The sequence below is a fragment of the Taudactylus pleione genome, unplaced genomic scaffold (genome assembly GCF_031769625.1).
Source record: "Taudactylus pleione unplaced genomic scaffold, aTauple2 ptg000454l, whole genome shotgun sequence".
NCBI lineage: Eukaryota > Metazoa > Chordata > Amphibia > Anura > Myobatrachidae > Taudactylus > Taudactylus pleione.
Window position 1 is genome coordinate 7,976,016 of NW_028284856.1, and position 144,179 is coordinate 8,120,194.

General features: G+C 44.8%; 1 protein-coding gene across 3 annotated transcripts; it reads right to left on the bottom strand.

Annotated features, from left to right (window-relative positions):
- Window positions 1–27,911: 27,911 nt before the first annotated feature.
- On the bottom strand, window positions 27,912–105,603 carry RASSF6 (Ras association domain family member 6). 3 transcript variants are annotated; one of them, XM_088448248.1, is made up of 12 exons: window positions 105,585–105,603; window positions 105,330–105,423; window positions 96,125–96,219; window positions 77,663–77,741; window positions 74,911–75,059; window positions 58,615–58,712; window positions 51,956–52,149; window positions 38,472–38,573; window positions 34,002–34,053; window positions 32,190–32,308; window positions 31,989–32,086; window positions 27,912–28,343 (listed from the first exon to the last, which is right to left on the bottom strand). In XM_088448248.1, the coding sequence occupies exons 3-12, from the start codon at window positions 96,187–96,189 to the stop codon at window positions 28,268–28,270; spliced, it is 1,032 nt and encodes a 343-aa protein (XP_088304374.1). In that variant the 5' UTR covers window positions 96,190–96,219; window positions 105,330–105,423; window positions 105,585–105,603; the 3' UTR covers window positions 27,912–28,267. The 3 variants fall into 3 exon arrangements, with proteins under 3 accessions (XP_088304374.1, XP_088304373.1, XP_088304372.1); XM_088448247.1 differs by having other exon boundaries at window positions 105,531–105,587; XM_088448246.1 differs by lacking the exon at window positions 105,585–105,603 and having other exon boundaries at window positions 105,330–105,514.
- Window positions 105,604–144,179: the final 38,576 nt, after the last annotated feature.

Below are 144,179 nucleotides of genomic sequence, written 5' to 3' on the forward strand. Positions count from 1 at the left end.
CCCCCCTGTAAGTGAATGCAAATAGGTATTGACAGTCAGGGTGTAGGGGGACTGAAAAGAATGCAGAACACAAATCAATAACAGTGAAATGGGTTGCAGAAGGTGGAATTTGCATGAGGATGACTGCTGGATTTGGCACTACGGGGAATTGGCTCTCAACTACTTTGTTAACTCCCCTAAGGTCCTGTACTAACCTATAACCCCTCCCCCCACTTCTTCACTGGGAAAATGGGACTATTGGCTATACTTGCTGTATGGACTAAAATTTTCTGTTGCAATAATCTCTCAATTACGGGATACACCCCTAGCTCTACTTTTGGATTTAACGGGTATTGAGGGATTTTTGGAGCTTGCCTACCTCCTCTTAAATTTGCCATTACAGGAGCTACATTTGCCATTAATCCAGTGTCCTGTCCATCTTTGGTCCAGAGGGAACCCAGTATTTGTGATAACATCTGCTTTACCTGAGCTGGATTTTTCTCTGTAACGTAAGAGTGAAACATTAGCCTTTGTGGGGTGTCCAATATATCCCTTACCTCATGCGCAACTTTCTCTGGGATATCTAGGAATATACCATCAGGGTTACAATAAATGACACATCCCATTTTACATATCAAATCCCTTCCCAGTAGATTAGTAGGAGCCGCTGCTGCCAGTAGAAAAAAGAATGCCTGGTTTGTAGCGGCCCGATAGTAACCTCTGCAGATTTGGTTAAAGGATAATGCTGCACTTTACCCGTTACACCAATTGCTGGTATGGTCTTGTTAGTAACCTGTAAATTAGTTGGAGAATTTAACACGGATCTGGTCGTCCCTGTGTCTACAAGAAAAGTATGTTTAATACCAGCTATATCAACTGTCATTGTAGGTCCTTCCCTAGTACTCTAGGTTAACCTGACTAGCTATAGATTACAGGTATGACCTGACCCATAAGGGTAAATTTACTAAGATTCGAGATGGTCCCGATTTTCAAAGTGATTTAACTCGCTGGAATTTGCCAAAATTAGGGTGATTTAATCCCTTCTCTTTTACCAAATTTGCCAACAGGCGATTTTAGGCTAAACGAGCAGAACGAGATATCTCTCCTGAGTAACTCATTTTGCAGGAGATTAATCACCCGAGATTGCAGTGTTTTCTCTCTACAAATCTCTCCTGAGCTAGCAGCCAGCACATATCCGTGAGATATGTGTTAGCTGCTTGTGTGTTAACCCTTATTAAAATGAGAAAAATGTCTAAAAAAAAATGACGTGAGGTCCCCCCCCAAAACACTAACCAGCCTCAGGCTTGCCAGCCTGTCCAGGTTCTTAACATTACATGGCAAAAAAGGTGTAGGGATCCCCTGTAATGTAAGAACCAGCACAAGGCTGCAGGGACAGAGCTGGTTTTAAATATATAGAGAAAAAAAAGGACGTGGGTTCCACCATATATTTAAAACCAGCCTAGGACCCTTTCTAATGGGGGACTGATGCCACAGCCGGGGGTGCCCTTTCACCGGGCCCCCCAGCCACAGTATCAGCCCTGACCATTAGTCAGCCCAGGCCAGGGATCCCTGGGGAGTTGGTAACCCCCCCAATAATGGAACAAAGTGAGCTGCCTTGGAGAATCTATCCACCACCACCAGAATAGTATTGAACCCCTGGCATGAAGGAAGATCCATCACGAAGTCCATGGAAATGTGAGTCCAAGGCACTGGAAGTGACAACAAAGGGCCTGATGGAGAGTGTGATGGGATCTTGTGCTGAGCACATATGGGACAGGCTGGCACAAAATCCTTAACATCTTGACCGACCGTTGGCCACCAATACCCCCTGAGGATTAATTCCAGAGTTCTGTTTACACTGGCATGCCCACTAAAACGTGAAGAATGTGCCCACTGAAGCAACTTGGACCGGAATTCAGGTGCTACAAATGTTTTCCCTGGGGGAATCTTGCCCTTTTTGGAAAAAGCTACAAAGCAGGCAGGGTTTAGAATAGCCTTGTCTTCCTCAATTTCAGCAGAACTGAATGCTCGAGACAGTGCATCGGCCTTGACATTCTTATTACCCGGCCGGTAGGTAATCACAAGATTGAACTGATCAAAAAATAATGACCACCTAGACTGATGGTAATTTAGACAATGGGCCGTCTTGAGATACGTCAAGTTCTTATGATCAGTATATACTGTTACCTGAAATTTAGCTCCCTCCAACAAGTATCGCCATTCCTGGAGAGCCAACTAGATGGCCAGCAGTTCCTTATCTCTGACAGCATAGTTTCTTTCTGGTGCAGAGAACTTCCAGGAGAAGGACCCACAGGAGTACCACTTGTTTTCTTTATCCCTCTGCGACAGCACTGTTCCCAAACCAACCATGGAAGCATCCACCTCCAAAAAAAGGGTAAATCACAATTTGGTTGCCTCAGAATAGGCACTGAAAGGAAGCATTGCTTCAATTGGCCGAATGCTTCCTCTGCCTCAGGTAGCCATACACGAGTGTCGACCCTTTTTAGTGAGAGCAGTGATGGGGGCTGTGATGGACAAATAATTCCTGATGAACTGGCGGTAGAAATTGCAAAACCCCAGGAAATGTTGAATAGCTTTCAACCCGACTGGACGGGGCCAGTTTACAGTGCCAGCAAGCTTCACTGGATCCATTCTAAGACAGGAACCCGAAATGATGTATCCCAAAAATGTTAACTCCTTTTGCTCAAAGGAGCATTTCTCAAGCTTGCAAAAGAGCTGGTTAGCCCGGAGTCGTGACAGTACCTTAAACACATGTTGACGATGACTTGCAGTATCCTCTGAAAATATCAGGATATCATCCAGATACACCACCACGTACTTGTATAATAGGTCCCGGAATATATGGTGCATGTATTTTTGGAAAACATCTGGGGCGTTACTTAATCCAAAGGGCATGACTAAGTACTCGTAGTGGCCATCATGAGTGTTAAAGGCCATCTTCCACTCGTCTCCTGACCAGATTCTGATTAGGTTGTAAGCCCCACGCAGATCTAGCTTAGTGAAAATCTTTTCCCCTTTTATTCGGTCAAAAAGTTCAGAAATCAGCGGTAGAGGATACTGTTCCTTAATGGTAATTACATTCAAGCCCCGGTAATTGATACATGGTCTCAATCCTCCATCCTTCGTCTTGCCAAAGAATAGGCCAGCTCCAGCGGGTGATTTAGACTCCCTGATAAACCCTCTCTCTAGATTTTCCTTGACGTATTCGGTCACAGCCTGGGATTCTGGAAGCGAAAAGGGGAAAAATTCTTCCATGGGGTGGCACCTTCCCAGGTAGTAGGTCTATAGCGCAATCCCACTCCCAGTGAGCAGGAAGCGTCTCTGCGGCCTTTTTATTGAACACGTCTCTAAAGGTTTGATATGGAACTGGAAGTTGGTCCTCCGGAGAGATGACTGAGCTTAGCAAAACACAGTGTGGAGGTTTGTAATAGCAGCCTAAGGGGTGAGCGTTGATGAGCGGTGTATGTGTCGTACCTACTTGCTTCTGTATTTGAAATTGGTCCCGACCTTCCGTTAGCTTTTGGACCATGCTCCACTCCTGGAATCCCTTAGTCAGTGTGCAGAGAGACAAGGACCCCCCAGACAACCCCCCAGCAAAGTCACTACTCGTTTGGACAGTGACTATGAATTTTATTTAACTGGAACACGGTGTCATGGTACTTTGGTGAATAAAAGGTCAGTTATGCAAATCAACATACAGTATTGGAATTACTGTTGGCTATAACTGCATTTCAGAGTAAAACAGAATTCACAAATGCAACTACAATCTCAGGATCACATTACATACATTACATATTCAGATAGCCCTTCAAGATAGTACTCTTAGCTAACTATGAAACAGATATAGCAGTCCTCCCTGCTAGTATTGGTAGCAGACAACACAGTTCTAAAAGTATGTGGTAGCAATTATTGCTGTTTTCCTTGTAGCACTAGAATAGCAAGTTATGCAAATCTCCTTGTAGAATTAGGGTAGCAAGTTATGGCAATCTCCCTGTAGAATTAGTGCAGCAGGTTATACAGATCTCCCTGTAGATTAGGGTAGTGAGTATGAGTTCAGTTTTCACTTCCTTACAGTGGGTAGGGCTGAATACTGCAGCTAGCTTATACTGGCTGCCTAGTTACTGAAAGTCCTTTCCCTTGGGTGCAGGGTTGGCTGGATCACTCCTCAGTGAGGAACAAACTAGTGGGCTGATAATTGGGGATGAGCACTGAGGGCTCTTGACCTGTCCATTTGTGCTATCTCTGTTTTATCTGGCCACCCCCTTCAGCTGGTCTCCCCTGTGGCTTACCCAGAGGATCAGCTGTCTCGGATGTCTGCGGCTCCTGGTTAAAACTGGTGTCCTGCCATCAGTCCCAGACCCGTGGCAGTATCACAGGCGCGGCTCCTGCCCATCATATGTTCGTTCGCTGCCTGCTCTCCTTATCTGAGTGACTGACACCTGCAGCATGGCTCTCACTCAGCAGCCCCTGCAGCCTCTGCTCTTCGCTGATTCTTGCAGCTCACATTGGATCCTGACAAGCTCCGTGCCTGCTCTTGTCAGCCCAGCTCTCCTCACAGCTCTGTTTTCCCTCCTAACAGACTCCGCCTCCTCAGTTCACAGGTCAGGGAAGACCTAGGATGATTAGACTCTCAGCTGATGGAAGAATGTAGAATGTTATCAATTCTCGATGAAGAGCCCCTACTAGCATGGTGACTTCGGTTGTCCGGGAATGAATGGTAGCCTAGGGAAGTTTGTTCCCATCCACTCCAATGATGTAAAGGGGGTTTTGCAGTGGCATACTCGCAATCTTTAACTCTTGGACCTTCTTAGCTGTAATGAAATTGCCATCAGCACCCGAATCTAAGAAGGCCTTGATGACTTTGGAAGAATTTGCCACAACCAGAGTTACATTGATGGAAAACTGGGAAGTGACACTGGTTTTTGGGGTGTATTGAAATGCACCTAACCTGACCACCCCATGATCAGTTAGGCCTTCTCATTTCCTGGACACTTGAGATAGCCAGAGAGAAGATGACCTGGTTCACCACAGTACAAACAAAGTTTATTTTTAAAACTCCTATCCCTTTCTTCGGCAGGAAGGCAAAACTTTCCAATCTGCATGGGTTCCTCAGGGAGCTCAGTAGGTGCCGTGAAACGTGAAGCAAGCATAAAGGTAAGGCAGCGAGACTGTTCCTTTTCATGGGCTCTCTCTCTGTGGCACAGATCTACTCGGATACATAAGGAGATTAAGTCGACCAAGGAAATCCCTTGATGCAAGGACATCTTTAATTTGATCCGACAGCCCCTGCATAAATGCGGCAACCAGGGCTTCATTATTCCACCCCAACTCAGAAGCAAGGGTTCGGAACTGCACGGCATACTGTCTTGCAGATTGGTTTCCCTGTTGCAGCTGCAAAATAGCCGATCCTGCGGAAGACACTCGCCCAGGCTCATCAAAGACTTTCTGAAAGGTTCTCAGAAACTCTGCACTGTTGTTGACAAGCGGATCATTCCTTTCCCACAATGGAGAGGCCCAAGCCAATGCTTGACCTGACAATAGCGGGATTATATAAGCCACTTTTGTCCTGTCTGAAGGGAAACTTGTTGCCTGGACTTCAAACTGGATCGAGCACTGGTTCAGGAATCCATGACAGCCTGTCGGATCCACATCATACATTGTTGGATTCAGAATCCCTATTGGTGCGGAAGCCACTGCGGCTGGTGCCGTAGTAAATTGACCTGGTTGTACCGGAGGTGCTTGAGCGACAACGACTTGCTGCATCAGTGTCTGCAAACACTGCATAATCTGAGCCTGGTCTTGTTCTTGCTTCTCGACTCTAGCAATTAATTTCTCGAGCAGGTCTCATGGTGACGGATTACCAGTAGCATCCATGTTTTTTGGGCCAGAATATTCTGTCACACTTCTCGGATGGATTATGGATGCGGCCCGTATTTAGGGAGTTGGCTAGACCTATGCTCGAGGCACAGAGTCTAATGTGCCGGAGGTGTTCACCAGGGACCCTCGCAAGAAGGTATGGACTTAGCTACATCCGACACACAGGTCGCGGCCCTCAGGATAGGTTCCCCTATACAGGTGCTGGTAAACTCTGGATGCAGTGGAGGAGTCGTATAGCTTACTCGACAGGCCGGGTGAGAACCAAATGGACTAGACAGTCCCAGGGAGCAGGCGTAAACAGGTCACAGGGAATAGCCGAAGAAAAAAACAGATATCAGATACAGTACCAGGGGTCAGGTGGAATCAGAGTCACAATGAAGCCAAGGTCAGGAACAGGTAATGGAATATCACAGGAATGCTGGAGTATGGTAAATGAGCCTATACTCTGGCACAGGAATGCTCTCCTAGACTTCCTTAAATAGGCAGGGCTTTATTTTGGCGCCTTCTGAGGTCACACTAACTTGTGTGCATGTCCCTTTAAATTCTACGCAGAGCAGCGCATGCACTCCTATGGCCGCTGCAGCAGCCTGCACACAGCCACCGGAGGGGGAAAAGAGGCATAGCTGACAGCGGGTGCTGGGGATCTCCCGCCCGCTGTCCCACGCCAGCCCGCAGTCCAGCGTCGCCGGACCAGGTAAGAGGAACATGGATTCGGTGGAGTACTGATGGCTCATAGGCAAATGCAGGGGGGGTTTCCGGTTGCCTGGAAACCCCCCTCCCCAGCCCACATTAGAAATAGTAACATAAAATTTTACTAGTGCTGCATGTTCTTCTCACTATCACAAATGAAATAGTTAGCACCCCCTGTGGATCTTTTAACATATGTCAGCCAGTAATAAATACACCTGTGCGCCAATTAGATCTGGAAAACATGCACTGTTAAGGGTACACTGCTATGTATAGACCATCAATAGGCTTAATTATTAATACCATATAACAATACACTATCCAGTGCATGATGAGACCAAGATGTACATATATATCCAGGGCAGTGCTAGGTTCTTCTGCTGCTCCCCCAGACTCCCGGACTTACCCCCATGCTCTGGAATGGTGCCCACATCTAAAATAAAAACACTCAGCTCAGACAGGATGGCCCTACTGCTGCATCTAATGGCTTACTGTGATCGCTGGTCCTGTATATGCTGGAGTTATGACTCACAATACACTTTGTATGACGCATATTAAAGCTGGATAAGTGCTAATTATGCCCTATTCATGGACTTGCCATACACACTCTAAAATCCAGCATTTGGAAACCCCCCTCTAGGAATCCTGCGTTTGCCACTGGCTGGCTGCAGACACCATCCCTTCTACTCCTAAGGCATCCACAGCACTGTCATGAAGAATACCTTGCAAGAGATGGCAGACAAGAACTATAGCCTGCATCTTTAGTGACAGAGACAGTATGGTAAGTCATAGTGCATTTTTACTTTATTTAAAGGTTGGCATATCTTTCAGTTAACATTATCATGCTTCACATGTCACATGCAGGGGAGGGATGTATGGGATTTGGGGTGGTGGTGAGAAGGTGGGGCCCCCGGAGATATCAGTATTTGCCACCTGACTTCCAAACAGACCCTTTGCAGAAAATAATGGGGTCACGAGAAGCAGATGCATTTCATTTTTGACTATTCCTACCCATGGTTGTCTCTGATGTAGAATTAGAATTATGTGTTGTAAGAAATTTCTCTATGTACCTTTCCATGCCCTAATAGGGGCAAGGTTGGAGAGACATTTACAATCCTTCTAGAACCAAGCTGTTTAAAATACACTCTGGAGCTAGAGATAAGCGGGTTTGGTTCTCTGAGAACCGAACCCACCCAAATTTACAGAACCGAGTCTCAAAGCAAGGCAAAACGTCATCATCCCACTGTCAGATTCTCGCGCCATTTTCATTCCGGCTGTGGTGTGCTGTTGTTGTCCATAGCGGCTGTGCTGTTGCTGTGCATAAGGGTTGGCTGCTGTTGTCCATAGGGGCTGGCTGGGCTGTTGTCCATAAGCACAATGTTGTCTATGAGAGCTGTGCTGCGGACAGAAGAGGGGAGCTTCAGTGGCTCCTGTGTCACTGCAGTCCATAAGGGCTGCTGCTGTGTTGTCCAGGGGGTGCTCTGTCCATTAGGGGTGCTCTTCCCCCATGTGTGAAAAAATAAAAAAGTGTTTTTTTTCTGTGTGTGCGCTTTAGCCACACTTATCAACAATGTAGCTGCACCAAGCATGTTGCCTGTGTCATTTATCAAGGGGCTGCTGCCTCGTTCAGGGGTGCTCTCCCCCCACAGTGTAAAAAAAAATTAATACAAGTTTTGTTTTCTGCGTGTGCATGTTAGCCACACTTATCAGCAACGTAGCTGTGCAGGGGTGCTGCCTGTGTTGTTTATCAAGGGGCTGCTGCCTCGTTCAGGGGTGCTCTCCTCCCAAGTGTAAAAAAAAATATATGAAGTGTTTTTTTTCTGTGTGTGTGCACATTAGCCACAATTATCAGCAACGTAGCTGCGCAGGGGTGCTGCCTGTGTTGTTAATCAAGGGGCTGCTGCCACATTCAGTGGTGCTCTCCCCCCCAACTGCGAAAATAAAAATATATTAAGTGTTTTTTTCTGTGTGTGCATGTTAGTCATACTTATCAGCAACATAGCTGTGCAGGGGTGCTGCCTGTGTCATTTATCAAGGGGCTGCTTCCTCGTTCAGGCATGCTCTTCCCCCAAGTGCAAAAAAAAAAATGTTAAGTGTCATTTTTTTCTGTGTGTGTGCATTAGTCCCACTCATCAGCAACGTTGCTGCGCAGGGGTGCTGCCTGTGTAGTTTATGAAGGGGCTGCTGCCTTGTTCATGGGTACTCTTCCCCAGTTTTAAAATTGTTTTTTTTTGGGTGGATGTGTGCGTGAGCCGCAAGTTAGCTGCACTATAATTGCTTGGTGACACTGCTGCAAGACCACAGTGAGTATGGAGGACAGTCACATGACAGGAGAGCAGGAACCCAATACCAGTCTTGTAGATGCTAGCAGCAGTCATGATGATGATGCAAGGCCGTCAACGTCATCTATGAAGGCCGATGCCCAAGGGCTTAAGTCAGGCCATGTAAAATCTACTTTTACCCTGTTAAAGAAAAAAAAATCTAACGTTAAGATAGCTATAGAGAATAAAAAAATTTGACAATATGCCATTCACTACACAAAGTGGCAAGGAAATGATAAAGCCTTTGCCTTTATTTATGACTGGTGGTTCTAGTTGTGATGATTTAAGCCCTTCTGCTTGTAGAAGAGGTACAAAAATTAAATTGTTAAGATGAGCAAGACACTGGAATCAACTGTGTGCTCTGAAATATCACAGATCCCTGAAGAGAGTCCAAGTGTGGTCGCGGTTGGCATGTGTGAGCCTGACCTTTCTAATACTGTACTTAAGTATACTGTATTTATGTGCCCTCTGCAAATGTGGGGATGAGCAGCACAAGTCAACATGCTGATGTAGAAATTGAGGATGCTTCTGTGGAATTGCACCAGGAGGATGAGGAGGATATTTATGTATTTGGTGATCACAACAAGGATGATGATGTTGATGCCAAGGATGTTTGTGTAAAAACTGTAAATCAGGCAACAGTTGTTGCCCATGGTGGGAAAAATCCCATTGTTGTCATGCCTGGGCAAAGGACCAAAAACTCCACTTTTCATATGTGGAATTATTTCCACCAAAATCCAGACAACCTTTTCCAAGCCATTTGTAAGAGTTGCCAAGTAACAGTAAGTAGAGGTAAGGATCTTAAAAATCTAGGAACCTCCTCCTTGTTACATCACTTGCAGCGCATTCAGTAAATTGAAAAGGGTTTTTCAAATTCTGTAACTTTGGCTAAAAAAAGTAACAATAATCAGTCCAGTGTCACCTAGCTCTCCCTTCTATCTGGATCCAAGAGCTTGCAATCTCCACCACCAACATCTGCATTATCATCAACATCCTCAATCGTGATCAGAAGTAGACCTGCATCCAATTTCATAAGAATGACTGTCTCCTCTCCTATCCATGGTTCCTCAGAAGGATCCTTGAGTGCTACACCTGTTGCTGCTGCTGTGAGTGGGTCTTCATCCCAGAACGGGACCAGGAAGAAGACTACTTTTAGTTTAATCAAACAATTGACTGTCAAACAATCAATTGCAATGGTGAACAAGTATGACAGCAAACACCCAGTTGCACAGCATTACTGATGCTATGCTGGATTAGATATGCATCCAGTATCCGCCATTAATGCAGTGGGTTTTACACATTTAATGGAGGTCCTGTGTCCCCACTACCATGTCCCTTCTAGATTCCACTTCTCTAGAATAGCAATTCCCAATCTGTACAAAACAATAAAAAAAAACCCTTATTAATGTCCTCCGAAATGCCGTTGTGCCCACTGTTCACTTAACCACAGATAAGTGGACAAGTGGGACAGGGCAAACTAAAGATTACATGACTGTGACAGCCCACTGGGTAGGTGTATTGCCTCCAACAGGGCAAACAGCAGCAGCATCATTCCACAAATGCTAGCTCATTCAGAGGCAGGCTACTCTGTGTATCACTGGTTTCCCTAAGAGGCATACCATTGAGAACCTCTTAGAAAAACTGAAGTTAGTTCAGACACTGCCAGCTTGAGTCAGGTCATTCCCCTAATCAGACTTCTGCAAAAGCAGCTGGAGAAACTGAAGGAGGAGCTGAAATGGAGTAATTTCGCTAAGTATGTCGAACTTGTAGATCAAGCCCTTCATTCGCTTTGCCAGGATCCAAGGGTCGTCAATCTCTTGAAATCAGATCACTATATTTTGGCGACCATGCTTGATCCTAGGATTAAGTCATACCTTGTGTCTTTCTTTCCGACGGACATAAATCTGAAAAGATGCAAAGAGCTTTTGGTGAAATAATTGTCAGCTCAAGCGGCACATGACACGGCAAAATCTCCTCCTTCAGTTTCTGCGGCTGCCAGGAAAAAACTACATTTTCCTAAGAGATCTACTGCTGGTGGTGATGCAGATCAGTCAGCAAAAACTAATGACATCTGGTTGGGTCTGAAAGAACTGGCTACAATGAGTGACATGTCTACTGTGACTTTGTCTGATATGGTCACCATTCTGAGATTACTTCCCCAAAATGTGGAAAAGATGATGTTCATCAAAATGCAAAAATAAGATTGTAACCATCTTCCTAAGAACCAGAAACAAAATGGTGTCAGCAAGCATGCAAACTGCACAGACTGTGGAGAGCGCACAGCCTATGCAGTATACTTAAAGAATCATGCATCCACAGATGCTGTCAAAGGTAAAACACTGCTGGAGGTGTAGTCTGGAAACAAGCCAAATTTCAATCATCTCAGAATGTTTGGATGCTAAGCTTATGCTCAGATTCCAAAAGAAAAGAGATGCAAGCTGGATCCCAAGTATCTTGCTTGGATGTTGTCAAGAGAAGTAGGTTGATTTGATCCCACACAGGAGTTTAAAATGTAGGTAATTAGAAGAGAGTAGTGTGTATAGTATAATGAAACCAGCAATGGAATGTGTTACAAACAAACAATACCCCGCAAATTGCTATTATCATTTTTGGTGTTCGTGGTGCTCCCTAGAGTCAAGAGATTGTATCAGAGTATATGTCTAGTGTTTCCAGTGCCGCAAAGCACAGAAAACAAAGTGGAAGACTCTTTTTAGGGGTACCCTTTATGTATAATGTTTGTAATTAAAATGTAATTTTTAAATAAATTTATTCAAATATTAAAATAAGTCCATACAGATGCTGACTCGTTTATTAAAACAAAATTATACTATAAACCTTGATACAGGTCTTTAGTAGATTAAACACTGAAAATACAGAAAATTCAAATGGACGGGGGTATGCATATCCACAGAACATTCAAATAATTGTGTACTCCCTCCATCAATAAAGTATTATTATCAAGGGGAAAATATATATTCGAAAACATCCAATGCACTGTCCAAAGCATCTGGATTCACATACTGTACAAATAGGAGTAAATGATACTAACCTATTGTTCGCAAATCATGCACTGCAAACCAGACTACCCATTGTAAATATCAACTAGTAAAATCTGTGTTCGCGGGGGCGTGGCTTGGAGGCCGAAGGAGAAAGCCGCATGGAGTCGGGGCTCCATCTCAATTGAGCATATTTACCTAGATCCCCCGGCCACGCGTTGTCCTTCTCGGCTCCCCTGCCACTATATAACATCTCTGCCCTCGGGGCGGGTGTTCTCAGAGCCTAGCGGGACTCTGGCTCCCGGGATTGGGTTGCCGGGTCTTGCGGCCTAACGGAGCCGCGGTGTGTAGTATCAGGGCCGGATCTTCTTCCTCACCTTCCTGCATCGCGCCCGGCTCGCTGCTGAATCCCGCGAAGCCGGCCCTCAGAACATCTGCCAGTGGGTCGTGAGTAGCAAGGAGAACACACGGGGACGCCGCTGGACGGGTTCCCGCGACCGCTCAGCAATATCAAGGGCAGACGCTGGTGCCCTATAAGGCCATCTTGAGGACGGCGCCATTTTCACAGCCACAGGAGGCAAGGTACTGTGTGAAACCAGCTGAAACACTGCACTATAAAGTGAAGGTGAAACTACCTACACGCAGAAATCACACAAAAACCCTGCACCTTTATACTCTTCTTAAACTTAATTGCAGCGGAAGATTTATTTGATAATACCTATATACATCCCCTTCATCCTGGGGAATTGCTGCATTATTAGCCTCTACCTCCAGATGGTGTTTTCACCCTATTCTTCAAGTTATTTCAAAGTCAATTGAAATGTAAAAGACTTCCTCTTTGTGATCACAGCCATTTCTAAGCAACATACCCTTCAGTATCATCTTAACCTGGTGAGGGTTTAACCTCTACATGGATAAATTCATGGCTCCGCAACCCACCCCTAAGATAAATCGAGCTAGGGGTAACAACAAATGCACAGATCAATCTACAGAATCTATGGAAGACGTGCAGCACTCACATAGCTCTGAACCCGCTATTACCCATAACACAATTAGTTTGGCTCCTGCTCTTCTATCATATGCAGAGATAGTCAGAGCCATTAAAGAAACAGTAGAACCACTACTGCAGCACCAAGCGGATAAATTAATGTTGGCGTTGGCTGATATTAAGACACAAATGTCCTCTATCTCACAACAAGTACGTGAAAATGAGAATAGAATCGGAGTCAACTTTCATGAGCTTTCAGAACTAAAACAACAAGTTGCAACCATGTCGACCACTCAGCAACAATTACTATCTAAAGTAGACGATCTGGAAAACAGGTCCAGACGCAACAACCTGCGACTTCTGGGTGTTAAGGAAACAATTAAAGGCATCGATCTCACTAAATTTCTCCAAAATTACCTCCCTGAGATACTCGGCATCTCGGCTGAACTAAATAATTTTGAAATCGAACGAGCACATAGATTAGGCCCTTTTCAAGACTCTAACACCTCACGCCCTAGAGCTGTTATTTTCAAATGCTTAAACTTTCGTCACAAAGATCTCATATGGTCGGCTGTTCGACAGAAGGGTCCTATTCAGTGGGATGGCCAACGTATTCTCTTATTCCAAGACTACTCCGCAGAGTTTGCCAGAGCACGCAGAAATATGTCCCCTATCTGCTCTCAACTCATCAAATCAGGGACTCGCTTTGCTCTTCTATTTCCAGCTAGACTTCACATTTTTTCCTCTCAGGGCCCTAAAGATTTTACAGAAGCTGCTGATGCCCAGGCTTTCCTCAATGAAGAAAAAGAATCCTCAAATCCCTCCACGATGGATCATAACGATTGATCCAGAGACAGTGCCACATACCTATTTTGATGCTTTCATCAGATTTTACTCTAACCTTTAAAATATGTCTATGGTCTGATTTAAGATTATAACTACATATTTGTGATGTTGCGTTACAGTTATCATTAATGTTATTATCTTTTCAATTGGGTGAGATCAATGATCGCAGTTCTAGTGATATGCTTGCATTTGATTTGCAAGCTATGCTTTTGTGTATTTGTTTTTATTTTCCTTTTTTGTCTATGTTCATTTGTTTTTTTGTTCTTTTATACTGTATGAGTCTCGATACTCAAGACCTCTGTAGTCTACCTACTATCTACATTAGTGCCGTCATTCATAACATCGTGATCATGCTCAATACTAACTGGTATTATGGGGAGTACACTAATATTTATACTATACTTTTCTACTATTTGCATTATCTAATTTCCACACCCTGTGATGCCTTCCCACCTTAGGCTTTGTACTTGGAATGTCAGGGGGATTCACTCGCCGATAAAGAGAAAACGCATATTGACATATCTTAATAAGCTCAAATCCGATATCACCTATTTGCAGGAGACTCACTTAACTCCCACAGAGCATGCCAAATTAAACACATTACACCACCAGGTATTGGCATCATCATCATATGGTTCTAAATCACGTGGAGTGGCAATCCTAATACGTAAGGGTATCCAGTTTGATGTTCACTCCTCGGATGTAGATCACGATGGCCCATACATTCTTATGGACGTCACGCTAGATGGCACTAGATATTGTTTGTGTAATGTTTATGGTCCTAATACATATGACAAAACTTTTCTCTTAGGATTGATTAACAAATTGTATTCTTTTGCAGATTGTAAGATTATTTTGGGGGGTGATTTCAACGTGGTCGCTTCCCCAACCTTAGATAGAAAAACTCTTTCTCACTCCTCTCCCAAACAACCAAAAATAGGTTTAAATTATATGGCTACAGAATTGAATCTATTAGATGTGTGGAGAACAAGACACCCCACTGACCTTGAATACACGTACTACTCAGCCACTCACAACGCTTTTTCTAGGCTTGATTATTTCTATTTATCTAACTCAATATCTCCAATGATTATCGACACATCGATTGAATCTATAGCTATTTCAGACCATGAACCAATGTGGGTTGATATACAGGGGAAATTTATTTTAGGATCATACTCCCAATGGCGATTCCGAGCAAAACTAGTTTCATCTCTCAAATTTAAATCAATGCTAGAATCAGCTTGGGCCAATTACGAAATGAACAACCAAATCCATAAGGATAACCCATGCTTATATTGGTAAACCGCTAAAGCGGTGATAAGCGGAGAGATTATTTCTTTTATGACAAAATATAAAGCTGGACAAGACACTACTTATAGATCTGCACAGACGGCCTTAACGTATGCATTTCAAGCCCTAAAGGCTTCACCCTCATCATTGACTAGATCCACATATAATGACTGCAAACTACACTTTGATCAAGTTCTCACTCAAATGGATGATAGGTATGTACATTCAGGTAAACTGCATTTCTTTAGATACGACAATAAACCTAGCCGACTCCTATCGAATATGCTGAGGGGAACCAAGCCACATAACAATATTGCAGCACTTAAAGATGAAAACTTTGCCACACAATTCAATGGCAAAGATATTGCGAATATCTTTTTTCGTTACTATCAAAATCTCTACTCCCAAGACCCAATAGATGTCACTAAAAAAGAAACTTTTTTGGAATCACATATTTTGCCGCAGATCTCCTCTATACAGGCTGATAATCTGATCGGCAAAATTACACATGAAAAGGTTGATCAGGCTGTCAGATCTCTCAAGACATTTAAGGCCCCAGGCCCTGATGGTCTTAGTGGGGAATTTTTCAAAATGCTACGCCCCCAAGTTACAGAGACCTTAACCAATGTATTTAACTCCATACTGGATAATAAATTAATCCCCCACTATTTTAACTCGGCCATTAAAAAAGTTTTACCGAAGTCAGGTAGAGATCCCCTTTTGCCTTCATCATACAGGCCTATTTCACTACTTAACGTGGACTATAAATTATTGACAAAAATTCTAGCAGAAAGGCTGAAGGTGATTCTCCCGTCCATCATACACCCGGATCAAACTGGGTTTATTTGTGGCAGAAATTCCGTCACAAATATTAGGAAGGTCCTCTCGGTATTGCAATTTTTACAAGTAGACGGGGCGGATGATCCCAGGTTCTTATTGTCTCTCGACGCAGAAAAAGCGTTTGATTTGGTAACCTGGGATCATCTGTTTGAATGCGTCGGTTTGGCATGCCCGCCCTTTTTATTAAAGTCATACGATCTTTATATACTTCCCCCCTTACCCAGATTCTCACTAATAGATATCTATCACCAGTATTTTGTACACAAAGAGGGACGAGACAAGGTTGCCCGCTCTCTCCACTCTTGTTTGCAATTGCGCTAGAGCCACTGCCGATAGCAATAAGACAAAAAACGGAGATAAGGGGTATCAATATCAGAAACCAAACATGTAAATTGTCTTTATTTGTAGACGATATTATGCTTTTTATATCTGACCCTCTGCAATCCATTCCTGCAATCCTGGACCTAATTACCACGTTTGGCTCATTTGCAGGTTATCGCATCAATGTGAGCAAATCTGAATTACTCCCTATTAATGCATCTACATTCCTAGCCACATACCCTCATATAGCTTCCCTTTTCACAATTGCAACACATAAATTTAAATATTTAGGTATATTTATACCAGCCCAAGTATCTTCTCTATATGCTATTAACTTCTCTCCATTGCTGAATAAATTAAATACTCAACTCCAGAATTGGAAAGACCTTACACTCTCTTTGCTAGGACGAATAACTGTGATAAAGAGTGTGGTGTTCCCGAAACTAGCTTATCTTTTACAAACTATACCCATTACTTTAACAAGGGCGGACGTGCTGAAGTTTACCCAGACTTTCTTTAAATTTATTTGGCAGTACAAAAAGCCTAGAATGCCACGTTCCTGAGCTTATTTACCAAAAAATAAGGGAGGGCTGAGCGCCTCAAACATTTCTGCATTTGCAAAGGCTGCTATGTTCCGTTACATAGCAGACTGGCTATTACATACCGATCACTAAACCAATCCTGCCTTAGAGGAAGCATTATTCCACCCATATGCCCCAGCAGCTTTGTTACATTCCCCCAAAGTACATATTCCTACGACGTTTCGCTCTAATATTTTATTTTGGGACACTTACACTACTTGGCTGAAGGTTAACACACATTTGGGCAAGAATCCCTTCTCATCTCCGCACATCCCGTTATGGGGTAATCCCTGTTTTCTCCCTTCACTTGATATTCCTCTTTTTAAAATGTGGAGCCAAAAGGGCATCATGTCCATCAAAGATGTATTCGACCCAGGTGGCAATTTGCTCTCCTTCATACAATTACAAGATAAATTTGATATTCCTCGTTCACAATTTTTTATGTTTCTACAAGTAGGCCATTATATTCAATCTTTAGATAACCCTTTATCGACCTTAGTTAACATAGACACAATGGGTCGCATTTTACTCATATGTTGTTCAACCAAATTCAGAATAGCTCATCTCTATAAATATTTGATAGAAATTCCTATACATGCTTGGACGGCAGTTGCGGAAGCATGGAATACAGAAATACCCGAATTGTGCAATTTAGAGCCACTTATTAAGAATTTGGAGTGTGTTTTACCCTGCCTTAAGTCAGCAAGACTTCAAGAAATTCACCTCAGAATTTTAAATCGTACATATATGTCTCCTATTCAAAGGAGGCACTTTGTACCATTGGAGGAAGGAAACTGTAAAATGCAACTGTTCTAATGCCTCTCTCTCTCATAACCTCTGGTACTGCAGAAAAATCCATAGATTTTGGAATAAACTTTTGCACTATTTAAACACTACGCTACACCTTAAACTATCCAAAAATGCGGCAGCTCTTATTTTCGGAGAATTTTCAGTATGGGAGACTGAGACCTCCTTAGATACATGGAAATCTGCTTTGAGAGTCATGGTTACAGTGGCTAAACAACTTATTCTTAAGTACTGGATCTTGAAATCAGCACCTACACTAACGGAATGGAAAACTGTGCTGCTGGAGGTTATTTATGCGGAGAGACGTATGGCTGTCTTTAATATTGAGAGAGGGGTGAGGGTTTTCTCCAAAAAGTGGGAACCATACATACAATGTCTGCCAACCCAGACTCAAAACAACATATGGAAGATTTTTGATCACACGGAATGGTTTATGATAAGAAATATCACTTAAAATAACTCCTGCCGTTATTGTATGTGTATCTCTCTCTGTGAATGTCCCCCGGACATTATATATCTCACAATATATATCTCACTTTTTTGTCATTGACTTACTCTCTTCTTCGCTTTTCCTTCTTTTGTTTCTCATATTCCTTTATTTTCACCCTCTTCTCTCTTTCCCCCCAACGTACTCCTACATTGATACGGATTATATTAATGTAGTAGCGGGCTGCTATATTGATGTTGATGTGATATAATGATAATTCAAACATTAACCGCTGTTTATACTGGTTCTTTGGGTTGTGCAGTTTGAATGACAATGATTGTATATTATACTGGTCTTTTATATGATGTTTTATATTGATTCTCCTTACAGTATTTGGAATTTCCTATACTAAACTATATTCTGGTACTTTATTTCATTGTATTCCGAAATAACGTAAATTTATATCTGTTCTACTTTCTAAAAATATGAAAGATTAACAGTAATTTTGTATTTTGTTTACACCAAGAAACAGACTGATTGTATATCAGATAATTTTATTTTATTTAACTCTTGGATTTTGCAATGTATAATTGTTCTATTGCTGTTCAATAAAAATATTTTTTAAAAAACAAAAAAACCTGTGTTCGCAGTTGACTATTTATTATAGGAGATGATAAATGGTCACAAAAGCTGAAATCATGTGAAGACAGAAAGATTATTTGTAAAATAGATCATATGCTATAAAATAAGTCAGATATATGTGGATCAGGCGCTACAACATAAAGTGACATTCAATGTTCTGGTACAGTTAATATGATAAGTGTTATCAAATAATTGTCACTATTCATACATATGCATAAATGTTTTGAACAGAACAAAGTAAACACATTAATTGCACAATAACCTCAAAAACCAGGTGCGCTGAGAAATCAAACTGATATACTCTTGAAAGTACCAGCAGCTCTCAAAACAGGTCCTGCACCTGCTAAATAAAGACAATATACATGAATAATATGGGGGCGCTAGTGAGATCAAGAAGGTTCACACAGTATAATAATCATAAAATTGTTATAACCACAAACTATGTTGCACACAAATAATCAAGGAGCAAACATATATTATTGTAGCATTAGACCACTTGACTGCCTTTTCCTTATAGATCTGCAATCTGCAGTATATTCCACTATAGTTCTCCATAAGATATGCAGCTACGGGAAACCCACAGACGCTTCTGGTATGAAAACTCACCTATATGATGTTTGTCAAATATTCACGTTTGTAGACAATCTGACTGATACCTGATGTCGTGCAGTGATCCATACCAGATGAGGACCGAGCGTGTGGCTGGTGTAGCTGGTTACAAACAAGGCAGGGGGGAGCCGTGGCCACCGGCTGATGGTGATCTTTTTACTGACTGTGCAAGCTGCAGGTCTCCGTGTGTGGCTTTATCCTTTGAGCAGAGCCATGTTAGCATGTTCTCTCTCTTAGTGAACCAATAATTGAAAACAAAATGTCCATATACAGGAGCCGCATCCAGCGTGCTCTGTGTGTTGTTGCTTCCCAAGTGCTACAGACTAGCAGATCATGGAATAGGATATCTGTGTGCACAGCATAGAATCCTTGACACATTTCTCTGGGGTTGCAATGTTCGCGGTTTCATCAGCAGGTAAGTCTGTGCATTAATTGCACAGATCATGTGTTGGAATAATAATATTCACCATGTCTCCCATCAACATGTGCTTTCAAAGAAAAATCCTATTTTTTATGCAATAATAGTTCCTCTGCTTTTGACTGTTGCTAATCAGTACATTGCAATCAAAATTGGATATGGTAGTGTCAAGTACAGAGGTTCACTAGAGTATCCCTTTGCTTCTACTGTAGGCTGTGATCCTAAGGAGTGAACAGCCAATGAGAGAGAGAGTATTGGGGCAGTGTTCCCTTGAAAGATAGTTAGAGTGGTTGCAGGTAGGTCCTCTTGGGAGTTAGGTTTTCTCTGGTGCATTTCGGTTTTGCAGGGCCAAAATGCACCCAGGACTCTCCTACGTCCCACTTGGAAAGAAGAAACGTCATGTGTGGTACCTGTGCTGTTCAGTCAGGATAAGCAAGGCTGTACATCACCGGTCCTAGGATAGGTGCTCCATGTGTCATCGGAACCCTGGTAGTCACAAGCGTTTCACTTCTGAAAAAGAGGCTTGGCTTGCATATGGTACAAAATGCAGCTGCCAGGCTATTAACCAACCAGCCCTGTTCCAGCCACATAACCCATTCTCTACTCCCTTCACTGGCTGCCTGTAAAATGGTGAATTGTTTTTAAGATTGGCTTACTGACTTTCAAAACCCTACATGTGCAGGACCCAAGGTACTTGAAGCAGCTGCTGATCACTTACTTTCCAACTCGATTACTGCCATCCGTTCACAAAGGACTATTAACAGTACCTACAGTAGAATCTCCAGAAACTAATTTGGGGGTCAAGCTGTCAGCTTTGTGGCTCTGACTCTATGGAACTCGCTTCCCCGCACAGTTCGAGAAGCCTCCACTAGCATCCTTCAAAAATAAAACAAAAACTTAAGTGTTCACCCAAGCATTTCACTAATGTCCCTTGTTAAGCTTGTTTTCTATTTTGTGCTGTAAAGGCAAATGTAAATCACTTTGAGTTAGAGATGAGCGGTTTGGATTCTTTAGAAAAATCCTTCATGGCTAGGCCTGCTGCTGCTTATGCTGGGGATGGATCTTCATCCCAGAATGAGGCCAAGAAGGTTACTATTTTAGAAAAACAACTGACTGTGAAACAATCCTTTGCAAAGGGAAGCAAGTATGACAGCTCTTACCCATCACACAGCGGATCACTGTTGCCATCATCACTATGCTAGTATTAGATCTGCATCCAATATCCACCATTAATGCAGTGGGTTTCACACAGTTAATTGGAGGTCCTGTGTCCCCGTCACCAAATTCTATCTTGGTTCCATTTTACCCGAAACGCAATTCTTCGGCTGTACCAGGACGTAAAAGAAAAAACTAATTATTGGCCTATGTGCCCACTGTCCACCTATCCACAGATATGTGGACAAGCAGTAGTGGGCAAACTAAATATTACATGACTGTGACCGCCCACTGGATGGGTAATTCATCTTCAGCAGCAGCAGTATCTAACAAAGCCAGCTCATTCAGAGGCAGGCTACTCTGTGTATCACCATCTTCATTAAGAGGCATACCGCTGGCAAACTCTAAGAAAAACTAAGGTATGTCATAGCAAAATGGCTTACCCCACTTGGACTCTACTCAGAATTTGTGACTTCTGACAACACCACCAATATTGTGAGAGCATTACAGCTGGGTGAATTCAAACATGTCCCATGTTTTGCTCACACAATCAACTTAGTGGTGCAGGGTTTTTAAAAAAATGACAGGGGCATGCAGGAAATGCTTTCTGTGACCCCAAAAATCTCGGGACATTTTTTGCCATTCAGCCACAGCATGCAGGAGATTGCAGCAGCTGCAAGAACAGATGAATTTGTCCTGCCGCCAACTGAAGCAAGAGGTGGTAACCAGATGGAATTCCATCCTTTATATGCTTCAGCGGATGGATGGAGGAACAGCAAAAAGCCATCCACAGCTATACAACAAGCCATGACATTGGGAGAGGAGGGAGAGTGTTCCTTAGTCCAGCGCAGTGGAGAATGATTTCTGTCTTGTGCAAGGTGCTCAAACTCTTCATAGTAGCCACTTGTGAAGTGAGTTCAGACACTGCCAGCTTGAGTCAGGTGATTCCCCTAATTAGGCTTTTGGAAAATCAGCTCTAGAAATTGAAAGAGGAGATTAAACAAAGTCATTCCACTAAGTATGTTGGACTTGTAGATCAAGTCCTTTATTCGCTTTGCCATGATCCAAGAGTTGTCAATATCTTGAAATCGGATCACTACATTTTCGCAACTGTGCTTGATCCTAAATTTAAGTCATATTGCGTGTCTTTCTTTCCAACTGACCCAGATCTTAAGAGATGCAAAGAGCAAGTTGGCAGCTCAAGTGGTACACGACACGACATCTACTCCTTTAGTTTCTCTGTCAACTGCCAGGGAAAAATTCAGCTTTCCCAAAAGACCCAGTGGTGATGCAGAGGAGTCAACACAACATTGTGACATCTGGTCGGGTTTAAAATAATTGCCGAAAATTAGTTACACCATTACCGCGACTCCATCTGATAGCGTCACCATCCAAAGAATGGTGGATGATCAGTTTCATGATACTGTACACATAGACATGTTACAGTGTCTCTTTGACTACTTGAAAGGCACTTTGGAGGCCCTTGTACAGACTGGCTTTGCTTACCTAAGCCAGGGCCGGTTCTATGGTTACGCATTGTAGTGAAGGGCGCCGCGGCCGCGACCATGCAGATTTCAGTGGCTTACAGTGGTACAGACTGTGTCTCTGTGACACAGTCTGCACCGCGCGTGTAGCGCTGACCGGACTGAGTTCGGTCAGCGCTACACAGTGCCAAACACACAGCCGCCGGAGCCGGCAACTGTGTGTTTGTTTCAGCAGCTGATGAGAGTCTGTCGTCATGACGACGTCTCTCCCATAATGCAAAGCGACCCTGGAGAATGGTCGCGAGTAGCTGATATCGGCGGCGGGAGCAGGAGCGGGGGTTTCAGGTAAGTGGTTTTTTTTTGTTTTGTTTTTTATAACCTGTGTCTCTACTGGGGGGGGCTACAAGGGGGGATTACTACTGGGGGCACTTGAAGGGGTGGATTACTACTGGGGGCACTTGAAGGGGGGGATTACTACTGGGGGCACTTGAAGGGGGGATTACTACTGGGGCACTTGAAGGGGGGATTACTACTGGGGGAACTTGAAGGGGGATTACAGGGGGCACTAGAAGGGAGGATTACTACTGGGGCACTTGAAGGGGGGATTACTACTGGGGGCACTAGAAGGGGGGACTACTATTGGGGGCACTACTACTGGGGGCATTTGAAGGGGGGCTACTACTGGGGGCAATTGAAGGGAGGATTACTACTGGGGGGGACTACTACTGGGGGCACTACATGTGGGGGAAACCTCCACTGGGGGCACAACAATGGGGGGACTACTACAAGGGGGGACTACTAGGGGCACTACAATCGGGGGAACTACTACTGGGGGCACTGTATAAGCTTACTAATGGGGGAACAAGGGGCACTGCACAGGGGGGACCATTACCGCGGGCACAGCATAGGGGGGGCGCCAAAAAACCTACTCGCTTACCTAAAAATTTGGGCTAGGGCCGGCCCTGACCTAAGCTTCCCACCCCCCAGTGTGTATTCAGAAACAGTTTTCAGCACAGTCTTGTCAGCCATTGGCGTAGGAGGCTACTTCCACAAAATGTGGAAAGATGTTCATCAAAATCAACTGGAAATTCCACGAGGAAGACCTTTACCACCAATTACATAAATACATAAAAGAAATACAGAGGTATCTGTAATGATGGATTCCAGTGGGGATGATTTAATATTGTATGAAGATGGTGTACACACTGATGAAGATGAGGAATCAGATGAGGAGAATGACCTCTTCCAGTTCCAACTGTAGAGACGATTAACAATACTGTTAGCTGTCTTATGCCCATTGGTAGCTTGTTTTGTGGGGGCCTAATCAAACCAATCACTTCAGCCACAAGTGGCAATCCCTGTCACTGAAGTGATTGGTTTGTTAAACTGTGCATGTCCTTTACCACCAATTACATAAATACATAAAAGAAATACAGAGGTATCTGTAATGATGGATTCCAGTGGGGATGATTTAATATTGTATGAAGATGGTGTACACACTGATGAAGATGAGGAATCAGATGAGGAGAATGACCTCTTCCAGTTCCAACTGTAGAGACGATTAACAATACTGTCAGCTGTCTTATGCCCATTGGTAGCTTGTTTTGTGGGGGCCTAATCAAACCAATCACTTCAGCCACAAGTGGCAGTCCCTGTCACTGAAGTGATTGGTTTGTTAAACTGTGCATGTCCTGTTTAATATATACAACAGAAGGGTGGGTTGAAGGTTCATGGACAATTCCTTCTTGCACCTCTTTTCTTTGCATTATGTGCTGTTTGGGGAATTGCTGCCTGATACTTTTATAGTTTATTAATTTGCCATCCAGTCTGCCACTGCTGTGTCTTTGGCAATGTTTTCATAGATGTCCTATATTTTTTTAAACTGATGTGTTTTTGTGCTGCTGCTCTGTCGCTAACTTTTTTTTGTTGCATACTGTATTTATTTCAACTAAAATCACAAATAGATATACTTGCAAAATACTCATGCCTTTTTCAACCTCGATTTGCAGATACCAACCTGGTTGCCTTTTTTCTTAAACTTTAATTCCAATGTGTAACAACACATGGGCTTGGCTTTCCTTGATCATCACATCTATGCTCTTTGATAAAGCCTCCTCAGAAGGAAGCAAAACTAGTCTTCCAAGTCGTTGGTTCAACTTTAACAAGCAGTTATTGGTTTGCTGTATGCAGAGTTAAAGTACTTTTCATCAGGTCTGAGCTAGCAGCTAAAAACAAAGGCGGTCACAAGCTGACTGAATTATTGAATCCGGAGCTGCAGAAGCTGGGAACATCAGGTTTCTTGCTTGCAAACCAGGACTCTTTATTCCATAGCTACAAAACACAGCTATTATACCAAAACCTCCTTTGTCACACACATGAAAATCTGATTACACAGAACTGAAAGACTCAATATATAATCCGGTGAGAACTGTGATCTTGATATAAATATTTTAAGTAAAATTGATTTACTTTTTATACTGATCAGTCAGTAATTTATACATTTACTTAAAGTTTTTTATTCTTGGTCTTCATTAAGACCTATTGTCTATGCATGATTTTGTATTATTTATTATTTGTTGTTTTTTATATATATAAATAATTTTTGAATAGATACTAGATTGGTGTCTTGGTTATTTATTTCTGACATGTCAAGTTTTTTATATATGTATGAACATTAGCGCAGTACCATTTAAGTGTTTTATACTTTCCTTGATCATAACAACCATGTTTGGTCAGATGCAACTCAAGCACCAAAGGATATTTTGTGATGGTATCTGGAGATGCTCTCCCCCCTCTCCTCCCAGTCTTCCCATACATAATCCCACAAGCACGATGAGAGATGTTTAGTACTAGACTTTAATAATCCCTCTGCCCCCTTCCTGTTCAGAGCTTCAGTTTTGTGTGCTGCCACATTAATAGTTCTTCCACCTGTTCAAGAATCTAAATGGGCAGGTGCGACACTGGCATTACTCCCATCGGCGGGAAGGCCCAAGGACAAATCCATTATGCACCTCTTTTCTTTGCATTATGCGCTGATTGGGGCATTGCTGACTGTATTTTTGTGTAGACCACAAACATTATTGTAATAGTTTCTTAAGCTGCCATCCTGTCTGCCACTGCAGTGCCATTCTCTTTCCTAGATGTGCCATGTTGGTAATTGAACTGCCACAGCCACCGAAATCTTCTACATGCAGTTGATGAAATCCAAAAATGTCCAGAAATGTTTATGGCCACAGACAGAATCTCCTGCATTGCCCTTTGATTTATTTAAAAAAATTCAGAACCAACGAAGAGCTCAACTGGGGCAAGGACTGATGTGAATGAGTAAATTTTTTATTTGTGAATGCCTCCCCTCCTCCGTCATAAATTTGCTTCAGAATCCAAAACTTAAATTAAATTTACTACGAATCAACCCTTCCTTTCCCTGCCTTCAAATACAGACATGGGCAAAAGTTTTGAGAATGATACAAGTATAATTACAAGCATTTCATAAGTGTCAAAGGCTCTTATTGATAATTAAATTAAGTTTATGCAAAAAGTCAATATTTGTCATGTCAACAGTAAAGCATCCTGAGACCATACATGTGTGGGGTTGCTTCTCGGCCAAGGGAGTGGGCTCACTCACAATTTTGCCTAAGAACATAGCAATGAATAAAGAATGGTACCAAAACATCCTCCAAGAGCAACTTCTCCCAACCATCCAAGAACAGTTTGGTGACGAACAATCTATTTTTCAGCATGATGGAATACCTTGCCATAAGGCAAAAGTGGTAACTAAGTGGCTCGGGGAACAAAACATCAAAATGTTTGGTCTATGGCCAGGAAACTCCCCAGACCTTAATCCCATTGAGAACTTGTGATCAATTCTCAAGAGGCGGGTGGACAAACAAAAACCCACAAATTCTGACAAACTCCAAGCATTGATTAGGCAGGAATGGGCGGCCATCAGTCAGTATGTGGCCCAGAAGTTGATTGACAGCATGCCAGGGCAAACTACAGAGGTCTTGAAAAAGAAAGGTCAATACTGCAAATATTGACTCTTTGCAAAAACTTAATGTAATTGTCAATAAAATCCTTTGACACTTATGAAATGCTTGTAATTTTACTACTCTATACCATAGTAACATCTGACAAAAAGGTCTAAAACCACTGAAGCAGCAAACTTTGTGAAAACCAATACTTATGTAATTCTCAAAACTTTTGGCCATGGCTATACATACATACTCCATCTCCCTCAAACCTCTCGATTAATAAAAACATTTGTTTCCTGATGTACCATGCTGGAAACTGAACTGCTACAGCTGCTGTAATCCTCGACGTGTGGTTTCTGAATGCTGAAAATGTCCAGAAATGTTTATGGCCACAGACAGCATCTCCTGCATGCCCCTTTAATTTTAAAAAATATTCTCAACCACCAAGTTGATTTTGTGGGCAAAACATTGGACATGCTGTTCAGCATGCTCTTCCCTTCTCCCTCATAAATTTGCTTTGGAATCAAAATAATTAAATGATATTTACTACGAATCAATCCTTCCTTTCCCTGCCTTCAACTACATACTCCATCTCTCTCAGACCTCTTGATTAATGAAAACATTTGTTTCCTTATGTACCATGTTGGAAGTTGAACTGCCACGTGTTTGTGCTGTCCACTGCTGTTTTCAAAGGTTATTAGCATCTGAAAAACAGACGAGAATAAACCAAAACTAATGGCTACAACCTTTGTAATAACACAGACAACCTTATAATTACATGGACTGCAGCGTTCGTCCGCCTCCACGCCAATGGCTACTGCCGCCATGGAAAGGTCAAATTCTAGCAGAGGTGAACCAGCACTGGCACGGGTAAGTGTTACATGGAAGCAAAATGGGGAGGGGAAGGGGCCGGGACATGCTGTGGTGATCCAGAATATGCTGTGTCCATTTTACTAAAAATAATCACAATCTGAAATATTATTTAAATGTAATACTACAATGTCTAGAAAAATTACATCATGATTGGTGAAGCTAAAAGTATTCACATGTTTTAATAACTATAGATCATTTATTATTAACGAACGAAGTTGCTAATACACATGCAATTGGCCGTTTGTTGTGTTCTGTGCATGCATCGCAGTGCATGTGCGCGAACCAGTCATTGCAATCGGGACTGCTATCGCAGTGACTAAGCAGACCCGTCGCAGAGTAATTGACAGGAAGTGCCGTTTGTGGGTGGTGACAGGGGTGGTCGGCCGCTTGCAGTGCGTTTCAATGCTGTTGCAGGAGCATGCATAAATTAGCCCATGCAATACCATACGCAGCCTGAAGCCTCATAACGTGCGTTGAAGTAAGAAATTCCTGAGTAAGGCCTGACCTGCCTTAACTGTGTGTGAGGCTTCGATGGTACTCGATTGTACCGATGTTTTAGCAGAATATGCGTGTAGGAGAAGTGGGCTTCCTTATTTAGTGCTGCGGCGGAATTGCGATCGCAATGGATTAGCATACATTCATAGTAAAACTGCATGTGTACGCTATATTGCGATTCGTAGTGAATCAGGCATCTTATTCTTTAGTGGAATTTGTTTTAATATTTTTAACTCATAGACTGTCTATTAGGGTTGCTAAAAATCTTCGCAGACATATGTACATTGGTAACATTTAATCAAACACATTTAACTGGTAAAAGATTTAGCTATTTTTCATTATTAAATTATTAATATTCCTGCTAACAATATTTAATATGAAAAAAAGGTGTGTCCACATGAGTTTTATACACTTTATGAATAAATAAATGAATCATGCTGGTGAAAGATTCCAAACAGTATGTGGTGCTTTTACCACTTGTGATAGTTAATGTAAAGTTCCATTTGCAACAAGCTTGCATGTATGCTATCCATCACGGGATATTCACCGTATGTCAATGTGACAATTTCAGTGTCTTTTTAATCCGTTCCTCTGTGTCATTATCCATCTTTTCTTCACAAAATTCTTTAAAAAAATCTAAACAGTGGTCTCTGTTTTTTTAACAGTTTTTGAGTTAAGGTATTGAAGCACAATGGATTTTTCATTGACATACCTAAAAATAAAGATAAATGGTTAATATAAACAAAGAAAGAGGATACATTAAGTTTGCTGGTTCATTATTTTTCTATATAGAATCTATTAGGGTATATTTAATAAAATGCGGGTTATTAGAAGTGGAGATGTTATGTTTATCTAGTACCTTCTAGAAGATAATAGCTAGAATTTGATTGCTTGCTATGGGCAACATCTCCACTTGTAAAAACCCACACTTTAGTAAATATACCCCTTAAAGTTAGTCCTAAAAGCAGTTCAAGGTCTAAGACTGATCAGCTACTAAACACATTGTAGGCACCCAGGATAAAGGCTTAGCAAAAAACTTAAATACTAAACTTCTTCAGTGAGGGACACCCATGGTGAATGACAGGCTTACAGCGTATCATTCCTATTAAACTGAATTGCTTCGTCCTGATTGGTCAGAGCATGAGAAAAGCCATTCTAACTGTTTAGAACTAGCATGCCCATGTGTGTAAAATGTGCTTAAAATGTGGGTTAGAGGGTTTTAGTAGGGCCGAGTAAAAGTAAAAGGTCAAACACGAGGATTTACAGAAAATAAAGCACTTAATATTAAAACAAAACAAACAAAAATGTATAAATCATAATGAATAACTAATAAGAAGCAGAATTGAAGGGGGAAAAACAGGAAAGTTAAGGAGTCTTTGGGGCATATTCAATTAGCTACATGACTTACCGCAGTAAGCCTCATATCCCACGGTATATATACAAACACTCAGTTGGCACTTTCTTAGGTACTCCTAATGTGTGCCAAGATAACATTTCCCACAGCATTACACCACAACCAACATACTGAACAGTTGACACAAAGCAGGATGGATCTAAGGATTTTCCTAATCTTGACTGTCAAGTTTTGACAAACATGTGCCCACTGCAACCTCAATTTTCTGATTTTAGCTGACAGGAGTTTAACCCAGTTGGTCTTCTGCATCTGTGGCTCATCCTCTTAAACATATGGTGCATTCAGTAGATGCTTTTCTGCATTACTGTACATTATTATAATGGATGGTTATTTGAGTTACTGTTGCCTTCCTACAGTTTGATCCAGTATGGCCATTCTCCACTGACCTCTCCCATTAATAAGGAGTTTTTCGCTGACATAACTGCAGCTCAATGCTGGTTTGCACACTATTCTCTGAGATGTTCTGATACTGTTGTGCATAATTAGCAATTTCTGAGATACTCAAAATCACCCCATCTCTACAAACACTCTGCATACAAAGCCACTTTAATCACAGTTCTTCCTCATGTTGGCATTTGGTCTGAAAGAAAAATGTGTATGCAGTCTTCTATACATTGAAGTTCTGCCACATGATTAGCTTGATAGATATTTGCATTAACCAACAGGCAGTGGCGTGACTAGGGCAGGGCGAGCAGGGCACATGCCCTGGGCGCCGTGGTACCGGCAGCGTGGGGGGGGGGGGGGGAGGGGGGGCGCCAGCCACGGTGCCGGCCTGTCCTTGTTACCCAGTGTAGTGCCGACCGCAGTGAGTGCGGTCAGCGCTACACATTTACACAGGACCAGCGCTAGGCCTCCCAGCGCCAGGCCTGTGCTGCACAGCCGAGCCCCTTCCCTCCCCCTGAGCGCTTGCCCAATAGCGCTAGGCGGAGGGTGGGAGGTGGGCTCAGGCTGTGCATTCTAACACACACATCATCCGGCAGTGTGGCGGCGATGTGTGTGTTAAACAGCAGCCAATGAGAGTCAGACAAACTCTCATTGACTGCTGCAATGCCCACTGCAAGAGCCGGGCTGGAGCTCACTCATGAGCTCCGCCTTCCGGCTTTTGCAGTGGGTAATGGGAGAGACGTCATGACGTCTCTCCCATAATGCAGAGCGCGCCAGCCCGGGAGGTCTGACGTGAGGACGGCGGCGGTGGGAGCCGGAGCAGGAGCATGGATGCAGGTAAGTTTTATTTTTATTTTATTTTTTTGCTGCGTATTTGGGGGGCACCTCTACTGGGGGCAGTAATCGGGGGGACTACTATGGAGGGCAGTAATCGGGGGGACTTCTACTGGGGGCACCATTGGGGGAACTGCTACTGGAGGCACCACTGGGGGGACCTCTATTGGGGGCACTAATTGGGGGGACTACTACTGGGGGCACTCCATCAGGGACCACTACTGGGGAGACTACTACTGGGGGCACTATATAAAGGGCACTGCATAGGGGGGGCTACTGCTGGGGGCACTATATAAAGGGCACTGCATAGGGGGGGACTACTACTGAGGGCACTATATAAAGGGCACTGCATAGGGGGGGACTACTACTGGGGGCACTATATAAAGGGCACTGCAGAGGGGGGGACTACTACTGGGGGCACTATATAAAGGGCACTGCATCGGGGGGGACTACTACTGGGGGCACTATATAAAGGGCACTGCATAGGGGGACCACTACTGGGGGCACTGCATGGGGGGACTGCTACTGGAGGCACTATATAAGGGGCACTGCATAAGGGGTGTCTACTACCTGGAGGCACTATATAAGGGGCTTACTACTGGAGGCACAAGGGACACTGCACTGGGGGCACTAAATAGGGAGGACAACTACAATGGGCACTGGATAGTGGGGACCACTACTGGGGGGCTGCATAAAGAGGATTACTACTGGGGACACTGTATAAGGGGAACTAATGGGGACCACTACTGGGGGTACTGTACAAGGGGCACTACTGGGGGCCTGCATAAGAGCCACCACTACTGGGACATTGGATACTGAGGGTACTGTACGAGGTGCACCACTGTGGGCCTGCATAAGAGGGACCACTACTGGAGGCACTGTATGGGGTGGACTGTATAAGGAGCACTACAGGTGTTAAGGTGCATATGGAAAGGAATATTAAAAGTGACGAGAAAGGGGTATATGTGTCCTGTTGACACACCCCATTTTTAAGTGACCACGCCTCTTGTATCCTAGTTATACCACTGCCAACGGGTGTACATGTAAACCTAATAAAGTGGCCACTCTGTGTAGATAAGAATATATTTGGAAGGAACCATGAGATTAGCTGGGATGAAAGTCCAAGGAGGTCTTCTCAGCACACAACTTGCATCATTATACCCTAGTTTGGATTTACTACCGATAGGTGAAGTCAGGTGGTTGGCTGATGGGCACAAGGCACTGTTAGTGTAACCCTTGTATAGTGGAGTATATGTGACTTGATGGGAATGGGTTGCCCAGACTGTTCCTTTCTCTCTACTGCATGGTGTTCAGCCTATTATTCAATGGTAATGAGTTGCCTGACTGCAAGACAAAGAGGCAGGTTGTGCACTCCCAAGTGTTAAGTATTGTGTTATTAGACAACACTTGTGTTCTGGGACTAGACAGAATCACCAAACCACATGCAAAAAGCTTTTAACAAGGTCACAGAAATCCAAGCGGTTATATCCCAATACTTTACAGCATGGATTGCATTATCTTCCTAACTCAAGTGATGACATCCAAGCTTACCATATTACCTTCAAAGTTACTATGAAACCATGAGATTAGCTGGGATGAAAGTCCTGGAGGTCTTCTCAGCACACTGTTTGCATCATTATACCCTAGTTTGGATTGACTTCCGATGCAATATTTGAGATTTTAAGTACAAAGATAAAGTAGAACAATGAAAGTATTGTTACTCACTTTGCAATAGTTCTTTGAATTTCTTTTTCTTCCTCTTCATTTAATCGCTGCAGAATTGTTTCCAATAGCGGAAGGTTAAATTTTATATACTGTGCTACCTGCCGAGTAAAGGAAGAAAGCATACAGTATATTGCAGGGATATATATGGCAAGTGTTGCAAGTAGTAGCAGAGAAATACGATAAATGAAGTAAGCTGCATACATCACTGCTGATCTCTTCTGCTTCTCTGTCCATGAGGAACATCCTTGCTATGTTTCCTGAAGGTCCCTGTAAGAGTCTTTCCCAAAGCGGACAGTCTGTGCTCCTCAGCTTCTTCTTTTCTAGAGATAAAATAATATATATATATATATATATATATATTATATATATATATTTAGTCAGTTGTCATTCTGACTTCATAATCTATACCAGATTTATATAATCATCATTAGCAGCGACCGCCACCATTATTGTGAGTTGATTTATGAAAGGGTGAAAAGCCTTAATACCAGCAATTATTAAGATATAATCTATAAGTACCATGCCATACATTTTTAGATTTAAAATGTTTAATGAAAAAAAAAGGTTTCCACAAACAGCTCAAATCAAGCTTCCAGATCCTTGTATGCATATAAGTACATATAAGTACATACACATAGACATGTAGATAACTGGGTAAGTGTCCAATTTCTAGAAACTGAGGGTAGTATCTCGAGCTGGTTAGATATTATATTACATATTTAATTTTTTGAGGAAGGAATGTGATTATATATTACATATTACATTGGAACGATTTTGTCAACACTTTCATTTACAGTGAACACACTGAACCTATATTGTGTGCAGTGAAGTGTTCTAGGATATTTTTCAAAGATGCTTTCTGTCTCCACTGTATGCAATTCACTGACTGATACATGCCCAGAATGTCATTTAACTAGTAACTTTTTTTTAATCACTGTATGTGTAAATGCCTGTGTAAAAAGTACACCAATACACATCTGATGGCTCATTTTGGCCATCCACTCCTATTTTGTTCATATGAGGAAGTTGAGCAAACAATGGTTACTCATAATATTGCAGCCAGGGAAACAGGAAATATGGATTCAGGATAGCCCACCTACCCTTTCCATCTTTAGGGCTAACTTATTTTTTGTGTCCAGGATGGATTGGTTGGAATCCTCTTTGATTAAGGAAAAATGTATTAAAACTTTATTTTCATATAAGAAAATATTATTCTCTACATCTCTCATTCAAGTTCATGATTGCTTCAAACAGGGATGTAGTCGGCATCCCGGCACCGAAATTATGACAGGTTGGGATCCTGGCACCAGAATCTCGACCGCTGGCATCCCGAAGGCAAGTATCGGGAGGTTAGGGTAAGGGTGCTGGTTTAGGGTTAGGTACTAGGAGGAGGGTTAGGTACCAAGGAGAGGGTGTTAGGTTTAGGGTGTGGGGAAGTTAGGCTTAGGCACTAGGGGGGAGATTAGGGTTAGGCACCGGGGAGGGTTGGTTAGGTTAGGGTAGGGGTTAGGAAAACACTTACATGTCTTCCCTTTGGGTGTCGGGATGGCGCTGTGTGTATTCTGATCAGCGGCATCCCGACAGCCGGGATTTCATACCCAACCCCTCCAAACATACAGCCTGATATAAGGTACACTTCTGGAGTACCCTCCAGTAAATCTCGTCATTGACCCTCATTTGGTAAAGTATTACCTTAGTTTTATCCGCTATAGTGATTAATACCCAAGAGAGTTTTGTTTTTATTTCTTGAGTGAAGGGTGGTACTTGGGTTTCTCTTGCATATGATTATTTATTGTTGGTCACATCTTAATGTTTGATGCTACTGTACTCTTATATAGTATTGTATTGATTTATAACCTACTATATTGTAAGTATTGATGTTTGTTTCGTGATGTTTGTTTTGATCTGTATGTATTGCAGTATTCTTCCGTTTTATTTCCCTTTGTAATAACTATCCATGTTTCAAGTAAATGGTTTGAAAAAAATAAAAATAAAACTGACACATATACCCACCTCCTGAGGCATGGATAATGTATAGCGCAAATTCATTTGGACTAGTTTCAATCTGTAAAAAAAAAATGAAAAGAAAAAAAAAAACGAATATCAATATCACAAACAACTAGAATAACTTTAGGGCGCTAGTTTATGGAAATTTTCAGTCTGCCCATTTTGGTAACATCTTTAAACATGGAAGTTGCAGAACCTTTTAAATTAACATCATACCATGGGCAGACACAAGCACATCTCATAGTCTTAAAGTATATTAAAGTGTTTTAGAATATAACCAGCATTGGTTTATAAATCAGACTTACATTTGTTACACATTGTATTTACTTATTTTGTTTCAAATATCTGCTAACCTCTCCTTTTTGCCAAGTATCTAAGTTACTTAAACACCATTTTTCATTAATTTTACATTTCTTGTAATGGTTAAGTGGCATTGGATTCTGTGTGGGGCAGGAGGGATCCGCCCACACAGGGTAGAAATAATAAGTGTGACCACACCTAGAGGCTGCCTTGTGTACAGAGACCAGGTGAGGCTAACAAGGCAGACCAGTCAGAATGCCAGAAGAGACAGTCCAAGTGGGACTGTGGCAGCTGCAGAGCCCAGTGTGCCTGGAAGCCAGTGGGGGCCAGGAGGCCAGTGTCCAGACCAGTAAGGGACCACAAATCTCTAAGACTGTTTGTGTGAAGCTGTGGCAGGCAAGCCAGGCCAGAAGGCCAGTGTCCATACCTGCAGGAGGACCACAAGATAGACTTTGTGTGATGGCCAGGAGGCCGTGTCTATACCTGCGAGAGACAGGATTGAGACTTTTTAGATTGTGTTTCGTTTGCAGACTAAGTAGAAAAAGGAGGGGGATTTAACCCCCTATTTTACCTCAGCACACTGAATAATACCTGCAACAATATATGAAGACTATATGGTCATAGAAATTCAGAGATATTAGTTGCATGCATTTGCAAATACATGGGAGGCTGCTGGGCCACGTCACGGCTTCTCTGTTACCAGCAGTCCCTAACACTAAGGGGTTCACGTCCGGGGCGCAGTGCACCCCAAAAAACATCCAGCCCAGGACCCCCCCAGGGCATCACACGAAAATGGAAAAAGAGTGACAGTGCAGTGTAAAGTATAGCTGTGTGTGAGTAATCATTAAGTGTGGAATGAGAGGTTAAAATATATGTGAAAAAATACATGAATAATAAACAAACATAAAAAGTGATGTGAAAAGCAACTATGTGTATTAAGTGGTGATGCCCTGAGGAGGCCCAGCCAGACCAGTCCCAGGGGCCCTACGCCCAAACGCTCACCCCAAATGTAAAATATACCAATTATAAGGCCTCATGATAAAGGCACATATATAATTTTGTCAAATGTAAGGCCTCATGATAAAGGCACATACATAAATGCATCCAAATTGAGAGCCAGCTTACCTGGGAGTCACCCCTGGGAACTCCAACTAGCACTACTAGAACCAGCATGCCCTACTAATGCTGGCTCCTTCATGCAACTCATAACAAACAAACAAAAATGGCAGCTGCTCAATCAATCTAGCAGTACTAATCAGGTGCATGAAAGGGAGGGGTCATACCAAGTAGAAAAAGGAGGGGGATTTAACCCCCTATTTTACCTCAGCACACTGAATAATACCTGCAACAATATATGAAGACTATATGGTCATAGAAATTCAGAGATATTAGTTGCATGCATTTGCAAATACATGGGAGGCTGCTGGGCCACGTCACGGCTTCTCTGTTACCAGCAGTCCCTAACACTAAGGGGTTCACGTCCGGGGCGCAGTGCACCCCTCCCTTTCATGCACCTGATTAGTACTGCTAGATTGATTGAGCAGCTGCCATTTTTGTTTTTTTGTTTGTTTTTTTGTTTTTTTGTTCATTTGCAGACTAGCTGCCCATAATAGTCAGTGTTTAAGAAGTGAGTTAGTGCCCTGAATGGGGATAGGTGTTTATATTTTGTTCCTGAATGTTGACAGTAAAGCTCCATTTATTTCATTTGAGAAACCGAAAGATTGCATAAGAAAAGAGGTGTTTTAAACCTCTAGGATGGGGACAGGCATGTATGCAAATTACTTGTGGGAGTTAGCCTATGGCAAGCAGGGGCGGGTTTGTAACAGGAACATTATATAGTGGGATAAAAGTGTGGGCCAAAGCCTCTTTGTTCCAGATTCCCCACCCTCCCTCCCCTATAAATTTTGGTATGTTGTGGGTTTGGTTTTGGGTGGCGGGAAAGAACGGCAGGTCGCCAGTCCGGGTGCAATTATGATTTAAGGGCGCTCCCTTCGTTGACTGGTAGTTGGCTGTACCAACCTAACGGGGGGCAGTATCACCACCTAAACGGGTGGGAAGTCAAGATGGGGGTGAGCGTTACCTTTTGTTGATGATATGAGTTACATGGTTATGTGTATGCACTCTGGGCGATCTACGCCTGCTATGCCTTTTGTTGTTTGTGTGTGGGCATAGCAGATCTGGCTGATTTCTGGCCGTCCTTTCTTTGCCACCATACATCCTTAAATAAATAATAATTATTATTGCTCCAATAAATCGCCATCAAGTTATCTGCCAAATCCACGTCTCAGTGTCTTTATTTTATGTTAGTATGATAAGTGGTTTGCACACATGACAACACCTCATCCGATAGAAGGTTTAAAACCTGAAAAGCTGCATGTAGACCCTTATTATGCACCTAGACACTGCAACACTGACCTGTCTACCGAGCTAAATTACCTCAAGTTATCACAATATATATCTGGAGAAGGGAAAAACAGCCTCTTCTAGTGACTGCAAGCACCATATTTTTTTTTTATGAAATATGAGGTACATTCAGTTTATCATATTGTGAATGCAGCGGAAACAGACTGGCAAAGTGCCAAAAGTCATGCAGCAATATGTAAAGGTAATGGTAGGTTTCGTCATCGTACTGTGACATCTCAGAAATGCCCAGACCTGCATCAGTTGTAATCTGACATCTTGTTGAGTCAGTTTAAACACCGGCTACGCAGCTCATCGGAGTAGCCTGGCCGATGCAGAAAACCCACCAGAGTGCCTCTGTTAACACTACGACACCAGCCACAGCACCTCACATGGGCTCGTGACGTTGCTAATTGGACCTTGGAGTACATACAGAGCAGAGCCGGGAGATGGCCCTTGTGACCAGCTTTGTCGTCTAACTGCACCAATTTGCAACTTGGAAGTGACATAGTTAAATGACACTGAATACCTGGGCAACACTTATTACCGGGTTTATCTCAACTTACCCCTTCGTTTTTTACTCCCTCACAATATCTGATTGTAAATTATACAGCCCAAAATCTCCAGTATATTGCACACTAAATGACACACATGTAATATAGTCCCATAATAATCAAAATATTTTACAGCCCGAAGGATTATGATTAACATAACATATAGTGCAAAAAACAGTATATGGCACTGGCACAACTCCAAATATCAAGCATACTGTATTACAGTATATAGCCCCAATGACCAGCACTACAATACACCCCCAAATTACTCAGCAAGTGACTCCACACACACCATCCAGTCTGCAACACAAGTCATCAGCTATTGATCACATCAGACTCCATTTACAGTCTCCGCTGAGTTCTGTCTGGTGCTGGCAGCCGCAGTGAGACTGATCCACTCTCTTAGCCAGGATTGGTTTGGACTCAGGAAGAAGGGGGGACATGGGATAGCAGCACTGTGTCGCCTGCTGATTAGCAGTGGTGTAGCAGTTGAGCAGTGGCCAGAGTTTTGCGAGACTTGCAACGTAACTACCACTGCTCCACTGTACAGTGTACAGATTCCTAGACATGTACTGTCCGGGATCACCACCTGTCCAAATTCTGGACAGTCTAGCGGATTTCCAAACTGTCCGGAGCAATCCTAGATGGTTGGTAACCCTAGGAGCCCACTCTAGAGCTAGGTTATCCTAGGCAAGTGCATAGGTCACCTACTGTATGCCAAAGGTTCCCAAACTCGGCCCTCAAGGCACCCTAACAGTCCAGGTTTTAAGGATATCCATGCTTGACCAAAGGTGACTTAATTAGTACCTCAGTCAATTTTATTTAACCACCTGTGCTCAACCATAGATATTTCTAAAAACTGAGTTGTTGGGGTGCCTTGAGGACTGCATTTGGGAACCTCTGGACTATGCTGTCCCTGGGCAAAGAGATTAGGCACAGAATTCTAAGTCTTATCATAGCCTAAAGAAAGGTATAAATATGTTTTTGTACAATTTTACAAGGATGCCAACAACCAAAACTCTTCATTCTCCTATCATGATCAAGAGAGACCACTGAAAACATTCTAGGCAACAAATAAGTAGTTCAGCATGCTGTACGGCATCTTTGTAACAAGTTTCTAGGGAGATGCCACCCCTATTTTAGGATGACTTGGGAGTAAAACATTGTTATAGATTTATATTCTCTACTACAAATTAGAATAGTAACAATGATATATACTAACCTTAAACTTATGTAATAACTGCTCAATAACTTCTTTCGTTGTCATATTGCTGTTAATCATAACTTTTGTCTCTGAGCCAAAGGCTGGTGTAAAAATTGATGTCTGAAAATGAGAATGTAGAAATAAGGAATAATACAAAACACATATACACATCATATATATTCTGCTATGACCACTGACTGCTTTTATTAAAAAAAAAAATTTGTTATACTTAGATACATACATATACATATACATATACAAATACATATTATATACGGGTATTGTATAATCTGAAACGTCAGACTAAACAGGTCATGTTGTTTCACCATCATTTGAGTCTCATATATGATACTATCTGGGTTACTCGGCGTTGCCCTTGTTGAAGACTGGGCCCTGAATTACACCTGCAGCCTTTATTTGTTTATATTGTCCTCACCTATAACCCCATTCCAATGATCTTGAAAAGTACCCCACTGTTTGGTAACATGCATGCAAACAGTGCGTAACTACCGCAAGTGCAAGGTTGCAGATATTATGGTGCCTGAGCTGCCTCGCTCCCCCTGCACCCAGTCATGCACACAATGTGGGCAGGTCCAGTCAGGGCCATTGAGGGGGGCCCGGGTGTCAGCAATGTTTATTTGGTGCTGGCCCACCAGCTGATTACAGCTGGCGCACTGGCAGGCAGTCATGGGGAGACAGCGAGGCAATCAGGGCTCGCATACTAGCAGCCAGTGGTGGCTCCTGATTGGATGCCAGACTGCGAGCTCAGATTGGCTCGTGACCAGCACCAGATTCAAATCACGTCAGTGCTGTAATTATCTCATCTCCCGGCCCCAAATCCAGACCTGCTAGCTGCTGATGGCGCACAGGGGGAGGCAAGAGGCTGCTGGAGGGACATGGGTAGGTGAGTTCCTGGGGGGGACATAATGTGTATGGGGCACTACTATTGTGTGGAATAATGTGTTATATGGGGCACTACTACTATGTGCCATAATCTGTAAAGGGTATTACTGTGTGGTATAATGTGTAAGGGAAATTACTGTGTGACATAATGTATCATGGGCACTACTACTGCATGGCATAATGTGTATAAGGGGTTCAACTGAGTGGCATAACCTGAATGGGCTCTTTGCGGCATAATCTGAATGGGGTCTGTGTGGCATAACATGAATGGGCTCTGTGTGGGGGTAAATGTATGTGTTTTTTTTACCACTTGGGGAGGCTCTTTTAATATCTTGCTATGTGGCCCACAAAGTTGTAGTTATGCTCTTGCATGCAAACACAGAGGCTCTGGATTTAATATGAAATTGCATGAGTCATAAAGTTTCCTCAGACTGAGGTGAAAAAGATACTTTTGTTGCTTTTTCACAGCTTTTTATCAGACTGACAATTTCCATTGGAGCCTGCCCTGAAACTTGTGTCCCCATTTTTAGCGATTGTGTGACAGTGTGGGGCTCTGACAAAGGACCTGATTCAGACCTGGATGCTAAGCCGCGATCGCTCGCTATGGGCGATTGTCGTCTGTCTGCCCATGCATATGCATCGCAGTGCACGTGCGCAAGCCAGTCACTGCGATCAGGAATCATGCGCTCATAGCACAAAGACTGAGCGCTACCTTGAGTGACAGATAGTGCCGTTTGTGGGTGGTAACAGTGGAAGGTGCTTGTGAACGGGGGAGTGGTGGTGCGAACGCAGGCATGTCTGGGTGTCAAAATGGCGTTTAAAGGGTGTGCATAATTAGCATGGAGGCGTCATTATACACGTCACCTGGTTGTATTTCAGTCAGCACTGCACTGATCGCAGTGCTTGCGGCGGGGTAGGGGCTACCTCAAGCGCTGTGTGCAGCTCTGATGGCTTTCGGTGTTACTGATTAATCACACACTTTCAGGAGATGACGTGTGTTAAGAAAGAAAAGTGGGCATCTTTGTACACAAGCGAGCGCTCACTGCCGTCGCTCTCTAAGACATAGAGGGCGTCCTTACGCCACACAGTGCAATCGTAGAATTTGCATACATGGCCCCTTTTGGCAGCTAGCGATCGCAGCTTAGTGTCAGGGTCTGAATCAGGCCCAAAGGTCAGCCCTAGACAAAAACCTAATCCTGGTCAAAGTACACCACCATGCCAAATTTGGTGGAGCTAGGTCCAAAACTCTGGCTATGCAGAGACTAAAAAACGGAGCGACAGACACACAATTTCTTGCTTATTATATAGATGTTGCAGCTAAGCCAGGCCAGTAAAGGTCAGGTGGTCAGGAAGCCAGTGGGCCTGATTCAGAGATGTACGCAAACATGATGGTTACTGATCAGTACATGCGCAAGATCTGTACTGCACATGTGCCGATCAGTGTCTGCGAGATCTCTTGCAGTACCCCCAAGCCGCAGTATGATTGACATGCTGCGGCCATTCTGGGTGACGATATGAAACACACATTTTGTAGGCATGCGGAGGCTAGGGTTTACATCTTCTGAGTTGTCACAGATTCACTGCCCTCGTTATATAGGGCTTATGAAGTGAGTTAGTTGCAATTAAACAGCCTAGCCCCCTGAACGGGGGCCAGGCTGTTTATTTGTTTTTCTTGTTTCTGACCCGGCACTCCAGCTCCAGAAATACTTAATGCCCAGATGCACAGTCCATAGCAAATAAGGGACGACACTTAAGTCAAATCCTGTGGAAAGCTACCAAAACCTGACTTTAGAACACTTTAGAACATCGGCTCTACGATTGATGTCTTAACATAGCCTACTATAAAGTAATGGTTGTTTTCTAACCCAACCAAAACAAACCAGAACCAAAGCCGATGGACCGCATGCCCAAATAATAGACCTGCTTGAGTCAGGCGAGTTTGTGAGAAGTTCTGCACAGATCATAATGATGTTAGGGTTTTTTTTTTTCAAAAATTTTATTGGTAAACTGCACATGTTAGTAGAACACATGTAACATATCACAATTATATGCAAAAATAAGTACATTCATTGTATTAATATTAAAACAGTTACATATAACATACTTAAGAAAACAAGTATGGTGAGGGAACCGCACGTATCCTTATTAAACACTTTGAATCATTTGAGCAATTATTTTAGAAAGGTGGAGTTCCTGTTGAAATAACTTCTAGGCTATACCAGGTAGTTAACATCACTGCTCAGTGTAAACTGTCCAATGTCAAAGAAGGTAATGTACAAATATATGGTAACCAAAACATTGTTTAGCCTTCTTTTCCTTATTAACTGACATTTCTAGCCAATCCATACGACACAGGTAAGAGATGTGGGGCATTAATAAAGATAATGTTAAAGTATCTGTGGATATCCACTGAGACAGGATTGTTTTCTTCCCCGCTGCAGCGACTTTAGCTAATAAGATTCGTTGACCCAATAAAGACTTGGTTATATGTCCCAGAGAGCCCATTCAGGGGAGATAGTAATAGGTATACCTAAAACATCTTTAATATATATTTGGATTATAGACCAACATTTTTTAACCTCTGGACAGTTCCACATACAGTGATAGAGATCCGCCTCTGGAGCATGGCATTTAAAGCAGTTATAATCAGTGGAAACCCCCATCAAGGAGCGTAGCTTGGGTGTATAATAAGCACGGTGTAAAAGCTTATAGTGCATCTCTGTGTAGGAGGCAGAAATAAGTATTTTATTAAGATGGTTAAAAGCAAGAAGAGTGTCTTTAAGTGTAATATTGACAAAATCAACCTTCCACTTAGCGATACCAATTTGTAGCTTTTCCAAATCTATAGAGCGTTTCATTTGAGAATACAAATGTGAGGTAGAACAGCTGCTTTCTGGGCAGCGACGCAACACACCATCCAGCATATGTATTTTGTCAGATTCTGTTAACTTGGAGAGTATGTTCGCCAATAACTCCGAAATTGGTAATATGCAAATAGAGGAATAGTTATCTGAGGGAATACCTCCTGTAATCATTCATATGGAAGAATTTTAAGTGTCTGTTCATCTAAAACTTGGTAAACCAATCTGGGATCCCTCGAGCCCCAAGAACGTACTAAAGTTGGGTGGAAAATAGGGAGTCTTTGAGACCCTGTGTTATGATTTATAGGGAGGAAAATGGTGTTATGTGCCGATACACCCATCTTATGTCGTGATAAACGCCAAGCAGTGCATGTGGTAGTTATTAACAAATTATCAGCAACCGAAGAAGGAAAAGCTGTGGGTCTCATATGTAATAGACTGGGGAGTGGAAGGTCAGGGCAAAAAGCTTGTTCCAGACTAGTATTAGCAAATTCTTCAGAACTCTGTAGCCAGGTCATCTGCATAGTGATAATATGCAGCTAAAGTATAACTTTTTATACAAGGAAGATTGATACCTCCCAAATCTGAAGATTGACTTAGTTTAAACAAGGATATTCTAGGCTTTTTATCCGCCCTGATGAATTTGCTAATGGCTTTAGTTAATCGCTTTAAATCTGAATCTTTTACAAGTAAGGGCAACATTTGTATTGGATATAACAACCTGGGGAAATAAATAATTTTTATCAGATGACATCTGCCTATATAAGACAGTGGTAGGTGTTTCCAGGCTTGAAAATCAGCAATAATGCGGGAAGTAACCGTGGGGAAATTAGCCATATAAAGATCAGAGGGATTGACAGGTATGTGTAATCCTAAATAAGTCAATGAAATGTTCACCCATCTAAAAGGAAAGAGACCATTCCAGTCTGCCTGTGCACCGTCATGTAGGGCTAAAGCTTCTGTCTTGGATTTATTAATCACGAACCCTGATATAATTTCAAAGTCTTGGAGAAGTTGTAGAAAACCTGGGAAAGCAGCTTGCGGATTATTAAAGTACAGTAGCAAATCGTCAGCATATGCTGACACTTTTAATACTTTGTCACCTATTTGAATCCCACTCCATTTCTTTTGCAAATAAAAGTGTTGAATGAGAGGGTCTATCGCTAGATTAAAAAGAAGGGGTTATAAGGGACACCCCTGTCTAGTACCACAATGTAGATGAAAGCTCTCTGTATTTAGGGCCTGATTCAGAGCTGAACGCTCTGACCAGAGCGCTCGCTCTGAATCAGGGCCCTCCTCCATGAAAATGGAGCGGCCTCCTGGCCGCTTGTATAGCTGTGGGTGACCACCCACAGCATATGCGAGCGGCCAAAAAGATGGTCGCGATGGTCTTGACCATCACGACCATCGGACTTGCGATGGAGACCCTGAGGTAGGGTCTCCCTGCCACAAGCCCTGGATTGATTTTGGCTCTATCAGAGCCAAAATCACTCCCACTGACATCCCTAGTGATGTCAGTGGGACCGGCTTCAGACGGTAGGCGTTCCCATGTGAACGCCTCCGTCTGGCAGGCACGCCCCCGGCACACCCACCAAAGGGGACGTGCTGTCAATCAACATCGACAGCACGCCCCCTTTGGTGCGAGACCCGGAGCGATGGAAAGCCCGTCGCTCCCCGGGTCTCGCGCATGCGCACGACGGAGATCCCTCTGTCATGCGCATGCACAGTGTGGAACATCGACCTGCTTGCGAGCGTACTGCCGCTCGCGAGCGGGTCTGAATGACCCCCTTAATCCATTAATGGTGAGGAACGCAGTAGGGGTATTATACAATGAGCTAAAAAATTGTATAAAACTTGGACCAAAATTTTGAAAATGGAAGACGCGTAATAGATGTGCCCAGGACACTCGGTCAAATGCTCTATCAGCATCACAACTGACCAAGAGAGATGTACCCCCTGAACGTTTTAGTGAATGAGTTAAAGGTGCTATTACCTGACGAATGTTATGTACCGACGATCTATTTTTCACAAAACCACTTTGTGATATATGAAGTAATTTAGGTAAGAGACTCTGTAATCTTTGTGCCATTATAGAGGATAATCGTTTTAAATCCTGATTTAATAAGGATATAGGACGATAAGATTGTATAATGTGAAATCCTTACCCAGTTTGGGTAACATTATTATACAAGCTTCATTAAAAGCAGATGGAGTGGCTGTGCCTGAAAGAATAGAGTTAAACAAATTTAATAAATGAGGAGTTAGAGATGGAGATAATAATTTATAATATTCTGCATTAAACCCATCTGGGCCCGGGGCCTTGCCAATAGCCGAATGTCCAATAGCTGCTAAGATTTTTTGCTCGGAGATCAATTCAGTCAGTGAATCACACTCCTCCTCAGACAATATAGGAGAACCTGCTGAATGGAGAAAATCAATGCTCAGAGTCGGATTATCTTTTGGTGCAGTGTATAAATCCTTGAAATATTCCAAAAAGGAAATTGTTATATCAGAGGTAGAGGTCCAGACATGACTTTGAGATAATTTTTGAAATATTAACATGAGGGTGCTGATTCCTAACCACATTAGCTAATAATTTCCCTGCCTTATTACCCCACTTAAAATAACGGTGCTTTTGATAATCTAAAGAGCATTGGGTCTTTTCTGTGCATAAAGTATCATATAGATTTTTGGTGTCAATATAAATCTGGCGTGTTTCTGGGGTATTAAACCTCAATAAATATGTATAAGATGTAGAGAGTGCCTGACTAAGATCTTTGAATTTTTTAAAGAGTTTCTTACGTTTTCCCGCAACATAAGCTATGATAGAAACACGTAAAACTGGTTTTGAATGATGCTGTCCAAAATAAATTAATATCTGCTACGTGTTGGCTATTGTCATTAACATAATTCACATAATGTTGTTCCAAATATTGTTTGAAATCAGGACAATTATATAGATAGGAGGGAAATCTCCAATTAAAGAAAGGAAGGTTTCGGAGTAGGAATAGACCAGGAGAACCATGTTGGGGCGTGGTCAGAGATGGCTATATTTTCCACCTTAGAATCATAAACTTTAGAAAGGAGGTTTGTGGGAAGGAGCCATTAATCAATCCTAGAGGACGTGTGATGTGGGTGTGAGTAAAATGTGTAATCGAGTTCCACAGGACGTTGGTACCTCCAGGGGTCAGAGAGTTGAAGAAAAGATATAAGAAAATGTAAAGCTCCGCCCCCCATCACCTGATCTATCCAATAGTGGGTTGAGAGTAGTGTTGAAATCTCCCCCTAAAATAATAGTCCCTTCGACCCACTCCTGTATACGAACATATAAATTAGTAAAATAGACATTATTAGGGCCAGTTGGCACATATAAGGTGACAATAGTGTAAAATACCCCTTCCAATTGTATCTTAAGTTCTTAACAAATAGAAAATTGCATTCAGGGTCACACAATTTATCAAGTATAGTGTAGTTAAGAGGCTTATGTAGAAGAAGGACCACCCCTCTTTGTTTGGATGTAAACGAAGCTGTTATGTATTCATTCAACCAAGTGCTCCTAAGCGTATTCGGATCCCCTCCCTCCAGTGTGTTTCTTGAAGCACAGCCACGTCTGGTTTAAGCCTCTGTAAGTGTTGCAAATCCTTCCGCCGTTTGAGTGGTGTATTAAGACCCTCTACATTCCAAGTAAGGAAGTTTATCTGTTCTTTATAGCTAATGGGCGTAGCCGAGGAATTTAAATTATCAACCAATACCCTGTTTCATGAAGATATTAAATTGCTGAAATACATTTAACATAGCACCCCATATCCCAGCGAGTAGGGACGCTACTGCTAATATAAATGTGCGGTCTCTCAACCCCATTAACGTCACATCTAACAAAAATTGTATATACCAAAATGATGCAGTTCTACTGTTTTGTGTTTTTTTAAGAACCCAAACATAAGGCCGCTGTGGCCAATAAAAACCAATATAATTGTTCCAAAAGTTAAAAAATAAAAATAGGGATAGGGGAAAAAAAATACGATCAAAACAAATAATGGAAGGGAATCGGATAGGGAAAAAAAATTCTGCCGGAAAAATAGTAAAAAAGAAAATTAAATCAATAAAGAAAAGTGCACACATGGCCTGATTCAGAGCCGCTCGTAAGCGGCCGCTCGTTCGCTCCGAGCGATGTTCGAACATTTGCGCATGCGTATGGGTCGTAATGCGCATGCGCCAACCAGTCATTGCGGTCGGAAATTGTGTGCTCGCAAAACAGCGAGGGCCTGCTAATTTGAGTGACAGAATGAGGCGTTTGTAGGCGGTAACAGGGGAAGGTGCTTGAAAACGGGGAGTGGAGATCCGAACGTAGGCGTGCCAAACGGTCAAAACAGGCGTTTAATGGGTGTGCATAATTAACAAAGCAGCGTCATCGACCACGTCACTTGGTTGTCTTTTAGCCTGAACTGCTCGCAGTGATTGCGGGAAGTAAAACCTACCACAAGCACTGCGAGCAGTTCAGACGCCTTTCGATGTACTCAGATTAATCTAATAAATAGCGGAGATGACGTATGATGCGAACGGCCGGGGGGCGTCTTTACAAAATAGCGAGCGCATGTTTTGTTCGCTCGCTCAGACATAGAGGCGTCAACAGACCGCAAAGAGCGAGCGCTCAATTTAAATAGCCGGCCCCTTTTTCTGAACGACCGTTCGCAAATAGTGTCCGGCTCTGAATCAGGCCACCAGTACGCAGAAGCATACAGGAATCAATCTCACATTGACGAATAACAGTGGCATAATAAGTTTCATGTGGATGGTATAATACTTGCGGTTCAAGTATTGATTCAATGTCCATCAGCAGATGGGACTGCATTCGATTCCGAAAGAGAAGTGACAAATGTCTTTGCCGGAGACACTGAGTCAAAGAAATACTGCTTGCCATCATGTTGTACTCGAAGTTTGGCTGGGTAAATGAGGGCAAATCGGATTCCAGCATCAAAAAGCAGCTTGCATACCGGTGAGAATTCTCTTAGTTCATTGCCACCTGATAAGAAAAATCTTGAAATAAGAGTAACCTGTCCCATTGATAGGATAAACCTTGAGATTTGCGATAGGCCTCCGTCATTCTGACTTTATCCATATAGTTGAGAAACTTGAAACTGCCAGGCATAGGCCTGCGGCGGTCTGCCTGACGATCCGGACCAATTCTGTGTGCACGCTCAATCAATATAGAGCCTGATGCAGAATTGCAGCCCAATTCTTGAGGAAGCCAAGTGGAAACTACGTCCATAAGTTCCCTTTGTTAGACAGACTCAGGCAAGCCAATTAGACATAAATTATTGCGGTGATTGCGATTCTCGAAATCTTCCAGCTTTTCTTGCATAGTGGCAATGGAAGCTTCCTGAGTATCAATTAACGACTTGGCCATTGTAAGGTTATCTTCATGGTTTGAAATGCGTTGCTCTGCTTTGTCAAACTGCACACTATGCTCGCGGAGCTGAACTACAGCTGAATCTATTGCCTCTTTCAGACCAGCCAACTTTTTATCAAGCAAAGGTGAAAGAAGATCAGAGACTTCCTGCGCCTTAGCCACAGATGTAGCACTGTATTTGGAGGGATCAGACACACCATCCAAAACATCATCCCCAGCCGGGGAAGAAGGAGGCCTAGAGGTGGCAGGAGCTGTGGTTCTGGTCTCTCTGTTTCTGACATGTAAGCCTCCCTTACTTCCTTTCTGTGTTTTGGCCACATAGTTATCCATGTATAAATCGCAGACAGTAGATTTAGCTGGAATAGCTGAGTAATGTGACAGGTACTGAGCAGTCCTGACCAGCAGGGGGAGCAAATATAGGAATCTGAAGCTCCAGGAATGGAAAATTCAATCTTTGGATATCTACTGCTGCAGCAACCTTTTTGTTTTTATGTGCAGATCGAATCTGGAGAAGCAAAAGTCTCTCAGGTATGACCCTATATGAGAGGGGATTGCAGGGAAGGCAAAAACGGGGTCTCGCCAAACCCAAGATGGCGGCTGCGTGTACTGCACTGCCCACTACAAACTTCGGCGGTACTTATGCAGCACTTGCACTGCTTCTCAGGTATGGCACTTTGTGAGGGGGGATTGCAGGGAAGGCAGAGATGCGGCCCGGCTGAATCCAAAATGGCGGCCGCTGGCAATGGTGCTATGTTACGCACCTGGATTCCGGCAGTATGTGCTCGGTGGGGAGCCAGGGAGTAGAGCCTCTTGCCCACCTCTATCTCCAATGACCATGCAGGTGTTCGCGTGTCACTGCCCCCGGCGCTAGCGGTGGTTATGCAGCGCTGTTGTGGAGAGGGAGCAAGAGCTCAGTAAAAAGCAGCCATCTGCAGGGTCCGCCCACCGAGTTTCAAGAGTTCAAGAGTTAAATTTTTAAAATATATGTGGGTCCCCCCCAAATTCCTAAAGAACCCCAAACCTCTCAGCCTGGCCTGGGAAAATAGGGGGGAGGGAATGGCGTGGGGTTCCCTCTATTTTCCTATAACATGCACCAGCCTGAACCAGCTGGTGGGATATTCCCAAATACGGAGACACAATCAGGTCTCCCTACCATCACATTAATCAGCCCCAAGGTGGTTAAGCACAGGGCTGGACTTCCTCGAAGGTCCCCCCTCCCGAGTATCAACCAGCACTGGTGGCGTTGGTTGCGAGGTTAATGTATAGAATAGATAATATTATTATTTACAGGTGGACTACAGGTGGACTACATGTGCAAGCAAGACTGCCCGGCATGCCGCACTTGTGGAAAAACTTATAAGGACACTTGAGAGAGCCAATCTACATTTTTTATAGGCATTTGTTATGTTGCAGAGACCCCACCACCACCACCACACACACACACCCACACACACACAAACTGAAATCCACAAGTTTATACAACACAACAGATCCATGACCAACCTTAAACAATGTATTGTGGCACTGCAAACCTAACAAACATATGTGAGTTTTATCAACAAAGGAGCAGAGCTTTAGCATTTTAGCTGGGCATCAGCAGCTCAGAAGAAACAGGACCTCCTTTAGCCTTCGGGGGCCATTTTGTACTGAAAGTATAGGATTCAGTCTTTTAAGCCAAGGCAGACCTGAGACTAGTTCATAGGAGGTTTTAGGTAGGACTAGGAATTCCAACATTTCTTGATGGAGGCATCCTACTCGGAGGGACACCGGATGGGTAACAGAGGAAATAGAATCTCCCAGAATGATGTTGCCATCTACCCCCGAGAGAACTAGCTTGCTGGGTAGAGGAGTGACCTGTATACCCAGAGTACATGCCAAGGACTCTAAAATAAAATTCCTGGCAGCTCCGGAATCTATCAAATCTTTTGTCCTCGACTTGTTGGAAAGGGACATCGATAAAAGACTATCTATTAAATGGGATGGCTTGATCAATACCCCCAACTGGATGCTCTCAGAACCAGTTAGAGTCTTGCGTTTTCCACAAGAAGAGGACAATTCTTGAGAACATGGTCTGGAGCTGCACAGTAAAGGCAGAGCTTGTAATGGAATCAACGAGTACGCTGTTGAGTGACAGCACACCCCCTTTGGTGGGTGGGTCGGGGGGTGGCTGCCCAGACGGAGGCGTTCCCATGGGAATGCCTACCACTTGGGGGTGGCCCCACTGACATCACAAGTGATGTCAGTGGGAGAGCTTTCGGCTCTGTTTGAGCCGAAAGCTCTCAGGTGTTTGCGGCCAGGGTCTCATCACAGGCACGATGGTCGCGATGGTCTTGACCATCGCGACCATCATCCTGGCCGCTCGCATTAGCTGTGGGTGGCAACCCACAGCAAAGGTGAGCGACCAGGAGGCCGCTCCATTAAAAAAAAAAGATGCCCTGGTTCAGAGCGAGCGCTCTGTCAGAGCGTCCGGCTCTGAATCAGGGCCAAAGTTCTCATAATTGGACACTAGAGGATCTCCTCAATCCCATTATGGGGAGATCCAATCCAAGGTTGTTCCAGACAGTAGTGAAATAATATAAGCCACTTTTGAAGTTCTGTGGCAGGCATTCAAACTTAATTTCACATTGGTTGATGAAGCCTCGGCAACGTCTTGGGTTTTCATCAAAGAGTTCAGGGGATGCCAACTAAAGACGAGACTTCTGTGTCACTGGAACTGGAGGATGAACTGGAACTGCATCAAAAAAGTATTGAGCAAAGGCTGTGAATACTTATGTACATGAGATTTTTTTTTCTTTTTTTAATAAAATTTGCAAAAATCTCTAAAAAACTTTTTACACGTTGTCATTATGGGGTATTGTGTGTAGAATTTTGAGGACAACAATTAATTTATTCCATTTTGGAATAAGGCTGTAACAAAAAAAAGTGAAGCACTGTGAATACTTTCCGGATGCACTGTGACATGTCAAGTTTGATTGGATGGAAAGTAGTTGCCCAGAGAGCTCTTGTAAATATTGAGCCACTTGATGTTGCGCTGCCTCCTGATTATCCATGCGAGAGGCGAAATCTTGCCATGCTCCTGCACCCTGGGATCCTGAAGCTTCCATGTGGCCTGTACAAACTGTCACGACTGGCTCAGGAGGATCTCCTACCAAGGAGCTGCTAGCTGAGGTCCGGGGCTGTGGAAGGAATCGGAGGCGAGGGGCCAGGATGTATGACCTCCTCATCCATAAGTATCGGATGTTGGCGAGACCTGACCAAAGGCGCGGAGTCCAACCTACTGGGAGGAGTTCACCATTGATCCCTCCAAGTGGGATATGGGTTTAAGCTGCACCTAGCAAGCAGGTCACGGCCCTTTTTTCAGGTATCCGATACAGTTGGGAAATGGAGGGAGATAACACTGATGAGGCCCAGGAGAGGATTCTGTAATTGGATGTTGTACTGGCTATGCGGGCAAGGTATCAGATGCACCGCTTGCACAGGAGAGACACTGTGGTTGTTCTCGGGGAATGTACCAGGCACGCCATGCGTGGCTGTTTGGTGCGGCTGCAGCAAAGACGAGTGAGGACACATTGGTCTCTGTGAGCAGAGCAGAAGCTACATCAAACCCCCAAAACAGCTTTATACAAAAATTGCAAAATCAACAGTACCAACACTACCCAGAAAAGGAAGGAAGACTTTTCCAATAACAGACTAAGTGCAATTCAAAGGGGTCAATCCTATTAGCATTCTAAGCTATGGCATCCTGACTGTCGGTATTATAACCGTATCTCCAATGCAAAGCCGTAACTACACTTTTTGGTGCCCCATGCCAGAGAGAGCATTGGCGCCCCCTCACCATTTTTTTAAATAGGGACATAAGATAGTGCATCTGAAAAAGGGGCATGCCCTCATGAGGAAGGGCTGGGGAAGAGCGAGGGGAGGCCAGAAGGTACTGGGGATAAAAGAAGAGGAATCTACAAGTGAGAATGATAATAAACAGGAAAATTGACAGGCCCAAACAGCGCCCCCTGCCCTGCGGTGGCCTCTGCCATGGTACTGGTCGCACTACCCTAGTTACGGCCCTGCTCCAATGTATATGACAAGGTAACACTAACACCATGATGTAAGGATAGGAATGAAGGTCAGCAGCATGCCACACAAATACTCAGTTGTACAGACAATTTGTTTGCGACTCGTCACACTGACTTAGATTGTGTTGTCAAACACCTCTATAGGAAATATTCAGACATCCAACTTGCTACAAATAGTTCAAAGTTTAAACTGTTAAATGTAGTTATTAACTTTGTTATTTTGCTTCATCTGCATCTGAGAAGGTTAACTCTTCTTACTTTGTAATTGTAGAAGTGTCCATTAATAGAAAACCGATGCTGCTGTAGTTGAGCTCTATCTGGTGTGTTGGGACGAATTCTTTTTTTCACCAAAGCGGCATCACTCATGGTTCGATATAAAGAAGGTGAATCGGGTGCATGATCACTAAGTCTAGGCTTGAGGGTACTAGTGTCATATTCATATGTCAAATAGTCTAAAGAAAATATAACAAGAAAACCATAGCAATTAAATATTAAAAATATATCAAAGCCAAAGCTTACAGTGGAATGAAACTGGATTATTAAAAGCAATAATGCCTAAATATAAAAGTCATAAAAATATATATACATAATATATATATATGCTCTTAAAGCTCAGATTAAGTATATTTGTGAGTGTGCATGTTTTAATTTTCATGATATTGTACAGTTTTACACTATTACATATGATTACGGACTAGAGATGTGTGGGCATGCATCTCTGAAATCCGAAAACACACCCGAATATAGGGTTTTGGATTCTGACATTTTAGCTGTTTTTACTGGTTTTCATAAAATTTTATGCGAATCCAAAAACAAAACACTTGAGGGTCGTTTTGCAAAACCAAATCCAAAACACGAAGATGAATCCAGATCTAAAACTAAAACACGGAGGCCAGCGACATCTCTACTAAGGACACACAGACATGAACATTGAAAAACAAATTCTAAAGAAAAAGTCATCATCTTTATTTAGCAAACAGACAAATCATCAACACAATAAAAACAGTAAAACCAGACATCAGCAAGACAAAGGGCCATATCCAATTAGCCCCGAACACTGTTCGGGCTCTAATTAATCCCCGCGATAGGCGAAAAAAGGGGATTTCTCGCCAATATTTTTTTTCTCCCTATCCTATTAATTTGGGCGAATTATTTTGATAGTTTGCCCGTTAACACATATTTTTGCGATAAGCTTGCGGCCCTATGTGTTCTCGCCTTTTTTTGGGCGAAAAAACGGCATTTATCGTGGATTATTTTTCGGGACACATCAGGTCCCGAAAAAAAACCCCCGATAAGTGCTGTCGAATCAAAGTTTGAGGTGTTTGGATCACACAGAAGAACATTTGTGAGACGCAAAACAAGTGAAAAGATGCTGGAAGAGTGCCTGACACCATCTGTTAAGCATGGGGGAGGTAATGTGATGGTCTGGGGCTGCTTTGGTGCTGGTAAAGTGGGAGATTAGTACAAGGTAAAAGGGATTTTGAATAAGGAAAGCTATCACTATTTTGCAACGCCATTCCATACCCTGTGGACAGCGCTTGATTGGAGCCAATTTCCTCCTCCAACAGGACAATGACCCAAAGCACACCTCCAAATTATGCAAGAACTATTTTGAGAATAAGCAGGCAGCTGGTCTTCTGTCTGTAATGGAATGGCCAGTGCAGTCACCATATCTCAACCCCATTAAGCTGTTGTGGGAGCAGCTTGACCGTATGGTACGCAAGAAGTGCCCATCAAGCCAATCCAACTTGTGGTAGGTGCTTCAGGAAGCGTGGGGTGAAATTTCTTCAGATTACCTCAACAAATTAACAGCTAGAATTCCAAAGGTCTGCAATGCTGTAATTGCTGAAAAAGGGGCATTCTTTGACGAAAGCAAAGTTTGAAGGACAAAATTATTATTTCAATTAAAAATCATTATTTCTAACCTTGCCAATGTCTTGACTATACTGTATGTTCTATTCATTTTGCAACTCATTTGATAAATAAAAGTCAGTTTTCATGTAAAACACAAACTTGTCTGGGTCACCCCAAACTCTTGAACGGTAGTGTATACTGCTGCACCTTTGTATAATGCCCACATGAAGCCACGGGTTCATATACAGTTTGTATCTGTAAATCTGGCTCTGAGACAGATTTTATCTCAACGCACGTCACTGCTCAGGGGACAGGATTGAGTGGGAAACTATAGACATTGCCGCTTTACAGCCCACGGAGTAGACACATTGATGTTCAAAAGGGGAAGGAGCCCTGAGGACTTTTCATCGAGACGAAGTTCACAAAACTGCTAATCTCCAGGTATAATTGAAACCCAAGGGAAGCCTGCAAACAGAATAGGAGCAAATTTTCCTGACATACTGTATGCAAACATTTGTTGATCTTCTGAGATGACCAAAATGAAGTGATCAGACATTCCTGGAGGATAAAATGGTTGCTTCCAGATTGGAGATAGATAGAGATATTTTGAAAACAAAAAATGGCTATTCATGGTATCCCAAACCAAAGGGATAAACTGGATGGAAAGGTGTGCTGATCTACAGATCCTAGCTAGCTAATTCCCATATTGGGAACTATTTAGAGGTGGACACATATGTGCATTTGGTGCTTGTAGGAAAACATACATGCAAGAAAAAAGATACTGGCATCCTGTTAGGATCTGTGTTTGTTGTGGACCCGGGGTGGTAACAGGAGCAGACATCGACAAAGATTTAAACTGAAAAGTGTTTTTTTTAATAGGTGAACTTGAAGACATGTACACTGATAATATAAAGTCCAGAATATAGATGGGGAGGTGATGACTTGAAACTGAAGTGAAGCAAGATTGGGTAATGACCAGGTAGTGGCAGAAAAAATAAAACGTATTTGTAATCCAAATGGTTACTGTGAGGCCGCAGACAGGATAACAGGTTACAAATTGATGCTGGTGTGATGAAATCCAGAGAGGTTATGAAGTAGTAGGTTAATTGATGAGTAGCACTGAGATGGCTCAGTGTAGAAACTGAATAGCTGCAGAAAGCTAGGTAACTGGAGGCAGTGTAGGAGCAGGGTTAACTGCACACTCAGGTCTTAGGCAGGGAGAGGGTTAATGGAAGCTGCAGGGTGGTTCCAGCAGGAGACTGGGAGCAGGCAGAGCAATGCAGGCTGCTTGGAAGCTGGGATCCAGCAGGAGCACAGGTAAACAGACAGGTTTACTGGAGCACAGGAACACTCTCACAGCATACGCTGTGAAACACGTTGCACTGGCAACTATGGGAAGCTCTGAACTCCCTTAAGTACCCAGTACAGAGTCGTGATAGGTCAGAGAGAGGATTTGACACGCCAGGACTGGAGCAGCTAAGTCACATGACCAGAGGCAAAATGGCGGCGCCCATACCACAGTGGAATGGAAACACCACCAGGCCTACCCCGGCCAGAATGACACAGTGCCCGTGGAACACCTCACACAGCCAATGCCCGCCACCAGACACCAGCCCCTCCAACGGAAGGACCACGCCACAGCGCCCTCACAGGTAATACCAGTCGTCCCCTATACCGGGAAACCCTGGTCGTGACACATCCATTTAACTATGCAAACTCCAAACGAGCAACACAAGCTGTGGTTATTGTACATTTGATGGAAGAATAGAATATAAGTGTTAGGTGTACAGTATATTTTAGTATTTGATGCAGATGTGACATTAGCCTATTTCTACACAACCAAATAATATAAGAGAAACTGTTTTTAATTATATTATAAGGGTGTGTACAAGTAGGGTAATATGGACAAATACAAGAGAGACTAATGTCTAAAATTGCACCACCACTGCTGCTGTCTCTACCTCACTAAGAAGTGAGAGTTCAGTTCTGGGGGCTGGGGGAGTTCCTGCGTCAGCCTTGGTGTTCAGAAGCCCCGGCCGGGACTGAAAAAGACAACTTTCATTTTTTTTTTGTGGACCCAGCGGTGCCCTCCAGTGGCTGGCACCCCTAGGCAGCCGCCTAAAGCTGCCTAATGGTAGCACCGGCCCTGTATGAGAACAGACTCATACAGGGCCGGTACTACTGTATGAGAACATTACATAAGTAATGTTTCCATTGCTATTGGCTGCATCTGCAGCCTGCTAGACAGAAGAGGTTACTCAGTACTGCTGGTATTCATCACTATCATTGTGTATATTTGCACCAGTCCTCCAGCACTCATATCTGAATGTTCCCCTATTTTGATGCATTTATCAATATTATAACTTATTGATCATGAGAAGATAAAGAAATTGGATGCTTTAAGTATCATTCAGAAAGTTCCCTCATAAAACCACATTACAAGGAAAGACTTTTAAACAAACAAACCTCAGGACATGTACATCCCCTACAATCCACAAACTGATGATCAACTTTAAAGAAAAACAAATTACCAAAATATTCACCACAAGTTTTAAAGTTGCACTATTATTATTATTATCCTTTATTTACAGTATATGGCGCAACAAGTGTTCCGCAGCGCCTTACATAGTACATAAAACAAGTAAGTGAACAAGAACCAAGTAACTTACAGTACATTACAGTGCAGGGCAAGAACACGATTTATATACATTGCTGCTATAGCGATTAAGCGCTCACAATAAGCAGCAGGGAGTTGGCAGTCACGTGTTAAGTGCCCTTATGAGGAGAAAGAAGTAGAAGAAAATGTAAAGAGAAGCACATGAGGCAAGAAGTCCCTGCACGTGAGAGCTTACATTCTAAAGGGGAGGGGCAGACAGACAGGCGTGACACAGAAGGGTAAGATAGGGAGGAAAGAGCATGAAGTGGGTTAGGATGAGAGCTGGAAGGCCTTGATGAAGTAGTGGGTCTTGAGAGCTCGTTTGAAGATTTGTAGAGAGGTGGAGAGTCTGATAGGGAGAGGGAGTGCGCTCCAAAGGTAGGGAGCAGCATGGGCAAAATCTTGGATGCGGGAGTGGGAAGAAGTAATCAGTTGGCAAGAGAGGCGGCATGCATTTGTTGAGCGAAGTGGGCGGCCGGAGTGTGAAGGGAGAGGAGGTCAGAAATGTCTGTGGGAGAGGATTTAGTGAGGGTTTTGTAGGCGAGTGTAAGAACCTTGAATTGGCATCAGAAGGGGAAGGGGAGCCAGTGTAGGGCTTGAAGGAGAGGGGAAGCAGATGTAGAACGTCTGGAGAGGAAGATGAGCCAAGCAGCAGCATAGAGAACCAATTGTAGTGGAGAGAGGTTAGAGACTGGGAGGCCAGCTAGGAGAAGGTTACAGTAGTCCAATCTGGAGATGACCAGTGAGTGGATGAGGGTTTTAGTGGTGTCCTGGGTCTTATCCGGGAGATATGTTTTAGGTGGAAATGGCAGGACTGCGAGAGGTGCTGAATGTGTGGCTTAAAGGAGAGGGAGGAGTCTAGGATAACTTCAAGACAGCACACTTTGGGGCTACAGGAGACAGTTGTGCCATCAATAGATAATGAAATTGTGGGAAGTGAGGTAGTAGGGCGGGAAGATGATCAGCTCAGTCTTAGACATGTAAAGTTTAAGAAAGCGCTGGGACATCCATGAAGATACAGCAAAGAGACAGTTGGAGATACGGGAGAGGAGTAAGGGGGAGAGCTCCGGGGTGGAAAGGTAAATGTGAGTATCATCAGCATAGAGATGTAATTGGAGGTCAAAGGAGTTTATGAGTTCACTTAAAGAGAACTTATATAGGGAGAAAAGGAAAGGTTCAAGAACAGAAGCTTGGGGAACTCCTACTGTTAGTGAAAATGGGGGGAAGAGGAGTCATGAGAGGAGACAGAGAAGGAACGATCAGAGAGGTAGGAGGCCAGCCAGGAGAGGGCAGTGCCACGTAGACCAAGAGAGTGAAGGATTTGCAGGAGGAGAAGGTGATCTACAGTGTCAAATGCAGCTAGGGATACCAACTACCAACTAGAGATGGCCATCCGTGAGCTAACCATCGATGACCACCATTGATGGTACCATCAGTGGTTAATCTAGATGCTGTGTGACCATCAGCAGGAAACCATCAATGGTTTCAACCACTGATGGTCAGCCCATCTCTATAAGTCACCTTGTCAATCAGATGTGGGGGTGGGGCTTTACAGGTTGTGGCGGGTCTAGAACTATGTGCCTGATTCAGACCCGCTCGCAAGCGATGAGCGCTCGCAAGCGGGTCGATGGTTCCCTAGGGAGCTCCGTCGTGCGCATGCGCGAGACCCGAATAGCGACGGCCAAGCTGTCACTATGGGTCTTGCACCAAAGGGGGCTTGCTGTCGATGGTGAGTGGCAGCATGCCCCCTTTAGTGGGCGTACCGGGGGCATTGCTGCCCAGACGGAGGCGTTCCCATGGGAACGCCTACCGTCTGGGGCCGGCCCCACTGACATCACTAGTGATGTCAGTGGGAGTGCTTTTGGCTCTGATAGAGCCAAAAGCACTCCTGGGCTTGCGGCAGCGAGACCATACCGCAAGGTCTCGTCACAAGCCCGATGGTTGCGATGGTCTTGACCATCGCGACCATCTTTTTGGCCGCTCGCATAAGCTGTGGGTGGTCACCCACAGCTATGCGAGCGGCCAGGAGCCCACTCCAATTTTAGGTAGGAGGGCCCTGATTCAGAGCGATCGCTCTTGTCAGAGAGAGCGTCCGGCTCTGAATCAGGCCCTATGCTCCATGACCTGGCACAAGGGAGGGGAAAAGAAAACCAACGTGGGGCTCTGTGCCATCTATGGCGGAGAACCATTGGATCTCCGCTATCAAAGGCAAAACCATCGGCCATCGGTGGTTAACCGATGCCATACCTACTGCAAATTTTATAGACTCCATTTACATTCACTAACTGGATTGATTATAACTTTATAAGCCATTCTTAAGAAATCAATTTTATTTAAATATTTCTGCCACAAGGTTCATTGACATGTTTTTTTAGATTAATTTTAGTATTTAAATACATGCTGTTACCATTTTTTGAGTTGGATTCATCATCTAAATTCATTACAGGCTCCTCTATTTCTGCAATGTGATAAAGGTCATCAAATTCTCCCCAGCGCATCATCCCACTGGAAAATAAAATATGTAGAATTCAAAGTTTAAAATGCAAACTGAAAGCAAAGCAAGGAACAGTAAGTTTTCATCAGCAACATTGATATATAAATATTCTGCAAACAAGTATGGTGTAAACCATATTCATTACCACTCATGTATGTACTATACTAAGGTTTATGTAGAACAGATAAAAAAATGCACAATACTCTCCATGGAATAAATGTTTAGTGATGCAGTAACTTACAAGCTCTGACACGGTTACCGCCAGTCCCATATTTCCGAATAAATCACCCGGATATACCATATGGATCATCGTCAGAGCTCATCCATGCAAAGTGTGAAAAGTGAACTCCCAGGTTCAAGCTCGGGAGAGTTACTGCGCATGCGTGGTTGTCCTAATGCACATGTGCAAGCGGCCATTACCAGAGAGGGATCCTAAAGGGCATATCCAATTGGCCATGAAGTTTTGCCTGCAAAAAATTACGCAGACCTCGTGACCAATTTTTGATTAAAGCGAGTATGAGCGCTCCCAATACCCGCGGTATCCAATTTAAAAAAATTGGTAGCAGGGTTTTATTGTGGTAAAATTTGTGGGAGAATTTTTTTTACTCAGCCTATAGCCAGTGGACGGCTGCCGAGGCTGTGTGCGGGGTGCAGTGTATTGTAGTGTAGTGAGTGCGGTAGTGTGTGGGGAGCGGGTGTGGGGTTAGCGGTTGGAGTCTAGTGTGTTGTAGTGTGAGCAGGGAGCAGGTGCAGGGTTAGCGGCAGTAGTGGTGTGTGTGTGCTCGGAGGGGGTGCAGGGTTAACGGCGGAAGAGTAGTGCGTGTGGGGAGCGAGTGCAGGTTAGCGGCAGTAGTGTTGTGTGTGGGGAGCGAGTGCAGGGTTAGCGGCAGTAGTGTAGTGTGTGCGGGGAGTGAGTGCAGGGTTAGTGGCAGTAGTGTAGTGTGTGCAGGGTTAGTAGCAGTAGTGTAGTGTGTGCAGGGTTAGGAGCAGTAGTGTAGTGTGTGCGGGGAGCGAGTGCAGGGTTAGCGGCAGTAGTGTTGTGTGTGCAGGGTTAGTAGCAGTAGTGTAGTGTGTGTGGGGAGAGAGTGCAGGATTAGCGCCAGTAGAGTAGTGTGTGCAGGGTTAGTAGCAGTAGTGTAGTGTGTGCGGGGAGCGAGTGCAGGGTTAGTAGCAGTTGTGTTGTCTGTGCGGGGCGCGAGTGCAGGGTTAGCGGCAGTAGTGTAGTGTGTGCAGGGTTACTAGCAGTAGTGTAGTGTGTGCAGGGAGCAGGTGCAGGGTTAGCGGCAGTAGTGTTGTGCGTGAGCTCGGAGGGGGTGCAGGGTTAACGGCGGTAGAGTAGTGCGTGTGGGGAGCGAGTGCAGGTTAGCGGCAGTAGTGTTGTGTGTGGGGAGCGAGTGCAGGGTTAGCGGCAGTAGTGTAGTGTGTGCGGGGAGTGAGTGCAGGGTTAGTGGCAGTAGTGTAGTGTGTGCAGGGTTAGTAGCAGTAGTGTAGTGTGTGCAGGGTTAGGAGCAGTAGTGTAGTGTGTGCGGGGAGCGAGTGCGGGGTTAGCGGCAGTAGTGTAGTGTGTGCAGGGTTAGTAGCAGTAGTGTAGTGTGTGCGGGGAGCGAGTGCAGGGTTAGCGGCAGTAGTGTTGTGTGTGCAGGGTTAGTAGCAGTAGTGTAGTGTGTGTGGGGAGAGAGTGCAGGATTAGCGCCAGTAGAGTAGTGTGTGCAGGGTTAGTAGCAGTAGTGTAGTGTGTGCGGGGAGCGAGTGCAGGGTTAGTAGCAGTTGTGTTGTCTGTGCGGGGCGCGAGTGCAGGGTTAGCGGCAGTAGTGTAGTGTGTGCAGGGTTACTAGCAGTAGTGTAGTGTGTGCAGGGAGCAGGTGCAGGGTTAGCGGCAGTAGTGTTGTGCGTGAGCTCGGAGGGGGTGCAGGGTTAACGGCGGAAGAGTAGTGCGTGTGGGGAGTGAGTGCAGGTTAGCGGCAGTAGTGTAGTGTGTGGGGAGCGAGTGCAGGTTTAGCGGCAGTAGTGTAGTGTGTGCGGGGAGTGAGTGCAGGCTTAGTGGCAGTAGTGTAGTGTGTGCGGGGAGCGAGTGCAGGGTTAGCGGCAGTAGTGTAGTGTGTGCAGGGTTAGTAGCAGTAGTGTAGTGTGTGCGGTGAGCGAGTGCAGGGTTAGCGGCAGTAGTGTTGTGTGTGCAGGGTTAGTAGCAGTAGTGTAGTGTGTGTGGGGAGAGAGTGCAGGGTTAGCGGCAGTAGTGTAGTGTGTGCAGGGTTAGTAGCAGTAGTGTAGTGTGTGCGGGGAGCGAGTGCAGGGTTAGTAGCAGTTGTGTTGTCTGTGCGGGGCGCGAGTGCAGGGTTAGCGGCAGTAGTGTAGTGTGTGCAGGGTTAGTAGCAGTAGTGTAGTGTGTGCGGGGAGCGAGTGCAGGGTTAGTAGCAGTTGTGTTGTCTGTGCGGGGCGCGAGTGCAGGGTTAGCGGCAGTAGTGTAGTGTGTGCAGGGTTAGTAGCAGTAGTGTAGTGTGTGCGGGGAGCGAGTGCAGGGTTAGCGGCTGTAGTGTAGTGTGTGCAGGGTTAGTAGCAGTAGTGTAGTGTGTGCAGGGAGCGAGTGCAGGGTTAGTGGCAGTAGTGTAGTGTGTGCGGGGAGTGAGTGCAGGGTTAGCGGCAGTAGCGTTGAGTGTGTGGGGAGCGAGTGCAGGGTTAGTGGCAGTAGTGTAGTGTGTGCATGGAGTGATTGCAGGGTTAGTAGCAGTAGTGCAGTGCGTGCAGGGAGCGAGTGCAGGGTTAGCGGCAGTAGTGTTGTGTGTGCAGGGTTAGTAGCAGTAGTGTAGTGTGTGCGGGGAGCGAGTGCAGGGTTAGCGGCTGTAGTGTAGTCTGTGCAGGGTTAGTAGCAGTAGTGTAGTGTGTGCGGGGAGCGAGTGCAGGGTTAGCGGCAGTAGTGTAGTGTGTGCATGGTTAGTAGCAGTAGTGTAGTGTGAGCGGGGAGCGAGTGCAGGGTTAGCGGCAGTAGTGTAGTGTGTGCAGGGTTAGTAGCAGTAGTGTAGTGTGTGCAGGGAGCGAGTGCAGGGTTAGTGGCAGTAGTGCAGTGTGTGCGGGGAGTGAGTGCAGGGTTAGCGGCAGTAATGTTGTGTGTGTGGGGAGCGAGTGCAGGGTTAGCGGCAGTAGTGTAGTGTGTGCAGAGTTAGTGGCAGTAGTGTAGTGTGTGCGGGGAGCGAGTGCAGGGTTAGTGGCAGTAGTGTAGTGTGTGCGGGGAGCGAGTGCATGGTTAGTGGCAGTAGTGTAGTGTGTGCGGGGAGCGAGTGCAGGGTTAGCGGCAGTAGTGTAGTCTGTGCAGGGCTAGTAGCAGTAGTGCAGTGTGTGTGGGGAGCGAGTGCAGGGTTAGTGGCAGTAGTGTAGTGTGTGCGGGGAGCGAGTGCAGGGTTAGCGGCAGTAGTGTAGTGTGTGCAGGGTTAGTAGCAGTAGTGTAGTGTGTGCGGGCAGCGAGTGCAGGGTTAGTGGCAGTAGTGTAGTGTGTGCGGGGAGCGAGTGCAGGGTTATCAGCAGTAGTGTAATGTGTGCAGGGAGTAAGTGCAGGGTTAGCGGCAGTAGTGTAGTGTGTGCAGGGTTAGTAGCAGTAGTGTAGTGTGTGCGGGGAGCGAGTGCAGGGTTAGCGGCTGTAGTGTAGTCTGTGCAGGGTTAGTAGCAGTAGTGTAGTGTGTGCGGGGAGCGAGTGCAGGGTTAGTGGCAGTAGTGTAGTGTGTGCAGGGTTAGTGGCAGTAGTGTAGTGTGTGCGGGGAGCGAGTGCAGGGTTAGCGGCAGTAGTGTAGTGTGTGCAGGGTTAGTAGCAGTAGTTTAGTGTGTGCAGGGAGCGAGTGCAGAGTTAGTGGCAGTAGTGTAGTGTGTGCGGGGAGTGAGTGCAGGGTTAGCGGCAGTAGTGTTGAGTGTGTGGGGAGCGAGTGCAGGGTTAGCGGCAGTAGTGTAGTGTGTGCATGGAGTGATTGCAGGGTTAGTGGCAGTAGTGTAGTGTGTGCGGGGAGCGAGTGCAGGGTTAGCGGCAGTAGTGTAGTGTGTGCAGGGTTAGTGGCAGTAGTGTAGTGTGTGCGTGGAGCGAGTGCAGGGTTAGTGGCTGTAGTGTAGTCTGTGCAGGGTTAGTAGCAGTAGTGTAGTGTGTGCGGGGAGCGAGTGCAGGGTTAGCGGCAGTAGTGTTGTGTGTGCAGGGTTAGTAGCAGTAGTGCAGTGTGTGCGGGGAGTGAGTGCAGGGTTAGCGGCAGTAATGTTGTGTGTGTGGGGAGCGAGTGCAGGGTTAGCGGCTGTAGTGTAGTGTGTGCATGGAGTGATTGCAGGGTTAGTGGCAGTAGTGTAGTGTAGTGTGTGCGGGGAGCGAGTGCAGGGTTAGCGGCAGTAGTGTAGTGTGTGCAGGGTTAGTGGCAGTAGTGTAGTGTGTGCGGGGAGCGAGTGCATGGTTAGTGGCAGTAGTGTAGTGTGTGCGGGGAGCGAGTGCAGGGTTAGCGGCAGTAGTGTAGTGTGTGCAGAGCTAGTAGCAGTAGTGCAGTGTGTGTGGGGAGCGAGTGCAGGGTTAGCGGCAGTAGTGTAGTGTGTGCGGGGAGCGAGTGCAGGGTTAGCGGCAGTAGTGTAGTGTGTGCAGGGTTAGTAGCAGTAGTGTAGTGTGTGCTGGCAGCGAGTGCAGGGTTAGCGGCAGTAGTGTAGTGTGTGCAGGGTTAGTAGCAGTAGTGTAGTGTGTGCAGGGAGCGAGTGCAGGGTTAGTGGCAGTAGTGTAGTGTGTGCGGGGAGTGATTGCAGGGTTAGTAGCAGTAGTGCAGTGTGTGCGGGGAGCGAGTGCAGGGTTAGCGGCAGTAGTGTTGTGTGTGCAGGGTTAGTAGCAGTAGTGTAGTGTGTGCGGGGAGCGAGTGCAGGGTTAGCGGCTGTAGTGTAGTCTGTGCAGGGTTAGTAGCAGTAGTGTAGTGTGTGCGGGGAGCGAGTGCAGGGTTAGCGGCAGTAGTGTAGTGTGTGCAGGGTTAGTAGCAGTAGTGTAGTGTGAGCGGGGAGCGAGTGCAGGGTTAGCGGCAGTAGTGTAGTGTGTGCAGGGTTAGTAGCAGTAGTGTAGTGTGTGCGGGGAGCGAGTGCAGGGTTAGCGGCAGTAGTGTAGTGTGTGCAGGGTTAGTAGCAGTAGTGTAGTGTGTGCGGTGAGCGAGTGCAGGGTTAGCGGCAGTAGTGTTGTGTGTGCAGGGTTAGTAGCAGTAGTGTAGTGTGTGTGGGGAGAGAGTGCAGGGTTAGCGGCAGTAGTGTAGTGTGTGCAGGGTTAGTAGCAGTAGTGTAGTGTGTGCGGGGAGCGAGTGCAGGGTTAGTAGCAGTTGTGTTGTCTGTGCGGGGCGCGAGTGCAGGGTTAGCGGCAGTAGTGTAGTGTGTGCAGGGTTAGTAGCAGTAGTGTAGTGTGTGCGGGGAGCGAGTGCAGGGTTAGTAGCAGTTGTGTTGTCTGTGCGGGGCGCGAGTGCAGGGTTAGCGGCAGTAGTGTAGTGTGTGCAGGGTTAGTAGCAGTAGTGTAGTGTGTGCGGGGAGCGAGTGCAGGGTTAGCGGCTGTAGTGTAGTGTGTGCAGGGTTAGTAGCAGTAGTGTAGTGTGTGCAGGGAGCGAGTGCAGGGTTAGTGGCAGTAGTGTAGTGTGTGCGGGGAGTGAGTGCAGGGTTAGCGGCAGTAGCGTTGAGTGTGTGGGGAGCGAGTGCAGGGTTAGTGGCAGTAGTGTAGTGTGTGCATGGAGTGATTGCAGGGTTAGTAGCAGTAGTGCAGTGCGTGCAGGGAGCGAGTGCAGGGTTAGCGGCAGTAGTGTTGTGTGTGCAGGGTTAGTAGCAGTAGTGTAGTGTGTGCGGGGAGCGAGTGCAGGGTTAGCGGCTGTAGTGTAGTCTGTGCAGGGTTAGTAGCAGTAGTGTAGTGTGTGCGGGGAGCGAGTGCAGGGTTAGCGGCAGTAGTGTAGTGTGTGCATGGTTAGTAGCAGTAGTGTAGTGTGAGCGGGGAGCGAGTGCAGGGTTAGCGGCAGTAGTGTAGTGTGTGCAGGGTTAGTAGCAGTAGTGTAGTGTGTGCAGGGAGCGAGTGCAGGGTTAGTGGCAGTAGTGCAGTGTGTGCGGGGAGTGAGTGCAGGGTTAGCGGCAGTAATGTTGTGTGTGTGGGGAGCGAGTGCAGGGTTAGCGGCAGTAGTGTAGTGTGTGCAGGGTTAGTGGCAGTAGTGTAGTGTGTGCGGGGAGCGAGTGCAGGGTTAGTGGCAGTAGTGTAGTGTGTGCGGGGAGCGAGTGCATGGTTAGTGGCAGTAGTGTAGTGTGTGCGGGGAGCGAGTGCAGGGTTAGCGGCAGTAGTGTAGTCTGTGCAGGGCTAGTAGCAGTAGTGCAGTGTGTGTGGGGAGCGAGTGCAGGGTTAGTGGCAGTAGTGTAGTGTGTGCGGGGAGCGAGTGCAGGGTTAGCGGCAGTAGTGTAGTGTGTGCAGGGTTAGTAGCAGTAGTGTAGTGTGTGCGGGCAGCGAGTGCAGGGTTAGTGGCAGTAGTGTAGTGTGTGCGGGGAGCGAGTGCAGGGTTATCAGCAGTAGTGTAATGTGTGCAGGGAGTAAGTGCAGGGTTAGCGGCAGTAGTGTAGTGTGTGCAGGGTTAGTAGCAGTAGTGTAGTGTGTGCGGGGAGCGAGTGCAGGGTTAGCGGCTGTAGTGTAGTCTGTGCAGGGTTAGTAGCAGTAGTGTAGTGTGTGCGGGGAGCGAGTGCAGGGTTAGTGGCAGTAGTGTAGTGTGTGCAGGGTTAGTGGCAGTAGTGTAGTGTGTGCGGGGAGCGAGTGCAGGGTTAGCGGCAGTAGTGTAGTGTGTGCAGGGTTAGTAGCAGTAGTTTAGTGTGTGCAGGGAGCGAGTGCAGAGTTAGTGGCAGTAGTGTAGTGTGTGCGGGGAGTGAGTGCAGGGTTAGCGGCAGTAGTGTTGAGTGTGTGGGGAGCGAGTGCAGGGTTAGCGGCAGTAGTGTAGTGTGTGCATGGAGTGATTGCAGGGTTAGTGGCAGTAGTGTAGTGTGTGCGGGGAGCGAGTGCAGGGTTAGCGGCAGTAGTGTAGTGTGTGCAGGGTTAGTGGCAGTAGTGTAGTGTGTGCGTGGAGCGAGTGCAGGGTTAGTGGCTGTAGTGTAGTCTGTGCAGGGTTAGTAGCAGTAGTGTAGTGTGTGCGGGGAGCGAGTGCAGGGTTAGCGGCAGTAGTGTTGTGTGTGCAGGGTTAGTAGCAGTAGTGTAGTGTGTGGAGGGAGCGAGTGCAGGGTTAGTGGCAGTAGTGCAGTGTGTGCGGGGAGTGAGTGCAGGGTTAGCGGCAGTAATGTTGTGTGTGTGGGGAGCGAGTGCAGGGTTAGCGGCTGTAGTGTAGTGTGTGCATGGAGTGATTGCAGGGTTAGTGGCAGTAGTGTAGTGTAGTGTGTGCGGGGAGCGAGTGCAGGGTTAGCGGCAGTAGTGTAGTGTGTGCAGGGTTAGTGGCAGTAGTGTAGTGTGTGCGGGGAGCGAGTGCATGGTTAGTGGCAGTAGTGTAGTGTGTGCGGGGAGCGAGTGCAGGGTTAGCGGCAGTAGTGTAGTGTGTGCAGAGCTAGTAGCAGTAGTGCAGTGTGTGTGGGGAGCGAGTGCAGGGTTAGCGGCAGTAGTGTAGTGTGTGCGGGGAGCGAGTGCAGGGTTAGCGGCAGTAGTGTAGTGTGTGCAGGGTTAGTAGCAGTAGTGTAGTGTGTGCTGGCAGCGAGTGCAGGGTTAGCGGCAGTAGTGTAGTGTGTGCAGGGTTAGTAGCAGTAGTGTAGTGTGTGCAGGGAGCGAGTGCAGGGTTAGTGGCAGTAGTGTAGTGTGTGCGGGGAGTGATTGCAGGGTTAGTAGCAGTAGTGCAGTGTGTGCGGGGAGCGAGTGCAGGGTTAGCGGCAGTAGTGTTGTGTGTGCAGGGTTAGTAGCAGTAGTGTAGTGTGTGCGGGGAGCGAGTGCAGGGTTAGCGGCTGTAGTGTAGTCTGTGCAGGGTTAGTAGCAGTAGTGTAGTGTGTGCGGGGAGCGAGTGCAGGGTTAGCGGCAGTAGTGTAGTGTGTGCAGGGTTAGTAGCAGTAGTGTAGTGTGAGCGGGGAGCGAGTGCAGGGTTAGCGGCAGTAGTGTAGTGTGTGCAGGGTTAGTAGCAGTAGTGTAGTGTGTGCAGGGAGCGAGTGCAGGGTTAGTGGCAGTAGTGCAGTGTGTGCGGGGAGTGAGTGCAGGGTTAGCGGCAGTAATGTTGTGTGTGTGGGGAGCTAGTGCAGGGTTAGCGGCAGTAGTGTAGTGTGTGCAGGGTTAGTGGCAGTAGTGTAGTGTGTGCGGTGAGCGAGTGCAGGGTTAGTGGCAGTAGTGTAGTGTGTGCGGGAACGAGTGCATGGTTAGTGGCAGTAGTGTAGTGTGTGCGGGGAGCGAGTGCAGGGTTAGCGGCAGTAGTGTAGTGTGTGCAGGGCTAGTAGCAGTAGTGCAGTGTGTGTGGGGAGCGAGTGCATGGTTAGTGGCAGTAGTGTAGTGTGTGCGGGGAGCGAGTGCAGGGTTAGCGGCAGTAGTGTAGTGTGTGCAGGGTTAGTAGCAGTAGTGTAGTGTGTGCGGGCAGCGAGTGCAGGGTTAGTGGCAGTAGTGTAGTGTGTGCGGGGAGCGAGTGCAGGGTTATCAGCAGTAGTGTAATGTGTGCAGGAAGTGAGTGCAGGGTTAGCGGCTGTAGTGTAGTGTGTGCAGGGTTAGTAGTAGTAGTGTAGTGTGTCCGGGGAGCGAGTGCAGGGTTAGTGGCAGTAGTGTAGTGTGTGCGGGGAGCAAGTGCAGGGTTAGCGGCAATAGTGTAGTGTGTGCAGGGAGTGAGTGCAGGGTTAGCGGCAGTAGTGTAGTGTGTGCGGGGAGTGAGTGCAGGGTTAGTGGCAGTAGTGTAGTAAGTGTGTGCGGGGAACGAGTGCAGGGTTAGCGGCAGAAGTGTAATGTGTGCTTGGAGCGAGTGCAGGGTTAGCGGCAGTAGTGTGGTGTGTGCAGGGAGCGAGTGCAGGATTAGTGGCAGTAGTGTTGTGTGTGCGGGGAGCGTGTACAGGGTTAGCGGCAGTAGTGTAGTGTGTACGGGGAGCGAGGGCAGGGTTAGCGGCAGTAGTGTAGTGTGTGCAGGGTTAGTAGCAGTAGTGTAGTGTGTGCGGGGAGTGAGTGCAGGGTTAGCAGCAGTAGTGTAGTGTGTGCGGCGAGCGAGTGCAGGGTTAGTGGCAGTACTGTAGTGTGTGCGGCGAGTGAGTGCAGGGTTAGTGGCAGCAGGGCCGCAACTAGGGGGGGCTGGAGGTGCACGTGCACCGGGTGCGCCGCTGTACCCGGTGCCAGTGACCTCCAGACCGGCGCTGCAGAGAGGCTCCAAGCCGGACGTCCGCTGGTAATATTTATTACCAGCAGGCGCCCGGCTCCTTCTCTGCAGCGACGCGATGTAGCCGGAGGCTGGAGTTCTCTCCCGAACTCAAGCTACCGGCTCTCCCCACGGGCACTATGTGAGAGACGTCATGACGTTTCCCCCATAGTTCCGAGGAGCAGCCGGCGGACCGGACGCGACGCTGGATGCAGGAGCAGGGTTCAAGGTAATTATATTTTTTTTAATAAGCTGCACTACAGGGGCATTATTATGGGGGCATGGGCATTACCATGGGGGCATGGGCAATAATGGGCATTAATGGGGCATGAGCACTACAGGGGCATTACTGTGGGGGCATGAGCACTACAGGGGCATTACTATGAGAGCATGGGCACTACAGGGGCATTACTATGAGAGCATGGACACTACAGGGGCATTACTATGAAAGCATGGACACTACAGGGGCATTACTATGAGAGCATGGACACTACAGGGGCATTACTATGAAAGCATGGGCACTACAGGGGCATTACCACAAGGGCATTAATATGGGAGCATGGGCACTACAGGGGCATTACTATGAAAGCATGGGCACTACAGGGGCATTACCACAAGGGCATTAATATTGGAGCATGGGCACTACAGGGGCATTAGTATGGGAGTATTAACATATGGGCATTACTATGGGGGCATTACAATATGGGCACTACTACAGGGGCATTGCTATGGGGGCATTATCATATGGGCACTACTACAGGGGCATTACTATATGGGCACTACTACAAGGGTATTACCTCAGGGGGCATTACTATAGGGACACTGCTGCAGAGGGAATTACCAGGGGGGCGCCAAATTACTGTCTGGCCCCTGGTGACAAAAATCATAGTTTCGGCCCTGGTGGCAGTAGTGTAGAGTGTGCGGGGAACGAGTGCAGGGTTAGCAGCAGAAGTGTAGTGTGTGCGGGGAGCGAGTGCAGGGTTAGTGGCAGTAGTGTAGTGTGTGCGGGGAGCGAGTGCAGGGTTAGCAGCAGAAGTGTAGTGTGTGCGGGGAGCGAGTGCAGGGTTAGTGGCAGTAGTGTAGTTAGTGTGTGTGGGGAGCGAGTGCAGGGTTAGCGGCAGTAGTGTTATGTGTGCGTGGAGTGAGTGCAGGGTTAGCGGCAGTAGTGTGGTGTGTGCGGCGAGCGAGTGCAGGGTTAGCGGCAGTAGTGTTGTGTGTGCGTGGAGTGAGTGCAGGGTTAGCGGCAGTAGTGCGGTGTGTGCGGGGAGCGAGTGCAGGGTTAGCGGCAGTAGTGTAGTGTATGCGGGGAGTGAGTGCAGGGTTAGTGGCAGTAGTGTAGTAAGTGTGTACGGGGAACGAGTGCAGGGTTAGCGGCAGAAGTGTAATGTGTGCATGGAGCGAGTGCAGGGTTAGCGGCAGTAGTGTGGTGTGTGCATGGAGCGAGTGCAGGATTAGTGGCAGTAGTGTTGTGTGTGCGGGGAGCGAGGGCAGGGTTAGCGGCAGTAGTGTAGTGTGTGCAGGGTTAGTAGCAGTAGTGTAGTGTGTGTGGGGAGTGAGTGCAGGGTTAGTGGCAGTAGTGTAGTGTGAGCGGGGAGCGAGTGCAGGGTTAGCAGCAGTAGTGTAGTGTGTGCGGTGAGCGAGTGCAGGGTTAGTGGCTGTAGTGTAGTGTGTGGGCGAGTGAGTGCAGGGTTAGTGGCAGTCGTGTAGTGTGTGCAGGGAGCGAGTGCAGGGTTAGTAGCAGTAGTGTAGTGTGTGTGGGGAATGAATGCAGGGTTAGCATCAGAAGTGTAGTGTGTGCGGGGAGCGAGTGCTGGGTTAGCGGCAGTAGTGTAGTGTGTGCAGGGAGCGAGTGCAGGGTTAGCGGCAGTAGTGTAGTGTGTGCAGGGAGCGAGTGCAGGGTTAACGGCAGTAGTGTAGTGTGTGCAGGGAGCGAGTGCAGGGTTAGTAGCAGTAGTGTAGTGTGTGCGGGGAGCGAGTGCAGGGTTAGCGGCAGTAGTGTAGTGTGTGCAGGGTTAGTAGCAGTAGTGCAGTGTGTGCGGGGAGCGAGTGCAGGGTTAGCGGCAGTAGTGTAGTGTGTGCAGGGTTAGTAGCAGTAGTGTAGTGTGTGCGGGGAGCGAGTGCAGGGTTAGCGGCAGTAGTGTAGTGTGTGCAGGGAGCGAGTGCAGGGTTAGCGGCAGTAGTGTAGTGTGTGCAGGGAGTGAGTGCAGGGTTAGCGGCAGTAGTGTAGTGTGTGCAGGGAGCGAGTGCAGGGTTAGTAGCAGTAGTGTAGTGTGTGCGGGGAGCGAGTGCAGGGTTAGCGGCAGTAGTGTAGTGTGTGCAGGGTTAGTAGCAGTAGTGTAGTGTGTGCGGGCAGCGAGTGCAGGGTTAGTGGCAGTAGTGTAGTGTGTGCGGGGAGCGAGTGCAGGAATAGCAGCAGTAGTGTAGTGGGTGCAGAGTTAGTAGCAGTAGTGTAGTGTGTGCGGGGAGCGAGTGCAGGGTTAGTGGCAGTAGTGTAGTGTGTGCGGGGAGCGAGTGCAGGGTTAGCGGCAGTAGTGTAGTGTGTGCAGGGAGCGAGTGCAGGTTTAGCGGCAGTAGTGTAGTGTATGTGGGGAGTGAGTGCAGGGTTAGTGGCAGTAGTGTAGTAAGTGTGTGCGGGGAACGAGTGCAGGGTTAGCGGCAGAAGTGTAATGTGTGCATGGAGCGAGTGCAGGGTTAGCGGCAGTAGTGTGGTGTGTGCAGGGAGCGAGTGCAGGATTAGTGACAGTAGTGTTGTGTGTGCGGGGAGCGAGGGCAGGGTTAGCGGCAGTAGTGTAGTATGTGCAGGGTTAGTAGCAGTAGTGCAGTGTGTGCGGGGAGTGAGTGCAGGTTTAGCAGCCGTAGTGTAGTGTGTGCGGCGAGCAAGTGCAGGGTTAGTGGCAGTAGTGTAGTGTGTGCGGCGAGTGAGTGCAGGGTTAGTGGCAGTAGTCTAGTGTGTGCGGGGAACGAGTGCAGGGTTAGCAGCAGAAGTGTAGTGTGTGCGGGGAGCGAGTGCAGGGTTAGTGGCAGTAGTGTAGTTAGTGTGTGTGGGGACCGAGTGCAGGGTTAGCGGCAGTAGTGTTGTGTGTGCGGGGAGTGAGTGCAGGGTTAGCGGCAGTAGTGTGGTGTGTGCGGGGAGCGAGTGCAGGGTTAGTGGCTGTAGTGTTGTGTGTGCGGGGAGCGAGTGCCTGGTTAGTGGCAGTAGTGTTGTGTGTGCGGGGAGCGAATGCAGGGTTAGCGGCTGTAGGGTAGTGTGTGCTGGGAGTGTGTGCATGGTTAGTTGTAGTGTGGGAAGTATATGCAGGGAGCAGGTGTAGGGTTAGGGGTAGTGGGGTGTAGGGTTAGTGGTAGTGGGTGCCGGATTAGGGGTAGTACCCAACCCATGGAAGCTGTCTGCGATACAGGAGATGAGACAGAGAAGGAGGATAGTGCTGCAGAAGGCTAGTAATTAAGGACTAATTAAGCTAATTTGAAACTTCCAATTGATTAATTTGACAATGGGGGGAGGGGGGAGCTGTTTCCTTAAAATATGGATTTTAGAAAAAATTAGACGTCTTCTGCAGGATATAAAATAACTTGAGCACTCAAAATAGAAAAAAACTAAATAAAAAATTCTGCACCCTATTGAATACTAAAAACCCAGCAAGTGAGATATTTTTGGTAAACTCTCACCCAATTGGATATACTCCTAAGAATACCTCTTTTGAAAAATAGTGCAAACTTGTGGCCTTTATGTTACAATAGCTGACGTTATCGAAAGATTGCATTAGCTATCAGGAAGGCTATTTTTTGTTTCTTTTTTACAGCTTGGTACATTTAGCAATATTACAGTCCCCATAAAAATACCTATGAGGACTGCACAGGTGACAAACTAGAAGGATCACCAATATCTGTTGTGGTACCCTAAAATACATGCAAGGGTTATTTAAAAAATGTGAAAACCCTCAGAAAATTGTAGGATATTCCACAAAATGCCTTTAAAAAATAAGCCTTTTTAATTTACTAGAGCAGTGGTTCTCAAACTTTCTTGAATAAGGATCCCTAGAGTATCAGAATTCTTTTTGCGGCACCCCTAGATCAAAAGCTTTTATTTAAAAATTCAGCAAAAATTATTAAATTCTGTAAATTGTGCTTACCTGTCTCCCTTAGATTCAGTTATGTGGAGGTCTTTTTCCACATATTTTATGACTGGCAGCCACCAGCACTAGATTTGCCTATCACATTAACCATAAATTATTTGATTTTGTCCTGGACCACCAACCTGTAGCACCCCTAAAAGTGCCCGGCAGCCCCCATGGTGCCATGGCTCCAAGTGTGGGAACCACTGTACTAGGTATCAAAGTGAGATGTATGCATTATTTTTTTTTGTGATGAAGGGGGCTTTCATTTTGGTAACTTTAAAAAATTTTTATTATTTAATTTATTAAGTTTTTAGGGTGAACATAGAATGTTGTGAAGAAATGATCCAACAGTCAGCAAATACTCAGAACAGTTGCTGACAATTTCTCAGGAGGCCCAGAAGACATTCTATTAATAATTTCTTCTTTCAAGCCCCAGATTTTGGGCTCCAATGAGTAGCTCAGGTTCATGGCAACCTTTGCTCTCATTCACAGGACAGAGACAGCAGAAAAAAAAGCAGCACAGCAGTCTCTAGAGTTCAGAAAATCACATCTACATATTACAATTTAAATAGGACACGACTATGTGACTTCAAACATTCCCAAGCCAGGATAGCTAGTTTTCTTCCTCTGAGTCAAATGGTGGCAAAATTGGGTATAAATCTTCTATGATATGCATGATTCTTAAGACAGTACTGTTTGGTTAAGTACCGTGCTGTTCCCAGCCTCTCAATAAGTTCATCCACACTAGGTATTGGATAGAAATCAAACTAAAGGCCCATATCCACTGCACGACTAATGAACGACTGAACGTTAACGACATCATTATCGTTCAATCGTTCATTATACTGTGCGGTGGATATTGTGCCCACACTAAATGATATGTAATTCAGTGCATCCACGAACACGCACAACCTAACGATATCACTGCACGATTTATGAACGATATAACGATAATGATGTTCATGTAATTCAATCATCCATTTATATCATGTAGTGTATATGCGCCTTTAGACACACTATTCAATTTACGAAATTCATTGCGGAAGCGGAAGCTCCCATCATGTTTCGGAATGAGTACGATAGGAGATGACCACTCACTATGTGACTCTTCAATTCAAATATTTTTTTACATTTCTTTAGACACCATATCTTGTTGGACTTCTAGTATTCTATAGGACTTTAGGTTAACTTTAACGGCTTGTTCAGTAATTATGTCATGTTTAATGACTGTTTTAGAACACAAATCTCTATTTCTTATGAGATATTATTTAGCCTCAAGCTGTTGAATAGTTGAGGGGGTTTTAAATACTGTTACTTCAGGAACTAAAGGTACTCCGGTTACCAGAAGGACTAGGGTGGCTGGCAGAGCTAGTCTATCCTTCCAAGGTGTTATAAGATTTACTTTACATGGTAGATGTGTCCAGGCTTTCTTTTCCCCGGTTGGTACACCTTATAATTAACCTACCCACTTTTTATATTATTTCAAATGGTCCTTATCATTTCGCCAAAACTTTAATCCAGTCCCCAGGAGCAAAAGTGCGTAACTGGGCCTTACTATTGTACACCCATTGTTGTGCTTGTTGGGGCCTGTTCCAAGTGCTCTTTCCCTCTCGGTACCACTGCAGCTATTCTTTCCTGCATCTGAGAAACATGCTCAATAACGGTCTTATAAGACTTCGGTTGTCCCTCCCATGTCTCTTTTGCAATATCTAGCAATCCTTGGGTGTCTCCCATACAGAAAATCAAAAGGTGAGACCCCCGTGGATGATTGTGGTACCTCTCTAATGGCCAGCAATAAATACAGTAACAAATAATACCATAACTCCACCACTTTTATTAGCATATTCTTTAAAGTTTTATTAAACCTCTCCACTAAACCATCCTTCTGGGCAGGGGCGTATCTATAATGGGTACAGGGTGAGCGAAGCACATGAGCCCCTGGGTCCAGGGGGTCCCACACCGCACACCCTTCACCAATATAGTTTTATACTTACCTGTCCGTAGTGCTGCTCTGTAGAGCAGCAAAAATCACTCGGAAAATGGAGGAGGCCATTTTCCTGGTGACTTGCGAATGTGCAGTTCTGCTGTACCCGGGAAAACAGCGCGGGCACCATTTTCCTGGAGACCTGCACATGCGCAGTAGATTCTTGCACTAAGCCAAAATCTACAGCACAGCCAGAGAGAGGAGGGGGCCTGCAGTCTACACACGGGTCCCCTACTCTCTTAAAACACCCCTGTTTCCGGGGATGATACACAGAGGTCCTTAGCTGAGTAACCTTTAACAGATGGCACAACCTTTTTCATGATTCTTACACGGGGAACTACTGGTAATAGTGCCAATGACTGCAGGGAGTCCCCATTGGTTGCCTGAAATGGTAGGGACAAAGTATTTTTTTTTTTATGGGCACACTACCCGCCACTGTGAGGGACAAGTGGGGTTAGCTTTCCTCAGTTTAGTTGTATATCAGGAGAACAAGCTCTACTCGATCTCTGCAGCAAATGGGTTAAAGAATTCCATTAATATGACCTGTTGGGGGTACTTGAGGACTGGAGTTGAGAACCACTGTTCTACCTGGAGATTACTATGGGGACATGTACTCAACACTAGTTTGTTGTGCTCTGCACTCCTATATTTCATTGTTTGCAAAAATGCTGCAATTGAGAAGAATTTAATTAAGATTATCTTGCCACTTGTAGTTCCCCAAGAATGATACTAGGCAATAATAAATCAGATATATATGAAACAATAGAAACGTGCTTTCACCTGGCACCACACATGGATTTTTCCCCCAATCAAACAATACCTTTTTGCTATACTTGATCCAATGACCTCTGGAAGTTGGATAGATTCTGAGGAAATACATTTCTCATCCTGCATTTTGAATCGGATAGGTCGCTGCACTCCCCAGAATATCTCACTAAGTCCGGATAAAACAATCTGTCCACTGTCATCCTTCAACGAGATACAGTATGCACATGAAACTTGGGTGAAGCATGCACAAATACAGCAACTATGCTACAATGGCTGATGACATGATTATTAAAAAAAAATGAAGAACATTTTCATTATGGCACCAAGGATGAAAAATCATAAAATAAAATACAGATCTAAAGGTGCCTACACACATAGCGATGTGCTCACAATCCGACCTGAGGCACGATTTCCCCTGAACTCTCCCCAGGCAGCTCCCCGGCAGTCGTGGTCACGATTTGGAGCAAAAAATTTCCAACCAGACTTAAGATCTATCGTGCATCCAGTTCATTGTGTCCCAGATTGGCAAATCTGCCCTACAGCACAGCAGATCTGAAGATGCGATGTATGACAAGCGGAGATGCGCATTGGCATCGTGATCATGAGTAGAAACTCACAATTTGGGCATATTTTACACGATTTGTCATCACAATTCGTCGAAATCGGGCAAATCGTGTAAAAAATCGCCATGTGTGTAGGCACCTTAACACACACTGAAGCATCTGTATAAATGAGGACTGCTATCTCTCACATAAGAAACAGACAACACAAAGGTATCAAATTGCTGTGGAATCAATAGAGGGTTACTATTAAATATTTAAAATGAGAATATTTATAAACAAAGTTAACATAAAATGTTCTGTATTAACAGAACATATTGGTGAAGCTAAAATGAATTCAATATCATTATTCAAATGTACATAAACCTTATGGAGATGACATTAGCTAATGGGGTCAAGTTCCGAAATGCGAAGCCTTTCAGGATATGTTAAAATTGGTTAACACTGCAGACCACATGGATAATCATGGGGACTGCACTACTATATCTCGCATATCACCTGCATTCAAATTGCTCTGGTCCATAAACCATGCGCGGTTTGACAAAAAGCAACTGTGATTTAATCTACAATAAACTACAGTCAGGTGCATAAATATTGGGACATTGACAGAATTTTCATATTTTGACCTCTATTCACCACCACAATGGCTTTGAAATGAAACAAACAAGATGTGCTTTAACTGCAGACTTTCAGATTTAATTTGAGGGTAATTACATCCAAATCGGGTGAACGGTGTAGTAATTACAACGGTTTCTATATGTGCCTCCCACTTCTTAAGGGGCCAAAATTAATGGGACTATCAACTCAAAAGCTATTTCATGGACAGGTGTGGGCTATTCTCTCGTTATTTCATTATCAATTAAGCAGGTAAAAGGTCTGGAGTTGATTCTAGGTGTGACATCATTTGGAATCAGTTGCTGTCGACTCTCAATATGAGATCCAAAGAGCTGTCACTATCAGTGAAGCAAGCCATCATTAGGCTGAAAAATCAAAACAAACCCATCAGAGAGATAGCAAAAACATTAGGTGTGGCCAAATCAACTGTTTGGAACATTCTTAAAAAGAAAGAACGCATCGGAGAGCTCAGCAAAACCAAAAGACCCGGAAGACCACAGAAAACACCTGTGGTAGATGACAGAAGAATTATTTACCTGGTGAAGAAAAACCCCTTCACAACAGTTGGCCAAATCAAGAACACTCTCCAGGAGGTAGGTGTATATGTGTCAAAGTCAACAATCAAGAGTAGGCTTCACAAGAGTGAATATAGAGGGTTCACCACAAGATGTAAACCATTGGTGAGCCTCAAAAACAGGAAGACCAGATTAGAGTTTGCCAAACAACATCTAAAAAAGCCATTACAGTTCTGGAACAACATCCAGATGAGAAAAAGATCAACTTGTACCAGAGTGATGGGAAGAGAAGAGTATGGAGAAGGAAAGGAACTGCTCATGATCCAAAACATACCACCTCATCAGTGAAGCATGGTGGTGGTAATGTCATGGCGTGGGCATGTATGGCTGCCAATGGAACTGGTTCACTTGTATTTATTGATGATGTGTCTGCTGACAAAAGCAGCAGAATGAATTCTGAAGTGTTTTGAGCAATATTATATGCTCATATTCAGCCAAATGCTTCAGAACTCATTGGACGGCGCTTCACAGTGCAGATGGACAATGACCCGAAGCATACTGCAAAAGCAACCAATGAGTTTATTAAGGCTAAGAAGTGGAATGTTATGCAATGGCCACGTCAATCCCCTGACCTGAATCCGATTGAGCATGCATTTCACTTGATGAAGACAAAGTTGAAGGGTAAATGCCCCAAGAACAAGCAGGAACTGAAGACATTTGCAGTAGAGGCCTGGCAGAGCATCACCAGGGATGAAACCCAGCGTCTGGTGATGTCTATGCGTTCCAGACTTCAGGCTGTAATTGCCTGCAAAGGATTTGCAACAAAGTTTTAAAAAGTGAAAGTTAGATTTAGGATTGTTTAGTTTGTCCCATTACTTTTGGCCCCTTAAAAAGTGGGAGGCACATATAGAAACCGTTGTAATTCCTACACCGTTCACCTGATTTGGATGTAATTACCCTCAAATTAAATCTGAAAGTCTGCAGTTAAAGCACATCTTATTTGTTTCATTTCAAAGCCATTGTGGTGGTGAATAGAGGCCAAAATATGAAAATTCTGTCAATGTCCCAATATTTATGCACCTGACTCTATGCATATAAAAATAGGATTACTTACTTGGTGGTATGTTATCTGTAGGTTCTTTTGGTCCTTATAATAACAATTATAGGACTTCAGTAGTGAATGCAGCTGACCTCTAAAGTAAGAAAAAAAAGGACAGCACTCTGTATATAGTTAGTTAATACCTTATGTAATACACATAGAAACTTCAACACAACAGTCCAATGAGATATTAAAGGGTATATAAAAATACAAGTATAATCTTTACACATGTAAACACAATGAGCAGGATGTATTAAGGATGGCATCATGGATGCGGTATATCCCGCCACTTATCGGGTACATACCAGTATTAATAACACCGGTATGTACCTAGAATTGCGACTAAAATTGCAAAGAACAGCTCTTCCGATAAGAGCTGTCCTTTACGATAGAACTTTATGACCCTAGAAGTCCCTCTCAGTATGAAGCGCGTTTGGCAGGGGACACTGGGAGGGAGCCCACAGGCTTCTATTGGGCAACACCATCTACAGATGGCGTTGCCCACCAGGTCCAAGCTCCAGAAAGTATCGCATTCTGGAGCTTGGTACATATGGGAAATGCGGCCAAATTTCAAATATAGATGTTTTATGATTTTTGGCTGCATTTTCCTTTTAGTACATCCCACCCATTAAACTTTATAGACACAATTTATACCATTTTATTATGATGCATAATAAGGACACTTTTGACCAGCTTCAATTAGCTGTGGCACTTACTGCGGGCTTGAAGCCTTGGACTTTAATGTGGATCCCAGGTTTTTCTATTTTGGCCTTGCCATTACAGGACTTAGGCCCTCATTCAGAGCCGTACGCTCTGAGCAGAGTGCACGCTCTGAATGAGGGCCGGCCTCCATGAAAATGGAGCGTCCTTCTGGACGCTCGTATAGCTGTGGGTCACCACCCACAGGCTATACGAGCGTGCATTTTGATGGCCGCGATGGTCGAGACCATCGCGACCATCGAAATTGCGAGCCGGAGCCTGCGGTTTAGGTTTTCAACCGCAAGCTCCGGAGTGATTTTGGCTCTATCAGAGCCAAAATCACTCCCACTGACATCACTAGTGATGTCAGTGGGCCGGCTTTTGACGGGAGGCGTTCCCGTGGGAACGCCCCCGTCAGGGAGGCATGCCCCCGGCACGCCTACCAAAGGGGGCGTGCTGTCAAACAACATTGACAGCACGCCCCCTTTGATCGGACACAACGAGCGAAGGACTTTCCTTCGCTCGTCGCGTCTGGCGCATGCGCACGACGGAGCTCCCTCAGTCGTGCGCATGCTCAATCCAGAACATCGACCCACTTGCGAGCGGACAGCCGCTCGCGAGTGGGTCTGAATCAGGCCCTTAGTCTCTTTCTCAAAGCCCGATCGTGTCATACACAGGAATCAGAGCAGGCTTTCCTTAATTTTAAGGAGAGTCTGACAAAAGCACCTGCATTGGGAATACCTGATTATGAAAAACCTTTTGATTTGTATTGTACGGAAGCTGATGGGTGTGCAGCAGGCATCCTCACACAAAAGCATGGTGTTGCCAGTAGGCCTGTAGCATACTACAGTGCAGTTGGACACTGTGGCAAGATCACTCCCAATGTGTTTAAGACGTGTAGCAGCAACTGCTCTATTGGTCAGTAAGAGTGAGGATGTAGTACTAGGCCATGATATGATTGTCTATACTCCCCATGCTGTATCTGCTTTGCTAAACTCTGCCCAAACCAGACATGTCTCCTCAGCTAGGTTCACAAAATGGGAACTAGCCTTAATAGCACCTGCAAACATCACCATCAAAAGGTTCAGTACATTAAATCCAGCTACGTATTTACCATATGTGCAACATGATGCACAAAGGGTGGAGAGAGGTGAGCCATTGGCAGCAGGTGAGTTCTGCAGGTATATTGATGCACATGATTGTATGGAATATCTGAATCAGACCTTTACTGCAAGACCTGACATACGGGATACACCTTTAGAAAATGTAGATGTGACATTTTACACGGATGGGAGTTGTCATAGACAGACTGACACTGGAGAATTATGTACAGGTTATGCTGTTGTAAATGACGAAGACATCATAGAAGCCGAACCTTTAGGACCACCACACTCGGCACAAGTGGCGGAACTGGTGGCACTAAAGAGAGCGTGTGAATTAGTGAAAGGTAAATCTGCTAATATCTATACTGACTCTAGTACACGATTTTGGTGCCTTATGGCGTCTGAGAAAATTTATGACAGCAGCAGGCAGACCAATAGCACATTCCAAACATATAAAAGGACTACTAACAGCAATCCAATTGCCAAAGGCAGTGGCAGTAATTAAGAGTAAAGCCCATACATGTAAAGATGATCCGGTGTCACTGGGCAACAACAGGGCAGGTGAAGCTGCAAAATGGGCAGCAGGGTTAAAAATGAATGTACCAACTGAACAAATCATGACTTTCCAAACAATTGATATGCTGAAATTAATTGAGATGCAAAATTTGTGTTCTACCCAGGAAAAGTCAGTCTGGAGGTCCAAGGGATGTGAGCAAGAGTCCTCTGGACTCTGGAGGGACGGACAAGGTAAGCCAGTGGCTCCCAAGGCATACTACCCCAGCCTGACTGAGGCAGCACACAGTCTGACTCATCTGGGAAAGCAAGGTATGTGCAAATTGGTGAGAGCATACTGGTGCGCACCGGGTTTCTCTTCTCAAGCGGAAAAGAGAGCAATGTCCTGTCTGACCTGCTTGAGGAAAAACATTGGGAAAATGATCCCTAGCGAACCATCTCACATTCCTCCGACTGACGGACCTTTCCAGGTAATACAAATTGATTTCATCCAATTACCACCCTGCAGGAATCTCAAGTATGTATTAGTGTGCGCTGACGTGTTTTCCAATTGGGTTGAGGCATACCCAGCTGCCATTAATACTGCTGCGTTCACTGCCAAAAGAATTGTTCAGGAGTTTGTGTGTATATACGGTATCCCTAAAATTATCGACAGTGATAGGGGTACCCATTTCACAGGTGATGTTTTTCAAAATATGTGTAAGCTGATGGGTATTAATAGTCGACTTCACACCCCCTACCGACTGCAAGCCAGTGTCAGGTGGAGAGGATGAACGGAACTATTAAAAACCAACTAAGTAAAATCAAGGCAGAGACTGGACTAGGATGGCCAGAAGCATTACCGTTGGTCCTACATAGCATAAGGACCACTCCTAGACCCCCTCTAAATCTGTCCCCCTTTGAAATACTGTTTGGTAGCCAACCTCATTTGATTATAAGTCCGCAGGAAGATTTGAAAGGCAACAATGAGGTAACTGTAAAGTATCTTATATCAATGATTAAACAGTTAAAACAGCAACAGCAGAAACGGAAATTGTTGTCCCATGATATGCCTGAAACAAACTGTCATGATGTTGAGCCTGGAAAATATGTTATGATCAGAAATTTCTTGCGTTCAGGTTGTTTGACTGATCATTGGGAGGGTCCATATCAGGTGTTGCTGACAAGTACCACATCTTTTGAAGGTGGCCGAGAGAGATATCTGGGTCCATTCCACTCACTGCAAAAAGGTCAACCAACCGGTGGAGAAACAAGGCGGAGACAAGGCTGATAACCTGGACCTGTCGATCACGAGCTTGTTCCGGGAGGATTAAAAGGTTGTAATGAGATACCTGAGCTAAAGAAATTTGCAGGTCCTTGCTGCGTCGATGGACTGGCCTGCTGTGTTCATTTTTATATTCTCTTCCATTGTTTTCATCATCCTGGTTTGTTCGTGGATTTCTGGTTTCTGTGACGGGGGACCAATAGAGGAGATGGGAGCTGATGACAGAATTGATGGAGTAGAGTCGAAAGGAGGAGTGCTATGCCAATCAGGGGAGTGTTTGACCAATCTTAGTACTGTAATTGTTAAGAGATCTGCTATTTTGGATACTCGGAGACAGTGTGAAGGTCTATCGTCTGAGGATTATTGTATGTGTGAGTTCTGTGGGTCCGTAATTGATGAGAGATGCATCCAACGGTGTCAACCCAAGTATAATCAGTATTGGGGTGGGTATCATTTAGAGGATTATCACACCATGGTGGGCAACATTTTTAACCAAACTGACTGTTGGGTGTGCTCTCATGTGCCACAAGGACAGCATAATGTAGGATTAGTGCCCTTCCCGTTAAATATCTCTGAAATCCTAGAATTGCAAAAAGGGAAGACACTGGACGGAAAATTTCTTAATACCAAACCACCCCATTTTAAGCTCCACCAGTATCAAGTAGACAAATCACTTTTATGTTTAAACATCACCAACTCCAATGAACCAGGAAGTTGGGAGGTGACTGGGAATAATCAGACGATGACCTTCTCACTAAGAGCTGACCATGATCATTGAATTATGAACTGTTACGCAAAATTAGGTCAGGTGGAAGACACTTCCGGTATAAATATACACTGAGTAACACCAAAGAAATGGTTGGTAGAATACCAGAAGGGTACTGTGCTAAGATTATACAACCAGAAACATGTATTTGCCAGATGGGAGAACCTGAGATAGGATCATTTGTGAGGGAAATGTGTTTGATGATCATGATGCATACTATTCCCTATGTTCTCCCAGATGATGTATATTGTATTTGTGGAAGGAAAGCATATAAGTGGCTCTCTCCGAGTTCCGAAGGTTTGTGTTATCTGGGAAGAGTAGTCCCAGAGGTTATGACCCTCACACATGTTGAAATGCTTGGTATTTATAAAAACACACCATCACCATATCTTCACACACAGTATGAACACTGGGACAAAAGAAATATGATACCTGGTGATGTGCATAAAGCCACTCAGTTAATTAGTGAGACAACTGGCTTTCAAGTTTTAGTAGCATTGGATCCCATCAGGATCACTCGGGGTACACTAAATTTTAGATACAGTACTGTATATCCAAGATCTTGCTAAATTAATAGATAATATCACCGAGATGGTATAATGACACATTCAGGTATACAGGTAGGGAGTTGCAAGCATACAAGAAAGAACTAGTGCAACACTGACTAGTGTTAAATTATTTAACAGCTGTCACTGGAGGGTATTGCGTAACTTTGGCCACCCAATTTGGAGTAAAGTGTTGCACTTATATTACAAACAATACCAGCGACCTTAAGGAGGTAATAGACTACAAGATGGATGAAATTCTGCAGCTAAAATGGGAGTTTCAAAAGAACCATAATGCTTTAGTGGCTGAAGTAGAGGAGAAGGTAGAGGAATGGGTTTCATGGTTGAACCCAGTGAAATGGTTCTCAGGTGTAGGAGAGTGGGTCCAGGAAATGATCGCAAGTATAGGTAACCTCCTGATCCTCATACTGGTTGTCATCATAGTAATTGGCATATGTGTCAGGGGTGTTCCTACTGTGGTGAAGTGTGGAAAATGTAAAGATAAGGTAAACCGGAAGAATGAAATTATGATGGTGGTCAGTAGTGACAATATGAATACTGAGGTAAATGTAGAACTGCATTACAACCCTGAACTAGGAAATACCATCGTATAATGTGTAATATTTAGACATGCAGAAAATGTATTGTTAAAATGTTATTTTAAAACATCCCAAATAATGTAAGTCCCTATTCCCCCTCAAGACTTCCTTTATAGGATAGGTGCATACCCACATCTTTCCCATGATCTTCCAAGATCCGCGGTGTGCGTATAATGGTAGTTTTATGTCCCCTCCTAGAGACACATTATTGATGGAATAAGAACCACCTTGTGCCATCCCATAATATAACATTAAAACAATATGTCATAATGTAAGCCTAAATTAATTTTTGGAATTAGTGTTTGTGTGTCAGTAAAAAGCAGCATGTATCAGATGTAAATTCATATCACAAAGGTCTAAGACATCTGTCCTACTAATGCTTATGAACGCTACATATAATATTTCACATAGCTGCTACAGTAAATTGCAGACATACTGGTCTTTAAAATGAATCATACTTGTCATCATTTTCAAATTGCCCTCTGGAAGATCCCAGGGGGGATGACCAGGTGTTAGGCACGGGGGTGCAGCTTATCATGTTCCTCATTTCTTAATGCCATATTTTGTGCCATTGAGCAGCTAGGGGCAGTGCCATGATGATGCAATTCACCACGAATCACATGATCAAGCCCACTCCACTGGGGGATATGGTGGGACTACTGTAGCATACCTCAAAACATGACCTTCTCCAGGAGGGACACAATGCTCTGGTCCTGGACTTCCCTGGTAAGAGGTGGGGCTGCAGCACAGTTCAAAATTCAAATAGGGAGCCACACCAACTGTCATTTCAAATGCTGCCAAACATCACTGGCTGGGACTCACTGGCAGTTGGTGTGACTCCCCTATTTGAATTTTGGACTGTGCTGCAGCCCCACCTCTGGAGCCGCCACCAATCATAAATTACCAGGGAAGTCCAGGACCAGAGCATTGTGTCCCTCCTGGAGAGGGTCATGTTGGGAGGTATGCTGTAGGAGATTTGTATTCTCTTCCTGGGGAGCTCCCTAAAATGCCAGATATTCCAGTAGAATATGCATGTATGAAATTAACACTGTTTTTATCAAGTTTACCACTACAAAATCTATTCCAATTCAAGCAGGCACACACATAGGAATGTGGGTTTCCAGATGCCTAGAAACTCTTCCCTCTCTGCCAAAAAAGTGCCAGTAAAGACTTTACATTTTAAAAGAACCACAGACACTGCTCACTTTATTCCAGAAGCACAGTGGTTGCAAAACAGTCCAAAATGGACGAGATGGAGCTGCTGGTCATGCACTCCTGCAGTGCCTCCTCCCATGGGCCTTTGTAGATTGCATGACTCACAGGCTTATGTCACCTGCAGTATGCAGACTCCACTGGAAATTTGCACTTTGTGAAACATGAAGACACAGGGGATCATGAAAGCAGAATAAACAAATGATGACAGGTAAGAGGAGATAAATACCTGTGCACAGGGTGTGTGTTATATTCAGGTATATATGAACATGTTGGAATTAAAGCAAAGAGTTTAACACTACTGCCTCCTGATGAGACACACACATGTAAGGGTTTGAAATAATAAATAGAACAATAATAAAAGAAAACTGTAAGTCATTATGTAATGGAAGTGAGTGTGACCATTAGTTTGCTGGGAGAGGCAGAGAGATGTTGAATACAGAGTGGGTAAGGGAGAGTTGGGAATGCTCTTGGTGGAGATGGGGAAACATATGTCATTGGTGGCTTATGAATGTGGCTATGTCCTAAAATTTGCACCTGATTTGAATGCTGATCGCACTTGCCATACCTCTAATGGAAAATGCGATCAGGTTAGATTTGCAATCCACTTGTGAAATAAATTAGGAGCTAGCCACAGTAAACGAACGCCTTCTTCAAATGGTGTTAGCAGAGCCTTTCCTCTGTTTTAAAGGTGGTAGAGGGATCTTTCCAAATTCCTCCCACATTCTTCTGCTTTGCCCATGAGGGAGGCTGAGGAGAGGGATCTTTGCTGATCCTTCCCCCATTCTCCTCCTCTTCCCTGCAGTGACACAGGTTCTGACAGTGTTAAGCAAACTGTGTGTGTGTGAGCTGCTGCAGAAGTTCATGCAGCAACAATCCACCACACAGGTTGGAACAGTTGTTAGGTAAGACCAACTGCAGGCATATGAAGGCTTTCGCAATTGCAAAAGTCGTATGCGGCAATCTACAAGTGTGGCGAAATGATTCACCGGGACAGAGATTCCTCGCAAGCAGTACCCCGGCACATTGTGAAGCTCCGTCGACACTTCATGTCTACAGTAAATTAATGGGATCCCCAAAATTGTATATGTTTTTTCTGAACCACATGTATGTCTTTGAAGTAATTACAACTACACATACAAGGTGCATTCCCATCGAGGTTCTAATTGTGAAATCTACAGACAGATACATAAATGGCAGTGATCAGAAAACAAGGCCACTATTAATTTGCAACTTAATTTAACATTTTCAGTAATTCATTTCTTATAACAAGCGAAGACTGCCTAAGTTTGAGTGAAGATAAGGGAACTGTTTTTTTGCTGATGGCTTTGATTGACAGGCTTGTTGGCTCAGGTGACTTAGTGATGTCAGTGTGTCAGGAGGTTAGTCTCCAGCCTATTAGGGTTTCTTGTAGGAGTGGTCAGGTTAGGGTATATAGGTTAGGGCTCTCCCTAGGGTCAGCCTCTTGCTGTGATCTTTTCAGGAAAACAGGCTGAGTACCCTATATTGTGCCAAATTACAGTATGCCCCGTCCACGTCGCTCCGCTCCCCCCCCCCCCCCCCCGCCGGCTGGCGGACTTTCTGCAGTGGTATGCGGTCGGGTGGCCACCCCCCCGCCCCATCCTATGGTGTGCACATCCCTTACACCCCCGGCCATCACCACCCCAGCGCTTACCGCGGCACGCCAGTCTGTGCCCCCCCTGGGCGAGGTTCCCGCAGGACTTGGCGGCTTTGCTCTGGTCCCCCCCGTCCGGCGTTCAGCCGCCGTGGGACACGTCGCGGGCGGCTGCGGTGGGTGACTCACCTCATGTGCCCGCCGCTCCTACTGCGCTGGCCGCGCCGGCGGGAGTCCCTTCTCACGCGGGTCACGTGTCACGCACGCCCTCACCACTCCCTCCTTCTGCTGCTCCGGCGGGTCTGCGGCTGTACGCGCCTCCCGTCGGTCACTCTGCTTACCTGGATGCGCCGCTTATTACAGCAGTGCGTCCAACGGCGGGGTCACCTGTGACACAAGGCTCCGGCGGGATCAGTGATGGCTCCGGTGCCCTTGCCTGTGCGGCGGGCCCGGCGGCCATTTCACCTGCGGTGGCCATTTTAAATAATGTGCTGGCCTCACCTCCCAGACACCCTGGGATACTTCAGGGTTCGGGTTTTGGTTATGCAGCTGCTGCCCCCTGGCAGACATTTCCGAATCCCGGTCCCTCTGGCCCTTTCCCCTCCCCTGGGGTTTCTCAAGTCTCATGGTTACATACTGCAATCACTCAACCTCCCTATTTTTCATCGGCCCCGGTTTCTTCAATAGCTGGCCTTCCTGGGGTCAAGCTGCATGGAGCTCTGGTTTTGCCTCTCCGGTGTATCCATCCGTTTCCGTGGCACCCCCCACCCTGGGGTTCCCCCATTTCTCTGCACCTTCCTTCCCCTCTTACCCCCCCTTTTTGCAGCCCTTTCCCCACCAAACTTACTTTTACTCTTTGGTTACTTCTTCCTATTCAGCTGCACACCTCCCTAGCCCGCTCCAGTCACTACACCTTCTTCAGTCACTTTGGCCCCTTCTACCTCGCAGCGCGTTCCCACCCCACCCGGGGCAGATCCGCCCATGCCCCCTCTTTCTCTCCGTCCCCTGACACCTCCAGCCCCGTTGCCTGAGATCTCGTTACCTGTGACTCACCATGTTCATGAAGTTTCAGGTACGGCGGCTGCAGGTGGATCCGCAACAGAAGTTTCTTCAGCCAGTGTGGCTGTTATCGCTGATCGTCCCGAAGTTACCCCGGCTGTTCGGCCGGTGGCTTCTCCTCATGAAGAAGTAGATGGCTCGGTTCCGGGTCCCTCAAAGGATGGTGAGTGTGATTTGTCTAATTCCTCGTGTTCTTTTTCCAGTTCCTCTTCTCATTCCTCTGGCTCTCCTGCGCGCCCGCGAAAAATTGCTAGGATGGTTGCGCGCCGCCTTGCTAGGAAAACAGATAATAGCAGCAAGAGAGCTGAGGCAGCAATGCCCGAGGAGCCTGAACCAGGCTCGGATGCTGTGCACTGCGCGAACACAGCAATCCTGCGCGGATTGCGAAAAAGCGTTCAGGAAAAGATCCGCAGAGGAAAATTTGTGGATTTTTTCTCGCTCACAGAAGAAACTAAGAAAGGTTTAGTGAAAGCATAGAAACCTGGGGGTTTGGGCGAGGAGGCTTTTTGCAATTTTAGTGCCTGGTTGAAGGGTATGCTAGTGTTTGCGGCATGCTACCTCTACGCACGGGCGGACGAGCACGTTAATGTTCTGAAATATATTTTTTTGCTGCATGACATGTTCGTGCGTTTCAGGGGTGTGGCATGGCGTGATTATGATGTGCAATTTCGCAGAAAGCACGAAGGTAGACGCGTCCTGCCATTTGGCGTGAAGGACGTTGAGGTATGGTTGGAGGTGTCCCAAAACCGTCGCCCCCCTTTGGAGGGGTCCCAGCCACGTAAGTCCTCGTCATCTTTTAAGCCAGGTGCAACGGGTTCAGCGAGAGGCAAATGTTTTGCATTTAATTACTTCAGGTGCACCCGAGGCGCCTCGTGTCGCTTTCGTCACTGCCGCCTCTGCAGTGGTGACCTCCCGGCCAAAGATTGTCGACGGGCATCAGGAGTCAACTTATCCGACCCCCCCGAGGTAGCAAGGGCTGCTAGCTAAGGCCAGATCCCCTATTTGCTTAGAGGCTTTTTCCCGTTGGTTAGGATGGTACCCCTTGTGCGAGGAGGCTAAGTTCTTGTTAGAAGGTTTTTCAATAGGTTTTCGTTTGCCAATTTCGGATCCACTAGTTGTTTGCGCCCAGCGTAATTTGCGTTCAGCCATAGATCATGCGGATGTTTTGCACGCCAAAGTTCAGGCCGAGGTTCTGTTGGGGAGGATGGAAGGCCCTTTCCCTGTTCCCCCCTTGCGGAATCTCTCCATTTCTCCGGTAGGTGTAGTTCCCAAGAAGGCTCCAGGCAAGTTCCGATTAATTCAACACTTATCCTACCCTCCGGGCACTTCTGTCAATGATGCCCTGCCTGCGTCAGCCTGCAGAGTGGTATATCAGTCATTTGACGAGGCTCTAGGCCTCGTTCGCCATTTTGGTCAGGGAGCGTTGATGGCGAAGCTCGACATTGAGTCGGCCTATGGTCTGCTGCCGCTGCATCCGGAAGCTATGCGCTATATGGGCTTTTGTCTGCCAACTGGCTATTTTGTTGTCAAATGTTTGCCCATGGGTTGTGCGGTTTCCTGTTCCTATTTTGAGAGTTTCAGCTCCTTTTTGCACTGGTGCATCCAGGCCGGTACTGGTCGGGATGGGGTAGCGCATTATTTGGACGATTTTCTCTTTGTGGGTCCAGGAGGGAGCGACGTCTGTGCAGACCTCCTCTTCTCCGCTCAAACGCTTTTTCGGACTCTAGGAGTTCCAGTAGCATCAGATAAAACAGAAGGTTCCAGTACCCGTTTGTCGTATTTGGGTATTGAGATTGACACATTAGGGGGTGGTTGTCGACTCCCCCAAGACAAGGTGTTAAAATTACTGGATATGGTGGCATGTTGTTTGTCCACTGATAAGGTGAGATTGCGCGCAGTTCAATCGCTGTTAGGTTCCTTCAACTTTGCCTGCCGGGTGATCCCGATGGGCAGGGATTTTTGCAGGAAACTTGAAAGGGCCACGGCAGGGGTACTCCGTCCTTATCACTACATCCGTCTGTAGGCCAAGATTAAAGATGATCTCCGGGTTTGGGCCAGATTCCTGGTTCAGTTTAACGGCGAACGCATTTGGCCTTCGCCCCCCGTGGCCAACAAGGTGCTGCAGCTCTTTACTGACGCTGCCGGGTCATCTGGCTTCAGGGCTTATTTTGATGGGGACTGGTGCGCCGCCCCGTGGCCCCCAGAATGGCGCAGCGAGGGCCTTACCAGCAACTTATTACTTTTGGAATTATTTCCCATAGTGGTTGCTGTCGAGCTTTGGCGGAATCGTTTGAGCAACCGGCACGTAAAATTTTGTGTGACAATTTAGGTGTTGTACACGCCATAAACAATCAGAGAGCGGCTTCCCCCTTTGCATTGTGCCTATTGCGTCATTTGCTGTTGCGTTGCCTGGAGTCGAATATTAGTCTCACGGCGTGTCATGTCCCTGGCACAGCCAATGAGATAGCTGACGCATTGTCTCATTTCCAGTTTGCGTGTTTTCGCTCCCTAGCCCCCTTTCTTCTCCTGAAGGTTTAATTTGCCCCTCGTTTGTATGGCAGATCATCAGGCCGGCTTAGAAGGTTTGGCACGGCATTCACTTGCCCCGTCAACCCTCAGAACATACTCGGCGGCCTGGCAGGATTGGCGGGCTCATTGCGCCCAGCCTGCCATGGAGGGTAAGTCTGACCAGGACTTGATCCTGTCTTTTGTCTGGTTTAAACACCAACAGGACAGGTCCAAAGCTTCCGTGGTTGCGGCGCTCGCGGGGATATCGTTCTTTTGCAAACTTAAAGGTCATTACGACCCCACTAAATCATTTATGTTAACGAGAGCCCTTAAAGGTTGGGCCAAGGAGTGCCCCGTTCGCGCCGACTCACGCAGGCCGGTGGACCAACAGCTGCTGCAGTCTTTGCTGTCGGTTTTAGAAAAGGTAACTACGGATTCATTTGAAGTGGCGCTTTTCAGTTTGGCTTTTGCGGTCGCATTTTACGGTGCATTCCGAGTTGGTGAGTTAGTGGCGGCTAGTAAAAAGTCGGCTTCCTCCGGCCTGTTGTTATCGGATGTTGTGTTTAGGGATTGTACTGTGTTATGTAAATTAAAATTCTCCAAGACAGATCAGACAGGGAGAGGTAGATGGGTTACTCTGCATCGTCAGGACGGCAATCTGGTGTGCCCCGTTAAGTTGGCATCCTCCTACATGGGTGTGCGCCCATCTGGAGGATCGCAGTGGCTGGTGCACATCGATGGCACACCCCTTACTAAGTTCCAATTTGCTGCTATTTTTAGGCGCACCTTAGGCGAGTTAGGCTTAGACGTCTTAGCGTTTGGGACTCATTCTTTTCGCATAGGTGCAGCTACTTGCGCAGCTTTAGCAGGGGCTTCGCCTGCAGGTATTCAACAAGTAGGTAGATGGAAATCTGCGGCTTACAAGTCTTATGTGCGCTGCGATAAATTATAGTGCGCTCCTTGCTAACCCGAAAATGTTGTTTACCCGCCAATTGATGAACGGCTAGCGTTCAACAATTGGGGGTGTGAAGGGATTTTTTTGTTTTCCCCCCCGAGAGCCATGATTTGACCACTTTGGTTCACGGGTCGGGTTTTTTAGTTTTTCTTCTTCACTCGGGTTCTTTGTTTCCCCCTTTTATGCATCCCTGTTAGCTAGTCGCTATGTTTTCTTTCATAAGTTGTGTCGTGGTGGTGGTTTTCTACAGTTTCTCATTGTTAGGCTTCTTTTTCCTTTTCAGCACCTGCAAGGGAAGATGGACAGGTCTGGTTTGTGGGTCATTCCTATGTTTTTTGGGCAGAGAAGCATGGTCTGGCTAAACGTGCTAGTTTGTTGCTTGGTGGACGGAGCGTGCGATGGATTGGAGTGAGGGGTTTGCGTGTGGAGGCTTTTCTTGATTTGTTGATCTCATCTGTGGCTTCTTGGGGAGCACCGGAGTGGTTGGTGTTGCACGTTGGTGGTAATGATGTGGGTCATCTGAAAGGTGTGGAATGGATTGTGCGGTTGCGTGGTTTATTGGAGGAGGTGCGAATGCGTTGGCAAGGAGTTCGGATTGTTTGGTCAGAAATGGTTCCTCGTTTAACTTGGAGGGGCGCTCTCAATTACTCGGCTGTGAATAGAACGGGGAAGAAGGTGAATGTGGCGGTGGATCGGTATGTGCTTTCCTTGGGAGGTGTTATTGTGCGTCACAGCTTTTTGACTGGCGACATGGATCGTTATTTTCGCCCGGATGGTGTGCATTTAAATGCCCTTGGCCTTGGGCTGTTCATCAAGGATCTGTTTTCCTTTCTAGATTAGTTTTTCTTTGGTGGCGGGCCAGTCTTCCTTTGTTGCCTGGTTTGGCGGGAGTTCGCTGCAGCTCAGTGGCTTCATGTGGCGTAAGGAAACGTTGTGGGGGCGCTTGACCTCAAGGTGTGTGGCGAATTTGTCCTTTTCTGTACGAGGGGACCCGAATGCTTTTTGTACGGAGGCGTTTAGATTGGCTCAGGAGGGAAGCGAGACCCCCACATCGTAAGTGCGTCTATAGGAGGGTCATTTTAGTCGTCCCTCGAGTCATTCATATGTAAAAGCTAGAACTGAGCTTGCAGCATCTCTTGCCACCTCGGTTAGGTTAATTAATTAATTAATTATCAAATAAAAAGCTGTGACCTTTTAGCCAAGCTGCTTTGTGTTTGTGTCGTTATTTATTATTAAGTTAAGTTTAGTTAAGAAGGTTGTATAAGGTTGGAAGCGATAAACCAGTGTATCTCTTATAACAAGCGAAGACTGCCTAAGTTTGAGTGAAGATAAGGGAACTGTTTTTTTGCTGATGGCTTTGATTGACAGGCTTGTAGGCTCAGGTGACTTAGTGATGTCAGTGTGTCAGGAGGTTAGTCTCCAGCCTATTAGGGTTTCTTGTAGGAGTGGTCAGGTTAGGGTATATAGGTTAGGGCTCTCCCTAGGGTCAGCCTCTTGCTGTGATCTTTTCAGGAAACCCACCATCCCACCCTCATATGTTTGTTGTTATGTTCTCAATTTTAATTTTAGTATAAGAATTTTTCTTCCCTCATTAGGGCAGGCACAGCAGGCGGGAGTTCGCTGCAGCTCAGTGGCTTCATGTGGCGCAAGGAAACGTTGTGGGGGCGCTTGACCTCAAGGTTCGTGGCGAATTTGTCCTTCTCTGTACGAGGAGACCCGAACGCTTTTTGTACGGAGGTGTTTGGATTGGCTCAGGAGGGAAGAGAGACCCCCACATCGTAACTGCGTCTACAGGAGGGTCGTTTTAGTCGTCCCTCGAGTCATTCGTATTTAAAAGCTAGAACTGAGCTTGCAGCGTCTCTTGCCACCTCGGTTAGGTTAATTGATTAATTAATTATCAAATAAAAAGCTGTGACCTTTTAGCCAAGCTGCTTTGTGTCTGTGTCATTATTTATTATTAAGTTAAGTTTAGTTAAGAAGGTTGTATAAGGTTGGAAGCGATAAACCAATGTATCTCTTATAACTTTTCGAAGAAATTAGACAGTAGGAGTCCGATTTTGGAAAAACTGTTTAGTTTCTGGTGAGTTTAAAGTTTCCATACAGTATGTCATAAAATGCAACTAGACACAATAGGGTACCTAAACTAATGGGCACGATTCAATTGTTGCTCCGTTCAGACATGCATAGCCGCGGTTAGACAAATTTCTTCCTGCAGCCTCCTGAGGTGGTGAGCAGAAAGGTGCGATAAGTCGGCTGTCTGAGCACCCAAAGCAAGGCTTTAGATAGAGTTAGCTGCTATACGCGGCTAAACCCTGTGTTTTTGGGCACGCACACGAGGCATGGGCACCCAAACGGAGCAACAATTGGGCGCACATTCCGTTTGGGCGGCCATAAAACAATTGAATCGCCCCCCAAAGTTACCAGAATCATTTTCAAAAGGATGCAAGTCTCTATCCCAAGTTTTAAAAGATTATACATACAATTCATCAGATGTAATACCCTGTAACTTGCCGGAAATGCACCAGAAAAAAACGTGAAAGAAAAGTGCCTCTGAATGGCGAGATTGGTCTGATTGTATGTCTTCTGAGCTATCTGTCTGCTCAGAACAAAATAGAGAGTCAACTTAAACATTTGTATTACTTTGTCACTAATTAATACTCAGTTAAGGGTCCCCAAACATATTGATCAGCCACAATTAAAGATTTTCTTATTGGGGGCAATAATATTTATAAATAACATGATGCGAGCAATAATATTTTTAGGTTAACTGAGGCCATACTAGTCAAGTAATGATAGAAGTACATCTATGTTGGTACTTTCAGTGCCCCAAGTTTGTAATATAATTGGTGCTTCTAGCATTAATATGGCTCTAGTTAATATAAAAATATTATTGCTCATCAATATTTTTATTATTTTTGGGGACCCTAAATTGAGTCTTAATTAGTGACAAAGAAATATATGTTTAATGTGTCTTTTTATTATGTTCTGCTCATACAGAGGGCTCTAAATGCATGCAATATGAGCAATCACACTGGCCACAGCCATTTTCTGACAAGTTTCAGCAAATTTCTGTGTTTTCTTACTTGCCACAAATAGCTGAAACTCACTTGATTATCATACTAAAGGGTATATTTACGAAGCATCAGATTGTAATACCTGTACCCAGTTATTCTGATCGTATTAATGTTCATATATTTAAAGGGGGTTCCGGATGAAAGAACCAGTGTCTAGATAGGCAGTCAATAGGTCGACAGGTACAAAAGGTTGTTTGAGAAATAGTCGACAATGTAATATGTTGACAGGGACTAATGGTTGACACAAAAATTGTTGACATGTTTTTTTCACAATTTTTAAGATTAGGAGTTAGGGTGAGGGTTAGGGTTAGGCTGCTGGAGGGGACGGTTAGAGTTAGGTACTTGGAGGAGGGTTAGGGTTAAGGTAGGGTTAGGTTAACAACAGAGGGTTAGGTACCAGGTGGAGGGTTAGAGTTAGGCACTAGGGGGAGGGTTAGGGTGAGGATTAGACATAAATTACAGAAAAAAGTGTTGACCATTTTTGTATCATCCACTTGTCCCTGTCGACCTTTTATACTATCAACCATTTGTCAGTTGTCCTTTTGTACTTGTCAACCTTTGGACCCTGTCAACCATTTGGTGTTGACCTATTGAGTGTCTTTCTAAACACTGTCACTGTTGATTTCTATACCACACCCATTTAAAAGTGCAATGCTTTTACCAGCAAGGCACAGCTATTTTAAGTGTTGCCCTTTGAAATATCGGTCACAGACACAATCAAAAGCGCCGGGTTTTACAACCTGAGGCTTCGTACATAAACCCCTGAGGCTCAAAATCGTTGACTTTGAGAGAAAAATCACGTAATTTGCTGCAACTTAAAAGCTGATGAAAATTTGCAACTTATTATATTCTGCCCATCTTACGTATACAGCTATATTTTTGTGTATAATTGTTGTTGTTTTTTTGTTTTTTTGCAATGTCAGTGGAATTGGGAGCTTCTAGTCTACTTTTTTCAGATGCATTTTTGTATTCTGTTTGGGTCTAAGCCTAAAAAAGGTCTGTGTAGTATGTAAATGTAGTGAGATATAACCAGTGAATATCAACTCTTTAAAGACTACAACTTGCTATGCAACTGGAAAACATATAAAATAGTTTCAAAATTTCTTAAATGTATAGAAATGTAATTCAATGAAATAGCCTATGCGAACCTTGGTTATAAAAATGTTCTTACCTGAGGATGTCAAATGCTGCCTATCTAACAAGGACGGGCCATACTCTCCTCACTCCTGCTTGAATAAATGAGTAAAGACGTGGTATGTACATGCAGGCTGTTGGGATCTTACTATAAGAGACTAAACACCGGAACCTGTTTTTGCAAAGCTGTAACCAGGGGTGTGTGGGGTGTGTGAGCTGTGCCACCACCAAGGGCGCAGAGCACTTGTGGCAGTACCGTTGCTGCATCACGGCAACTGCCTTTGGGTTGTAGTGATGCTCTGAGCAGCGAACCTATTCCTGATGCTGAAAACCTCATGCCTCAGCGTAACATCATGAAATCACATGTCTTTGGTGGACGAGACCAGTACAGGGTGGAAAATTGCCCTGCTTCATTGTTGCGTTTAAGTAACATTTTGGGGAACAGTGTGAGGATATTGTTTTTATAGATTGTGAAAATATAGCTTTGTTACACAACAAAAAAAGTTCTACTTGTTTGATAAATACCAGACTGAGTTATTATTGCTACATCACACCCAAATGATTTTCTTGAACATGCCTTGCAACTTGTTTTGTATCCATAAATAGCAGCAGTATAATATGCAAAATATGTGCCTTAGCAACAGCTTTGCATTGGAAATGTTCTATCGTGCTATTTAACCTTAGGTTTCAATTGAAGAAGAAAATTGCTACCACAAAAAGAGATCCAAATTAGTTATTGCATTACTAAGTTCTGTGCTTTGTTTATAAATGATGTTAAAATATGTTTTTATAGTAATAATGAATATAATATTTTAAATATTCTACTGTAGCCTGAATTCTAGTGTTGTTATTGCTGTTTTAGTAGTTACTGGGTTCTTTGCACTGACCAATAAGATATTACTGAATTTGGCAAGTGTCTCACTGTTTCATTCCACACTTGCAAAAACTCTGAAGCTCTGGTTCCCCAGGTAGGTGAGACTAGGATGCACACCTTGTAAGTCTGAGGAACAACGTTAAGTAGCTATAAGTTATGAAGACATGGAATACCAAAGGTGGTGCGACTGGTGACTTCACCAAGGGCAGACACATATGAATTGCACAGGTTCTGAGGCTGACAGAATTCAATGGTGCATTTCCCCTGGTTTTAATCAGCCACAAAACTGGTATAATTGAAATGGGTCACTAATTAAAGGGATACGAGTATTATAGCAAACCAATGTCATGATGTTGCATGGCTGACAGCGAAGAGGAACCAACTGGAGCCAGGAGGAGAAAATGAAAGGGGAGAGGAGCTCATAAGCTGCTCAAGCATCAAAGGAAGGTGGAAAGGGGGTGGCAGGTGTGCAAAAACATCCAGGTACACCACTGCTTTGGAGGTTTGGTTAATGATACTGTTCATTGGTATTGGTGGGTAACATTTGTAAGACTTACCTAGTGATGTACTTTGAGTCTTTAATCAATGCTTTAGGGGATTCCAAGTGCGAATGTTTTGCCATTTTTAAAATTACTCCAAATCAGCTACAAACCTACAAAACAAAAATGTGTCAACTCATATTTGCTAATATCTTGGCTTTTTTAAATTTGTAAGAAATGAGTGAAATGCAGTAAATGCTATGGAATGTGAATAATACTATAAATATGTGTAAAATAAATAATATTTGTGACTAGGAAATGGGATAACAACCAACTATTGATCTGTGGTGCCCCTATTCTCAGTCTATGTACAGATGTGTCCTCATACATCAATACTTTTTGCGTAATGCTGCGTGAGGCATGTCGTGACTTAGACGATCCGCCACAGCTGGCATTTCCCCGACTTTCATACTTTTTTTCTAAATTTTGCGTCTTCTTCACATTGAAGCTGCATACAAAGTTGTTTACAGTGTACAGTACTAGGCATACTAGAAGAGTACTTTGTCACAAAGGATTTGGAATAAAGTCACAGATTAAGCACAACAGTACGTGGTGTGCAGCATGAAGTAGCTCATTTGTATCAGTCCTTAGTCTTTTGCCTTTGTACAGAGGTTAGCTTCTCTGTCTCACACAGCAGCTGCATGCACTAGAGCCAGTGCCCAGCATATCTGTGCATTGTAATTTTGTCCTATTAGCGATGCATATTTTGTGAAAAAGACTATGGTGAGACATATGGTACGGCTTAGTCACAGAGTAAGTGGCACATCAAACAGGGCTGTATTTGATGCTATATGAACACATCTTTATGTGATGAGACAAAATATATATATATATATATATTTCGAGAATTTTTTTTTCCTAGGACCATATACCAAGGGATGTCAAACCAGTCCACAAGCCTCACAAACAGTGACCTACATTATGTAATACAGCAGGAAAAGTGGTTTTCTTTGCTGTATTATCACCAGATTGTCTGTACATTGATTACTAGGCAACAGCATATTTAATGCTCTTTGTACCATTTAGCATTTCTATTTCGTATTTCTGTCCTCAAGAAAAGCTCTGCGTTCTCTAAAGGTCATCAGAAGTTTAATTGTTCAGTAAAGATATCGTAAGTTAGACTAAAGCTGCGTACACACTGACAGATACATTGGCCAATCAATTGATCGGCCAACGTATCTGCTGCCCGTCGGGCAATGTGTACCCGCGATATGTTGGTGAACGTCGACGTTCACCAACATATCACATTGGCTGTGCTGCAGAGCCGATGGACAGATATGTCTGCAGACATATCTGTCCATCGGCAGGTGTGTACGACCGCCCGTACACACACAGCGGCAGCCGCGAGGAAGGGGCGGGACACGCCCCCTGGTGGCTGGGGGGGTACACACCTAGCAGATATATCTGCAGATCTAGTGATTACAGATATATTTGTAAATGATGGTCATTCATATATACTGTACGACCATCATCTTCCAGGTAGCGGTGGATCCCGCGGGGTGGGGACGGGTTCGGTCTGCAGACTGCCCATACACACTTGCTGAAGGACAGATATGTCTGCAGATATATCTGTCCATCGGCTGTGCAGCAGAACCAATGCAAAATGTCTGTGAACAACATCATTCAGACATATCGCTGGTACACACTGGCCGTCAGGCAGCAGATAAATTGGCCGATCAATTGAGTATTCAGCTTTAGACATGACCAGACAAACTTTGAACTGGAAAGTACATGCCTTAGTAAATCACATGGCATTCTCAAAGTATTGTTAAGGAGACCAGAGTTCAACAATTGAAGCAATGATGAGAGGAAAATGAGAAGAAAATGGCATACAGAGTAACACCTGCATTTGTCTACAACAAGCATGTACCATCTGTACAGGTCACCAGAATGGGCTATGCTTTTCACCAGAATGAGCTTTGAATTGTGCATCTATATTTGCCAATAAAATAAACAAAGACTTTGGTGCAGATGGCCAGCTTCACATATATTGCACTATAATATATGTATATACGTTATACATACATCCATACTGTACATACATACATACATAAATAAACTACATGGCCACAAGTATGTGGACACCCGAACATAATACCCTTGTTTGATTACAAAGCCATGTGCATTAATATGGAGTCGGTTCCTACTGTTCTGCCTCCACTCTTCTGGGAAGGCTTTCTAGTATATTGTAACATTGCGCATGGTGTTCTGAGGCTTATGTACACCTGATCTACCACAGAAACCCAGTCAATATAGCTGCTGATGAACTGTACTCAGTGTAAGTGTTGTAACCAAAGACAGATGAGTTTGCCCCATATATAAAATGGCAAGTTTTCAGTTTACCACCTGATTTTGCTAAACTCTCATGAAACAATGGAGCATATTTACTTCACTTTGACAATAAAGTATCTAAGAGAAGGGAAATGCTCAGGAGAGTTAATAGACCATACAATATGATCTGTGTGACCTGGATGATATTTTCTTTATACTGTACCTTTACAATAATATACTGAGATAAGACCATTTGATAAAACATATTATGACACTTCAACATCCTGGAGCTGAACAGGCTAATGGGTCTGTATTAACGTTTCATCTGTACTGACTGGTTTGGATTTCCCTTAATTGCTAAGTATCACTCATAGGGTGGAATATCCCTGAAAACATGAGCTAACTTCGCTCTGTAGCAACTTACTTCCCAAAATGTATAAATGTAACAAAAGAAGCCACCCACTTCATTGTAAGTACCACCTGTGAATCGGGATAGCCAGAGGTATTCAGCAGGATCACCATTTTAATACAAAAATATTCACTTTAAATTAAAGACACATCTACAGTTTCACAAAGCAGAATATCTATTAGTTGTTTACTTGTCTAATTTAGTTGTTAGCCCTAGTATTTGGGAATGGCCTGTAACAGTTAATAGGAAATTACCATTAGTCATAAACACTTGTTGCTGAATTTCCTGTAAGTCAGTACATACAAAAACTACCAATCTACCTTGATGAGCAGAGCTTTCTAATATGTGAGTTTGAGTTTGGACATAGGTAGCAATGACCAAGACATTAGAGACACATAACCCACATAACATTAACAATTACCTGCCTAATAGCATAACTGTTAGAAGTGGGGAGTGCTACTGCGCAGCCGGCAATATGGCTCCTCCAGGGACGATGCTTAATTCCCTTTCCAAGATGGCCACCAATACTATTATTGTGCATGTCTGGCGCTGTCTTGCTTACTGTGTATGAATGAGATAGTGGGAGATGGACATCTCCCTTAGCTCGAGAGACCTGCGAGCTTTCACCCACATTGACTGATGTTCCATCACCTGCACCACTACCGCATACCTGAGAGAGTCACCGGTTGGTGATCTGCCAAAACTCTGCTCCGCTTCATGCTCCTCCTCTACCAGTGTAACAGTGAGTACGGCTGTACTAAGGCTTGCATAATAAAACACACTGCCTGGTCAAGCTACACTTGACTGATTCTTAGGTCATCGTGCAATCTGCTAAATATACCATAATGAGGAAAGACCTTTCTCTGGTGAAAACAGGTATTTTTTGCTGTAGATAGATATACTTAACATCTATTGTGCATTACCATAGCTTGTGCATTACCAAGAAACACTTACAGGGCCAAACGTAATAGCCCGTGGTTTGCTGGAGATGCAATGATTCCAGTGAGATAGTCCTTCAATTTGAAGAGGAAATCAATTTAAAGGTAAAAAAAACAACCTGCTGTTGGACTCACGTGAAGATGGACACATTTACAGCCTGAACACAAGTATTATGGAGCATACACACGGTCAGATTTTTCTTCAGATCTGAACGATAACGATTTAAAAAATCGTTCAATTGTTCATATCTGAAGGAAAATCTGACATATCTGTCAGATCTGTCAGATGAACGATCTGAATGATGCGCGTTCCCGATGGTCAGATAACGATATCTTACATCTGATGTGTTTGCAGTCAGACTTGGATGATCCCATTCATTTTAATGCAGTCAAAAATCGTTCAATCGTTCAAATCGTTCAAATCTTTGGTAAAATCGGTAAAATCGTTCAATCGTTCATCTGACAGATCTGACAAATCTGACCCATAAGACTCATGTAGTTATGTGTATGTGTTCGGTTGTACACATCTCAAGATGCGTCCATCAGTAGCATAAACTCCAGTTTTATATAAGAAAAAGTCCCACGATAGAGTACAGAAAGAGTAGAGATGTGGCTTGACAGGATTAGTAGTAAATGCGTAAGTCACATTACCCTATTTGTAAAGCAATATAATAAAATAAAAGAGTTGCACAGCCTGGGATGTAGTTTAAATCCCTGCTGTCTAGATGCTGGCACTCAGAATGCTGGCGCCAGAATCCCAACACCAGTCAGAATACCGGCATCAACCGACAGCATCCGATGGTAAATAGTGGGGTTAGGGCAGTGGCGTGCGGTGAGGTAAATGGCTGGGGAGGCACTGGCTAGTATCAGAGCCAGATTTACAGATACATATAATAACCCAAGGATTCATATCTGCATTATACAAATGCGCATCAGTATATAGTGCTGGAAATTTGGTGTGTTTTGATCAGGGATGTGCGGAAAAGGGTAGACAGGGGAGGCAGTGCCTCACCTGCCATACACTTTTTACTCCAGAGTTTTGACTATAAAAATTATTAGATATTAGTAGATATTTATAATATTTTCTTAAAATGTTTCTTATAATTTTTTAGTTAAAACTTTGGAGTATACCTAAGTATGACAGGAAAGGCTCTGTTAACCGGTCTCACCTGACCTCACACCACTGGGTTAGGGGGAGGGTTAACGGTTAGGGCTAGGCACTAGAGGGAGGGTTAGGCACTATGGGGGAGGTTAGGTTTAGGCTGCACGGGGGAGGGTTAGGTATAGGCCGTGGGGAGGGAGTGTTAGGTTAAGGATATGGGCAGGATTAGGATACTTGCCAACAGGTGTCGGTATCCTAACCCTGTCAGGATGTCGGCGTCGGGATTCTGACCATCACATCAGGATTCTGAGAGCTGGCATTTCGTACCAAACCTGCACAGCCTCTCTTCCCTGCCCAACACATGCTGCTGTGTGTTGGGCTGGGGAGGGTCTAAGGAGACTGCTGCTGAGCAGCAGCAGTCTCAGCTCTCTCCTTCCCCTGATGTGCCGCAAACCGGCGCTCTGCTGCGCTGCTAGAGCCAACACAGTGTGGGCAGGAGGGAAGTACTGTAATTCTGCAATTACGTCATACTAGCTCCAATACTCATTGTTCAAAAGCTGCAATCCATTGAAATTCACAGCAGGAGAGAGTCCACAATTATGCAATTCAAGGCAAATCAGGTGACCAAACCCACAGGATGCCCACTTCCCGTGAAGAGGATTGATGACTTGATTTGTATGTGGGAGACTTACCCGCTCTTTCCGGAGTCTGGGAGAGCAACCCAAAAGTTTATGACTCTCCCGGACAAGCATGCAACAGGCACAAGTATTATGATCCTCTGATATGGAATTAAGGGCCTCATTTATCAACGAGTGATATTTTTGTTATCACGTGTTACTAATCTTAAATGGTGCTCCAACCAATCAGCTCCTGACTGTCATATGTTTGAAAAATGACAGTTAGAAGTTGATTGGATGGAGCTCCATTTAACAATAGTAACGAGTGATAACCAGAATATCACTTGTTGATAAATGAGACCCTTTATTCCGAGAGCTTCAGAAACACCTGTGGCGTACCCACAAGCCATGCTTAAATGATACCTATGGGTGTTACTTCTTGCTATTACAAACCTGTAGTGAGGGTGTCTTTAGTGGTCAATGCTAGCTACACATTTTCAGTGCTTGATTATAAAGAATGTGATCTTAATGAAAGCATCTAAATTCTGCAATATTAAGTTACAGTTAGACCACAAAATCAAAAGAAACACCATTAGGTGTAATTATTAGTCTTTTTATTTAGGGAAATTATCTCACCTATGCTTCTATATGCAAAGAGTGATAACATCACTACTCATGCAAACAGAATTTATATTACCCATTGCATGCATGGACATATGCCCGCTATGTTGGTGCCTAAAGGGCCTATATACATTTAAAAGTGTTAAGCCACAAACCAGCAAAAATTTTCATTTTTCACAGGCTTATAACAAAATTAGAACGTTTGCTATTTATTAATGCTATAGCTACTCACTACTGGGCTCCCCATAATACTCTATGCTTTGCTTTACAGAGCTTGTCTCCGGTAACTAAGAGAATCTGACCGCCATCTAACATCATGAGGAAACCATGGCCAGAGAGGATGTTATGATCACTCTCTGTTAGGCTGTCCAGACGTTCTTTCCCTGCATCTTCTCACTGATGTTTCTATTCGCATGTGTGGTCTGATGGTAACGCATTGGAATGGCTGTGACCAAACCCAGAAGTGTAGGGATAGTGAAAGCTATCACTATACTGTAACTCTTCACTGGGGTATAGTGATAAATTGTCTCAAAGAATCATCTCTTATTATTAAAAAATGCAGAGATAAGATATGGTGTAAAATGGTGATTTATGATAACTGTGGGCCTGATTCAAATATGGGCGTAATGCTGATATTTAGGCAGATTGAGTGAGTGTTAGCCATTGCGCATGCATGTAAGTCTCACTGCGCAAAGGCAATGATTGAATAGCGAATACGCTCACACGGAAGATTCAGTGAGTGAGTGACAGGTAGCCAGCGTTTGGGGGGAGGTAATAGGGAGATGTTCAGCAAAACACACAGGCGCGTCAGACCTTTTAAACACTGTTTTCTGGGCACCCATAAAGTATTCCTCTGCATGTCTGAAGACCTGCTATGTCTGCGACAGCTTAGAGTTGCTCAGCATGCCGATGGCCGCCTCATCTGCGTTCAATGGGGGGAATTCAATTCAGTGCGATGTAGAATAGCTGCGGGAGGGAGCTCCCGGAGGTATTCAATTCAACATGCTGTTTGGGCGGGCAAAGGATCTCTTCTTGCACCCCCCCTGGGGATGCAAGGAGAAATCCGACAAAAGTGCTGGGCACGCAGCTGTTTGCCGGCTTAGCGCGTCGCTAACATCCGCACGTCCGGCACTTTAGTTGGAGAATGCCAGTTACCGCGCCTTAACACCCAGGTTAAGTCGCGAAGAAACCGGCATTCTCTGACTTACCTGCTTCCCGACAAGGCACACAGCGCATTGAATTGAATAGCTGCGGGCTCCCTCCCGCGGCTATTCATCATCGCGCTGAATTGAATTCCCCCCAATGTTTTCGATTTTGTGTATGAGCAGAGTATGTGAGATGCTTTCAGAGGGCTTCTCAAACCCCTGGACAACGAGTGACTCAATAGCATATTTTTGCAATTGCGAATCTGTAAGAGATCACAGCTGCGATGGCATTTGCGTCCACATCTGAATCAGCCCTATGCCCCTAAATGTAGAATTCTATGCCTTAGGTGGGCAAAAGTTATTTTATTGAGAAACTCAGTGTCTGCCACTGCTTTTGCTTATCATACTGACCATATATAATTTGATTTGGTCCTGGACCACCAACTCGTGGCACCCCTGCATGTACCTTGCAGTTACTAATAGTAACAATAATCTAAGGTAGTAGTTTGGGAACTACTACATTAGATTATTGTAACTATATGTAACTAGCTGTCCTGCCCCGGGGGGGGGGGGGGGGGGATTATATTTCTGAGCTCCGCCACCGCAATATGTTCTGTGCAGAGTAAGTTAGGGGAAAGGTGGGCCCAGACAATGAAAGCAGCATGCACGCAGTGAACATTAGCGGCATTGTGGTATTTTTTGTCCTCCAATAGAAATATTAAAGATACCGTGTTGGTGATTTAATAAAGCTTGAAGAGAGATAAAACTGGAGGTAAATAGCACCAACCAATCAGCTCCTAACTGTCATTTTGCAAACACAGGGCCTGATTCAGAGACAGACGCTCTGAAAAAGCGCTCGCTCTGAATCAGGGCATTGGTTGGTTTTTTTGTGTGGCCTCCTGGCCGCTCGCATAGCTGTGGGCAACCACCCACAACTATTGCGAGTGGCCAGGATGATGGTCGCGATCAACATCGACAGCTGCCCCTTTTGTAGTTAGCCACGGAGTGAGAGAATTTCTCTCTTGCTCCGGGGCTTGCGCACACACAGTGCGGCCGCTGCGCGTGTGCAGAGCACACCATCGACCTGCTCGCGAGCGCTCAAGCGCTTGCGAGCGGGTCTGAAACAGGCCCACAGCCTGTAAAGTGACATTTAGGAGCTGATTGGTTGGTGCTATTTACCTCCAATTATATCTTTCCTCAAGCTTTATTAAATCTCTCCCTGTATTCCATAAAATGGTATAACCCTGACAGAACATTCTGAGGGTATTAGAAATTCCAAAGGAATCCCTTTACCACATGAAAGCACATGGCTGCAAGCCACTTATTTTTATACATTTGATAAAGCTGCTAGGTGACTTTTAATATCTGTAATCAACAATATGGGGAATATTATTCCTTATTATACAAAGCTTGCTTCATAAATTCTGAAATGACAACATTGGGTTTTATGATTTATATTCTGTAACAGTAATTTATAAGAACTCAAGCCTACAGAATGGATTCTGGAGCCAGGATTCAGACTGCTATCGAGATTCCGGCGCCGGTATTTTGAATGCCGACATCCCGACCCCTGGTATGCCGACCACATTTCATATATTCACATCACTTGTCATCTTTATTTACAATGTCCCAGTGTTGTCTGCTAAAAATACATCTACATGTTTTCAAACATATATTACAGGACCACAATCATATATGGCACAGCAGCAATATTGTTCTAGGCATCATCTATGGGAAAGTGGCCTGCCCAGTCAGTATGTCAGCACATCACGCATGGTTTCATAACAACAGGGAACGCATAGACTTTCATCTCTATTCTGTAAACGTTAGCTTAGGTAAACATTTGTTCAAAAGGGCTGAGTGCTTTGATAAGTACATAAAGAGAAGCTCAGTAATCTTCAATCCTGTTTTTGTATATCACACATTTGACCTCAGTCAGTGCTGTATTGGACGTATACATTTACACATTTACTCAGGACGTTCACCTTTCTGAATACAAAATGCCCTATATACTATACTGAAAGGAGAGTTAATACTATGAGCGTATCTCAGGAGATAATTTCAGTAACCTGGTGAAAGTTACTGCCCCTGCAGTGACACCCCACTCAGACTGTGCTTACCTTGTTCTTTTAAGAAGCTGACAACACATCTCACTTCTTGCTTTGCAGTGTTCCCAAGACAACATGACAGTGTTCAAATGACCTGAAGGCTCATCTGTAAGGTTTATAAAAAACAATGGAAGGTTAATCATTCTCCAGCCGCACAGGTATAGGAAATGTAAGCCACTCCTTTCTGCCTCAGTGCATTTTGGGAGTGTTTACCTGACTTGACAGCAGTAGCAGAAGAAACACACCCGTGTGCACATTCATCCATACCTGTATGAGGGGAGGGGTCTCTGTCTGGCTGAGATATGACACTGCAGGGCATGTACTCTTGTCTGGAATAGAGCACTTTTTTTTTTAAAGACAGTTTTAAAGTCCATCATGATTTACAAGAAGTCAGTCATGTTTAATAATAACAAAGTAAAGTATCATTTCTTCCTGGATAGTGTTATAATTATGACACATTTTACTTAACAGGACAGATTGAGTAACACGGACATGTATCTGGTACTTTATTAATATGTAGATCATAAAACTGAAATTGCAAATATATTACTGTATATTACTCATCACGCACCAATTATAACACACTTTCCAGTAACTTTAGATAATGAAAGAGAAACATTGAATTAAATCATTTCATTCACATAATGATTAATACAACACAATAAATTATATACGCATAGTTTGTTGCCTGGTATTTGGAATATATGTGTTGCTCGTGTTAGTATTTGCTGAACATTCAGTCGAGATGAATAAAATTGTATATCTGGTCCACGAATTTATATCCTTGTTTATTTATTTGGCAGCAATTTTTTTTTCAAATTGCAATACATCCCACCCCTATCCGCATACATAGGGGCATATTCAATTAGCCGTGATAAGCCGTTTTCCGGTGATGTCATTTCGCCAGGCAAAAATGTATCCCCGTATTAAATTCCAAAGATTTTTCACCGGTGCGGAAAGTCAATGCATTGGCATAGGCTAAAAAGATTCGCCTATGAATAACAGTCGAAAAAAAGTGCAGTTTTGTGGTTTAGGGGTGCAAAATGGCAGGGACCCCCCTGCAGCCTTGGGACAGTCCCCCAAAGGTAAACTGTGTCAAAAAATGTTTAAAACTACTTAAGAACACCCCAAAAAAGTACTTTCATTTTGGGGGTGAAAAAGTACAAAGTTGGGGGACAAACTTAAAAACTAGCGAAATAGACTCCAAGGGGGTCCCCAAGTATGCCTCAGGTGTTTTTTAGATTACAGGTGGTTGCGGTAGGTGGATTTTTCTACGTTTTTTAAAACTTCACTTTAGCAACTTTAAAATATGCTAGTCCCCATTTTCATGTACCCCAAAATTTGCTGGGACTACTAATTTATACAATAAAAACGTCTACATGCTATTCTTCACCACTTGTGCAAAGACGCTAATTAGCAGCTATTGAGAACATTTAAGTACCCCAAATACCTTCAGCATGCCTATTCGGGGGTATCTATAGTAATCCCCAGTGTTAGTGCATCTTTTGGGGGGTGTCAGGCTGATTTCTCCAAATCTGACAGCACTTTTCGCATGCTTGAGTTTTGCTGGGTCCCGTTTTCGCGTCCTTTGGAAATTAATAGGGAGTAAAGCGGCTGTGCGCACGAGAAGTCTTTTCTCCAAAAACACGAGATGTAGGTGGAAAGTCCGGCAAGCGAAACTTAGCCGACTTTTTGCGGCTAATTGAATATGTCCCTTAGAGTTGTTTTTTTTGTAACACTGGTATGCATGAATAGTTACCTGCCTGGACAATTCTTGCAATACAGAGCTATGACTTCCAGGTTTATGACGCTAGGACTGGAAGGAGATCCTTCAAATCCCTCTCCGGGGACTTCTTGAATAAGAAGCCCATAGGTTTCTGTAGGCAGTGCCATCTATATATTAAAGTTATGATTTACCGAGCTTGCTGCATATGGGCATATCGCAACCCCATAGAGTTCTAAGGGGCTTGCTATGCCGAACGTACGCAGCAGATATCTCCAAATATTGCTGTAAATATCCAAAAATGGCAGTTTGATAAAAAAATTTGTCTCAAGTTGCAATTTGAACTGTGTATGAGTGAATTTTCGCAATCTGCATCTTTTTTCAGCCTCAGACTGTCTGTAACTTAAGAATGGTTTGTCTGACATTGGACAAATTCAAGACAGCAGCAGAAAGGCAATCGTGGCTCACTGTGTCATCGCCCCACCTGGTCACCTTATGTTGGCTAATATTAACCAGCATAAGGAAGGGGTAGTGAGTCAGTCCAATGGTGGAGGAGGAGTGAGGAAGAGCCAGGAAGAGCTCCTGAAGATAGAATACGCATAGGAAGTCCTGGATGGGGCGGCAGCCATGCAAAAGGGCTTAAAGGCCGCCGCCCCCCCAGATGAAGATGCTGGCTAAACTATTATTACAATAGGTGTCTTACCTTTATTTTAATATTTTCTTTACAGGAGGACTACAGGTGTTAGCAGGCCCTATTTTTGGACATGCTGGCACCTGTGGTTCTTCAAGTGCCGGCATGCCGGGGCAGGCCTGCTGGGACCTATAAACAGTCTGTAAAGAACAATATTAAGGTACAATGAACCCTGCACCCACCGCCACCATTGGTGCAAGGCATAGCCCTGGGTTGTTGTATAAGAGAGGGTACCCAATTTTGTTTTTGGAGTCCCCTCTTTCTGACAAATTCCAGCCCTGGGCTGACCATTTTGGGGCTGGTTAATGTTATGACAGGGAGACCACATGCTGTGTGTCTCCCTTCTATTGCATTATCCCCCTAGCTAATTCAGCCTGGTGCTGGTTATTGGAAAATAGGGGGAACCCCATGCAGTCACCCCCCCAATTTTCAATACCAGATCAGGCTCAGAGGTCCAGGGCTGGTTACTGATTGTGGGAAACCATACACATTTTTTTCTTCTTTAAAATTAATCTTTTCATTAGCCTGCACAGACTGTGCAGTGTAGCTCTGTCCCTTATTATGTAAATGTGTGTGTGACTGACAACCACTTTCAGCAGACTGTTTAAGGAGATGCATAATTGGAGGTCTGCTGCAAAGTTGGGCAAGTGTGTACGCATAGATTGCAGGGGTTAAAGTGGGCCGGAACAGGGCGGAACTGCATTCCGTCACTTCTGTATGGAGACAGAATCAGTTCCACCTCCTCCGGTCCACCTCAGCCTGGCGCCACAGGGAGGGTCCATTTGCCGGGCACCCATTTAAATTTTATTACCAGCGGGTGCCCGACTCCTTCCCCACGGCGCTAGCGGCAGGAAGGAGGCTGGAGTTCACTCCTGAGCTCCGGCTTCCGCAGTGTGCACTATGGGAGAGACGTCATGACGTCTCTCCCATAGTTCCGAGGAGCAGCCTGTCGGACGGTGCGGATGCAGGAGCTGGGCATAAGGTAAGTATAAGTTGTTTTTTTTTAAGTAAGCGGCACTACTACAGGAGGCATTAATATTGGGGTCATTACTATTGGGGGAACAACTACAGGAGGCATTACTACTCGGGATATTACTATTGGAGGCACTACTACATGGAGCATTACTATTGGGGGAACTACTACAGGGGGCATTACTATTGCGGGCACTACTACAGGGGGCATTACTACTGGGGGAATTACTATTGAGGTCACTACTACAGGGAGCATTACTATTGTAGGCATTACTACAGGGGGCACTACTATTGGGGGCATTACTATTGGGGGCATTACTATTGGGGGCACTACTACAGGGAACATTACTATTGGGGGCATTACTACTGGGGGCACTGCTACATGAAGCAATACTACTGGGGGCATTACTACAGAAGCATTACTACTGGGAGCACTACTACAGGGAGCATTACTATTGGGGGAATTACTACTGGGGCACTGCTACATGGAGCATTACTACTGGGGAAATTACTACAGGAGCATTACTACTGGGGGCACTACTACAGGGGGAATTACTAATGGGGGCACTACTACAGGGGGAATTACTACTGGGGGCACTACTACTAAAGACACTACTGGGGGCATTGTATAAGGGGCACCACTACTGGAGGCACTGCTTAAGGAGCACTACCACTACTGAGGGTACTGCAGATGGGAAACAACAAATGGAGGCATTGCATAAGCGGCACCACTACAGTGGGCATTGCATAAGGGGCACTACTGCTGTGGGCATTGTATAAGGGGCATTACTACTGTCTGCATTATGCATATTAGGGGCACTACTACTGTGGGCATTGTGTATAAGGAGCACTACTGTGTGTGTCATAACATATATAAGGGACACTACTAAGTGGTGTAATGTGAATCAGGCACTATGTGCGGTGTAATGTGGATAAGATTGTGCTTCTGTGTGGCGTATTGAATTGGGAATACTATTATGTGACCATGCCCCTTTCTTTTGGGAGCACTCCCTTTCCCCTGCTGTCCCTTTATTTAAAAAGCGCCAAGGGGGGAGGGGGGGGGGGAGTTCCACCACTTTTATAGGACCGCTTTAAGCACTGATAGAATCTTCAAGCAGATCTGTAGATCTTTTAATGCTTTGCTTCATAATGACACTTTCAGTAAGATGTCACCTTCTCTGCCTTCATACATGCTCTGATCAAACAATTTCTTTTCTATCCTAGGTCTATTCTACTACTTTCCTCTAAATCGATGCCATAGAGAGCAATGATGGCCTGGTCAATTTCTGGGTGCATCGCCACATGCCTGCCAGGCTGAAAATCACTATGCACAAGAGAGCATAGCTGACCCAGGCCCTTACCAGGCCCCTTAAACAAACCCAGATGAAGTGTGGTAAAAAAAGCTGATCAATCTATGCACGCAACTGCACAGCTTGCCCAGGCACCTACTGGGTTCCTTAAATAAGCCCAGGCCCTTGATATAGTACCGTCCTCTCTGCACCCTGCTTTAAATTCTAAAGTTTGAGTTAGAAGCCTCTTGTAGACCTCTTCCAACCTGATTTCCTTCTTCCCAACTACTCAGTGCTTACAAAAGTTTACAACAACCCTTTCAAGGGTAAAATTGCTTTTAATCATGGGCGTAACTACCATAGGTGCAAGGGGTGCAGCTGCTATAGAGCCCAATGCTGGGGGATGCATCTTGTCAAAGTTACATGTGCTATATACATTTTTCACCATTGGGTGATACATAGCGGTTCTTACACATTTTTGCTATGGGGCCTTGAAATACATAATTACACCCCTGCTTTTAATATGTTTAATCCAGTGTATTATTAAAATATCTTTCTTCTGCTTTTGATGCAGAAAACCATGCTCTTCATTTATAAACCTCAAATTTCTTAGCCATTATCATGTAAACTTTTGTTAAATGTGACCCAATCTTTATAAATCCTTCATTGTGTCTTTCCATGGGACATTGGAACTAATTTAGACCCGCTCGCTAGATGCGTTCGCACGCAGCAGCTTGGCTGCTAATATATGCATAGGCTGCGATCGCACAGCAAGGCATGAGGATGCCCACTGTGTCTTAGCGTGCGACGGTAAGCCAGTCTAATGATGCCCACTTTGCCTTCGCAGCACACGTCATCTCCAGGAAGTGTATGTTAAAACAGTAACATTGAGTGCCATCGGAGACGCTCGCAGCACATGTGGTTGACCCTACCCCACCGCAAGCACTGCGATCGCTGCAATGTGAAATACAACCAGGTGAAGTGTACAATGACGCAGTATGTTAATTATGCACACCTATTAAATGACGTTATAACACACAGACACGCCTGCGTTCGCACATCCACTCCACCGTTTTCATGGACCATCACCTGTCACTACCCACAAACAGCCCTTTCTGTCACTCATGGTAGCAAGCAGTCTATGGCTGGCGTGCAATCACTTCCCGATTGCAGAGACTGGTTTGCGCACGTGCGCTGCTATGCATACGCATGCGCAGATAGCGAAAATCGGCCAGCTGCTAGCGAACGCAGCCCCCATTATTCTAACCTTTTTTTCTTTCTTTTAGGGTTCTCAAGGCTCAATAATCAGTCACTTGCTCTTCTCAATATATACCTCCTCTCTTGGTAAAATTTTATATTGGTATTAAAGTAACTTCTTTTTAAAAGAATAACAGATGGGATTTCTATCATCTTCTCCCTGAATTCAAAACATCTGGAACTAAATATACAAAACCAATTTTTAACTCTGTCTACTCTTCTACTCTCTTCAAATGTTCGGGTGCTTGTTAAAGCCAGAAAATATTGGTAAAATATTCCATTGCTAGATGATCATTTACATAAATTACTGTGTATTGCAATACTAGCTGGGATACCCAGAGTTGCACGGGTTAAAGACTGGACCATGAATACACCTGCAGCCTTCATTATATTACATTGTCCTCACCTATAACCTGGATAACTATGCAAATTAGGAGTAAATGACAGTGCAGGCATACGTATTCTCATACCATTTGGAATGGGGTGTATCAGGAGAAGACTAACTTACAGAACAGAAATCAGTATAGCTTCCAAAATCATTTGATTTTCAGAAATCACTACAGAACAGATTTCAGCTGTGGACGGATATGCTATCGCAGCTACTAACATATAAAAAGTTGCGATAGATGTAATATGGTAATTCAGCAGGAGTCGTTACACCTCTTGCATGCATTACTGATCCCTGCTGTGTCCAAGGATGCAGCACCGGATCATCTGTGAACCCTTCGGCCGGCTGAGTGACCATAGCGTCACACAAGCCGACCGTTGCAGATGAGTAAAAGAGGCCAGGAAATTTTCAGCCGACAGAGATCCTGGCCTCTCCACTCCCCCCACAACACCGGTCACATGCCTCTGTTTTGGGAAACGGAGGCCGTCGCCGCCCCCTCCCCGCCCAGAAATGGCAGCAGATAGTAAATCACTGGCAGTCTGCTCCCGCACTGCAGTACGTGTCAGGTGCATGCTCAGATTCCCAACAATAGGGAATCTACAGGATCCCTGTCACTGCACCTGCAGCTGAATCACCCACTGAGATCACTCTGCAGATCAACATTGAAGACCATGTGTAGCATGGCTGCCATCAGGAGGGGAATGCCAGGACTGGAGTCCTGTTGATCGACAGGAGGGGTTCCGCTCACAGTAGCACTGTGTGGCTGCGATCAATCTCCCCTACTGTTTATAATCTCCATATGCTAAGCTTTGCTAGTATCAAAGATTGTGGATTGATTATGCTGTCTGCCACAGTCTGAATGTATCGAGTACTGAGCTGCTCCTGAGTCTGCCAGACACTGTGACAGTGTGTGTATGAAGCCAGGCCCTCAGCCCCAGAACTTGTGTCATTTAAGAGTGCTTTAGTTTTATGGGATTGTGTGACAATGTGTGGTTCTGATGAAGTTCAAACCTAGGCAAAAACCTAATCCTGATCAAATTACACCAACATGCTACATTTGGTGGAGCTAGGTACAAAACTCTAACTGTGCATAAAGAACAAACAGCTTATTACATAGATAAGAATATTTTACTGGTCTTTCATGCACGAAAAGAGACAGTTGCCTCACTACAAAGGCGTGTCCTCATGGGAAATGTCATACCCATGAGTCATGCCCCCACTGGGGGCATGCCCAATGCTCCAGAAGCTGCTGTACATGCACCCAGTCCCTCTGTCCAGTGAAAAGACACCATAGGTGAGGTTGGGATAGCTGGACAGTCCCAGAAAAGCTGTCCTGACAAAATAATTTTTCAACATTCTGAACACGTCGACAATTTGTCTCTCTGCATTTTGTACATGCTGGCATTATGATGTCTAATTAATGACTGTTGACATTGCGATTGCTGACGAAAGATTCCAAAACCAAGTTTCTAGCAATCTCCATGAGTATATAAGACATGTTATTATTATTCTGGAGGTTGTTGAAGAATTTTGTGGCCCATCTACAGTGTATGAATAGCTCCGAATGACCACACAGCATACATGTAGCAGGTAAATGACATAGTGTATAAGATTTGGCTTATAGACTTTCTGTTTGCAAATGTTTGTGGATAATTGCTTAAAGCAACGGTTCCCAAACTTTCTTGTATCACAGCATCCTACGTATCTGCTTATTTTCATGGCACCCCTAAGACAAAAGTTTCTTATTGAGAAATTCAGAAACAAATATTAAATTAAGTAAATTATGTATACATGTAATCCTTAGGTTCAGTTATGTGGTGGAACACAGGATTGTGCTTCTGTTTGTCACATATTTTATAATTGGCATAACCAGAACTGGTTTGCCTTAAAACTGACTATATATAATTTGGTTTTGTCCTAGACCTCAAACCTGTCGCATCTTGCAGTGCCCTGTGGTACCCTAGGATGCCACAGTACTCAGTTTGGGAACCACTGGTTTAAAGTAATGAATAATCTCAGATCCTCAAGTAAACAGTAATTGCATCATCTGACCTGTGCATGATGGCCCTTCAGAGGGTATGGTTCTCCTGGAGACTTCGTCAGCACAGAATTCTTTCCTGGAATAGATCTTTTAGATGAAAATAATCTAACATAAAGAAGGATTCAATTTAGAATAAATTTGCATGCCACTCCCTTAATGCAAACATAATATGTTTATATTGTATATATGAAAAAATTATAAATTAAAATAAAAAAGTTCTAAATGTATGTTCAAAAATAAAAAATGTTTTTATTGATATTTAATTATAATCTATTCACAGCTAACTTGATTCGGCCTTGATATAGACATTTATTATACAGTAGTAGCATCTTTGCAGTCTTACTGCCTAACAACAAAGCTATAGTTTCATAGGTTTATAACATGCATTTGAGATCTTACTGGTCACTTGTCTTGTTAAACGCCTTTAGAATGTAAGCTCTGACGAGCAGGGACCTCTTCCCTCATGTGCTTCTCTTTACATTTTCTTCTACTCTTTACTCCCCATAAGGGCACCTAACAGGTGACCGCCAACTCCCGACAGCTTATTGTGAGTTCTTTAATCGCTATTACAGCAATGTATATAAATTGTGTCCTTGTCCTGCACTGTAATGTACTGTAAGTTACTTGTTTCTTGTTCACTTCTTAGTTCTATGTACTATGTAAGGCGCTGCGGAACACTTGTGGTGCCATATAAATAAAGGATAATAATAATAATATTACCAAAAGGTCTCATTTACACATTTCAGCATTTCACTGCCAATGACGTTTTTTCGATGTCATGGCTTGGCCCACTGTTAAGAAGCTAATGACTTAAGGTGCCCATACACTAGCGACGGATCGCCACAATGTTGCGATCCTGCAACCCGGCATCTCAGGATCAGTGAAATCACGATCATGATCAGAATATGTTTGTGATTAGCAAATCAGTGAAATTTAACATGGAGTATTTCACCGATCCTCTGACAGATCATGGAACATCGATGGCCGCTTATCGGCATTTCCAACTGTCGGATCAACATTTCTGATCCCATCACAGGATCCGGCGATCCGTTGGTAGGTATATGGGGGCCTGATCATGATCAGAATATGATTGTAATTAGCAAATCATTGAAATTTAACATGGAGAATTTCACTGATCGTCCGACGGATTTACACATTTGAGCATTTCACTGCCAATTACGTTATTTCTATGTCATGGCCTGGCCCAATATTAGGATGCTAATAACTTTAGGGGCCCATGCAGTAGCGACGGATCGCCGCGATTTTGCGATCCTGCAACCCGGCATTTCAGGATCGGTGAAATCACAATCAGAATATGATCGTGATTAGCAAATCAGTGAAATTTAACATGGAGTATTTCACCGATCCTCTGATGGATCATGGAAAATCGATGGCCGCTGGTCGGCATTTCCGACCAGTGGCTCGTTATTTCCGATCCCATCACAGGATCCGATGATCCGGCAGTGGGCGTATGGGGGCCTTTAAAAACTAAATCACCTGTTACCCACATTGTTCTAAGCTTTTGTGAGCCAGTCCACTTGATTGCTAATTAGATATATGCATCACCATATGCACCATCATGGCTCCCTCGGACACTACACGAAACATCACATCATCAATGTTTGTTCTTGTACAAACAAATAATATACATTATTAAAACCCAACTCATTTCTCCTGCAGTGCCCCTAATGGCAGGACTTATGACTATATGCTGTATCATAGACATGGATGTGCCACCAAAAAAAATAGAATTTTTTTTTTAAAAACAACAGAATACAAATGAATAAACTTAAATAAAAAAGTAAAAATAAATAAACAGAGAATGATTTAATCTCTCTGCTCTGTCCCAGATCTGTGTCTCTCATACACTCATTACCTGCTCCCATTTACCATTACAGGAATTTTTTTGGGGGGCTACACAAACTCTGTGAAATAACCAACCTTCTACAACAAGAATTTTCCCTCCCCTCAAAACATTCATGTGTCCCTGAAAACTAGAGATATGCGCAGACCCCATGTTTTTGTCTTGGTTCTAAATGATCATTGGGTTTTGGTAAAATCACCCAATGATCATGTGTTTTTGGTTCAGTTTTGGTTTTAGATTTCTTTAAAAAAATGATTAAAAAAAACAGGTAAACTCTTGTACCTGTTTTGTTCCTATAGTATTATTAGCATCAAGAACATTCATTTCCTGTAATTTCCAGTCAAATTTGACCAATTTGGCACCTGAAATCACAAGGGTGGGACTTACATGCAATAAAAAACACATTAAATCAATTTTTTAGATCCGAGATCTGACTTGCAAGAAGACTTGAGCCGGGCCTCGGTTCTACGCAAAACCCCCATAGTGACCAGAGCAGGGATTTAATTGGACTTGAAACCCCAAAGTTCGTGTGTGTTCGGTTTTCAGTAGAACTGAATCGTTCATCTCTCCTGAAAACTCATCTTTTTAGTCAAACAACAAATTCCTGAGCAATGTACTTAACCTCCCTAGTTTCTTCTAAACGAATTACCACAACACTATGCTGTTCACACAAGCTTACATTTCTTCTACTTAAGTATTCAAAAATCCGCTGATCCCTAACTGGAGCCCTCTGCATTAAGTGACACTTAACCTTATTTATCAAGCTCCTATTTCCATATAGATTGAAATCTTGTGAACAGTGTTACAGTGTTCTCTCTCAATTAGTCAGTCTGTTATTACTGTTATTAATGGGTTTGTCACCAATTGTAAAATAATATACTACTATTACTACTACTACTACTACTACTACTACTACTAATAATAATAATAATAATAAGCTGAATCTTAACCTTACTACACTTATTTGTTATACCTGTACATTTTAATATCTACAGAATAAAATAATGTGTATATTTTGTGATTGAATAAATGTAATGAGGACAGATAAGGGAAGAATCATTCCAATGTATTTTTTTTTTAGCTTACCCTCTTTTTCTATATAATGTCCAAGAATAAAAAAAAAATTATCCCACTCTGGTATCAAAATAATCCAAATATTTTACTTTTAAATATACAATTTGCTTGGGTACAGTAAAAAATAGGAAATTATTCCCAATGAAAAGGTTTCAGAATATAAAATGCTGTTGCTTCCTAAGATTCATATTTAAAACATAAATTTGGCACTTAACAGATTAAAGGAGACACCAATATAAATCATGAAGCATGACATCACTAAGGGCACATGCTGATGACATGTTATACTATATATTTTCACTGGAAAAATGTACATTTCTTGTTCCAAATTCTCAGGAATGTCTGTCATTCACAATTCCTACTGTATATGTCTTTTGTGTGAATGTGGCAAGCTGCTGCCTGCTAGGAATTTGACAGTCCAAGGAATGGGTGTGAAAATCAAATCCAACAGAATTTGTATTTTTATAGCTCAAACCTTTTTTGCACCCCTACATGTATGGCAAAAGGTGTTGTTTAATTTCAAGGTGTCTTTCACGATTTGAAATGTTTCAGATGAATAAAACATTTCAATTAATTGCTCACACAACACATTTTATACTTAGGGTCTGATTCAGATTTGGGAATAGAGTAATGCTGGGTACACACTTAACAGATATATCTGCAGATGATGGTTGTACATACACACTGAACAACCATCATCTGTATTCAGTGTGTAGGAGGTCCCGCTGCCCGGGAGGGCGGGGTCATGTGCGCCACCTCCCCACGGCTGCCGCTGTATGTGTACGGGCGATCTGCAGACCAACTGTAGACACCTTCCGATGGACAGATATATCTGCAGATGATGGTTGTTCATACACACTGAATAACCATCATCTGTATTCAGTGTGTAGGAGGTGGTGGGTCGGTTGTGGGTCCCGCTGCCCGGGAGGGTGGGGGTGTGTCGGTCTGCAGACCGCCCGTAGACACTTGCCGATGGACAGATACTATATGTCTGCAGACATATCTGTCCATCGGTTGTGCAGCACAGCCAATGCGATATGTCTGTGAACAACGTCGTTCACAGACATATTGTGGGTACACACTGGCCGACGGGCAGCAGATATATTGGCCAATCAATTGATCGGCCAATGTATCTGTCAGTGTGTACCCAACTTAAAATAGAGCAAATAACGGTGTACTTAGGGCCTGATTCAGCAGCGGACGCGAATGTAATCGCAACTGCAATCACTTAGGGATCGCAGTTTCTAAAATATGCTAATGTTTGCCAAAGCACAGCCAACATAAAGACGCCCACTGCTGCCTTCTCATATCCATCCAATATCGCTCTTCTGCGTAAACATCGGTACCATCGATGTACATTGGGCAGTCAACATTTACAACAAACCTGTCCTGTTGCAAACACTGCAAGTCTCCTGCACGTAGAGAACTCTCATGCTGTGTATGCAATCACAGTGGCTAATTTATGCATGCCCGTGAAATGGCATTCAAACGGACTGGGTTTTACAACCACCCACCATGTGACCACCCCTAAGCGCTGACAGCTTGTCATTCACTTTGCAATGAGTTGCTCTTGTGTGCCCATAATCGCAATGTGATCACTGCGCACGCACATTGGCTTATAAGCATGTGCAATGGCAAACATTCGCTCAATCTGCACACTTAATCTCCATTTAGAACAGGATATGTGATTCAACACGAATCCTGTCATTAAGTCACCCAGCAACTTGTGGGCAGTCAGCAGGCAGCAGAGCAGATTCTGGGAGACTTGTCTGCTCTTCCCGGAGTCCAGGAGAGCCACCTGAGATTTAGGAGTCTTCTGAACGATCTGGGATAGTAAGGAAGTATGTCTTAGGGAACCATGTAGCCAAAACTTCAGTCAGACTCAAACACCAATTATGGGCTACTATGATGCAGGCTAAATCGGTGGTGTCATTGAAGAGATCTGAGACTCAATGTCTGTAAAGATTTTCTTATATTAAAAGAGAGGAAAATCGCAAGAAGGACAGATGGTCACCCCCATTGTCCATGGAATACATTGACTATGAGAAACAGGTTTGGGGAATCCTTCCACCAGAGATACTGTAGTTGAAGGCATTAACATGCATGACTCAGGATGCAGCCATAATGTTAATATTTACAATGTTGAGAGTTATGATGTCGACATTGTTGAAAAGCAGACCAGACAGGGTTAGGCTGCGGGAGGGGAGATTAGGGTTAGACACTACCGATACTTACCACTGAAAGTGCCGTATGATCAGCCAAGAGTGTCCATCGGCAAGTTTGTATGGGCAGTCTGCAGACCGCCTGTACACACACAGCAGCAGCCACGTGGAAGGGGGTGGGACACGCCCCTGCCCCGCCCCCCGGCCACCAGGACTCGCGGCCAGAAGCAGATGATGGCCGTTCAGTGTGTATGAACGACCATCATTTGCAGATGTATCTGCAGATCACTCGATCTGCAGATATATCTGTATAGTGTGTACCCACCATTAGATATGGAAAACAGTTTCACTTAAACTTTTGATTTGAAATTATGCAGTTTTGATTTGAATGCAGTAATCTCTCCAGCACCAGAACAAGAATGTGTACCTATTGCTTCAGCAAATGCGATTACCCAACACTCAAGGGATCCTACTGTTTTATAAAGAGCTGTAAATGTTTCAATTTATTTCAGTGTTGTTTGTCCTGGCGTTAAATTGCAATAGTGTTTCAGAGTCCAAGAGCGTAGATGAGCAGATTAACTATTTCTCCTTGAACCGTCTCCTTGACAGGCTCTAACTGTGCTTATGTGTCTTATTATAACAGTTTACACACTCTGATTTGTGACTGATTCATTTGTAGAGTTTAGTCACATACAGTATTATATCACGCTGCTCTCAGAGGTCTTCTGTGAGGTTAATGTGCATTACATTCTATGAAGCAATACAATTTATATGCTGGTTGTGGTTTAGTATAAACTGCTGCAGATATTGGATTCATTCTTTGCCTCCTGCAGCCTGACACTTAAAGTTGTCTATAGGTTTACAGTTGAAAGTTACTTCACCCTAGTGAGACATTGAATTTTTTGGGTAACATAATGGTTCATTTATTGTTAAGCAAGACTCTTGTGAGCAGTGTAGGAGCGCATCTTCCCTGTCTCCTATAGCCTGCTGCCAGATGTGCTAAGCTGTCACTAACTGAATGGGGTGTACTGATTTTACCTCTCCACCTCTTCTTTTTCACACTGTACAGGCACCAGAGTCCTTCCTTCTGCACACACACCCCTGGATACCGCACAGGGAGGTGCCTGGTTCTGTATCCATCCCGTACTCAGCAGAGCCACCTCCTCCTGTACCATCACCACCACTGGTTCAAAGATGGCATGTCCAGCAATGGCAAGCACAGGGAGACTCCACAAGCCTGACTGTATCTCCCTCCTCCGGACACCCAAGTCTCGCAGGCAGTCTCCAGAGCAGGAGAGCGCGTTCCTCAAATGCAGGTGATGCGCCTATCAGTGGCGTAACTAGGGCAGGGCGAGCGGGGTTCGTGCCCTGGGCGCCGGGGGGGGGCGCCGCCGGCCATGGTACCGACCCGCCCGCCCTAGATAGCCAGTGTAGCGTCGACCGCAATGAGTGCAGTGTCCGGCTCCTGCAGTGGGTAATGGGACTGACGTCATGACGTCAGTCCCATAATGCTGAGCGCGCCAGCCCGGGCGGACTGGAGGGCGGGAGCGGCATCGCGGACAGGAGCAGGAGCAGTGTGGAATCAGGTAAGTATATTTTTATATATATTTATTTATTTTTAAACCTATCTGCACAACGGGGGAGGGGTTGGCTACTACTGGGGGGACCTCTACTGGGGGAGGTGTGGCTACTACTGGGGGTGCCATTGGGAGGACCTCTACTGGGGGGGGCTACTCTACTGGGGACTACTACTTGGGGGGGGACTACCACTGGGAGCATTCTAAAAGGGGCCTATTACTAGAGGCACTGCACTCGGGGGACCACTACTGGGGGCAATAATAGGAAGGGCCACTACAGGGACCACTGGATAGGGGGGGGTCACTACTGGGAGCCTGCATCAGGGGGACCACTACTGGGGGCACTGCATGGGAGGGGGGGACACTACTGCTGGGGGCACTATATAAGGGGCTTACTGCTAGGGGCACTGCGGGGACCACTACAGGGGGCACTAGATAGGGGGGATCACTACAGGGTGCCTGCATAAGGGGACCACTACTGGGAAAACTGCATGGGGGGGACTACTGCTGGGGGCACTATATAAAAGGGCACTGCATAAGGGGATACCGCTACTGGGCGCACTGCATTGTGGGGACTGCTACTGGGAGCACTGCATAAGGGGGAACACTACGTGGGGCACTGCATTTGGGGGGGCACTACTGGTGGTACTGAGTAAGGGGAACTAATTGGGGGCTGTATAAGAGGGACCACTACTGGGGATACTGTATAAGGGGCACTACTATGGGCCTGCATGAGAGGGACCACAACTGCATACTGGGGGTACTGTATAAGGGGCACTACTGGGGTTAAAGTGCATATGGATAGGAATGTTCAGTTTGAAAATAAAGGGGTGTGTCATGTTGACACGCCCCATTTTTAAGTGACCACGCCCATTTTTTTGCCGCGCGCGCGCACATGGGGGGGGGGGCTCCCTTTTCAAATTTGCCCTGGGCTCCAAATACCCTAGTTACGCCACTGGCGCCTATACAACTGACTCTGATCCACAGACCTCTGCATTCAGGGTGCTGGCTCTCTCTCACTGACAGTAGCCGCTGACAGTGTTCCTTCTCCCCCTGCTCACCCCACCAGCCTCTCAGCTCATGGGTATCCAGTCCTTTTTGGAAACATCCCAGGGCTCTCCACCGTGCAGCAATAGCCACATTCATTAATAAAACTGGCGCAGTTTAATCACAGTCACCATCATAATAAATACAACCAAAACCCATTATACATATTATATAACCAAAGTATACTCTAATATACATCCTATGTCAATGGGGGTTATAGTACCTATAAATCAATGGTACAAGTAGAGGTATATAGACTCTCCATACTGCTAAGAAACTTACCCGAACATTGGGGTTTGGAATACAAATTTAGGATCTTTCCTGTTATCTGCTCGCCACTATTTCTGAGCAACATACTTTTACAAACTGTGTAAGAAATACATGAAAAACAAATTCATACAGTTGTAGAAAAACAAAGCAGCTCACAAACCTCTCTCATGTAATGATTCCAGTCCACACAACTGATTTTCTTTATACGCACTCCATACTCACAAAACAAAATTGTTGTGTAGTCGTGACTCTATGAATACACAAAAAATATGGGTGTTTTGAAGTCTAATTTAGAAGCTGTGAATCATATATTACAGCATAAAGCTATTTCTTCTCAGCATCCTTGTTTAGAACATCTCCATCTGTCCATCCCTGTTAATTCTAATGTCATCTCATGACCTGAGAAGCAATTTCTTTGCTCATGTAAAACTCCTTTTTGTTGTAGGAAATGTATGGCCGTTTCTCTGTCTGTAACCATTGTCTATAAATCAAAGAAATTCATTACAGAGATGGGTTATAGGAACAAATGACTGGCTCTATATCAGAACTTTCTCTGATGTAAAAAACTCTTATTCTGTAGTGTGGCTGAGGAATTATCTCCTTCTCACAGGAACCCTCAGCAGCAGCTGCCCAGCTTCCACTCTGGCTCTCAGGGAAGCTCAGAGACTCTGCCCAGACCAACTGCCAGTCACTTCCAACTGTCACTGGCCTCACCACCTGACACTGCTCATGTGACCCACTCAGCAATAGTGGCGGGCAGAGGGCAGAAAATAGGAAAGTGGAGGGCAGATAACAGGAAACATATATATATATATATATATATATATATTAGGGGTGTGCACCGGCCACTTTTCGTGTTTTGTGTTTTGGTTTTGGATCTGGATCTTTGTTCGTGTTTTGGATCTGGATTGGTTTTGCCAAAACCACCCTTCCGTGTTTTGGGTTCTGGGTTTTGTGTTTTGGATCTGTATTTTTTTGAAAAAAAGCATAAAAACAGCTAAAATCACAGAATTTGTGGGATTTCTGCTCCTATGCTATTATTAACCTCAATAACCTTAATTTCCACTCATTTCCAGTCTATTCTGAACACCTCACACCTCACAATAGTGTTTTTATATCCAAAAGGTTGCACCGAGGTAGCTGGATGACTATGCTAAGAGATACGAGTGGGCGGCACAAACACGTGGTCCATCTAGGAGTGACAGTGCAGTGGCAGACAGGATGGCAGTTTGAAAAACTAGGACCCAAACAGTACATAATTCAAAGAAAAAAAAGAGGTGCAAGATGGAATTGTCCTTGGGCCCTCTCACCCACCCTTATGTTGTATAAACAGGACATGCACACTTTAACAAACCAAACATTTCAGCGCCAGGGTCTGCCACATGACTGTGGCTGAAATGATTGGTTCGTTTGGGCCCCCACAAAACAAGCTGGCAATTAATCTGTCCCTGCACAAACTGGCTCTACGGAGGCAAGATGTCGTCCTCATCCTCCTCATCCACCGATTTCTCACCCTCTTCAGTGTTGTGTACATCCTCATCCTCACAGAGTATTAATTCGTCCCCGCTGGAATCCACAACCACAGGTCCCTCTGTACGTTCTGGAGGCTGGTCTCCCTGGAAGAGTTGATAATTCATTTTATGAACATCATCTTCTCCACATTTTGTGGAAGCAACCTCCTATGTCTTTCACTGACAAGGTTCCCGGCTGCACTAAACACTCTTTCGGAGTACACACTGGAGGGGGGGCAACTCAGGTAAAATAGAGCCAGTTTGTACAGGGACCTCCAAATTGCTTCTTTTTCCTGCCAGTACAGGTACGGACTGTCTGACATGCCTACTTGGATGCTGTCACCGATGTAATCCTTTAACAGACAGACACACACTTGTCGCTGCTGCTTTGAGGATGCAGGTGCGGCTACAGCCCACACATTTCACAAAGACAGAAAAAAAAGAAGAATATTTTTATTGTTTGTGGAGCACACTTTGAGGGTGTCACCACCCTTTAACAGACAGACGCACGCTTGTCGCTGCTGCTTTGAGGATGCAGGTGGAATCTAGACGGGATTTGGAACCGGGGACACACTACCTCCATCAATTGTCTAAATCCCACTGCACTAATGGCGGATACCGGACGCATGTCTAACACCAACATAGCAGTCAAGGCCTCAGTTATACGTTTTGCTTCAGGATGACTGCTGTCGTACTTCATCCTCATCGCTAGGGACTGTTGGAGGGTCAATTGTTTAGTAAAAGTAGTGGTGTTCCTACTTTCTCTCTGGGATGATGAACAACTCCCAGCAGCAGCAACAGCACTAGGAGGAAGTGGTTCTTGATCTTTCCCTATTTTATTTTTATCAGAGAAAGTTTGGTCCTCCATTTATGTTATATTGATATATACGTGCGGCTAAGGCGCACACAAACACAGAAAATATTTTTTTATTTTTGCTGGAGAGTAGTGCACTTTGTGGGTTACACCACCCTTTAAGAATTGAGCCAGCCGGCTCTTTACTTATGGGACACAGGCGCACGCTTGGCGCTGCTCCTTTGTTGATGCATGTGCAGCCACAGTGCACACAATTCACAAACACAGAAAATATTTTTTTATTTGGTTTGGAGTGTACTTTGGGGGTTACAGCACCCTTTAACGGTCAAGCCAGCCGGCCCTTTACTTATGACACAGGCGCACGCTTGGCATTACTTTGTTGATGCACGTGCGGCTGCTGCGCACACAATTCACAAACAGAAAATATTTTTTTATTTTGTTTGGAGTGTACTTTGGGGGTTACAGCACCCTTTAACGGTCAAGCCAGCGGGCCCTTTACTTTTGACACAGGCGCACGCTTGGCACTACTTTGTTGATGCACGTGCGGCTACTGCGCACACAATTCACAAACACAGAAAATATTTTTTTATTTGGTTTGGAGTGTACTTTGGGAGTTACAGCACCCTTTAACGGTCAAGCCAGCCGGCCCTTTACTTATGACACAGGCGCACGCTTGGCACTACTTTGTTGATGCACGTGCGGCTACTGCGCACACAATTCACAAACACAGAAAATATTTTTTTATTTGGTTTGGAGTGTACTTTGGGAGTTACAGCACCCTTTAACGGTCAAGCCAGCCGGCCCTTTACTTATGACACAGGCGCACGCTTGGCACTACTTTGTTGATGCACGTGCGGCTACTGCGCACACAATTCACAAACACAGAAAATATTTTTTTATTTGGTTTGGAGTGTACTTTGGGGGTTACAGCACCCTTTAACGGTCAAGCCAGCCGGCCCTTTACTTATGACACAGGCGCACGCTTGGCACTACTTTGTTGATGCACGTGCGGCTACTGCGCACACAATTCACAAACACAGAAAATATTTTTTTATTTGGTTTGAACTGGAGTGTACTTTGGGGGTTACAGCACCCTTTAATGGTCAAGCCAGCCGGCCCTTTACTTATGACACAGGCGCACGCTTGGCACTACTTTGTTGATGCACGTGCGGCTACTGCGCACACAATTCACAAACACAGAAAATATTTTTTTATTTGATTTGGAGTGTACTTTGGGGGTTACAGCACCCTTTAACGGTCAAGCCAGCTGGCCCTTTACTTATGACACAGGCGCACGCTTGGCACTACTTTGTTGATGCACGTGCGGCTACTGCGCACACAATTTACAAACACAGAAAAAATATTTTTTTTTTAGCACTTGGGGGGAGCACCCCTGACGGACAGGGCACCCCCTGGACAAAACTACAGCACCCCTTTAGGACTGGGACACTGCACAGGACTTTGGAGTGGACACAGCCCCTATGGACAACTGACTGCACAACACAGTCCAGCCAGCCCCTATGGACTTTGAAGTAGTGGACACAGCCCCTATTGACAACAGCAGCACAGCACAACACAGCCAGCCCCTATGTACTTTGAAGTAGTGGACACAGCCCCTATGGACTTTGAAGTAGTGGACACAGCCCCTATGGACAACAGCAGCACAGCGCAGCACAGCGCAGCACAGCACAGCACAACACTACTCTGCACTACACTACACTACACAGCCCAGCCAGCCCTAACTCCCACCCTCCCTCTTCACTGTCCACAGCCGAGTGAGAAAATGGCGCCGACGCGGGTACCTTATATAGGATCCAAAACCCGCGAGACCCGGAAGGCGGGATGATGACGTTTTGCCTCGATTTCAAATCTGAGTCAGGCGGGAAAAGTCGAGCCTGACTCGGATCGGCCTCGGATCGGGGGGGCTCAGGGGGGTTCAGACTTCAGAAATCCGAACCCGCTCACCCCTAATATATATATATATATATATATATATATATATATATTCCATAGACAAAAAACCTTATGGTTTTACATGTCCCATTAAGGCTTCTTACACATGATCTGAGATTTCACAAAACCTACTGAATTTGTGCCACTCAAACTAAAAAAAGCAATGAAATTACAATCATTAAGACTGACGTGGCTGTGGAGAAAGCACAGATGCAGGGCGGTGCAGCTGGAGAAAAACAGATTGGTGCTGTTGAGGGAACACAGACTAGCACAGTTGGGAGATCACACAGCAGTAGGGATTGGGGAATATATAGCAGCATGGAGGCATATAGGGGAAGAAAGTGTACATGCATAGACAGAGTATGATAGTTTTAAAAATAAGGGAGCTGAACGTGCATTCTAAATGAGATAAATGTATGGAGTGAGAAGGATGTTGGGAGCCAGTGAGATTGTTGTGGTGATCCAATGGGAAGATTGTGAGCACTGAGTGGGTTGTGGGAGCCACATAACTGCTCAAACCGCACTTGCATAGACTGCATGTGTGTATTCCAAAGAGCACACAATTCTGTGAATTAGCAGCTCCACCATTTTGTGAGTGACAGCAATCTCATTCTTCGAGAGTGCTGAATCTGCAGTTAACCAAAGGGTGTGATGGCATACCATATCTGTATTGCGCAAGGAACATGTCCATGAAGGTGTCATCATTAATGATCGTAATTTCATTGCTTTTTGAAGTTTGAGTTGCACAAATTCAGTAGGTTTTGTGAAATTTCAGATCATGTGTAACAAACCGTAATGGGACATGTAAAACCATAAGGTTTTTTGTCTATGGAATTTCATTGCTTTTTTATAATTTATATTGAATTCTATCAGTCACTAGTCGCTACCAGCACTGCAAGTCGCTTCAGAAATAATTGCTTTCCAATCCAATTGTGGTTCCAAAGCACAAAAAGTTATATTATTCAAGGAAAAGTATAACGCGCTGATCTAAACAATTAGTGCAAAAAGCAAGTAAATACAAGGTACAGCCAATACATACGCTAGCTCTCTGGTTCCAGTTCTCAGTCATCAATCCTGAAGCCTGTGGTCATCTAAGAAAGGAAATGACTTCCCTATGGTTTCTAGAGTACTAGCTTATATTCCTTACAGCTCTAACAAAGAAACTACGGTAGTTGACAGATTTCCATTGGTTCTTGCTCCTGGACATTCTGGTACAATGCAGGTCATAGGTCAGTTCATACAGTGTCATTAGGGGTATGTCCCAGTTCCTCAGAAGTTTCTTTGTGTGGTTTTCCCGCTGAAGAACTGGTTTAAACTAGCCAAAGACACTACATACAGAGGTATACATTCTAATCACTAATTCCCTATAATTCATAACTTGCAGACTCATGATGCGATCTCCTTGCCGATAGAATCGAAGATCTGCGAATACAGAGGGATTTAGAATGGTACTAAACATGACATGTCTACTATGTTTCTGTACCTTAAATATCATATACATTACATTTCACAACATAAGCATTTGCTTGTAAAACCTCTAATATTAAGCTTAATGTGAGGGAATCTTTTTATAAGTGCGTGCATGTGTGAGAATATTGTGTACTTTCGCTATTATGCATTGTGCGTCTTGTATATTTTATATGTATTATCTAATGTGCGTATAGGTTTTGATTGGACTTTCAACAATATACAGTAGTTACGCAGACGCTAATAACCAAGTATAGCATCGTACCCGATGGTATTGTGCTGACGATGTAAAATGCAAAATGGCGTCATCAGAGGCGATGCAATATGGCGTCGCCAGATATTAATTTAAAAGATTTGGTCTCAGCCAATCATCCGGCTTCGACAGTCCACCCTTTGATAGCAACCAAAGCGCTATCACACTCTTGGAGACGTATTCAATTTGAGCCGAGCCATGTTAAGTTAACGTGGCCCAGACTTAACGCAGACTTCGCCTGTTTTGTAGACATTAAGGTATCGCGCACGTGCACGCTTTACCCCGTATTCAATTTCAAAGTACGCGTAAATGGCACCCGGCGATACGGTAACAAGCGGAAAGTACTGTCATTTTTGGGAAAATCAGCCTGTCACCCCCAAATGATGCTCTGACATGGGGGTTCACTATAGTATGAGTCAAGTTCGCTAGTTTTTAACTTTGTACCCCAATATTTTTTTTCCCCCCTTTTTCAAAGTCAATTTCTGGGGTGTCCTTAAGTTGTTGTTTTTTTACACAGATTACCTTTGGGGGACTGTCTGAAGGCTGCATGGTGGTTCCCAAAATATTGCACCGAAACGTTGTACCCCAAAACCCCAATTCTGCACTTTTTTCCGCCTGCCATTCATAGGCAATACTTTACCGCCTATTACATTGCATTGACTTTCAACCTAGGCAGAAAGTCTTTCAAATTGAATACGGGGTAAAACCAAAACAGGCGATAATGACGTCATCGGCGGTAACTTAACGCGGATCCGGACTTAACACTTCAAATTGAATACGGGCCTTAGTCTTAATCTATTCAGTCATACACTATAAAATATTATTTAATGTTATCTTATGGGATGGCACAATTCGGTCATTAAACCATCAATAATGCGCCCCTGGGAGGTACATAAAACTACCCTTATACGCACACCGTGGATCTCTGAAGATCATGGGAAAGGTGTGGGGATGCACCTAACCTATAAAGGAAGTCTTGAAGGGGATAGGGACTACATTATTTAAGATGTTTAAAGTAACATTCAATAATACTTTTCATGCATGGCTGAATCTATCCACCTTTCATCATCTAATGGTACATTCTAGTTCAGGATTTTAATGCAGTTCTTCATTTACCTTGATATCCATACTATTACTACTAACCACCATCATAATGTCATTCTCCCTGTTTGCCTTAGCAGTATATTTTTCACCCTTCAACACAGTAGGAACACATCTGACACATAAGCCAATTACTAAGATGACAACCAATATGAGGATCAGGAGCTTACCTACACTAGCAACCATTTCCTGGACCCACTCACCTAGACTGGAGAAGCATTTTACAGGGTTCAACCACGAGAACCACTCTTCTACCTTTTCCTACACCTCAGTCAATGAGCCATTATGGTTCTTTCGAAATTCCCATTTCAGCTGCAGAATCTCATCCATCTTCCGGTCTATCACCTCCTTGGGATCACTAGTATTATTTGTGATGTACGTGCAAAACTTAACACCAATCTGGGTGGCCAGAGTCACACAGTATCCACCAGTAACAGCTGTTAAATAATTTAACACTAGTCTATGTTGCACAAGTTCTTTCTTATAGGCCTGTAGCTCCTTACCTGTGTACCTAAACGTGTCATCATACATCTCGGTGATATTATCTATTAATTTAGCAAGGTCTTGGATGTATCTAACATTTAAAGTACCCCGAGTGATTCTGGTGGGATCTAATGCTACCAAAATTTGGAAGCCAGTTTTTTTGCTAATCAACTGTGTGGCTGTATGTACTTCACCAGGTATCATGTTTCTTTTGTCTCTGTGTTCATACTGTGTATGAAGATATGGGGATGGTGTGTTTTTATGAATACCCAGCATTTCACCATGTGTAAGGGTCATAACCTCTGGAAGTACCCTTCCTAGATAACATAAACCTTCAGAACTTGGAGTGAGCCACTTGTACGCTTTCCTTCCACATATAAAATACACATCGTCTGGGAGTACATAAGGAATAAAATGCATCATTACCATTAAACACATTTCTCTGACAAAGGATCCTATCCAAGGTTCTCCCATTTGACTGGTACATGTCTCCGGTTGTATAGTATCTGCACAGTACCCTACTGGTACTCTGACAACCATTTCCTTGATGGGACTATGAGTATACCTATACCGGAAATATCTCCCACTGGTAATAATGTCGCATACAAGTTTATCATCTAGTGGTTCTTTATCAGCTCTGTATGAAAATGTCATTGTCTGGTTGTTCCCGGTCACCTCCCAACTTCCTGGTTTGTTGAAATTGGTGATGTTTAAACATATGAGAGATCTATCTACTTGATACTGGTGGAGCTTAAAATTTGGAGGTTTGGACCTAATGAATTTCCCTTCCAGCGTTTTCCCTTTCTGTAATCCATGAACCTCCGAGACAGTTAATGGGAATGGTACTAAACCTACATTATGTTGTCCCTGAGGCACGTGAGTGCACACCCAACATTCAGTCTGGTTTAAGACCTTACCCACTAAGGAATGGTAATCCTCTAAAGGATGCTCGCCCAAATACAGATTATTCTTGGACTGGCATCGTTGGATGCACTTTTCATCAATTAGGGATCCACAGTTCGCACACATACAGTATTCCTCAGACAATAGCCCTTCACACTGATTCTGAGTTTCTAGGATAACAGATCTCTTAACAATTACTGTACTGAGTTTTGCCATATACCACCCTTATTGTTTTATCACTCCTTCTCCTGACCCCACTCCATCAATATCACCATCAACCTCCCTCTCCGTCATCTGTCCTCCGTCACAGAAACAGAAAATTCCAAAACAAATGAGTATGATGAGAACCCTGGAAGGAAACACAAACACAAACCCAGCCCGCCACTCCATTGCTGGAATAGTGGTCAGCAAATTTCCCTAGCTCAGGTGTTCCACTGCAGTTTCTAACTCTCCTGGAACAGGCTCGCAGTCGACAGGTCCACGGTATCTGTCTCGACTCCACCTTGTATCTCCTCCGGGTGGTTGACCTTTCTGCAGTGAGTGGAATGGACCCAGGTGTCTCTCTCTGCTACTTTCTACGATGTCATACTTGTCAGTAGAACTTGATACGGACCTTCCCACTGATCTGTCAAACAACCTGAAAGTAAGAAATTTTGGATCATTACATATTCTCCAGGTTCAACATCATAACAGTTTGTTTTAGGTATATCAGGTAACAACATTTTCAATTTCCCGTTGCTGCTGTTTCAACTGTTTACTCATTGTTATAAGATATTTCACAGTAACCTCGTTATTACTCTTCAGATCATCCTGTGGACTTATAATCAAATGAGGTTGTCTCCCAAACAGTATCTCAAAGGGGGGCAGATTAAGAGGAGGTCTAGGAGTGGTCAGTTTGATCTTAATAGTACCATTCACTCTCTCCACCTTCGCGCTGGCTTGCGGTCGGTAGGGGGTGTGAAGTCTACTATTAATACCCATTAACTTACACATGTTCTGGAAAACATCTCCAGTAAAATGAGTACCCCTATCACTTTCTATGATTCTAGGGATACCGTATCTGCATACAAATTCCTGAACAATCTTTTTAGCAGTATAAACAGCAGTATTAGTGGCACCTGGATATGCCTCTACCCAATTAGAAAACACATCTGTACAAACTAATACATACTTGAGATTCATGTAGGGTGGTAATTGGATGAAATCAATTTGTATTACCTGAAAAGGACCATCTGTTGGAGGGATATGAGATGGCTCAGTTGGTATTGTCTTCCCAACGTCTTTCCTCAAGCAGGTTAGGCAGGACATTGCCCTTTTTTCAGCTTGGGAAGAAAAGCCTGGGGCACACCAATATGCTTTGACCAACTTGCACATACCTTGTTTTCCCAGCCAGGCTTGGGTAATATGCCCTGGGAGCAACAGGCTTACCTTGTCCATTTGCATCTCAATTAATTTCTGGGTGTCAATCATTTGGAAAATCATCATTTTATCAGTTGTTAAATATATACGCAACCCTGCTGCCCACTTGGCAGCTCCATCTGCTCTGTTATTGCCCAATTACACCGGGTCTTCTTCACATGTGTGGGCTTCACATTTGATGACAGCTACTGCCTTTGGTAACTGGATCGCTGTCAAGAGTCCTTTTATGTGGTGTGAGTGTGCAACTGGTGTGCCAGCTGCTGTCATAAAATTTCTCAGATGCCAAAGAGCCCCAAAATCGTGTACTACCCTGAAGGTATACCTAGAGTCAGTGTAGATATTAGATGACTTACCTTCTGCCAGCTCACACGCTCTTCTTAATGCCACCAGTTCAGCCACCTGTGCTGAGTGAGGTGGACCAAGTGGTTCAGCTTCTACAACATCCTCATCATCTACAACAGCATAACCTGTGCATAATTCTCCTGTGTCAGTTTGTATCCTGAGGTACATATGGTAAGTACGTTGCTGGGTTTAACGTACTGCACCGTTTAATGGTGATATTTGCAGGTGCCATTATAGCTAGTTCCCATTTCGCAGCCATCAGCCTCCATACAATATAAATCAAAAGGTTTTTCATAATCTGGTATTCCCAATGCAGGTGCTTTCATCAGACTGTCCTCAAGGTTAAGGAAAGCCTGCTCTGTTTCCTCAGTGTGTGTGACACGATCTGGTTTTGCGGATGACATCAATTCCTGCAAAGGTAATGCCAAAATAGAAAAACCTGGGATCCACGTCCTGCAGTATCCACACATGCCCAAGAAGGTACGGATTTGCTGCTGGTTTTGCGGCAGTGTCACGGTCTTTATGGCCTGTATTCTGTCATTTGTCAAATGTCGTAGCCCCTGGGTTAGACAGTGTCCCAAGTATTTAACCTTAGTCTGGCATGGCTGTAATTTGTCCTTTTCGACCTTGTGTCCTGTCTGTGAGAGATGAAGCAACAATTTAATATCATTTAAACATGACATAAATGAATTAGAGCACAACACATATTCAGCAAACCTTCAAATCATACTCAGTTATAACTGCAATATTATATGTGGTTTACATGCGATCTAATACACAGATAATACAGTATAACACACTACATGTTACCCTACTCAGAAGTGAATTCCTTAACTGCTGTATTGCAAGGATTTTTCAGAAGTACATACAAATGAGCACATACAAAACTCCACAAAGAAAATTCACATATGCAGCATGTACAAACTATACATATAGAACTTTCATATTTGGGTTTGCTGTGATTAATTATGAATTATCCAGTACTTTTACAACATGCATTGTACATGTACCTTAATGCATAAGTTTCACTGCAGATAATGGATCTGTTGTCTAGACTTCCAAGTAGTACAAAGAAAACTTAACATATATAGTAGCTATTCTGACCTCAGTTCTCAATCTCAATATTTACTGTAAACAAGGACACCTGATTTTTTTTCACACTGCACAATGACTAAAGCTTGCACACACTTAAAATTCCTAGAGGTGCAATTCCTAGAGGTGACTTGAAACCCTTTTTTTCAGTAACATTTTTCCTAGAGGTGAATTAAACAGGGTATTAGGTTACATGTTACAATTTTTATCATTTTTGGTATTGGCTGTACCATTACCTTCAACTGCATATGGCGGTGATGGTGCACATGCGCTAATACCTATACCTTTGGCACGGCTACCCAGTGGTGCATGTATGCTCTAACTAGCGTCGGTTGTGCAACACTCTGTTGCGTAGTGCTCGCAACACTACTTAGCGGCGCAAGCACGCCACTCAACCCCGTGTTCCCCTCATGCTGCCATAATTTCAAACAATCATTTTACTTTACTCGTTTCTTTAGAGATTTCACCACACAGATGCATTATTCAACACCTCCACATCAAAACTGCCAATTTTAGGAAAAGGTTTCACACATCTCTCGGTCATCTTAGCCCATACATTACAGTACGCAGTTGCATACGCACCATACTTTGTATACATTATATGCCTTGCTGAACCTGTCGGCCCTTCCACAAGCAGCGCATCGTCGACCATTCCCAGCGTCTGCTTGGCACCCATCTGGGAAAATGCTAAGCAGCTTGTCACTAGAGAATGTGGACCGGTGAACATTCCTATAGAGCTACGTTCATGCACTCCTTTCCCGTTGTGCACAACCGGCCCACTAACCGTTATGGACAGCGTGCACAATGCGGAGCAAAATAGCGCCTATGCGATTAATCTGTCTTTCCGGACACCATTAACACAAGCTTTGTCCGGTAGCTTATCCCTTTTTGAGTACTCTCCCCTGTTAGCATTTAAGTGTTCCAATAACACTTACCCTTTCCAGTAATTTCCTCCATTACACCCCAAGTCACAATCATGGTCTACCCAACTGTGCGGTCCAATCGCAGTGTCCAGAGAAACATACTGATCAATGGGCTCTGCGACTACTATTGGGGGCCGAATTTCAAAAAAAATCCTTGTTTTGTTCGAGGTACAAAATCCATGTCCTCGCTGCAATACACCTGCTATGTGTACACACTCAGTAGCTTTCTGCCTCGTCAGACACCTACTGAGTCTTTCACGCCCAACACACGGTACCTCGCCTATAAGTCTGACACAGTCTCTGTCTACATTACATTCACACCTCTGTTTTCATACACTCTTAGTTTTCTACGCAGAAAATAGACCTTTCGCTAGTATGGCAGTATGATTCAGAGGCCTTAAACAATGTAATCGCTATCAATACAACAATACTATCAAAACGATTGTTTGAACACGTGGAAGCAATACAGGAAACACGCATGCGCTATTGTGCGAATTGCAATGGAAGAAATGAACGTTTCTCTCCTGTCCCCAGGTTCTAGCCAGCTCTCCTTGAAATCAAACAATAACGGATATCGGTTTCACAACACTAGATGGTACAGGTTTTTAACAGTGCATTATTTCCTGCGTATGGCGCCTTCCACCCTTTGGTGAGAAATCAAGATCCGTACACTATCGTGCTAATTCTTGGTAGCATGACCCCATCTATTGAATCCTATTAGTCGCTAGTCGCTACCAGCGCTGCAAGTCGCTTAAGAAATAATTGCTTTCCAATCCAATTGTGGTTCAAAAGCACAAAAAGTTATATTATTCAAGGAAAAGTATAACGCGCTGTGATCTAAACAATTAGAGCAAAAAGCAAGAAAGTACAAGGTACAGCCAATACACACACGCTAGTGCTCTGGATTCCAGTTTTCAGTCACCAATCCTGAAGCCTGTGGTCATCTAAGAAGGGAAATGACTTCCCTATGGTTTCTAGAGCACTAGCCTATATACCTTACAGGTCACAGGTCTAAGAAACAAACTAGTTGACAGATTTCCATTGGTTCTTGCTCCTGGACATTCTGGTACAATGCAGGTCATAGGTCAGTTCATACAGTGTCATTAGGGGTATGTCCCAGTTCCTCAGAAGTTTCTTTGTGTGGTTTTCCCGGCGAAGAACTGGTTTAAACTAGCCAAAGACACTACATACAGAGGTATACATTCTAATCACTAATTCCCTACAATTCATAACTTGCGGACGCATGATGCAATCTCCTTACCGATAGAATCGGAGATCTGCGAATAAACAGGGATTTAGAATGGTACCAACATGAAATGTCTACTACGTTTCTGTACCTTAAATATCATATACATTACATTTCACAACATAAGTATTTGCTAATAAAACCTCTAATATTAAGCTTAATGTGAGGGAACCATTTTATAAGTGCATGCATTTGTGAGTGTGAGAATATTGTGTACTTTCGCTATTATGCATTGTGCGTCTTGTATATTTTATATGTATTATCTAATGTGCGTATAGGTTTTGATTGGACTTTCAACAATATGCAGTAGTTAAGCAGATGCACAATGCTAATAACCAAGTATAGCGTCGTACCCGATGGTATTGTGCTGACGATGCAAAATGGCGTCGTCAGAGTTGACCCAAAATGGCGTCACCAGATATTAATTTAATAGATTTGGTCTCAGCCAATCATCCGGCTTAGACATTTATTAACCATCAGGGTTTTGACAAGCAAACCGGGCCACCTGCAGGGCAGAAGGACAACAAATAGGTACAGTAACACGGGTGGAGGAGCAGACAGCACACAGCAGGTGTTTTAAGAGTGCAGAGGGAGAGACGGCTGCAGGGGCAGACTGCAGGTGTGTGGGGCAGTGGAGGTGCGGAGCAGTGGCAGCAACGGGTGTGCACAGAAGCATCAGCAGGCGACAGAGGGACTCACTGGTGCTGGGCATGCACCTGAGAAAATCAAATCTATAATACACAGATGCATGGACATATCAGTGAGATCCATCCATGTATTGTTTTAAAAAATTAATGTGTAATATAAAGATAAAAATTACATGCCTCCACAGCACAACCAGCATTGGGCTGGTTGTGCTAAACACAGGGGACAACGACGTAGGGATTCCCTGTGTTAAGCACAACCAGCACCAGGCTAATCAGAGCCAGTCTTGGTTGCCAAAATACAGGAGACGAGCGACGTAGGGGTCCTCTCAAAATAAACTGAATTTTCCCATAGAGAAATCCAGAGGGGGCATGGTGTTTAAGGGGCTACACCTCAAAAGCTATTGGAGGTACAGAGCTGAAATTTGGCAAGGGCTGGTAGGACTGTTGCTCGATGCTGCATGCAAAATTTCAGGGCAAAAACACAAAAAATTAGGAGTTGGGAGTAATTTAATTTTCCAACTGTCAGTATTTTCTGACACTCAATTAGGACCACTTTTCCCCTGTTCTCTATGGGGGATTTTTGGGAAGGCATAACTCAGGGTAGGGGGCAAATTTACACTTTGGGTTTGTTTTATTACGTAGCTATTGTTCAAGGGTATGTGCTTTTGCGGTTTAGGTAATTGAGAAAGTTATAGTTTTTAAACTATTACCTCACGAATCCGCCATTATAGAGATAGGAAGTTTTAACTTGATGCGCAGCCTCAGTAGGAGCCTTCAGCAGGTGTACTCACTGTGGCTTCACTTAGGTGCACCAAGATAGCAGGTCAGTGTGGGTGGTAGTGGTGGTGGGCTCAGGGGAAGGAAGCAGCCATAAGCTGCAGCCAGACCTGGGGGATAGCAGGCATTAGCTGCGGCTGGTATACATGGGTGTTAGCTGCGGTGGTGGTGCAGATGGCAGGACCCAGGGGAGGTACGGTAGCAGCAGACTGATGCAGGCTCGGATCTGAACGTTTCATGATACCTGTAATTAAATAAACACAGAAGCAGGGACGGGTCAGTGAGACCCGTCTGATCCCGTGTAATTAAAAAACCCCTGTGTAAAATAAAATAAATGGGAGTGGCCCATCCCCGAAAACAACAACCAGCACCGGGCTTTGGAAAGCCAGTACTGGTTGTGCTAAATACAGGTGACAAATGACGTAGGGGTCCCCTGTGTGAAGCACAACCAGCACCAGGCTTATCAGAACCAGTCCTGGTTGCCAAAATATGGGAGAAAAATTACATAGGGGTCCCCCGTATTCAGCGCAAGCAGCACTGGGCTCTGAGCCGGCCCTGGTTCTGGAAATATAGGGGGAAAAAAATGTGTAGGGTCCCCCTGTATTTACCAGAACCATCACCAGACTCTTTCTAGCAGGGGGTGATGCCACAGCCAGGGGAGCCCTTTCACCGGGCCCCCCAGCCGAAGCATCATCCCTGACCGTGGTGCCAGCGGTGTCTTAGTGCAGATTTTCTGGCTGTGTCGGCAGTGTGGGGGTGCCACGGTGTCTTTAGTGCAGGTTTTCTGGCTGTGTCGGCAGTGCAGGGGTGCCAGCGGTGTCTTTAGTGCAGGTTTGCTGGCTGTGTCGGCAGTGCGGGGGTGCCATCGGTGTCTTAGTGCAGGTTTGCTGGCTGTGTCGGCAGTGCGGGGGTTGCTGGTGGTGTCCTCAGTACATGGAATGGCAGTGCTGGCAGTGTTCTCAGTGAAGGGTACCGGCCGTGTCGGCAGAGCGGGGGTGCCAGCGGTGTCCTCATTGCAGGTTTGCTGACTGTGTCGGCAGTGCAGGGTTGTTCTCAATGCAGGGTGCCGGCAGTGTCGGCAGATCGGATGTGCCAGCGGTGTCACGGCCCCGTCCCCTGCCTTACCAGCATTGTAAAGAGGGGGCGGAATCGTGATGACACGCCCCCATGCTCCGCTCCAAAATGCACGTCACCACCGGGCCACACCCCTTTTTCACCGCGACCTGCCCCCTGCCGAGAAAGGCCGACAGCTCCCTCCTGGAAGGAGGGAGTGAAACGTCATAATATATGGCCCAGATGGACACAGCAGACAGCACCAGTCCAGATGGACACAGCAGACAGCACAAGCCCAGATGGACACGGCAGACAGCACCAGCCCAGATGGACAAAGCAGACAGCACCAGCCCAGATGGACACAGTAGACAGCACCAGCCCAAATGAACACAGTAGACAGCACCAGCCCAGATGGACACAACAGACAGCACCAGCTCTACACAACCCACCCTCCCTGTTCACTCTCCACAGCCGAAGCGATGAGCGCTCGCAACCGGGTCGATGGTGGCCCAGAGCGCATGCGCACGACGGAGCCGGCTCCATTGTGTGCATGCGCGAGACCCAGATAGCGACGGGCAATCCATCGCTCCGGGTCTCGCACCAAAGGGGGCGTGCTGTTGATGTTGAGTGACAGCACGCCCCCTTTGGTGGGCGGGTTGGGGGGGTGGCTGCCCAGACGGAGGCGTTCCCATGGGAATGCCTACCGTTTGGGGGCGGCTCCACTGACATCACAAGTGATGTCAGTGGGAGAGCTTTCGGCTCTGTTTGAGCCGAAAGCTCTCTGGGGCTTGCGGCCATGAGACCCTACCACAAGGGTCTCGCCGCAAGCCCGATGGTCGCGATGGTCTTGAGCAGCGTGACCATCATCCTGGCCGCTCGCATTAGCTGTGGGTGGCACCCCACAGCAATGTGAGCGGCCAGGAGGCCGCACCATAAAAAAAAAAAGACGCCCTGATTTAGAGTGAGCGCTCTGTCAGAGCGTTCGACTCTGAATCAGGGCCTGTGTACCTGATTCTGTGATATACCACTGCCCTCGTGTGGCTGATTTCGAGTACTGCTTTCTACAATATGAGACGCAACATGTTTTCATAAAATCTCAAACTAGGTTCTATCTACGCTGCATTCATATTTTCCGATACTATAGCAACTCCTCTTAAGTTTGATTAGTCACAGCTTGTGAATTTCTTCATATCTTCAAGCAAATATTGTTTAATTGCCCAAGTCTGCTCCTCATGTTCATTTCTTTGGGAAGGCAGCCTCTGCTTCAACATCAGTCACTGGTCACCCTCCCTCCTGGCCTCCCTTCCATCGCCAAGGTCTTCTCCTTCGACGTACCATCTGGAGGCTCCAGACGATGACATCCCACTGGAAGCACTTGATGGTGCCGTTATGCTACAACTCTTAGGGGCATATTTACTAAAGTGCAGGTTTTTAGAAGTGGAGATGTTGCCCATAGCAACCAATCAGATTCTACTTAACATTTATCTAGCACCTTCTACAGGGGCGTTGGAACGATTTTATGGTGGGTGGGGGGTATTTATCAGGAATGATCTCTCGTTGGGACTTTCTCATTCTCTCAGGTTCAGATGTTTTTTTCACCCAGATGCAGGGCTGGATTAAGGCTTGTGGGGGCCCCAGGGCAACTAAATGGCAACTAAATTGTGGGGCCCCCTCCAAGCCAAACAGAGCCTACCCCCCTGAAAGCCCCACACAGAGCCTATCCCCATATATATAACATACACACTCACACATAAACAGTAGACACACACTAACACATATATACACGGAAAAGTGTATAAGGTCGTAGCGACTGGTGTATACGTGTTGTGAAGATATAGTAAATTGTGAATAATGTGTGCAAAAATGTGCTGTGCAGAACATATATACCGTAGTAAGCATATCTAATTACCAATTTTAATTCAATAAGACAAAAACATGTAACATAAAATATTCTCGCAGGCCGGTTGCTGGGAGACAGAGACGCCACATTGTTAGCTCATGATGTCCTCCCATCTGGCTGACATCACCACTGCTGTAGAGGGATTGGTGCGTCCTCCTTTTCCTACCTTGCTGATGCGTTGCTCAGATGCTGGAGATATCATTCCACGTGTTTCCAGTTTTGTGGTTTGCAGTGTGTTGGTCGAATATCCTGAATCTCAGTCTGCCTGTCAGGGTTCAGCCTAGGATCGGCCTCTCTCACCTCCATGCCGGCTTCCCCTGACTTCCTTGCGGTCAGACGTCTGGTGCAGTGATGGATGTGGGCTGAGTATTCTGCCTTAGATGCTTTTTGCGAGCTTCCATGGTCGGCTGTGTGTGCTGGGGATCGGAGTTCCCATCATGGGCGCCGCCATGACAGTTCCTCTCATGTGACAGTACTCCTGACCTATGGTAGCATGATTTCAGACAGCTGATGCTGTGCTCCAGTAATCTGCTACCCATGGGTATAAATCCGCCTCCAGAACTCCAGGAAGATGCTGTTCAACTTCGTTATTCCAAGTGCCTGTGTTACTCCCACTGTTGCTTCAGCCTGCTCACAGTTTCCCAGTTTCCTGTATTAGCTTCCATGTTAATCCTTACTCTGAGACTTTAGCTTTCTCACAAGTACTTCAGTGTTTCATGTCCCTTCCCTGTGTGTCTTTGTATATGTGCTGCTAATTCTATTGCAGCTTTCCTGTGGCTATTACCCTGTATCACTGAGGTGTCAGATTACCTGTTGGTATTAATTAGCTCACAGCTGATCCTCCCAGCACATGTCTGTGTCAATCTGCTCTGTGTCTTGCCAGTGCAAATCTGCACTTGCAGTTAGCACTCTCCCAGTGTATGCCTATCTTCTCTATATGTCTTGTCTGTGCAATCTGCACCAGCATATATAATTATTCCCAGTATTTTGCCTTTGCCCAGTACCAGCATTTCTAGCTCTCCCAGTATTTGGCCTTTGTCCAGTACCACATTTCTAGCATTCCCAATATATTCCTTGAGTCCACTCTACTCTTGTATGTGCAATCCCCAGTATATGTTTGTGCTTTCCTGCATATTTAGCAAACTCCAGTACCTGCCTGTGTCCACATCTCCCTGAGCTGCTGAGCTAGTCAGCTCCTGGATTTCTTAGTGATTCTCAGTACTTTCTCAGCAATCTCATGCCAGCCGGTGATCAGGATTTCTAATTGTGTTCCAGTGTATCTCCAGTGTTCTAGCAATAACTTAACGTAATATAGTTTCCGGTCTTCTGCCATTCCCAGGTACCTGTCCAGAGGGCCGCGACCTGCTCACTTGGTGCAGCGGAAAACCAAATCCCAATTGGAGGGGTCACTGGAGAAAACCACCAAGTGAGTTAGACTCCGCGCCTCTTGGCAGGTCTAGCCAAACCTGGGTTCGGCTGCAAATAGGAGACCTAGCCACAGTCACTCCGATAGTCACCTGAACCCCCGGCTCACCGTCCTCCACCACAGAGGATCACTTTCACCGGATTGTGACAGTTTGAACAGCCTAATATGCAAGCCACCGGGTTCCAGGTTGAAGCAGGTTTTCAGGATTTACTCTTTCGTGTGTCTGCACAGGAGACAGCTTTGCAATCCATCAGACAGCAGCTGCAAGAACTCTCTAGTCAAATGATGGTTATTCATTCAGTTCTAGCTGCTTTGTCACCAGACACACCACAAGTTCAGCCAGTGAATTCTCCACAGTTTCGTTCCGAAGTTTCTATTACCCCTACAGATGAACAATTTTCTGTGCAAGCTAGTGAACCTCTCAAGTGTCCTCTGGTTCCCCAATTTCCTGATATTCATGACCCTGAACCTTTCAAGAGTTTCTACTGGCTTCTAGAACAACTACAAAATCTCCATCCCAAAATTTTTCAAGTTATTTCCAAGCTTTCTAGTGCTACTCCTGATTTGACTAACAGCTTTTCCAAGCAAACTAAAGTAAAGCATCAAAGTTACCTGCGCCCTAAACTTACTGAGGTTGAACGTCAGTGACGCCGGGAACTGCATCTGTGTTTATATTGCAGTTATGACGATCACTTTCTTAAGGACTGTACTCTGCGCCCACTGAGAAGTGGTGACAAGTGTGTGACTCCTAATGTCTGCGTTTTCAGTTCTCCCCATCATCCGTCAGTGATTCCCATTTCTTCAGTTACAGATAAGGAGGTGATGTCCACTAAGCAAAAGAAGGTTCAAGTTTTCGTTTGGGGCCCTGCTACAAGATGCTTCAACCCTCGTCTAAGAAATATTGGGAGGATATTTCAACCTTCTAAAGTCAGGGACACTACTCATTCCACTTGGTCACGGCCCGGATTCCATTTCCATCAGTCCCAGCCCGGATTCTGCCTGGTTCGGTCCCAGTCCGGATTCTGCTTTTCCCAATACGGGACTCCAGTCAGTAGCCCCAAGAGGGGTCTCAACTTCCTCACCCCAGCAGGGGGCCCCAAATCTCGCACCCCAGCAGGGGGTCTCAAGTCTCGCACCCCAGCAGGGGGTCTCAAGTCTTGCACCCCAAGAGGGGGTCTCAAGTTCCATGCCCCAGAAGGGGGCCTTCGTTTCAAGTTTCATGCCCCAGTAGGGGGTTTCAAACCTCTCATCCCAGAAGGGGGTTACAAGTGTTGTACCCCAAGAGGGGGCTTTCATTTCAAGTTTCACGCCCCAGGGAGGGGTGTTCGTTTCGAGTTTCATGCCCCAGGAGGGGGCCTTCGTTTCGAGTTACACGCCTCAAGAGGAGGCCTTCGTTTCGAGTTTCATGCCTCAAGGGGAGGCCTTCCTTTCGAGTGTTATGCCCCAGGAGCGGACCGTAATTTCAAGTGCTACTCCCCAAGAAAGGGTCTCAAGTTCCATACCTCAAGAGGGGGTTCTAAGCCACTCACCCCAGGAGGAAGTCTGTGTTCTTGCATCCCAAAAGGGGGTTTCATATTGCGTACCCCGAGAGGAAAAGCCAAGTCAGCTTCCCCAGAAGGGGGTTTTAGGTCCCATACTCCAACAGGGAGTGTCAAATTCTGTACTCCAGGAGGGGGCCTTGAGTCTCTCACCCCAAAAGAAGGTTTCAAATCTTGTTTCCCAGGAAGGGGCCTCAAATGCTATCCCCCAGGAGGGTGTTTCTAGTGTTATACCCCAAGAAGGGATTTCAAGTGTCATGCCCGAAGAGGAAATCCTCATTTCAAGTTCTTTACCCCAGGAGAGGGTTTCAAGCCTCTTACCCAGAGAGAGGGTTCCTAGTGTCCTTCCCCTAGAGGGGACTTCAAGTGTCTCACCCCAGGATGGGGTTCCCAGTGTAATACCCCAGGAGGGGATTTCCAGTGTTACGTTTCAAGAGAAAGTTCTTGTTTCAAGTTCTTCACCCCAGGACAAGGGTCCAAGTATCCTACCCCAGAATGGGGTTTCCAGTGTTATACCCCAGGAAAGGGATTTCAAGTGTTATGTTCCAAGAGAGAGTCCTTATTTCAAGTTCTTCACCCCAGGAGGGGGTTTCAAGCCTCGCACCCCAAGAGGGGGTTTCAGTTTCATCACCCCAGGAAGGGATTTCAAGTGTCTCACCCCAGGATGGGGTTCCTAGTGTTGTGCCCCAAGGGGGAATTTCAAGTGTTATTCTCCAAGATGGGACCTCAAGTGTCTCACCCCAGGATGGGGTTCCAATTGTTATACCTCAAGATGGGATTTCCAGTGTTATACCCCAGGAGGGGAATTCAAGTGCCTCATCCCTAGATGGGGTTCCCAGTGTTATACCCCAGGAGGGGAATTCAAGTGTCTTACCCCAGGATGGGGTTCCCAGTGTAATGCCCCAAGATGGGGTTCGTGGTGTTATTCCCTTGGAGGGGACTTCAAGTGTCTAACCCCAGGATGGGATTCCTAGTGCCGTCCCCCAGGGGGAGATTTTGAGTATTACATTTCCGAAGAAGAGTTCAAGTGTCTTACCCCAGGAGGGGGTCTCAAGTCTTGTACCCCAAGAACAAGGGTTTCCAAGTGTTACTCCCCAAGATGGGGTTCCCAGTGTTATCTCCCAGGAGGGGAATTCAAGTGTCTTACCCCAGGATGGGGTTCCCAGTGTAATGCCCCAAGATGGGGTTCGTGGTGTTATTCCCCTGGAGGGGACTTCAAGTGTCTAACCCCAGGATGGGATTCCTAGTGCCATCCCCCAGGGGGAGATTTCGAGTATTACATTTCCGAAGAAGAGTTCAAGTGTCTTACCCCAGGAGGGGGTCTCAAGTCTTGTACCCCAAGAACAAGGGTTTCCAAGTGTTACTCCCCAAGATGGGGGTTCAAGCATCATACCTCCAGAGGAAGTTTCTAGTTATGTACCCTGGCAGGGGGTATCAAGTCTCATAGTCCAGGGGAAAGTCTCAAGTTTTACATCTCAAAAAGGGATTTCAAAATCTGTATCCCAAGGAAAGATCTCCGTTTTTTTACTCAAGGAAGAATCTTCTAGTGTTGTGTCAAAGTCAAATGCTTTAGTGCCCAATCCGTTAAGAGGTTCACAAGATGATGCTAACACTACATTTAAAGGTACACCTCAGGATCCATCTGATGTTTCTATGTCC

What these genes read in the sequence shown, in the direction of transcription:
- RASSF6 (XM_088448248.1), bottom strand. Translation starts at nt 96,189, where the DNA reads ATGGCAAAACATTCGCACTTGGAATCCCCTAAAGCATTGATTAAAGAC. An exon ending in GACTCAAAGTACATCACTAG is followed by an intron (nt 77,742 to 96,124) that starts GTAAGTCTTACA and finishes TTCTTACTTTAG; the next exon opens with AGGTCAGCTGCATTCACTAC. An exon ending in TACAGATAACATACCACCAA is followed by an intron (nt 75,060 to 77,662) that starts GTAAGTAATCCT and finishes ATCTCGTTGAAG; the next exon opens with GATGACAGTGGACAGATTGT.